This window comes from Anastrepha obliqua, chromosome 4, assembly GCF_027943255.1.
Source record: "Anastrepha obliqua isolate idAnaObli1 chromosome 4, idAnaObli1_1.0, whole genome shotgun sequence".
Classification (NCBI taxonomy): domain Eukaryota; kingdom Metazoa; phylum Arthropoda; class Insecta; order Diptera; family Tephritidae; genus Anastrepha; species Anastrepha obliqua.
The window spans coordinates 37617475-37751252 of record NC_072895.1 but is presented as its reverse complement, the minus strand read 5'-3'; the positions used below and the strand labels follow the sequence as shown (position 1 = coordinate 37751252).

The 133778-nt window shown below is 35.7% G+C and overlaps 2 protein-coding genes across 3 annotated transcripts; both read left to right on the top strand.

Annotated features, from left to right (window-relative positions):
• Positions 1-31062: 31062 nt before the first annotated feature.
• LOC129244088 (photoreceptor-specific nuclear receptor) lies at positions 31063-67017 on the top strand. The gene is made up of 11 exons (XM_054881704.1): positions 31063-31087; positions 33423-33684; positions 46015-46118; positions 53825-53939; positions 54086-54141; positions 54206-54442; positions 58254-58331; positions 61544-61749; positions 63931-64092; positions 65561-65725; positions 66835-67017. The coding sequence occupies exons 1-11, from the start codon at positions 31063-31065 to the stop codon at positions 67015-67017; spliced, it is 1593 nt and encodes a 530-aa protein (XP_054737679.1).
• Positions 67018-84825: 17808 nt separating this feature from the next.
• Positions 84826-99991, top strand: LOC129243923 (netrin receptor unc-5). Of its 2 annotated transcripts, XM_054881377.1 has the most exons (13): positions 84826-84994; positions 85158-85421; positions 89776-90428; positions 90495-90711; positions 91460-91668; positions 91747-91825; positions 91905-92075; positions 92136-92189; positions 93725-93979; positions 94048-94176; positions 94234-94402; positions 94463-94536; positions 98030-99991. In XM_054881377.1, exons 3-13 carry the CDS (start codon positions 89844-89846, stop codon positions 99364-99366), a joined length of 3279 nt encoding a protein of 1092 aa, XP_054737352.1. In that variant the 5' UTR covers positions 84826-84994; positions 85158-85421; positions 89776-89843; the 3' UTR covers positions 99367-99991. The 2 variants fall into 2 exon arrangements, with proteins under 2 accessions (XP_054737352.1, XP_054737353.1); XM_054881378.1 differs by lacking the exon at positions 85158-85421.
• Positions 99992-133778: the final 33787 nt, after the last annotated feature.

Sequence of the window (133778 nt, the reverse complement as noted above, 5' to 3'; positions counted from 1 at the left end):
GGTAGGTTCTTTTTATCTCTTGAAAGCCATATGCAGCGATCCACATAACAGATGCTCGATTGTAAGCGAGTCTACTTGGGAGTAGGCGCTTCGAGCAGACTACTAAAGCTTCTCCTCTTTTTGCATGACCTAAATTCCCTACGCTTTCCAGGGGCACTGCAGTGATACATACTCGTATTCGTTCAAACATACTTGATTTATCACTATCTGAAATTAAAGTACAGATTAATTGGCTCTCCTTAACGGTAAAGTTCGCATAAATGGAGGTAGTGCACTAAATTTTAAGTTTTACTGATTTTATAGTAGTGAAACTTTCAATCATTCCATTACACTTGAATTCTATTCCGCTATCGCTAATTGAATGTAGTGGTAGTAAAAATTTTTTCCATTATTTTTTATCATTATTTATCTATGTACTATAGTTGGTAGTGATAAAATTTTTAACTACAGCTTCCAGTAGTGGTGGAAAAAATTTCAACTAAATTAAGAAGTAACTCGAGTACTATGTAGTATGGAGTACACGTTTTAAAAAATACATACGTATGTATAATACAATAATATAATATACGAATTTCAGCAAACGACAGAACGCACAAAAATAAAATAAAAATAAATGAAAAAACTTTAATATATATGTACATACATATGGCCACCGCAAGTTTAATAATATACATAAGTATTCTAAAATATTTTTATTTTTGGGAAAACGCAAAAATATTTCTATAGTTTTGAAAAGTTTGATTATAATAAAAGTTATGTTGGGTTAGGTTATACTAGCTGGCCGAAGCCACGCAGCGACTATTTTGGTTCATAGCGATACCAGATCAGAGTCCTATTTTAGCATTACTTCATTGCGCGTACTGTTCATGAATTTTAGGAGTCGCTCAAGCTCCAGTTCAGGGATACATTCTAGTCATTCAAAATTGAGAGCACCCAGGTTACATAGTCTAGTTTTCGAGTGAGCCGGACGGTAGCATAGGAGATGCTTCAAGCTTTCCCTTGCACCCGGCTCATTACATTTCCTGCAAGCATCGCCAAGAGTTAGATTTAGCTTGTAAGCATGCGCTGCAACTGGACAATACTTTGTTGGTACACCAGCTAAAGTTCTACTAACCGACTCAATATATCATATCATATGCGCGTTTACACATGACCCTAGCAACTTTGTAATTGATTAAACTAAGCCATCTGCTTTTCGTCTTTCTCACCACGCGCTCCTGCGTTCTTTTTGAATTGTGCCCAGGGGTTTAAGTACCTGTATGACTGTAGCTATGCCCCGCTATTTAGTAGAATAGAATAAAAAAAATTCAAAATGGCGTGGTTTTGAATTTGACACTCTAAAAATCGGGTTTTTTTCAGTTTTTTAATAAAAAAAAAATACGAAATAAGTGAAATAATAATATGATTCTAGTACAGGGGATAGCCCGAACAAAAAAAATCGAGGCATACAAATTGTACTCGCATTATTCTGAAGAATTGAATTTGAATTGAATTTGAAGAGGTCGAGCCAAGGAGCACCAGGAGATTTGGTGGCTCCTAAAACACTCAGGCTAAAAAGCCCATTGTATTTAAAGCTCTGGAAAGGGGGTAGATAGTCAAGGAGGGAGGGAGAAAAGTATCAGAGAAAGAGATAGGAAAGAATAGAGACAGAGATAGAGATAGTTAGCCCTGTAAGAATTTTCCAGATTCTTTGGCGAATCTGTAAATATCCTCCAGTTTTAGAGAACGAATATCACTCATTCCCATGACATCGGAGCCCAATACCCGTAGTCGCGCTCTAGCAAAGGCAGGACACTCACAGAGAAAGTGCTCAGTGCTATCCGCCTCCTCCAAGCAGGACAGGCATACCGGGTCCTCGATGATTCCAATGGTGGTCATATGCTGACCCCATGGGTTGTGTCCCGTAATGATGCCGACCATCAACCGAATGTCTTTCCTTCTAAGTTTTAGTAGAAAGTTTGACAGTTTTCTGTTCGGACTTGTCACAAAACACTTTGCAGTTCTGCAGCGTTCTAGACCGGACCATCGCTCTTTATGTAGATTGCCTACATAGTCGTTGATCCAATTCTTGATTCCTGCGGGACTGATTCCGATTATTGGCTCTGGCCCCTGTGGGGGCACCGCTGATCCACGGTTGGCCAATTCGTCGGCAATTTCGTTTCCTTGAACACCGGAGTGTCCTGGAACCCATATAAGTACAAGCCTGTTTTGTCTTGCGACTGAAGAAAGTTAACGCCAACATCAATCGCGAAACAGCTTTATCGCTGTATCCAGGGCATCCTCAAATATTACCTTGGTGATTGAATACTGAATACAGACTCAAAAATGTATATAAAAAACTTATCACTTTCAATTTTTAAAATTGTTTCATTTCATGTGAGTATTCCGGTAGACCGTTAGAGAATTTGTGAACTTAATAAGTAACTCAGAATGTATTTAAAACAAAGGGATGAATGAAGGAACGCATGGAATAGCCTTTCCCTTTCATTTCTAATTAGTAACTTTTTAAGTTTTTTTTTTTACTTTGGGAAATGTCTTGGAGCAAAGCTTCCAATTTCTTAAATTAATTAAAATTAAAAAAAAATTATTTTCTTTTCGCTCTCTTGGCCAATTTCGCGAAATACCCATTTATCCGATATGCGGAATGATCGGGGATGAGAAATAAAATGCAAATTAACTTTTTCTGAATTACTTTTAACCAATCGGAGCGTAACATAAGATCTACGGTGACGTCACAAAACAGAGATACATATTTATGCGTATATGCAATTTTGTATTTAATTCTTTCACGCCATATAGCAAAACGAATTATGCAGTACATACATATTTACAGGTAATTTGAAGTGTGCAACCTATGTATGTATTTATGTGTTAACCCTTAGGTAGCGTTCCTCCAAAAGGTTACATTAGTGAGCACGTTTGTCTTGGGAAGAAAAATTAAATCACTTGTGATTTTCATTAATATTATACATAGTATTTATATACATAAGAAATTGTAATAAATAAATTGTAAGAAAAATAAAATAAAAACCTAAGTTCCACTAAAATATTTCGAAACATATCTTTATTACTTTTAAGCACGGTGGAGAGAATTCAAAAGGTGTGGCCAACATCACACTGTTAACCGGCTCTCAGCGATTTTGCAGGAAACCGCTGATTTGCTGACGTAACATGGAATGTGACAGCGGTTTGTTTATGAAAGAGATCGGCAAAAACTAAGATTGTGTTGGTGATATAAGAAAAAATGTACGCGGCCACTTCGTCATAGATAATAAGATGCGAAACTTTCTCATTTTATTTGAGAATGCGCCCAGGAACTCACACTGCCAATCCTTGAACAACTAATAGACGAAATGGCGCGCTACCAGAAATAAGGTACCAAAAATAACTGAAGAAAATAGTTCGTTTTTACTCTAATGAAAAAGTGTCGCGATTTACAGATTTATGATTATTTGTTTAAAATAAATTCAATTGGAAAAATAATAATTTAAATTAAAGTTTATTTTTAGAATTTCCCCGAAGTCTCTTATTTTCTTTGCGACTTGTCCGGGTCTTGGCTTACTTTAACATTTGCCTCCAGTTCGATTTATCCCTCGCGTGAGTTCTCCAGCAATGTATACCGATTCTCTCAGCGTCCCGATGTAGGCCATCCAACTACGGAGTTTTGGTCTTCCTTTGCCTCTAATCCTTCTGCACATACTCAGTAGGATTTTGTTCGGTGGGTATGCTTCGACTGTCCTTATATTGCAAATAGCCCATCGTAGACTGCTAAGCTTTATTGCCGTCACAATATCCAAGTGGTTATACAGTCTTTGACGCTCGTGATTAAATCGTATTTTCCAAATGGCGTTTACGCAAACAGCACGAAATATTTTTCGTAGGATTTTACGCATGTTTCACTAGCATAAACATATAAATACTGGTACGAAAAGAGTCAGATAAATTGTTAGCATCGGTTCACGGCAAGTATTCTTTTATCAATATCAGTCGTTTGCTATTTTTATTGTCGATTTTGACACCAAGATATTTGAATTTGAATACATTTTGTACATCGGGCTTGGCAGCCAGACCATTAAGGTCACTGGGTGTTACTTTCTTCGACAGCCTGGGGCAGTAGGCCAATCTAAATCCGAGCAATTTTGTCCATTACATCAACAGCTCTGGCTGGTTGTAGATATCTGACTGTTGGAGATCTCATAATGGTATCAAAATGGCGCTTTCATTCCACTTGGGGGGTGCCAGAGTGGTACTTCAACCATTTCACCTTCCTATCCACCTATTAATTTCGATTTTGGATAATTTAATTTAAATCTTAATTTTTAATCTTTTGTTTATTTATGCATTTTATACAGATTGTGCTTATGGGGAACCGACCACTCATACTAATCTCAGTTCGAAATTGATAATTCCCAATTTTTGTTTAAAAAATGCCCAATTAATGTTTTTTCCCATGTGGCGTTATTGACGAATGTTATAAAAAATGCACGTTTTGAAAGCGCTCTCACAAGGAAAAGAGTTTCACATCTACATATTTACCTATGACTTCGTTGCCGTCTGAACTACGAGTCATTGAAAGAGTGTACGAATACGTGTGAAATCGACGGCCAGAATTTTCACAGAATTACTCTCACAATTTTGCTTCGGATGGCTAAACCTTGTAAAGCCCATAGTCGCACGCTCATTTTGTTTTCGTAGGCATTCATTTTCCAAAATTATTGCACTCATAAGAAATTATTCTACATTATTATTCTGCAGCCAAGTGTAAGCGAGCATAGTAAAATTAAGTTGTATACTCACCAAAAATTTCAAATGAATTACAAACCTCTTTCCTTAGCTACATTTGAGATTCAGTACAATAGTTTCCTAAAATAACAATAATAAAAAAACGAGACCTTTTTTCTTAAAGCTGACATAATTTTTTGATAAACTTAGTAAAAAAATTGTGACATTGCGAATTTTTAGAAACTGAAATGTGTAATTTGGTTCACATACATAGGACCGTTGGTCTAGCTGACCACTAAAAACAATGTAATGCAATAACTACCTGATACTGCGACAAGCACTTGCGCACGCAATGACTGATCACGTACGACTGAAGACTTGGTTTTGGTGTAAAGAGAAAGAAATAACTTTTTTTGCGTGCCCCACGGACGACATCTCCACTTATGGGTTAAAAAGAGTTGTTAATCTACACACAAACATACTTACATAAGTATGTTCATAGGTATGCACATATACCCTTATGCATATATTTAATTGTAACCGAATTATGTAAGGCTTTTTATGTAAGACTTGTTATACATACACACATATGTATGTATGCAGCAACATGGTTTAATGTGAGGCACGTGTCGTTGTGTTACCTGTTGTGAAAACAAATCAAAAGCTTTGGTAACACTGACATGAAGCTGCATGCATTCGACTATGAATTCATCCCGTACCTATCTCCTAACATACAAATGTACGCCTGTGTGTGTATGGGTTTATATTGTATTGTGCCTATTGTGCATTTGTTTCGCTACTCCGCACTTCTTCAATTCACTCAGCCGTGCATGCTAAACTCAACGGCAAACACATTGTTGGTGGTGCATTTGACATGTTTTGCCTGTGATTATGAAATGTTGATTTTGGTGCTTCGTCAATTGATGATTGGTTGAACAAAGTTTTGTTTAAAGTTCATTACGCTCGATGAGGTATTTAAAAAATATAATACGTATTAATATCTCCCTATGCTTTTGCAAATGTTCATAGGCAAGTATGAATGTTGTTGTGATTTACTTATATTTTTTACACTTCCGTTTCTTGGCCCTAGCCAAGAGGTCTGTTGATGTAAAAATTATTCAGTAATTTGCCAGTAACTTAACTTTCGAGAACCGCTCTCAAAGAGAAAAATATCAAAAAAAGTACATGAACGCAAATCCGGTAACAGTTTGCAAGTTCTACGGACAGCTGATTAAATTGTTGGCAGGAAAAATCATAAAATGTCGTATTAAATTTAAAAAAAAATATAGTAAATGAAATGCAAAATAACGAGCTTCGGAATTATATGATTTCATTTTGTCCTCAATAATTTGTTTCATTTCATCATCGCTGTCAGATGAAGAACATTACATTAGCAATTGAAAGTTGTAAATTTTAATTCGTGTTTATTTTTACTTTGCGATTAGGTCTTTTTCTCACTTGCAAATTCTTACAAGTAAAAATTTATCCAGTAATAACTTGGAACTTCTCCTCAAAATGAAATGTCATTTCGCTCTCTCACTTTCCCCTACTTTGCAAGTTTTTTTGGTACATGAACACCAAAAATTGTTACAAACTATTTGCTTCATGAACAGACCTAAGGATTTCTAATATTTGTTGTTTAGCATATAACGAGGTTTAACTAAAAATCTGCACTACTTCGAATTGTTTATAGTTTTAGCATGCTTTTTTGTATTATGTAGGCATTGCGCGACTAAATAATTTATTGGATTCTCTTATTTTCCATATGAGAAAATGACTTCAAAGCAGCAACATCTCCGGGAGCGCTTGGTATGGTTTTATTAACGGAGCTGAGATAGCTAAAAAATTTACATGCACGCATTTTAGTGTGGGGGGCTTGTCAAAAACAACTTTTCAATTTATTTTGAATATTTTTAAAATATATAGTAAGGCTACCCGGATGTGTAATAAAAAATAAATATTCAGTAAGAAATAAAATCAGACAGAACCCGCTCGCAAATTGAAATATTTTATTTGGTTTTTATTTATTAATCAACAAACAGGGTGCTTACAGACTATATGATAGATAGATACAAACAAAGACCTTATGACAACAGTCTTATAAGTAACTTTTTAAAAGTAGACTTAGAGTAAGAAAAATTAAAGTCTAAGGAAGAAGGTAGATAGGTGAAATGGTGGCGCCGTTTTGATACCACCAGACAGATATCTACAGCCAGCCAGAGCTGTTGGTGTAATGGAGAAGGTTGATGGAATTTAGGTTGGAGCACTGCCCCAGGCTCTCGAAGGAATGAACAGAAATTCCAAACCCGGACATTTACAGAGAAAGTGGGCAACAGTCTTCTTCTCTGAAAGGTCGCCACAGCTTCTGCAATATTCTCCAAGCGTTTTGCCTACAGGATCGTAAAGGCTTCTGCCTGAGAAACACTAGCAGTATTTGGTAATTTTAAGAAAATAGATAAATTGGCCGCGAGCGAAGACAGAGGTATCAGTTTCGGTGCAGATTTTCCCCTCGTTCCAATCCTGCCTACTTCGATCCTGGCTCGACCATCAAACTCTTCGAAGTTCAGAGAAATACGGTGTTGCCTACCGAAAAATGCTGCCATGTCCCTTGAGAGATTACCTCCTAAGGAAGAGGAATAAACGTTAAATTGAACTGCTAGCGTTGTCCTAAAATGATTGCAACGGAAAATGCGTGAGGGAACTTAAAAACAAATTGTATTAAGCAGATACCGACAATCTATTAAGCCCGCACAAATATCAAAGACAAAACACATCGACAACACAATACGCCTAGACTCTGAGGACATGAGATTTATAGGGTGGGCCATGCAAAATTTTCTTTTTGAATCGGCTATAAAAAAAACTAATCAATATTTTTTCAAACTTTTTTTTTTTATTTTGAAGATTGAACATTGTCATTTATGAATGAAAAATAGTATCGTTCAAATGACTGCCACGACTGGCTTTACAGTAGGCCATTCGATCAACCCAATTTTTAAGCACATTTTCGATTTTTGGGCTCCAATTTCATGAATGGCAACTTCGATTTCGTGTTTTAAAGCATCAATCGTCTCTGGATGGTTCGCATAGCATTTGTCCTTAACGGATCCCCACAAAAAATAGTCCAACGGGTTTAAATCACAGCTCCGAGGCGGCCAATTGATATCGGAATTTCGGCTGATTATTCGGTTTTCAAAAACGGTAGCCAAAAGTTCGAGTGTAACTTTGGCAGTGTAACAAGTTGCAACGTCCTGTTGAAACCAAATGTCGTCCATGTCATCCTCTTCAATTTTTGGAAAAAACTCGTTGAGCATGTCACGGTAACGCTCGCCATTTACTGTAACCGCGGCTCCTCGCTCATTTTCGAAAAAAAATGGCCCGATGATGCCACCAGACCAAAAACCGCACCAAACAGTGACTCGTTGTGGATGCATTTGCTTCTCTACAATAACGTGTGGATTTTCTGAGCCCCAAATCCGAAAATTTTGCTTATTGACGTAGCCACCGATGTGAAAATCAGAAAAGAAGAAGAAGACTCACCACTTTGGAAATAGGTTTTCAATATTTCCCAATTTTGTTCAAGCGTATAGCGTCCCATTTCGTAAATGTCAAACCTTTAAGTAAATTATGAACACATTTGACATGTCAGGGAGATGAGAAATGGTGCCTATACATTAATATGAAGCAAAGAAAGGAGTGGGTGGCTCCAAGAGATACGTCAAAGCCAAGAGTCAAGCCGGATCTTCATCCAGGGAAGGTTATGATATGTGTTTAGTGGGATTGGAAGGGCATGGTTTACTGAGAAATGCTCGAAAAGAATGTCACGGTCAACAAGAAGCGCCACACTTATTTTTTGGCTACACCTGCGGATATAGCAGGATTAGATATAATCTACTTGATGAATTTCATCAGTAGCTTGAAGCGGTTAACGCAAACGTCAAACAAAGCCACCCTTCTTTTCACCCCTTATGTATCTGTATGTATCATAAAAGATGAATTTGGCCTAACCAAAGTATAGAGGCAGGAAAATTATCCACAAACTGCGAAGTGAAATAGCTTTCGACAGTTATAAATAATTCGCCTAGAATCTTCTGGGAACTTCAGGAAAGGGGTTTTCCGCCGATAGTGTATGCTGATGACCTTGTTGTGGTTATAGTGGCAGTAATCTTCAAATTCTGTGCAATTGAATTCCGTCCGCGTTGATGACTGGTGTACAAAGCAAGCCGAGGTGATGTTGTATACAATGCAAAACAAACTCTCGACTAGACGAGCTGGTGAACAGTACCCCTTCAGTTCACGTTTTTCCTTGGTGGTAACACCACTGTGGCTGATGCGGCAGCATTTTTATCATGCGTAGCAAAGTCGGTTATGTCTTCAAACAAAAGCGTAAGGCATATCAGACCAACCCAACATCTACATAACTTCTATTATACTCGTTGTTGTAATTTAAAGCCATCTGAATATTTGCATTGCAAGCCCGTTTATTTCTCCAAAAACTGCTGGACGTATAATTTTCATAAAATACTTATATTTATATGTATAATTAAAAAGAGATATCAGATATTGGCTCTGTAGTTCGAAAAAACAGGCCGCATTTCATTTATGGTAAAGGATTCGTAGTTCCTAGTTTGTTTTTCCCACTCACTCATGATTTGAAAATGAACGCCAGTTTTCAGTTTTTCTCAAAGTAGGAGGAGGTGGCAATCCATTCCTCAAAGTACTGTAGCACAGTACAAATAATTTGTGTTTATATATATATTTAGCGATTTATGTATCAGCTATAAAAAATAGAATAATTACTTTGCACTTTCTGCTGGGCTGGAGTGAAAATCCATGGCCAGCAAAGTGAAAGAGCATACATCAAGAACGTTTGTCTGTATTTGTGAGGCGGCATTGGGTATGGGTAGGTAGTATGTAGGTAAGCATTATCATTTGTTCAAATGTCAACAACCACCTCTGTCTGTCATAAGAGCATTTGTTAAGCGGGCGCACATGTGCACACAAATAAAACGAATTCTCTTTCTCTGTCTTTTGAATTCGGCAAAAAGAGTGGCAAAATAAAATGGTATACTATTTTTAGTTAAGCAGATGCTCGCTCCTCCTCTAGGGGCGTGGTTCAACTTTGAATCAAATTTTTTATACGAACGCTTAATATCAGCACATCCTTCATGGCGATTTGGATTCAATAATATAAGATATAAAAGCAAAAGTCGATATGGCGCCAACGCCGAGATGTGGCATGGCACAAATACAAAGATTGCTGGTGACTTCATTTGCTTTTGGCAGCGAATCAAACCTTCCTTGTCCCTTAAGAGTTTGATAAATCTGCTTTCAAAAGGAGCATCCGCTGTAACCGAATAGTCTAGTTGCGCGTGGCTACCATTCGGTGAGTCGCGGGTTCGATGCCCAACGCGGATACGTAGTCGCTTCTCGGTCCGCCATTGCAAATCACCGAGTGGATTTCTTCTATGAATACCATGCATATACATACATACATACATACATGAGTGTACAAGGTGGTGCAAAATAAATTATCAATTTTATTTTTGAATAACTTCTTTACTAAATAAAAAAATTAGTTCGAGTAATGGTAATATTTATTTTGACCTACGCGCATTCCACTCCTCTCTGCTTGTATACTGCAGCTGTCTAGTTCACAAGTGTCAAATATGTGAGGCCTACGACGCCATTTGCAAAAATTATAAATCTTCCGGAAAGGTGAATATTTTTGAGCCACCTTGTATTTACTTATATAAAAATATATATACACTCATGAGCAATAAAATAGTTCTACGACACTTTTCCACTTTTTGTTATTATACTTTTGTTTACTTAGTGTCATTTTCTTACGAAAAAAAATATCGAACGTACTTCGAATGGAACAAAATGTATGACACTGTTAGCAAAAAAACATTGTCAAAAATCAACGGTATTTTGTAATTTATTATTATTTTTATAATTTACGTAATTTTTGCAAAAAGTTTAAAGAACGATATATAAGTGAGTTAGGTTAGGCTAGGTTAGCCAGATTGCTGATTTAGTTTTAGCCAGAGCGCTTTAGAGACCATGCAGTTAGTAGTCAGATACTACCTTCTATTGGTTTCCGTAATTACGCTCGAGCCAATCGCAGGGTACAGTTCGTTTAGAGGAATGCTTATGTCTTCTACCACTCCGCTGAAGGTCAAGCTCAGTGCCTTTTGCTTGCACACTCAACCACCCTTTCACTTCCCTCCACTCTAGAGTAGCCGGGGACCCAACAAAGTGTGGTTTTGTGTTGTTGGATAAGCGAGAGCACCCTCCTGTATTCCAGTGAGGCCAGTGCCTTGATCGCTGCTTGACTATCAACAAAAATAGTTAAATTGGCCGGAAGTAAGTCCAATAGTCTTATCGTTTTTGCTGCTTTGCCTGTAGCGTAGATCTCAACTTGTAAGACACTACACCGGTTTGGGAGTCTAATGGAGTAATTTAAGCGCCATTGTACATCTTTGAGCCGCCACTGTCATCTGATATAACTCTGGTCTGCCCATCCTTTCTGTCGAGTATTCGTATTATATAGTCTTTGTTCAGATCTATCTTAGGAACCAGATAGTCTGTTGAGTGCTCCACAGAGTGTCGAAATGATGAAAGACCGTGCGGGTTTTCTTTTAGCCTGCCTGCTGCTTTAATCCTGAAAGCAGATTTGGTCGCTATCCCTTTAAAATATATATCAATGGTTGGAATGTGTAGCATCACTTCCAGCCCCGCCTGAGGCGTCGATCGGAGTGCACCACTTATCCCTACATAAGCTAATCATTGGACTTTTATGAGATTTTTTAGGTAGGATTGTACCTGCACCGCCTCCCACCATACGAAAGCTCCCCTAGTCGAAATGGGTATGATGATCGTATTATACATCCAGTGGTTGATGTACGGTTTCGGACTCCTTTTTTTGCTAAATGTCCTCTTACAGATAAAAAGGGCATTACAAGGATTAGTGTTACTCCCTCTTTAGATGGTAACTGAAAATATGGTATCTTATATCATCAGGATGACTACATCGTCGGCAAAAGCAACCATCTCGATACTTTTCTTGCTCATGTTACAATGAGTTAAACTGTATATACTTAAAATCTTACCACAAATTCTGTGACAAATTTTGCAATGCATACGGCGAGAACAAGTTCACAAAAAAAAGCTCCGTTGTTTTTGCTTTTGTTCGTATGCATTGTCTACTCATAGATTATACTCAGTTTCGTGGCAAATTTCGCTTGTCACAACGGAGTGGGGAGCTAAGGATAATTCCAATGCAGTGCATTATAAAAGTGTGGTCAAAGTGTAAGTGAGATTTACGAATTGCTGAAAAACTTTATATTTCGAGAATGTTTGTTTACCGCATGATCAATCGTTTTTCCAAAACATCTGAAGAGACAGACAGAAAAAGAAGTGGTGGTCCTCGCGTGGTTAGCCATAAAAACTATATCGCGTGATTCGCCATAAAAACCATTCGAGAAAGAATTCCCTCAGAAAGCAGAAAATCATGTCCAGGGAAATGAATGTATCGATTAGATGCACGTTAAGACTAATTAGAGATGATCTCCACATGAAAGCCTTCCATCGCTCAACTGGTCATCTTTTGACAATGCACTTGAAGAAAATTAGACTCGATAGATGCAAACAGGAACGCGGCCAACGGTCATGAAAATATACTTTTCACAGATGAGAAAATTTTCACTGTTGAAGAGGTCTTTAATAAGCAAAACGACAAAACCTATGCTAAAACTTCTAAAGACGGATCGCCACCATCCAGCCTCCGTAATGGTTTGGTGGAGAGTTTCTTGTAAAGGTGTTAAATCTCGTCATTTCTGCGAAAAAGGGTTTAAGACCGGGGCAAAAGTGCTCCTGGCACACTTTTGTCTTAGAAGGCGTGGGGAAGCAGTACAGTAGTACTCTCTTCAGTGGAGAGCGTTGGATCTTCCAGCAAAAACCACGCAGCAGTGGCTAAAAAACAATATTCCTGGGTTCATAGAAGATATAATTCCATATCTATAATGGACTTAACTTGTAACAGAACTTATGGCAGAACTAAGTATATAAAGGGTTTTCCAATAACAGGTGCTATTTCGAGAGATGATTAACGATTTTTTATGGCCGGGATTGGATGGTATTGATCTGGATAACGTTTGTTTTTAACAAGACGGCGCTACGTGCAACACAAGCAACGAAACCATTGATCTTTTACGGGAAACGTTTCCGGACCGTGAAATCTCTCGAAGAAAAGATTACAATTGGCCACCGAGATCTTGTGATAAAACACCTTGTGATTTTTTCTTTGAGGCCACGTGAAAGAGAAGGTCTACGCCGACGGCCCAGGGTCGATTCAAGACCTCAAAGATGGAATTCGTGAGGCAATCGCGGACATAGGTCAGCCACTTTGCAATTCCGTTCTGGAAAACTTCATGAAAAGGATATTGTCCTGTAAGCGTGGTCGTGGTGATCATTTACCTGATGTTATTTCCCACTATTAACTGCATACCTTCCCCTTTATAATGAAATGATCCGATCATCTATAATAAAATCTTTGAATATCAAAATAACACCTCTTATTGGAAAACCCTTTATGCATATATTTAAAAATAATATATTTAAAAAAATATCATTCACGTGGTTAATGGCATCACGACATCACTTATCCCGCGAGTGGCACCGCGTACGGTAAAAAATAAAATCCGCACTTGTCTTCTTTGTAGTAGTTATTGAAGTAAATTTTTGTGATTCGGCCGCCGTAGGCGAATGGGTTGGTGCGTGATTACCATTCGGAATTCACAGAGAGATTGTTGGTTCGAATCTCGGTGAAAGCAAAATTAATAAAAAAAAAACATTTTTCTAATAGCGGTCGCCCCTCGGCAGGCAATGGCAAACGTCCGAGTGTATTTCTGCCATGAAAAAGCTCCTCATAAAAATATCTGCCGTTCGGAGTCGGCTTGAAACTGTAGGTCCCTCCATTTGTGGAACAACATCAACACGCACACCACAAATAGGAGGAGGAGCTCGGCCAAGCACCTAACAGAAGTGTACGCGCCAATTACTTTTTTTTTTTGTGATTAGTAATTATTTTTTAATTCAGCTTTTAATTTCTAATTCTGCCACCGGACATCCTGTACTAAAGAATCCAAGTAAGATGTAAAAATGACTCACTGACATACAGTTGGCAAAATGCTGCACCTTTGGGGAAGGGAGGATTTTGAAAAATAAAATTACTTCCATATGTATGCTATATATGTTGATGGATGATGCACAGGTAATAAAAAAAACACTCTTTCTCTGCTATAAGAAATATTGGCCGTAAGAGAGATTATCGATATAGCCAAAAATTGTGCGGATAGAACATTTACCTCGATCTGTAGATGTCAGAATTTCTCTCGGAGTTTTTGTGCTGCCTGCCGAGGTGGGACCTTTTTAAAACAAACTTTTTACAATATTTGGTAATTCATTTCACTCAGCGATAAGCAGAACAAAATATTTTTTGTATTCCAATAATACCTCTGTAACTCTGATTGCCCAAGATGCCCTCAGCCTGCCTAACTAATATTAACTGATCCTTGTTTGACGATTTACTAATGCATTGGATTTGGCTTACCAAGATTTTAAAATGTTTGATTCATGGTTTAACGTTTCATTCGCATAAAATTTGCTTACAATTAAAGTTTAATGCCATCCTCAAGAAAACGGTGACACTCCACCTCAGTTGATAGCCCTATCCATACGGCGCATTTGAAAACGTACAACCGGTTGGGTTACTGGTACTGGAAGCACGAGAAATATGCTGCTCATATTTTGTTTTTTTCTTAATTTTTTATTTAGTTTCAATACAAAACTTAAAACTTCACAACGCAGTATCGATTGCCGGGGAAATATGGCAGCACGAATTAGGACAAGTATACTCTGATTAAATGTCAGGCGATTATTTTTGACGATCAAAAAATAGCGATACTAACGGTTGATTTATTAGCTATTATCTTTTTAAACAGTTGGTTTAAACAGCTGACGCACGTTTCGTGTTTTGTTTCACTGTCAAACATCTTCAGTTTGGTCTATAATCAACCATGAATCGTCTTACAAGCGAACGACGCTTGCAAATCATTGAATTTTATTATAAAAATTCGTGTTCTGTTAAGAAAGTTTATGGTCAGTTTAATCGACCCACTGAAGCGGCTATTCGAGCTATTGTGACTAAATTTAGAACCAAATTTATATTATTGGACATCAAACCACCAACACGCTTACGTAGAGTGCGAACTGAAGAAAATATTGCAGCTGTATCGACCAGTGTTAATGATGACCATCAATTATCGATTCGTCGCCGTTCGCAGTAATTGGGCCTCTGTTACTCAACAAGGTGGAAAATTTTGCGAAAGGATTTACGAGTGAAGCCTTTCAAAATACAGCTGGTGCAAGAATTGAAGCCGAACGACTTACCGCAACGCAGAAATTCGATGAATGGGCTCTTAGAAAGTTGGCCGAAGATCCATTTTTTTATCGAAAAATTGTGTTCAGCGACGAAGCTCATTTTTGGATCAATCGGTACGTAAATAAGCAGAATTGTCTATTTTTGAGTGAAGATCAGCCAGAAGAATTGCAAGAGCTACCAATGTATCCAGAAAAGGTCACAGTTTGGTGCGGTTTATTGGCTGGAGGTATCATTGGACCGTACCTCTTCAAAGATGCTGCGAATCGTAACGTAACTGTGAATGGTGAGCGCTACCGTAAAATGATATCCAACTTTTTTTTGCCCGAAATGCAAGAGCATGACTTGCATGACATGTGGTTTCAGACGGTGCCACATGCCACACAGCACGCGTAACAATGGACTTGTTGAGAGGCGAGTTCGGTGAACATTTAATTTCACGTTCGGGACCTGTCAATTGGCCACCCAGATCGTGCGATATAACGCCTTTAGATTATTTTTGGTGGGGCTATGTTAAAGCTCATGCCTATTCAGACAAGCCTGCTTCAATTAACGCATTGGAAGACAACATTAAAGCATTTATATGTGAGATACCGGCCGAAACATTGGAAAGAGTATGCCAAAATTGGACTAAGCGGATAGACCATTTGAAGCGCAGTCGCGGTCAACATTTGCGTGAAATAATCTTCAAGCATTAAATTATATGGACTGTACTATCGATTTAAATACAAATTTCATGCATTTTTCCGAATTTTACGTGTGTTTTTTTGAAAAACTTTCCTATAGCTCTTAAAAAATCACCCTTTAGTTGATTATTTTATGCAACAATATTTAATTCATTTGTCATAATAAATGCGGATAAAACAATGGATACCTGATTTCAAATCCGCGCAAGTACGATTTTAGAATGTATAAATTTATAGGAATGAAAATTTTAAGATTATTGTAAATTTCCGCCACAAAAAACAGTTAGGTTTACGACGAGTAGTCTAAATCTGAATGAGTCTGAATGTTATATGTACAGTCCTGTTCAGTTGATTACAGGCAATAATTTTTATGGAAGAAAGTTGGGTTGGTGCGTGACTACCATTCGCAATTCACAGAGAGAATGTAGGTTCAGTGAAACACCAAAATTATGAAAAATATTTTTTTAATAGCGGTTGCTCCTCGGCAGGCAATGGCAAATTGTATTTCTGCCATGAAAAAGCAGAAAAAATATCTGCCGTTCGGAGTCGGCTTGAAACTGTAGGTCCCTCCATTTGTGGAACAACATCAAGACGCACGGTGGAAATGCTAAAGTTTTAACGCTTTAGGACGCAATCCAAGCTTTGACCTTACTTGAAGTGTTTGCAGGTGCATTACCCCTTTGAAAGATGCAATTAATTGGTCCAAATGTTTCACGAGTCTCGGGAAAAGATGGTTTCACCATATTACTCCCCACACCATAACACCACCTTCACGGCTGTGAGGCTGACTCAAGTACCTTTCCTCCTTTCTTAAGCCATGGGCCATTCGGCCTATCCAGATTGAACTTCTTTTCGTAACTAAATACTACTTTTTTCTATTCCTCGGAACTCGCTGAACGATAATGGATGAATGATCATTTATAAGTCTTATAGTTACAAAACACAGTGTGTAAAACAGTTATAAAAAAGCGATCGATATTTGTAATATAATTCGTTTTCGAAATCTCTATTAAAAAAACGAACTTATGGCGCTATTTTTGGAAAACTTTTGAATTCGCTAAACTAATGGGGCGAGAACTGAGGGAGTGCTAATCTGAACTTTATTGAGAGCTCGTTTTCGGTTTTATTTATTTGAGCTTTATAGCTCGGAAGGTTTGTTAGGGCACACCAATGTGGTTGTTGTTTGGGAAGAGCTTAATGCATTGCTTTCAGGCCTGGTTGGTCCAAATCGACCAAATATTCAGATTGCGGCAAATTCTGGAGAAGACTCATGAACACCAAGTTGACACGCACCACATATTCGACGACTACAAGGCAGCCTTTGATAGCTCGATTCTCGACCAACTATATCGCGTAATGTCTGAGTTCGGTATCACTGCTAAGCTGATATGACTGTCCAGGATGACGTTGAGCAGCACACAGAGCTCCGACAAGATAGGAAAGGACCGCTGCGAAGATTTTGATACCGTTCGAGGATTCACACAAAGGGACCCAGTTGTCATGCGATCTCTTCAACTTTGTTATAGAGAGTGTGCATCGTAGGGGCGGGGTAGAACGAAACGGAACTTTTTTCTATAAAAGTGTCCAGCTCCTTGCTTATGCTGATGATATCGACATCATCGGCCATACCAAGCGGGATATCGCCACTTTTACGGCTGTTGAAAAGGAGTACGTACGATTGGGTCTGGCGGTAAAGATGGCAGAACCAAATATATGCTGGCGTCCTGCAGAGACGGCATCTTTAGCCACAGATCGAAGGTAACAACTATAAATTCAATGTGCTCAAGGGCTTAATTTATCTTTTTTCCCGCTATTAACAGCAACACCGATGTCAGACTTGAAATCAAGCGAGGTGTGTATGGAAGGAACTACCCGGCGAAAAAGGTGTTTGAAGCGGTAGTTGGCGGTCGACGGCGACGTCCTCATGTCCGGTGGAAGGACCAAATTGAAGATGATCTGGCTTCTGTTGGCTTAAGAAACTGGAAAAGGCGTGCGAAAAACAGGGACACCTGGCGAAACATTATTCGGCGCGCTGTAATTCGGTGACGGGTTGTTACGGCCAATTAATTAAGTGGTGCATGCCTGCAGTTTGCGCGCAGTGTACGCTTTCAATACACAATTTCATAAGCTCTTTCAGAGATGCAGCGATCTGCCCCTTAAACGGATAAATTACCTTGTACTAGTTTACGAGTGGCACAAGCGATTTCAAGGCCAGGTCGTCCGCAGAGTAGTTTGATTTTTTTACACAGAGTTTCTAATTTTTCAGTTTTAATTTACTCCTGATTTGTTGTTTATTTTGAGCACAGAAAATGTATTTTATAATTTTAGGTTTTTTCTTTCAACATAACTTTTTTTATTGCTTCACTCCTGAAAAGCTCTTTTCCGAGATCCATCTTTTTTATAAAAATGTAGTTGTGTTTTAGTATATACATCCACAAATTTATAAATGAAAGTGGAAATCGATAAACATAGATGATTCAATTATTCATTTTCCTCCTTTTTTTTGTGCTACGCGCGCTTGCACACAAACGTTCATATTTGCATACATACATACATACATACGTTTGAATGTGTGTACTCGCATATGTATGCATGTATATTTAATACAGGAGCCCATTTGCTTTGAAATTGTTCTGCTTCAATCGATATGACTGTAGGAGCCACATTGTTGAAGAATGATGGGTGTTTATTGGAGATTGCGGTTTGGCTTACTACGTACACCAAAAAGTAAAGATACAAAAACTCGATGTCAAGAAGAACGAATCAAAGCAAGCACGATACACGATGCAATACAGTTGTTGCTGGATTGCTTCACGGGTGTGATAACATATTTGCTTACATCAGTGGGTGGCACTGCGGGAATGTCTCAGTATTATTCCTGCTCCCATAAATGTGGACCTCAGAGTGTGTGTGTGTGTGACACTCTTGAAGTGCAGAAAACACCAATACTAACAGAATGATTGTTGTTCAGCCCTCTTTTTGAGGTCGCGCTGTTGGCGGAGGTGGTGGCAATGGCGCATAGAGTAGGTATACATAATTCCTGCTGTATTACTGGTGATTGCGTGCTACTATTTTTTGGGGTTGCACACACATGTCCGTTTTGCTTCTGTTAAGGTTTTATGATAAATCTCAAACGGCAAGCCGAAGAGCGAGCATCGTGAATTTGTGGCAACTATAATTCGGTGTAGTGTAATTATTTAGTCATGATTCTGGGCTCAAACAACGAAAAACTTTTAGTTAAAATCATGAAAAAACAAGTCGTGCTATTCCGAAAAATCTAAATTTAAGTGCATACTTTAAAGCTGTGCGATTAGTGTGAAAACACAAAAAATTAATTGTTAAAAGAAATGGTGCTGCAAAATGATTTATCATCAAATGTACTATAGATAGTGATACATACACACATACATATGTATATTTGTGCACACTAAACAAACTGGAGCTTATAAAATCGGCGTTGCTGGTTTTGTCAAGTATTTTAAATTAAATAAGTATTTAAAATAAAATGAACAAAAATGAGCATTCTCCCGGAACGTGTCCCGCCTCGCAAGGTAAATACAGCCTATAGTGATTAGGCATCGGAGTTGTATGAAATTGCATATTTTGTTTGACTTCCAAAAGCTGGCGGAGCAGGACAGAAATTTAGTCCGTCAAAAATGAATGTATTGGTATAAATATATAATTTTTTTTCTCATATTTCGCGCATAAATAAACGGCTTTTAAGATCAAATCACACAATAACTGTTATTTAATTTTTTTTTAATTCCAATTTTAATTACGTGTAGTGACTAATGCAAGGGGACCCATTATCAAATGGAACATTAGTATTAACTCAGTTGCCTTTTATGCAGACAACTAAAGGGTCTTTTAAAAGACGCGCCTAGATGTTGTTTCAAAATAAAACATAAACCTTTAGATTCTTAGAGAATACGGATAGATACGAGGTGGAACAATCTAGCTACTCGAAAGACATGTGTGCTCAGAATACAGAAAAATACGCCGGATTTGTACTGGCCCTGTCTAGAAAGGACAGCAGAACTATCGTAGGTATGCTGACGGGCCGCAATTCGCTATCGGTACACGCGTACAAAATGGCAATTACAAGCTATGATAGCTACAGATTTAGTAATGAACTGAAAGAGAGGGAAACCCTACAACACCTTTTATGATCTTGCCCTGCATTAGCTAGAACCCGAATGAGATCTCTAGGAGCTGTAAAATATGAGAAGTTAGAATGTCTCTCGTGGTTTGAGCTTTAGAGCTTACTCAGATTCGCAAAAGATGCAATCTTGTTACAAGAAGCCCACTACAAAGTAAAGGTTAAGCTCCATCTGATACTACTAAGGAGCAATAGGTCTATGTATTTGATGGCTTTTAGCCAGCCAGGTTAACCTAACCTTAGACTCTTTTTGATTTCACTAATTTTATTTAAGATACGGCTCATAAAAATTATATGTGAAAAATGACATCTTGACATCAGAAGTGTCTGCCATGAGCACCTCTACAGGTAAAATCCGCCAAACAGGCGCCATCGATTCATGAATGCCTAATTTTTGGGAACGTAGAGATGTTGGATGTCGATGTTGCAGGTTGTTCAGCAACACTTTGCGCTACAGCAGTATTATTCTCAACAGAAAGTCCAGTTTTCTGTCGGTCAGTCCTTTTTCTATCCTCAACAGAACCAGTTTCTTGAAATTCGCTTACCAACATTTGAATTTTCGCGTAGTTCTATCGTGTAAAATTGTGTATCTGTCACTTGTCAAATATGACATAAAAAAGGTACCGTCTAGAAATTATTAGGTACTAACATCTAGGTGTCACTTTTGAAGGCCCCTTTATAAGTTTTTTTGCATATTCAGTGCATATGTTTTTTTTTTTTGACTACGATTTATGTAATCTGATCAAATCTAATGCTGAGCATCAGAAGTGACTCATTATTAAATGAAGCATTTTTATCAGTACAGTTCTCTTATAAGCAGACAACTACTATAAAACTATAAGGGAAATACTTTACTGAAAATATGTTTGGATATTTAATACCAGCGCTGGAACATTATCGTTCTGTCGACGATAGTTTGCATTTTGGTGCATAACTTTTTTCTTACATTTTTTTCTGTGACAGTGTGTGTTCGCCAAAGGTGTTAAACGTGTTTTCTATTCGCTCTGATATTTTTTCAAATAATTTTCTTTATTATTGCCGTAATTGTAAAATTGCAAATAAAACAAAAAAAAAAAACTATTGAAATAGTGCAAGAGTGCAAATTAAATCCGTTTAGACAGTACCTCGTTTTAATTTATGTAACGTATTAAAAGGTTGAATAATGGTCGGCACCTTTCATTGCATCTTCAGGGGTGCCACAAGGCAATATTTTAGCGCCTCTTAATTCTTTACTTAAATCTGTTCATGAATTCAAAGACTTTTGTGTATGATCTTTGACTCCCATTTTTCATTCAATAGTCACATTAACTTTGTTGTATCCACTTCTTACTAAATTTTAGGTTTTATATACGGCTTAATAGCTCGAAATGCTTGAACACTTTCACTCTCAAATAACATTTTACTTCCTTTGCTCGCTGTAGATTAGAGTATGCAACATTTTTCTGGAGACCTTGCCATCAATTTGCAATTGAGAGAATTGAACGTGTACCTCCTGTGTTCCTAAAATATGCTCTCAAGTCGTTAAAATTCTCAAATCTTATCCCTTCCTATAATTTACGTTTGATTTTAATTAACTTAAAGTCTCTAGGGCGTAGAAGGCCTATACTCTCACTGTTTTTTGTTTTTAGTATAATTAAAGGAGAAATTGATTGCCCATCCTTACAAGTATAACGGAGCATTCAGTTTCATATTCCTACTAGATTTACCCATTTCAACTTAAATTGCTTAGCACGAATTATGCGCAAAATTCCCCAATTACCCGCGCACTAAGAGAAATCAATGAGATCTCAAATTCTCTTCTACTTGACTTTTCTGTGCCAAATAATGATTTTTATGAAATGCTAAACGGTTTTTTTAAATTTATTTAATTATCTGCAGTAATTTAAGCTTATATTAGCTCTAAGTGGTCTGTAAAAACTAAAATTATGTTTTAGACTTGAAATAAACGAGCCCGCTTGGGGCCCACTTCAGTGACTCGGTATTTTAAACTTAAGCTTGACGGAGAGCACCTCGTAGAAGACTCCTGCATCAACTTTATTGTTTAACTTTGTGGCAACAGTGGTTAAATTGCTACGGGCTCTGCCTCCAAACGATAAACTTCCACCCAGAGGATATGCATGGAGGAGGCTCCATTTGGACCCAATATGGCTGGCCACAGCCTGGGTGGAATTAATTAAAGGTTCTGAGAATTCTGGAATGACTGTTGCTTAAGACAAGTATCAAGTTCATACCATCACCCTGACTGCAACACGGGTAGTGGAACCTTTGCGATGTCCGCAAGTACTACAATTGTATGAATGGCCGAAGCGACCCAACGAGTCCAATGAGAGCAGCCCTTTGGACCCTCCTGCTGCTTAACTAGCGTCGTCCTCTTGAGTGACTCCTACCATACGAGAACTTCATACATCATAATTGGGTTTTTACTAAGTTGTTCAATAAGTTATGAATAAGGTAAGAGAGGGCGTTGTTACTAGCCAACGTTTTGTTATATTGGTCCAATCTTCATATGAACGGATGGGAAGTTTCATTTCAATCGGACAATTTATTCTTTGTTTGCAAGCCATTTAGTATCGACGTGTCACAGTATTTTCTACAATGCCAAAAATCAAGTATCATGAAGTGAATGAATTTTTATTTTTGTTAAGTTTAAAAGCAAAGGTAATTTATGAACGAATGTTGAAAGTTTATAACGATTTTTCGCCATCAATTAGTACAGTAGAAAGATGGGCTGCTGAATTTGAACGTGGTCGTACAAGCCTTGAAGACGATCCTCGTCACCATGTCAAGGACATCCAAAAACAGCGACAACACCAGAAATCGTAGAAAAAATACAGGGCATCGTATTAGTAAATCGTCGAGTGACTGAAAGAGATTTGGTAGAAGCGCTAGGCATGTCATTGGGCAGTGTAAGCATTATTTTAAAGAAATATTGGGTTTCAGAAAGCTGTGTGCGAAATTGGTGCCACATTCGCTAGCAATGGAACAAAAACACATTCGAAAGCGACTTTCTTAGCAACTTTTATAGCGTTTTCGAAATGATAGAGTGGATTTTGTGTGTCGATTCATCACTACAACAAGAGGCTCCGCATTCGTGTCCAGAAATCGCCAAATCGACCAAGAAGTTGTTTGTATCAGTTTTTTAGGATGCGGAAGGAATTTTGTTTGTAGATTACTTGAAAACTGGTAAAACAATAAATTCTGAATATTTGTTTAATCTTTTAGACCAGCTGTAGGAAAAAAGTCATGAAAAAATACCCAGTTTGCAAAAGAAAAAAATTATTTTTCATCAGCATAATGCTCAAGAGCATTTTGACAATGGTTACAATCTATGACTTCCATCTGTTTCCAGACCTAAAAGACATGCGCGCAATGCGTTTTTTATCAAATGATGAGGCCGTAATAGATGTGGAAGCGTATTTTGCAGCCCTTCCAAATTCTCACTTCAGGGATGGAGGTCATGAATTAGAATTTTTCTAATAGCGGTCGCCCCTCGGCAGGCAAAGGCAAACCTCCGGGTGTATTTCCGCCATGAAAAAGGTCTTCATAAAAAATATCTGCCGTCGGAGTCGACTTGAAACTGTAGGTCCCTCCATTTGTGGAACAACATCAAGACGCACACCACAAATACGAGGAGGAGATCGGCCAAACACCCAGAAAGGGTGTACGCACCAATTATATGTATATACATATATAAAGGGTTTTTTAATAAGAGGTGTTATTTTGATATACAAAGAAAAATGCTATTTTTTAATATATGCAGATGATCGGATGTTTATTTCATTCTAATTGTGATCACCTCTTCGAGAAATAACACGGTTCGGAAACTTTTCCCGTAAAAGATCAATGGTTTCGTTGCTTGTGTGGCACGTAGCGCCGTCTTGTTGAAAATAAACATTGTCCAGATCAACATCATCCAATTCCGGCCATAAAAAATGATTAATCATCTCTCGATAGCGCAATCCATTTACTTGTTACACCTGTTATTGGATAACCCTATATAAACCAAAACAAATACACTCTTACCTTTTCAATAAAAGCTTCAAAGAGTAGAGAAAAGTCTAGGCTTAACCAAGTTGTCCTGAAAAATTAATGTGCCTCCCAATCCCGTCTACGACTACCATAAATTCTATTAAGTCCCTCTTTCGCTTCACGAAGCATTACTAAGCTGTACCCGACGCGCGTTGCTACGCTAACAACTAAAATAAATTTAAGAAAAATAACTTTACAGAAAAATCAGTACACAAATATTCAATTCATTCTAAGCCATTTTATTGATTTTGTTTATTTCGAAAAAATCGGTTGAACGGGGCAGAAGTTGCGACTCCGCAGCGCCACCTGGTGGTGAGTGGCAGCAATGAGCATATTCTACAAACGTGCTCCGTGGAAAAATACATATATATACGAATTTTTATAATAATCGGTCCAGTAGTTTTGGAGTTCATCGAGGACATAAAGACAAACATTCATTTTTATATATAAAAGAAGAAGAAGGTTTCACAACCAACAAAATCCTGTTTATAACAACGAAATATTATATTTGCCTTCACGACAAGAACATCTGTTTTGTATTTGTTTATATGCGGCAACACTTTTATTGTGGCACCACGGTACGTTTGACATATCACAACAGTCAAATTCATTGCCGCAACGGACGCAACGGATCCATTATGACAGGCCTATTAAATTTGCATCCGACGGATTTTGATGTTATGATCGAATAAAAAAGTTTCGGCAAGTTTTGGAAAGCATTTGTGTGTTTATTTGAACTAATACATAGTAAAAAATTAACATACTTCTGTTTATAGGAAGAATACAGCGAGCAATTTGGATTTGGAAAAAATGGTGAAAAGATTTTCGAAACGCGTGCGAGGGGTGTTGAACTCGGTAGGACCACCATGGATTACGAAAGATAAAATAAATAGGGACATTTCATTATTCGTTTTTGTTTTATTTGTACCTAGCAATGTTGTTTTTGTTGCAACTTACAAATCTCTGTTTGGTGTGGCGGAGCCATCAGCCATCGGGGTCCCTTCACACATGCATTGAGTATGTCGGAGTCATTTATGAGTAGAGAGCATAACCTGCTACAGTATTAAAAACGCAATTGTTCCAAGGTCTAGCATTTACAGTGAAGAGTCGCTGACATACACCATTGAAACAGTGAATTAAATGGACAATTGCTTCGAAAATCAACAATATTTCAGCAAAGTTAGTGTCCCTCAAAGTAGATTTTCATCATATTTGAATGAAAAACAATACACCTTATCCAAGAATCTCAAATACTCGTATGGTAAGTCCCTCCCAAAAATATTGCAAGAAACTATTAACGATGGAATAGTGAAGTATTGAAACTATCTTTGTTTCGGATCAGGGTACGGTTCTATGAGATATCTAGGACGACGTTGATAACCGTTAACATCTTTCGGAGACAGAAATCCTGTGTAGCTGTTTCGAAACACAGAGTGATATATTATACCATATTTCAAATATAAAGCGCAATTAATATAAAAATAATAATAAATCAAATTTTTGGAACAACAAAATTTATAAATTAAAGACTTATACACACCGAATAAGTAACCGAGAGAGAAGTAATTGCAGCTACATATTTAAGTTTATATTAAAATATAAATTCTAAAATTAAGTTTCAGTCATTTTTTTCGAAAATCTTTATTGTAGGGGTTTCGTTCAATTACCATAACTATTTTTTGAAATTTGTGAACTTTTGTGAATTTTGGACAAAGTTTTTGTTATACAATTAAATATATTTTTATAAAAAAATAACGAAAAAAGTCTAACATGAAAAATAAAGCGAATGTTGTAAAAAGATAAAAAGACTTGGTTATGTTACCACAAGTGTTTGTATGTTAATTGCGTTTGCAATGAAAGTATAGTTTCACAAATACGGTAACACTCTTTGTCTCCTTTTTTGTCGTTTTTTTTTGGTCTGTAAACCCTGAAACTTTTATTTTTTGTATTCAAATAAATTGGCGTATAAAAACTGATATAGACAACTGAAGACAAGAACTAAAGTGTACGAAAGTGTTTGAAGAAATTGAAAGAAGTGTATGAGCTAAGAGTGAAACATACAGTGAGAGCCACTCAAAATGGCCCACTTGCGAAAAGTTTCCTCAACGTGTAATACATACATAATTCCGAAAACTCTATTTTTATTTTCTGTATTCTTATTCCCATAAGCCAATATATATATATTTTTTTCTTAAATTATAAATTTAAGTTATATATATATAATATAATTGGCGCTTGCATCCTTTTCGGGTGTTTGTTGTGTGCGTCTTGATGTTGCTTCACAAATGGAGGGACCTACAGTTTTAAGCCGACTCCGAACGGCAAGTACCTAAAATATGCAAATATTTGACCTATTTGGGTGTAAGACTATACGTAAAATAATCAAGCATTTCACCGAAATTAGCTATCGCGTTATCCTATTAGTTATTATAATCGGAATATCTTCTTTGATTTATAATTGATTTCAACCTATTATGAACAGATTCTAGCAATTGTTTTGGTATAGCCTGGAGATATTTTTTCCCACTCCTCCGTGAGGGTTGTCACAGGTTGCTTAAATTTGTTTTATACGATTCCGAATTTCAATATCCAATTTTTGCCATAAATTCAAGGGCTTTAGGATATTCAGCTTTATATTTATTCAGCTCTTGATTTGGTTTCTGGCATGGCAATGGTATTGATAATGGTTGTACGGCTTAGGCTAAGGCCTTTATGCACTGCGACAAGATTGATCTATTGTGAGCCCCTAATTACTTAATTATAATTATTTAGTATACCGAAGCCTTCCTCCTTTAGTAGGTACGAGCCCAGGATTCTGTGTCTCCTGTTGCCTAATGCCTCACAGTTGGTGATTAAGTGTTCTATAGACTCCTCTTCATCAGAGCAGATCCTGCATAATCTTGTACTAGATAATCCTATTGTGTTAAAGTGTTTATTACAGGCAAAGTGACCTGTAAGCGCTCCACAGAGTCATCTGAGGCCCTTTTTATCTAGGGTTAGAGCAGATTTTGATCTGTTGGCATTGAAGTTAAAAAACTTTTTGGAGTGATTAAGGCCGCTTGTGCCGTTCCAGTGTTCCCTGATTTTAGTTTGGATCCATTTTTTGGTTTCCTGTTTTATATTATTTTTGTTAAAGCCGAAAAATGGGGTTGGTCCAATAAATAGCCCTTTTGCCCCTGTTTTGGCATAAAAGTCTGCCTTCTCGTTTCCTTCGTGTCCCTCATGTCCTGGTACCCAAATCAGTGAGACCTGATTATGAGTGGTCAGTTTGTTGAGTGCATTAATACGCTTTATTAGGACTTTTGACTTGAATGTGAAGCTATTCAAGGTTTTGAGAACCGATTGGCTGTCCGAAAGTATTTTAATTTTTTTTCTCGAACCTGGATATGATTTCCACTGTTTCTATTGTAGCGAAGAGCTCCGCATGGAAAATTGTGGTATCTGTCCTTGGTTTCTGGCATATGTTTACTCTCCTATCTGATTGAAACAAGTTGAATTTGGATCCGTCTACAAAAATTACCTTCTTCTGAAACTCAAAAGATTTCATGTAGTAAGTATGAGTTATTTTTTCACTAACGAATGATTTTTTCCGGGCAATTATTTAGGTTTTTTTCGTAGATGATTGCCGTGGATGGGTGAACAAAGTGATTTCGCAATCGAAGCGCATTTCAAGGCCGATGACTCGTGTGCTCGTCGTGATATGGTTCACATTACAATATTCGATGCTCACGTGATGCTCAAAGTGAAGATGTACATAGTTCGTTCATGGGTGGGAAGTTTCCGAGCAACAAGTTCGGCGGCAAACAGCCCACGGTCGGGGTCCAGCCGAATATCGAGAACAAGTGAAAATATTGAATTTGTCGCTACAATACCATATTTTTTCGGGAATCGTCTTTGGACGGGCGCATGCTGAACGATTATTTTATACCAGTAAAGAGAGATAATTTTTCCTTCAGCACACATACATGGTTTCAGCAACACTGCGTGATTTCGTCCGTAACAAACTGATAAGCCGTTTCGGAGACATATCCTAGTAACCCAGGCCGCCCGATCTTACCTCTGTGGATTTTTTTGGATATGGGGTACTTCAGAAATAAAGTCTATGAAACAAACTCTGCGACCACTAAACGAGCACCAAAAGAATATATCGTGCGCGAGTGGCATGGAGTACGGAGGCCGAATTCCCCAAGTGTATTCGAAGTAACATTTAAGGGAAATATATGTGCAGTGATTCAATGTTTCATTACGGTGAAACTTCGCATATTTCGCTAAGCCCTCTGGGTTTCGGGCACCAACACGTGGGTTATCAGCAACTTTAAACACAAAAAAACCAGCTCTCTCGAATCGGTTCCCTTGGTAAAAGCATATTTTGTGAAGGAGAAGAAATAATTGTACAAATAAAAGTTTAAAATAAAATGTGAGTAAATGTTTTATGCTTAATAAAATATTACTTAAAATTGTACTGTGCAACACAACAAAATAGCCACTGTTCGCTGTGGGTTCTGTCAGAGAGTACTAAAAAAAAAACAAATATACGTGTATGGGTAATTTGGAAGATAACGGTTGAATTTTTATATGGGGTTCAAAGTTTACACCTTTTGCACATTCTTATGATAAACAGACTAGGAAAATATTTGATCCTGGCATCTCAAATATACATATGATAAGCTCAGCAGCCATAAGTAAGGCAAAATAAATAAAATAAATTTTTTTTCGTATTAAAGTTAAATATCAAAAACGGAATTTTTAATGACTTTTGCCAAAACTTACCACAATTGTTTGAAAATTTTATACATGTCATTTAATACGAAATATACTACAAAGTGTCAATAATTCATATATTATATTAAAGTTTTTGTTGTTTTATTTTCTTTCATTCAAAAGAATTATCGAATTACAGCCGTTGAAAAATACTTAAGAACGATACCCACCTCCTTAATTAATTAAATGTTTTGAATATTAGCTTTAATTCTATAACTGTAAAATGTGTTCAATCCGTATCAGTCTTTTTATCTTAGAAAAACATATTTTTTACTTCATGTACAAAAGTTAATACAATCCGAAAATCGTTCGAGAAAAATACGTAAGGACGAACAAAAATAATAGTAAAATCAGAATAATATTTTGTTAAAAATCCTTTTTGCTTTATTATTGCTGCACAACGCCTTTGCATTGACGTTATTAAACCTACAGTGTTCAATGGGAATGGATTCCCATGCTGCCTTGGCCTTTTCAAACGATCCAAATTGGTGATATTCTGTGCACTGAAGACATTTTCCGTCGATTCTATGCTGTTCTGTTCAATTTAAGTCGACGCTCGAAGATGTCCAATCCGGAACAGTGATAAAATTGTCTTTGAACAACTGTATTGCCACACGAGAAGTGTGCTTCGGATCATTGTCTTGTTGAAGATCAACGGTAAATTCTCTTCGGCATAAGGTAACATTACTAAATGAAGTACCTGAAGGTAATTGACCGCATCTATATTCCCTTCAGTACGATGCACCGTTCCAGAAAAAGCAGCCCCACACCATTATTGGCGCTCCTCCGTGATTTATAATTGGTTAGACGAATTTGGGGTCGAATGCTGCACGCCTTGGCCGCCGTTCGTACTTCCAACCATCTGGACCAACTTTACTTATTTTCGTTTCATCGCTGTATAAAATACATACAGGGTCGGGCACTCGAAGTGTAACCAATTAAAAAGGCCAGTAATTTAGTTTGGAAAATTGCTTTACAAAATTGAGAATAAATTTACTTTTGCTCGATATGACCATCTTTTGCGTTGGCTATGGTCTTGAGATGGTCCAGAAACACGGGACAATGGCTTTTTCCAACCTTTCTAGTCTGGTGAATCTTTCAGTTCGGACCTTGCTCTCCAAAATGGCCCAAAGAGAATAATCCATGGGACTCGCGCCTGGTGAATTCCAGGTCCATTGTTTTTAGCCATTCTTGGTTCACTCGAGCTTTGTGAGACGGCGTCGAGTCCTGTTGAAACATCCATCGTCTGCCGCTGAAATGTTTGTCTGCCCACGGCTTCAAAGCAACCTCCATAATACTTACCTTATAATATTTCGCATTTACCTTGACGTCAGGCTCGATGAAAACGATTAGAGAGCGCCCATCTGCGGTTGCCCAAACCATTACCTGTGGCGGGTGCTGTCTCCTGGTGGCCAATCGATGACTAAAATTCTAGTATGAACGGTTGTTCAAATAAATTCTATCGTTTTGGGAGTTTACGAATTGCTCAATTTGAAAAAATGTCTCTTCAGAAAATACAATGTTCGGCAATTGCCCGCTTTCGGCCAAGCGAAGCAACTCCTTCGTTCACTCAAGTCGGACTTGTTGCTGCTTCGGTGTGAGATCATGCGCCTTTTGGATCTTTTAAAGCTGGCCTTTGAGATCATTTTTTAGTAAGCGATTGAGGCTACGGTTAGATATTTTCAGTTCTTTCGCCATTTGATTGGCACTTCGTCGGGGATTTCGCTCAAGTCACTTCTTCACTTTTTGAACCATTTCACGTGACGTTGCTTGCAGTCTTTTGATACCCAACTCAATTACGTTTTGCGATGCTACCAGTATCATTGTAACGCGTAATGGTGCGCTAAACAAAATTTTTTAAGGTGCTCGAGTTCACGAACAATCGCTGGTTCTGATTTTCGAGCCAAATATAATGCAATGTAATGATAATGTAAATGAATATGGTCGGAAGTATCATGCGAAATCAGTAAAGGGTGATCAGATCAGATCGTACAATTTTATCACGAAAAAAAAGTGTTCATCACGCGCTCAGGTCAACTTATGGCGATCAGCGATGAGACCCATTTTGGGCTTAATGGCTACATCAAATAGCAAAATTTCCGTATTGGGGCTAAAGAGCAATCCGAAGCCATTAAATCTATTGAAAACAACCGTTTGGTGGGATCTATCGATCCATATTTCTTCAAAGACGAGGCTGACGCCTATGTAACAGTGAATGGCGAACGCTTTCGAGCCATATTAAACATACAGTCCGTGACACAATGGATTTATTGCGTCGTCATTTCGGTGAGCAAGTTATCTCTCATCTCGGACCAGTGGAGTGGGCAATTAGGCAACAAAATCGTCTGATATCCCACCTTTAGACTTTTATTTGTGGGAGTATGTGAAGTCTAAATGCTTTGAGGATAAACCAGTTTCGATTGAGGCATTGGAAGCCAATATTACTAAAGTTATTCACAAGATACTGACCGAAGTCCTCCAGCGAAATATTCAAAATTGGTGTTTACGGATGGCCGAATTATGGAGCAGTTGCGGCCAACATTTGAAAGAGATTATCTTAAAAAAATAAGTGCCATGTCGGTTGTACACAAAAATAATAAAGATTGCCCAACAATTTGAATTTTCCTTGTTTTATTTCAATTTAAAACCGATATCTCTAAATTGATCTCCCTTTATAAGGATTAAATGACCTCGAATTGCTATATGAACCGTTTATTGGAAACGGATTGTCAATCAGAAGATAAAACAATTTCAGATGAGATTGTTTCACCGGCGGTATTTGAGTAGTTCTGGGTCATGGATTTATTAATTTTCCATGATAAGTATGAACGATAGGGTATGTGAAATTTTTTATTCTTACCAGGTATCATAAAAGCATATTCAATTTTCCATAACACCAAGTACATATCTTTCGCAATAAACTATTAAATTAACAGCTCTCCGTAGTTAAGGATTTTCGAGTTTTATTTTTTACGCTTAAGTAACTTACCTTTTTTACGGCGTCATGCGAAAGATTTAGAGACATCAATTCTACAAATTTGAAACTCAAATATCTCGAAAACGAGAGCTAATCTAGAGAAATTGTCAGTACCATTGAATTAAAAAAAAAACAATCGTGCAATACAACCCCGTAGCGCCTAAAGCCCAAGAACGGCCAAGACCTACACGGTTTGAACAAGTCCATTAACCTGAGGACAGTGGGTGGTAGAAACTGGTGAACGAATCATGAACGAAGCAAAAGCTCAGCCCGAGCTGTAAAGCTGCCCGATGATGATGATGATCGATAGTGCCAAGGAGAAAATTTCAAAACTTTTCTTGGGTTCGATCGGACGAAAAATGCTAGCTACAAATAACTGTCGAGCGTGAGACCTTCACTTCGGAATGCAGAGCTCTCGCTGCAATAAACAAAGTAATACAGCCATACCCTACCTAACTTCCTGGCGTTAGACCATAGGCCTTGTTCGCCAGATCTTGTAGCGTACGACTTCTATCCGATTCCTAAGATGAAATCTGCATTGAAAGGAATAAGATTTGGGTACTTTGACGCTGTGAAAGAGAAAGCGGCATATGGCCTGAAAGGGTTGAGGGATGAATGCTTCTTGCACTGTTTCTGTTTCGGTTTTTAGGGATATAGGAGAGGCGTTTATAGAAGGTGATAAGTAAATATGTACGAGAATGTGTAAAATGAAAATAAAATATTTTATACATTCAGCCAGTTTATTTAATAGCCATACCGCATACCGAAGCAAACTTATGAAAATACCCCAAAGTTGTATTGAATCATCATTTTTAATAAACTATTTTCCATAACTATCAATGAAAAAAAATCGTTCAAAACATTCACAGACTAAATTTGTTAATGTCCGTAACTGTTTAGACACATATATATCCATATACATTATACTCTATGTACGCATATATCCATAGTCACACGCATCTTCTTCCAATCTCATATCGTTATCCACTTAGTCATTGAAATGGTTTTGCATGAAAATTTGGTTTTTGAAACTTTAACACTTTCATTGGGCACCCATTACATGCGAGTGTGCATGTTTGTGATATTCAACATGCAACAGCTACAAAATCATCTTAATAATATTAACAGCATAAAATTCAAGCATATGACGTTAATCCTGCTGACTGCGGCTAACACTTGGTACTTGTTTGTTCGAATAGATTTGATGAAATTACCAGCCAGCCGTAACAAATGAGACCGCCGGTGCTTCGGTGTTTCGCATTTCCCGGGTTAAGTGCATCAAAAAATCACTACAATCAAATTAGGGTGTGATGGCGAAACAATTGTCCCCAGAGAAAAATTTGTGCACAGATTGACGCGAAGCTTTAATGGCACCCTAATTGAATGTGTAAATAAATTTGTGGATTGCTCATAGGGTCGACGGCAATACTTTACTTATAACATAGATATCTACATAGAAAATAACAAAATAGTGGATGTAAATATTCAAATGTTGCACGCAAAGTCAAAAAAGTACACACAAGTTAAATATGGGATGTGGGTAGGGTGGGGGAGTACAAAGAGTAATACGCATTTGAGCGTTTGCAATTCAATAAAATGGAATTTAATTGAAACCAACTTAGCAAGTGTATTTATTTATTGCAGAAATCCTTAGCACACACACAAACAGAGTTTGCTATTCACCGCAAAATCGATTGGTCCCTTGGAGTCAGCATTCGGTGGTGAATTCGGCTAACAATGTGGAGCAGGCCGGATCTGTGGTAGCTGCGCGTTCAAAAAGTCAAAACTTGGGTTTGATTTGCGTGGTCTGTGGAGACACCAGCTCTGGCAAACACTACGGGATTTTAGCCTGCAATGGTTGTTCTGGTTTCTTCAAACGAAGTGTTCGCCGGAAACTGATCTACAGGTTAGTTTGCTAATAGAAGATATTTAAAATACATAAATTTATTGATGTAAGTTATATTGTATTATAATTTCAATTAGTGAAAAGATGAAGCAAATTTAATTTAATTTAATTCAGAATGAAGGATTTCTAGAACTTAATTGGCAGTTCTAAAAAATGTGTGTATGGCAACACTATATAGCAAAATCAACTTTTTTTGTGTGTATTGTACAAAAATCTGGATTTCGGAGGTTAATTTTTTTACTTATGACTCAACCTGTTAAAAAAATCTGGTTTGGTCTAATACCCAGCCGCGTGAGGTACAGTGTAATCAATTACCATATTTTCAAAATCTATTATACCGTTAGAAAAAAAAATGGAAACTTTTTTAAAATAATTTTGATTCCTAAGCAAAAAAATACCCGTATTGGAAACAGTTCTGTGTCCATTTTTATGTAAATATCATTAATTCCGTCACTGAAATAGAGCTGAAAAAAAATTGAAGATAGGTTTATAACATCGCCTTATTATGGCGCCACAGTTCAGCAAATTCATGAATGGAAGCATATATGTACACATACATATGTACCCACGTCGTGCAACTTGGCAATTCGAAGCTCACTGCCATTTTCCATCTTAATCATATTATTCCACTTTCAAATGATTAACAGGCAAACTTCTATGTAAGGGATGAAAAAGGTGGCATCACGTATTCGCTGAACTGAATTTACTCTCTATGCATTCCGATAATCCACGGCTTTTGAACGTTATTCTTACCTTCATCCCTTCCAAAAGACTCAAATATTCCGTTCGTGCGCACTATGTTATGTGGTCACATTTGGTTAAGTGTATTCTTCTTAAGCTCCATATCAATCTCTTGGGATGGGATAAAGTGAGTTGACATTTGCGATGACTGAAGAGAAATACATAGTATTGTGTGCTGAATAAAAAAGAATTCAATTTGGGTATTACAAAAACGGGGTTTGACTTTATCTTTTAATTTTTTCACATTATGCTTTATGACTGCCAACTGCTGTGGATGCATTTTTTGGAATGTTTTTCCTTCAGATGATGGAAGATTTTTTTAATTTATACATTTTAATTTTAGTAACTGCAGTTACTATTTAAATAAGAGGGTTCAGAGGGACTTGTTTGTGCTTCTGACTAAGATCATCAACTTAATTATTGTTCGCCGGTTCTTGTTATTGTAGTCTTGTAATTCGAGTGTTTCGCTTAAGGCGCAGAGGTAAAGCATACGTAATGAATGTAAATGGTTAATTAAGTCACACTAGGATAATAATAAAAATGTAATGAAGGTTTATCATGTTCGCCTCGAACATTCATTGATATTTCTTCCATGCTTAAGTGAACGACTTAATAGAGAGTTCATGGCACAGAGTGCAAAATATAACTGATGTCCAAAAAACGCTTCGCTTATTTATTCCGAATCACTTTCGAATGAAACTTTATTTATTACATTGCATTACCTCCTTATTGCCAACTATTAGCTGCTATATATTTTATATTTTATTTGATAGTAAATTTTGTGCAGCATGAATGTGAAACGGGAGCTTGTTTTAGAACTACAATCTGTGTCTGAAGAAAAGAACCAGTTTTTTCTTGTAACTTCAAGATATATTTCGTTCTGCTTTTTGCTGCGTAATAGTCCCACTCAACGGCTACGACGCCAGTGCTAACTCAGGTTTGTGTCGTTCGAAACTTTCCTGTAAACGCAACCAAACAAAAATGAGTGAGAAGTACGTGAAATGTTTTGAGGCAGTGTTTTTATGCACGCATTTGAAAAGGCCAAAATTATCTTACGCCGAGGCTGTAAAAGTGATTAAAAAATCAAAAAGTTTGTTGTGATGTGGAATCAGCGGTATAAATGTTGATGACTTTTCCGAGCGCGGCTTGAAGCGAGTGACGACAGAAAAGCAGGATAAAGTGATCGTCCAACTTTTAAGCGGGACCCTTTTTCGTGACTACGCCAAGCACACTCAGTTCTTGCTAAAAAGGGAATAGATGTGAGTATCAACACCATCAACACCACATCATCAAAACCACTGCCCTCAGAAAAAACACATTGAGAAACTGGCCTTCCCAGTCCCCAGACGCCAACCTCATTGAAAATGTGTGGGGAACTATGAAAACGCATCTTGCCGGAAGGCCAGTCCATGATTTAAAGCAACTCGTGCGTCAAGTTCGCAAAATCTAGTTCTGTTTGACGACGAGCTACGCAGAAAAGCTGGTTCAAAGCATGAGGAAAATGCCAAGGCTCGTAGTTTTGTACATACTTTCATGTAAAAAATTTTAATCGCAATATCTCGAGAACTATTATAGACACCATAAATTTTTTTTTTCGAAATAAAGGTTAAATCATAAGGAATCGTTACGTGTATAACAGAAAATCTAAAAAACTGGCCAAATCAACTAAAAATTGATTAAAAAAATTTTTTTGACTTTTTTTTGGTCAAAATTTCGAAATTTTTTTTTAACATAATACTAATTTAAACTACTTATTTGTTTCTATATTGTCTGTAAATTGCATTGAAATCCATCCAACGGTTCAAGAAATATTGATTTTTGAAAAAAACACGGTCCCGATTTTCAACATGGCGTAGATGACTCAATTTTGAAAATTTTTCAAAATCCTTTTAGGCTCGAATGTATCTTACCTAGAACTAATATTTCCCAAAGTTTCAAAGAAATCGAAAGACCACTTGCAAATCTCATATTTTCTGACGGAGTCTTACCCATATATATCTTTTATACATCATGAATAATCGCAGTTTCTTTTTTCTGACACAGACTGTGCATTTGCAAGGCAAGAGAACTTATGAAATTGAAAAACTTAATGTGAACAGATGATTTGTTCAGTGGAAGTGTGCAAATAAAGAAACACAAACAAAAAACTGGACGAAAGCGATCCCTCAGAACTAATAATACGATTAAAGCTGTGCGTGAACGGGCTCGTAGAAATTGTTTCGCTACGAAAACTCGCTAACATTCTTAAAATGAGCCATCAGACTGCGCATTTGATAAATAAGGAAAATTTTAAGCTTAAGCCTTATAAAGCGTTTTTCAACAGGTGCGCTTCAACTTTTTTCCGATAGGGAGGGCGAACGACGCAATATTTTTTATTTTTCGCTTGCCATTTGTAAACTTCATTAGTATACATTTCATCATGGAACGCTACACACTTGAGCAACGATTGCATATCGTGCAAATTTTTTATGAAAATAGTCGTTCTGTTGCTGCTACTTTAATCTAGATTTTTTCCAAAAAATCATCTTCAGTGATGAAGCTCACTTTTGGCTCAATGGCCTTGTCAACAAGCAAAATATGCGTTACTGGGCAGAAAGCAATCCACACGTGATTCATGAGGCACCGTTGCATCCCGAAAAAATCACTGTTTGGTGCGGCTTACATGCCGGCGGCGTAATTGGCCCATATTTTTTCGTTGACGAGAACGATCGCCACGTTACTGTGAATGGAAATCGATACCACGACATGAAAAACGATTATTTTTGGCCGCAATTGAATGGTATGGACTTAGATGACATGTGGTTTCCACAGAACGGGGCCACAAGCCACACAGCACACGCTGCAATTGATTTGTTGAAGAGTAAGTTCGATGAGCGCATTATTTCCAGAAATGGACCGGTCGAATGGCCGCCGCGCTCGTGTGATTTGACGCCTCTAGACTATTTTCTTTGGGGTTATGTGAAGTCATTGGTCTACAGTAACAAGCCGGCGACGATTTGTGAGCTCAGAGCCAATATCGAACGCGAAATTGCTGGAATTTCGGCCGATTTATGCAAAAGAGTGGTCGAAAATTGGGTTCAACGATTGGACTTCGTAAAACGTGCACGCGGTGGTCATGCAAAAGAAATCGAATTTCATACTTAAATGTATATGTTCAAACTCGATATTAAAAAAAAAATTAGTTAAAAAGTCAAACCGTTTGTATTTTATTCAAAAAAAAAAGAGAAAGTGGGCATGGACTCGACACACCCTTAAAAAACTAGCCCAAGGAATACCAACGATGACAATAGACTCAAGGGTAGGCCAAGAGGATCCTGCGACGCAGCCTGCATGACAAAATAACTCGCAACGATCTGACCTGGATTCAAACGCAAACGATAAAAATAAGTGGAAATCATTAACTTTGGCACAATGCGCCATATAATCAACGCTTAAGAAAACTATAATAATAGCGAGTGGAGTGATAAAGACGTCAAAATAAATGTAGAATTTTATCTAAACAATGTTTTACTAAATCATTTGAAGCCTCACGCAATGGAGATTTTTGGAAATAAATTATTATTTTTTCAATAAGATTCTGCTCCTGCATGTAATGCCAGAATTGTGCAAAATTGGTGTCGCGAAAATGTTCCAAGTTTCATAACAGTGGAAGAATAGCCTCCGTCTTCTCCATACTTAAACCTATTCGATTATAGCAAACATTACCAAAAAAATCCGACGCAAAAAAAGTGCAGGAATATTGGCTGATAAGTGATTCGTGAAGTGCTGATTTGTGTACATGTTCTTGTCCAAAATTGAAAAGTTGTGCAAAAGGATGTATTCAAGTGTTTCTAGACTATAAAACAGCTTTTGGTACAGTGCAACATGACAAGCTCTTTGACATTGTAGCATCGCTCGACATTGACACAAAAGAGTTACGATGCTTTAGGAACCTTTAGTGGAACCAAATCGCACGAAATCCCAATTCTTAAAGGCATTAGGCAAGGATGTATATTATCACTTCACCTTTTCAACATCTATGCTGAGAAAATCTTTCAGGAAGATCTTTGGAATTTACATCAAGGCATACAAATTAAGTGAGTGGCTCTAAATAACATTAGATACGACGACGATACCACACTCATAACTTGAGTAATTTGATAACGATACTAAATAAAGTGCTTCATCCCAGCAAAAATTACGTCCTTAAAATTAACATCAACAAAACGAAATTCATGCATGTCAGTAGGAGTTACGAAGGTGCAGGCCGTCATAAACTGATGGTTCACAATGTATAGATAGAAAAAGTTTGAAATTTTATTTACGTTCTGCCAAAAAAATATCGGGAATTGTTCATTTAAAATGCGCGCGTTACACATATGTATGTCTAAATTTTTTTGCTGTAATGTTGGTACAACTGCCCTCTATAGTGTCGCAGAGTTTGAGCGTGATCTGTCAATTAGCTGGTTTTTGACATTTAATTATATCAGTCAACCGCAGGTGTGTTCTGGGAGTTTCACTATGGATAAAAATATCGAACAAAGAATTTGTCTTAATATTTTGGTGTGAACGGAATTTCGTTCGTCGAATCATTGAAAATGTTGCAGAAAGCCTGTGGCAAGTGCGCTTTATTAAAAACATGGGTCTACGAGTGGTATAAAGCTTTTGCAAAGGGCCGAGAAGTCGTGGAAGATTTGCCAAGATCTGGTCGCCCATCAACGTCTTCAACGGATGAAAACGTCGACAAAGTCCAGAAAATTCGGCTGGAAAACCATGAATTAAGTTTTAGGGAGGTACCTCATGACCTTAGAGTGTCTATCGAATCAATTCGCAACATTCTACGCCAACAATTGGGCATGAGATGCGTGGCTGCTCGAATCGTTCCAATAGAGTTTTCTTCAAAATATTTATCGGAAGAAGGTGGCTGAAGACATGCTTAAGCAAGTGAATTCGGACCCAACGTTTATACTATACAGTGCAACATAACAGGTAATGAGTTTGACATGCAAACCAGTCAACAGCCGGCTGAATGGCGCTATCCACATGAGCCGAAACCCAAAAAACCACGTCAATGTCGGTCAAAAGTGAAAATCATGCTACTCGTTTTCTTTGATGATCATGGTGTTAAGCACATGGAACTCATTCCAAATGGTGAATGGAATTTTCGGAAAGAAAACTCATGGATCTTGCTCTATGATAACGAACCGTCTCACAAGGCTCGTATTGTGCACACTTTTTTGACCAAAAACTCGACAAATATCTTTGAACAACCACCGTATTGGCCGGATTTAGTCCCCTGTGACTTTTTCCTTTTCCCAAAACTTAAATAGCCCTTCCGCAGACGCCGCTTTAAGTCGATAGAGGCCATTAAGGTTAATTCGCTGAAGGAGCTGCGGAAGATCTCTTTAAACGCGTTTAAAGAGGTGATTTGATGACTCTACTAATCGGTAGCATATGTGTATTGCTTCGAATGGAGCCTATTTTGAAGGCGACAAAATACATGTTGATGATTAAACAATTATTTTGCGTTTTATTGAACAATTCCCTGTACTTTTGTGACAGAATGTATTTTGGTTGCTGGCTTGGAAACAATAACTAGAATAGAAATATAAAAAATAAAATAAATAAATAATTGGCGCGTACACTTCTGTTAGGTGTTTGGCCGAGCTCCTCCTCCTATTTGTGGTGTGCGTCTTGATGTTGTTCCACAAATGGAGGGACCTACAGTTTCAAGTCGACTCCGAACGGCAGATATTTTTATGAGGAGCTTTTTCATGGCAGAAATACACTCGGAGGTTTGCCATTGCCTGCCGAGGGGCGACCGCTATTAGAAAAATGTTTTTGATAATTTTGCTTTCACCGAGATTCTGTGAATTCCGAATGGTAACCACGCACCAACCCATTCGGCTACGGTGGCCGCCTAGAATAGAAATATACTAGTGTAGAATAGAAGGCTAGATCTACATTCTGTACGTTTAGAAAGATCTTAAGCTGCCATGACTTTCATATGAATCTTGAAGTTCGTTTTGTGAAATTGTATGTGTGGTCTGTGCTCTTATATATCATGGAATGTTGGACACTCAAAGGCGCTGACATAAACAGACTCGAGGCCTTCGAAATGCAGATTTTTGGGCGAATTTTGAAAATGCCGTGGACCGATCTGGTTTCTAACATACGAGGTTCTACGACGAATTAATCAAGACCGTGAACTTCTACAAGCAATACAATGTCGCAAGACAGCTTATCTTGGATACAGAATCAAAAACACCAAATTCCACATGTTATAAATAATTCTGGAAGGAAAATATATGAGAGAAACGATGCGTTTTTCCGTAAGTTCTTTCTCCTTTTTTAGAACTTGTTTCTTTCAACACAGATCTCAGAAAAATTTCAATTTTCAACGCAACTAGATATTCATTTCACGCTTGGCAGAAGATATCTTTTTATTTGAAATTGTAAAGAACCTCGTAAGGAAATATTATACTTCAGCAGCTAACGAAAAATGCAGAAATTTGGTATACAGAATAATTAAAAAATTTCAAATTTTGGAAAATAACTTCTCCATATTTCACGAGGCCTCAGATCAATCTAATATCATTTTTTCCTAATCAATTCCGCTGCATTGTTGTAATCGTCTTATTATAGTCTCCGAATTAATTTTATTATAACTGCATAAAGAGGAGAATTAAAATATACTCTACTATCGAAAAGTTCAGGAAATTTTGTATAAAAAACTTTACAAACTTCTTTGAATAGAGTTATCCATTCAAAAGTTATTGATATTGTTTGGCCGACCGTTGTAGCCGAATGGGTTGGTGCGTGATTACCATTCGGAAATCAGAGAGAACACAGGTTCAAATCTCGGTGAAACACCAAAATAAAGAAAAAGTTGTTTCTAGTAGCGGTCGCCCCTCGGCAGGCAATGGCAAACCTCCGAATGTATTTCTGCTATGAAAAAGCTCCTCATAAAAACTATCTGCCATTCGGAGCCGACTTGACGCACGCCAGGAGGAGGAGCTCAGCCAAACACTCAAGACGGGTGTACGCGCCAATTACATATATGTATATACATATATATATATATATATTGACAAAAAAATGGGGCAAATGTTGTATGCAGTACAGTACATATATACTCCAATAAATATTACGTATCTATAATAACGCATCAAAAAACGTCCTTATTCCCATTTAGCGTAAGTTATACCTACATACCAAATTAGTAAAAAAAAAAATCTTAAAACTCACACAACTCTATTAATTTTAATTCAATTACAATCAAATATAGCTCATTCGACGCAAAATTAAATTTACTATAACAGTAGTGTACTAAAAAAAATCCTCAATATCGGATAATATCGTAAAAATTATGTCAAAGTTGTCATTTCAAAAAAATTGTCAACACACTGTCAAAAAGGCTTGTTTTTGTTCTTTCGAACTAAAAAAACAAATTCGAAATCGGATGGAAATTGGCGAAGTTAGGAGTGATTCTTCACATCAACCAACTGAAAAACGGTTTTCTCCTATATCATTTTGTTTAGTTTTTCTATAGCCACAAGTTGTGCTAGGTCTCCATAAAAGTATATTTAATTTGTTTTTTTTTTTGTCACACAGTGTTATTCATCAAAGAACTTAAGACCGTTTTAATCTCAGGTTTCAACCTTCTGAATGCACAGGTTACAAATTCTTTGCCTTTTACATGAAGAACCACACTCTATGTGAGATGGTTGTTATTTACCAAAGAAATATCTCGGTTGAAAGATGCCCACTACGTCAGCTCTTTTGATAAATTGAAGGAGCTTGCCTTTACAAAAGTTGTAAGCTTAGTGGTTTGCAGAAAATACAATGCTGCTAATATAGCGTTCCACTTGAAAAAAAAATCATAGAGATATCTCTGAATTTCTCTTTTATTTCACTATGTATGTAGGTAGTTTTCGCTCTGTGTGGTCGAATTGGCAATAGGATTGAGACGAAAATTAAACATTACGAAAATCAAAGGCAATGGAATTTGTCGACAATTGTTGCTACTTCCCCTGCACAACAGCCGCAAATGGTGGCTCAAGGAACAACATCAACAATTGATTAAACAACGCCAAAAAGTTGTCGCCTATTTATCGCAATCTGAAACAGCCAAAAGCAAAAGTGAGAATCTTCCGTGCATGCGTTCGCGAAATCCATATATGTAGCTATCGGGGACGAAAACATCTCAACAACACCAGCGGATGCAAACGCTTCGGCTCTAAAAGTTTGCGATGCAGTACCAACTGGTGATAGTAGAGGAAGAGGAAGGCCTGCTCTACGTTGGAAAGATCAGGTGTAGAAGGACTTGGCTTCAACTGGCGCCGGTTAGCAGGAAAGAGAAATGACTGGTGCGCTTTGTTAAACTCTGCCAAAATTGCTTAAGCGGTTATCGCACCAATTAAGAAGAAGAAAAGAGAATATGCTTCTTAAACATTTTCAGTTCACGTGTTAGTCATAGCTCCCCAGATGCTAGTCCAGTCTAGTGCTTGCCTGGTCATCTTTGTGCTGCCCTTGCGTGCTTTACTTGCGCTCTCTAATATCGTGCACGAGTGGTTTTTAGACTTTAGATTTAAAATTTGTATTAAAGATTCGAAGTTTGGTATGCACGTTGATTTCTCTGCACAGCCACACTGGTCGGAGTTTAGCAAATGCGTTTCTTGCTTTCTGCAGCCTTGTGAAAACATCAATTTTACATGCCCCATCTGCCGTGGATTGGCTTCCAAGATATTTAAAGCCGCTCACTTTGGCAATGCTGTTCCTCATTTTATCACCAAATATTTTGATGTCTTTACATTGATTTTGAGTCCAGTAGTCTTAGAGTACCTTACAAGGTCATTCAGTTTTGCTTTGCATGTCTGATCTACGCTGAAAGCGCATAGTACGCATCGTCGGTAACAATCTCCTTTTTCTAGACATATTATCAATTGAAGTGGTTAGAATACCATCCATGACTACTAGGAAAAGAAGTGGTGGTGAGATGCAGCCCTGTCTCACGCCGGCCTCGGTTCGTATGGACTCCGATAAGATTCCGTCATACAAAATTAGGCATTCAAAAGCCTCGTATCGCACTTGATTACGTCGAAAATCGACAATTAATTGTAGATTGCATACTGATAATCCAAAATGACGTTTTTACACAACCGTGCGCAGATATGTTTTTGAAAAGTATTCTTGATCGTTAGAGACATGCGATTGTGTTTTAGAAAACCATAGCGTGGGTATGTCACGCTTCGTGTTAGGATTAGAGTTAGTTGTGTTATTCTATTCCTCTCAGAACGAGGTATATAACCTAAGAGTTGAATTCTTTGGAAAGTGTAAATTGAGAGTCTTGGGAGAATGATGTTGCCCTATAATTTTTTCATCTGCGGTAGGTTTTCCTTGATTCTCCAAAAAATTCTGGTGAACAAAAGGTTGGGTACCACTCAGAATTGACTGTTTTAAGTTTCTCTAGGGGTACAGTTGTGACATGACTAGATTTTCCGAAGAAACAGGTAGCCATTTGCTTCGAGGTGTTTCTTCCAGGAACAACTTTTGTTGGATGAAGCTCGTACTTTGAACTACCGCAGCTGCATTTCTTCAACACTTCTTTACTCCAATCGACTCGTGCCCTTTTTGGAACAATTGTAAAATGTTTTCTGTATCGATAAGAACAAATCTTCTGACGACCAAACGGTCGCGCAATGGTCACACTAATGGCCAAGGATGCCTCTAGCTCACGATATGTCACATGACGGTCTTGCATTATCAAGTGACGCACAGCATCGATTGTTTTTGACACAATAACCGTCTTTGGACGGCTTTCACGAAATTAATCTTGCAAGGAGCGATGGTCATGTTGGAACTCATTGTACAAGTGTTTCACAGTAGCTTCGAAGTTCAAAGTGGAGTTAAGTTGATCAATGTACTCCTGTCTCGATCCACGTCGAGAATCGTAATAAATCATGGCACGAAAATTTTTGCGGATGAATTCCATCTTTGGGCAAGCTGAATTTTTCAACTCACTGAAAAAATAACAAATAAAACTCGTAAGTGAAAACGTTACTTGTAAGTTTAAGCTAAGAAATGCCAACCGTTTCGATAAAAATATCGATTTACAGCCAAAACACGCTGTGCAGAAGGGCGCATAAAGGGCAACCCTCGTATCAATTTGCTGGACAGCAAATGCATGAGCGTGTGTCGAAGCTATTACTCCACGCTGCTTGCAATACCACAGCACTACAAACAATACAATAAAATCATGTAATCGCAAACTCCGCCCACCAAAAACCAATTATGATATTTGTCCAGCGGTGTCACTGACTAAGAATTGTCAGGGCAGAAAGACTACACGCAGCGAAAACTGTTGAACAGCGTGGCCTTGTTGTGCTGCATGTTGGATTTTGTATATTTTACATAGGGACTTACAGACACATATGTGAGCAGAGTGCAAAGTTAGCTTCATTGGAGCTATGCAGTTGAGCAACGCTTTTATGTGCGATTACAGTGTCAATCCCATACGCTCCCAGTAGCTGAAGACTCTATACGATTTTAAAAGTTATGGATCTCCTCTCCTCAGGCACATGCCTATAACACAGTGGTGGTCGAAAGCTGTTTATATTAGCTCTTATGGAAAAAGGCATTTCTAAGACTTACTGAAACGATATGACAGTAGCCGTTACTTAATTTTAATGGGGGATTTGTTGTTATGAAGACCTCTTTTCTCAGGTATAGTACTGAAAGAGTGCTACAGTTGGGTGTTAAAATAAAGTTCCGCTCTTCTCATTACACAGCGTCTTTGGAATGGCATTATTAAACCTCTACAACGTTCAACAGGACTGGATTCCCTTGATATCTTGGCCTTTTCAAATAACTGATCCAAATTTATGATATTTTGCGTAATGAGCGCAGTTTTTACGCGGTTCCACAGATGTTCTATTGGATTTAAGTCGACAATTGAAGATGTCCAATCCAGAACTTGTTTGCCACATGAGAAATGTGCCTTGTATCGGTCCCGGTTTCACCGGTGTCTCCGGTGAATTCTCTTCCGCATAAGGTAGCATTACATTTTGAAGTATCAACGTAATTGACCACATCCATATTACCTTCAGCACGATGCATTGGCCCGACACCGTCTCACGAAAAGCGGCGCCACACCATTATTGAGGCTTCTCCGTGTTTTATAATTGGTGAGACGAGCTTGGGGTTACACGTTTTGGCCCCCGTACGTACTTCCTACCATCTGGACCAACTCTACTTATTTTCGTTTCATCACTGAATAAAATCCATTGATTTTGAGTCAAGGATATGTGCTCTCGAACAAACTCCATTCGGCGTTGTCATTGGGATGATGTTACCAATGGCTCTTTCCGTTGAGCGTGAAGACTTCCTTCTAAAAATCGCAGCGGTGTTCTTTTCGCTATTGGCTTTTCCAAGTGCTAAAATTTAAAATTTTTTTTAAAAATTGTTAAAATTTTAAAATTTCTTTAAAATTGTAAATTTAAAATTTTTTTTTTAATTTTGAAATTTTTTAAAAATTGTTTGTTATTCGCCATGCCTTTCTGGTTATTGCGCCCATGGCAATAATTTAACCATCAACTGTTTGTATTTTAGATGTCAAGCCGGAACTGGCCGTTGCATTGTTGACAAAGCACACAGGAATCAATGTCAGGCGTGCCGTCTTAAAAAGTGCCTTCAGATGGGAATGAATAAGGATGGTGAGTATAAAGTGAAATTATCTGATATATATTAATTTATGGACATATGGATATAGTTTGAATGGGAAACTATATTAAGGGGTTATACACACGTAAGGCTGAAAAATCACGTTTCTGTGCGAATTTTTTACAAAGAACGATTTTATTAAACAAATACAATTTTTAATTATTCAAATAATGTCTACTTTAAAGTTAATTATAGCACGTGAAGTTAGTGAAAATATTGAAGTGCACGGCTCCTGCAGATGATCTCCCAAGCGTCCCCAAAAAAAAGCGTTCGGCGGTGAACAAAATATCTCCGGTTTGGATTATCTGACGTCGAAAAACCAAGGAGGTTCTTTTTGTGGATGGATAAAGCTAGATATTAATCAAAGGAATAGTAAAAATTTTAATTTTTGATAAAATGGCGGCTATAGGAAAAAATCGAATTTTCTACAAAAATTTTCTCGAAAAATTGCTAAAAAAGAATAGAAAAAATTATCAGAATTCTTATTCCTTCGATTAATACCTGGAGAAAATATCTGAGAAAGTTGTGTTAAAATCTCAAGACATTTCTGAGAAATCGTGTCCACCGACTTCAAAAACACGGTTTTGAGAAAAACGCGTTTAAAGTTTGACAATCACTTTAGATAGGGTAAAAATTCTCTGAAACACCTTTTCCAATTTGCGTGTAACTTCGAAAATATTCATATAGACGTTTAGTGTGGCATGTGCACATAACATACATGTTTATATGTACAATATTTATTGCTCTCAATTTTTTTAAATTTATTTTCTGTATATTATTCTGAATGTTTCAACTCAAATATTATTTCGCGATTTCCACAGTACATATGTATGTACTCGTATAAGCACTTACGCTAAGTACTACTGATTCGTACCCCACCGATTTCTTCTCCTAAGTATATATTTCCGAACGTTTATGATGCGCTGAATCCAAATCTGGCCTCAGAATTACTCTATCAGCTCTGGTTTTCGAGATATCCTAACCTAAAAGTGCAAAAACACCGTTTTTGCCCATATTTGAGGTTATGCAGCCTTGCAGATGTTTTCTTTCACCAAACAAATAGGCTGGCATCTTTAGGTACAAGTCTTCTTCTTTCAAATGGCGTTGAGTTTGCTCAAATATCATTTTTTTCGCTGAGATATCGCATTTTGAAATTTTCATGTTTCTAAATTTTCCTACACCTGAAAATCGATTGAGATAACATAGACATGATATAGTCGATTACTAATTTTCTTGAATTGAGTCTTATTTTTCTTAAAATTTTGTCTCACACCATAAGTGTGCTAACTCACCAAACCTCTACACTATCTAACCTTCGGGTACCGAGTCACACACAGCCCTAACCCCTAGAAACCACCCCTTTCATAGGGGTTAGGGCTGTGTGTATCTCAGCGAAAAAAAATGATATTTGAGCAAACTCAACGCCATTTGAAAGAAGAAGACTTGTACTTAAAAATGCCAGCCTATTTTTTTGGTGAAAGAAAACATCTGCAAGGCTACATAACCTCAAATATGGGCAAAAACGGTGTTTTTTGCACTTTTAGGTTAGGATATCTCGAAAACCAGAGCTGATAGAGCAATTCTGAGGCCAGATTTGGATTCAGCGCATCATAAACCTTCGAAAATATATAGTCTGGTTTCTGGGTCTGAGATGCTGTCGGCCTGTGTAATTTTTGCGATAAGAGAGGGCATTGCTACATTGCCAAATTTTTTTGTTATGTTATGTTGGTACACTCTTCATGTGAACGGATGTGAAGTTTCATTTCAATCTGTCAATTCATTTTTTGTTTACAAGCCATTTAGTATCGTCGTGTCACAGTATTTTTTACAATGCAAAAAATCAAGTATCGTGAAGTGTTTGAATTTTTATTTTTGGTAAGTTTAAAAGCAACGGAAATTTATGAACGAATGTTGAAAGTTTATTAGGATTTTTCGCCATCAATTAGTACAGTAGAAAGATGGGTTGCTGAATTTAAAAGTAGTCGTACAAGTCTTCAAGGCGATCCACGTCACTACGTCAAGGGAGTCCGAAAATAGCAAAAACACCAGAAATCGTATTGAAAGAGATTTAGTAGAAGGCCTCGGCATCTCATTGGGCAGTGTAAGTAATATTTTGATGAAGTATTGGGTTTCAGAAAGCTGTGTACGAAATGGGTGCCGCATTCGCTAACAATGGAACAAAAACACATTCGAATGCGACTTTCTTAGCAACTTATATAGCGTTTTCGAAAGGATAGAGTGGATTTTGTGTGTCGATTCATCACTATGGATGAGACTTGGGTCTATTACCATGATCCAAAATCACAACAAGAAACTAAAGTGTGATGTGAATTTGGTTCTTCGGCTCCGAAACGGCCTCCGCGTTCGTGCCCAGAAATCGACAAATCGGCCAAAAAGGTGTTAGCATCAGTTTTTGGGATGAAAAAGGAATTTTGTATGTGGATTACTTGCAAGCTGGTACAACAATAAATTCTGAATATTTTTTTAATCTTTTAGAACAGCTGTAGGAAAAAATTGGGAAAAAAGTACCAGTTTGGAAAAGAAAAAAGTTCTTTTTCACCAGGACAATGCCCCGTGTCACAAGAACACTTTAATAATGGCTAATTAAAGTTGGAATTTTTGGAGCACCCATCATATTCACCAGTTTGGCCCCAACGACTTCCATCTGTTTCCAGACCAGAAAAAAAAATGCATGCGTGGAAAGCGTTTTTTAACAAATGATGAATTCTCATAACAGCTGTGGAAACGTATTTTGCAGCCCTTCCAGATTCTCACATCAGGGATGGAATTAATAAATTTGATTCTCGTTGGAACAAGTGAATTGATGCTTAGGGAGACTATACTGAATAATAAAGTGTATTTCAAACCATGAAATTGAGTTTTTCTTATCGAACCGCAAAAATTATTGAAAAACTTAGTACAGCCCGTTGCAAAACTATAAACACACCCTTTTATAGAAATGTATTTCGTACTATAACGAAAACCAAACAACACAAAGTTTCAAACTTTGTTAAAAATTTTACAAAATTTCATGAAAGCTTTCAACTTTTTAACAATCAACAAAGCCTATGAAATACACATTTTTTACAAGCAAAAGGTCTTTCAAAAGTGAAGCCTTGATATCAGTAGAGAATAGTTTCTAGACGGCACCTTTTTTTATGTCACTTTTGGCATTTGTCAAGTAGACAGATGCACAATTTTACAGAACAGAACAACGCGTCAAAATTATTTTGAAAATGGTATATCTTTAAAAACAACATATCGTAAAACTCTTGATTTTTTTTCGAATGAGTTAACAATTCAAAGGTTGGTGTAACACACAAGTATATGCTCCACATTCGTGTTCGATAATACAAAAGTGTTTAATAGTTATTTTAAATTTTTGCAATTATCCAGAACTCAAAAAGTGACACTCAAATTGACAGATCTTCGCAATCACTAAAAGTGGCAGATCCACACAAGAGACTTTTATTTCGGGCTGGAGAAATAAACATATTCAATTTAGCGTTCGTTGACTTATTTGATTTTTCTGCCGTTTGCTAGATAATTTTCACTTAGGCTTTTGATTTGGTCTGATGGCTATTGCTGGCTAATTTTGTTATCGAGCACAGCTAATCACTATTGCGTTGGCTGCGTTATAAGATGTCGTAAACATAAACATTTTTATGTGAAAATTTTAATTAAACTTACTGTGTACTCAGTGAGCCGTCAATGGCTGTCATGGCGACATGGCGTCAAGCTTGTTTGACAATTTATAAATATTTGAAGTGATTGATATGTGTTAGTATGTAGTATGCTGTCATTAGCCCATGGGAAGCAAATGGCGTAAAAGTACCTAAGAATATCATTTTTGATACTTCAATTAAAATTGTTTTAAATAATACAAGGTGAATCTTGTAAAGGTGGCATCAATAAATCAGCTGATTTGTTTTTTTCTTTCGCCGTGCCCATGTAGCTGTTAGCCCAGAATGAAACATTATTCTTGGTCTACTGTTGTTGAAATAATATAAGAGAAAAACGATTGAAATAAAACTCACTAGCTTACGTAGCTATTTTTAAAGTTTATTTATAGTAATCTTTTTTTTTTTGTATTGCTTTTGCTGCAAAACTTTTTTTAAATATTTGATTCGGAAACGAATCTTGCTTTTGAGAAATAACCTTTTTATATCTATGACATTACTGTTTTTTTTTTTTCAATAATAAATCGCATACATTTTTTTTATTGCTAATTGTGTTTCCGTTAATTTCTAAAAATACATTTTCCAAAAGTTGTATATCATTTAAAAACTTTGCCTTTGGTTTGATCAAATTTCCCCCCTTTTGGTCCACCCATGGTCATCCAATCTGGTCCGCAACTTGGGGTATTAAATTCAGTTTTTAAAAATATAACCTGAGATGTACTCCAATGCGTTTTCATAAAATTCATCGACCTCAATACCATCTTCGCTTTTGTCATTGAATTCTACAAAGGATTCTACGTTGTCAAACTCAATGCCAAACCACTTTGCTAAAACAACAAAACAACAAATTAATCATAACGTACATTCGTTAAATTCTTTTTACTCCCGTAACGGTCAAATGCTCTTTTGCACAAAAAACATGAATTTCGCGGTATTTCTTTTTTAATTTTAATTTTGTATATACAGTCTATGTCAGAAAAAAGGAACCGCGATTATTCATGAAGTATAAAAGATATAAGTATATTTAAAATTTTTTTATTATACATAAAAGTATGTACAAAACTACTAGTCGCACGAGTGGCTTTAAATCTTGTTTTGTTGTTTCTCAATGTGTTTTTCTGAGAGCAGTGGTTTTGATGATGTGGGTAACGTCGACGTTCGATGGTGTTGATACTCACATCTATTCCCTTTTTAGCAAGAACTGAGTGTGGTTGGCGTAGTCACAAAGAAGGGTCCCGCTTAGAAAGTCATCAACATTTATATTGCTGATTCCACATCAAACTAACTTTTTTGATTTTTGAGTCACTTTTGCAGCCTCGACGTAAGATAATTTCAATCTTTTCGAATGCGTGCATAAAAATACCGCCTCAAAACATTTCACGTACTTCTCACTCATTTTTGTTTGGTTGCGTTTACGGGAAAGTTAGCACTGGCGTCGTAGCCCTTGAGTGGGACTATTATGCAGCAAAATATATCTTGAAGTTACAAGAAAAAAACCGGTTATTTTCTCTGATACAGACTGTAGTGTAAAATATTTGTTTTCCCAACTTCCAGAACAAAACTAAAGTACTTTCATTTGGGTTAAAACCAATGACACTTAATGAAAATTTTCAACCCAAACATTTAAACGAATTGTCAAATAAGCATTTTTAAATTTTTTGTTTTGGCTATTTGACTCACTGTGTACTTGCCATAAATTTTGTGACAAATTTTTTAAAATGCATACGGTGAGAAGAAATACCAGTAAAAAGTTCCGTTGTTTTTGCTTTTGTTCGTATGCATTGACTACTCATAAATTATACTCAGTTGCGTGGCAAATTTCACTTGTTAGCAATGGAGTGAGGAGCTAAGGAAAATCGCACTGCTGTGATTGCAATACAAAAGTGTGGTCAAAGTGCAAGTGAGATTTACGAATTGCTGAAAAACTTCTTATTTCGAGAATGTTTGTTTACCGCACGATCAATCGTATTTCCAAATGTCTGGCAGACAGAAATAGAAGTGGTCGTCCTCGCGTGGTTCGAGCCGGTGCAGCCATAAAAGCTGTTGGAGAAAGAATTCACGGAAATCGCTTCAGAACACAAATAATCGTGTCCAGGGGAAAGGAATGTATCGACCAGATCCATGTCAAGACTAATTAGGGATGACCTCCACATGAAAGACTTCCGTCGCTTGAAGAAAATTTGACTCGACAGATACAAGCAGCTTCTTTGGTGAGACGCGGTGAACGGCCACGAAAATATTCTTTTCACAGATGAGGAAATTTTTACTTTTGAAGAAGTTTTTAGTAAGCAAAACAACAAAATCTATGATAAACGCAAGAAATGTTGTTCCAAGGCTTTAGAGAGGCCACCATATAGCATCCGTAATGGTTTAGTGGGGAGTGTTTGTAAAGACGTTACATCTCTTCATTCCTGCGAAAAAGGGGTTAAGACCGGGACAAAAGTGTACCAGGAGGATGTCTTAGAAGGCGTGGTAAAGCAGTTGAGCAGTACTTTCTTCGATGCAGTGCGTTGGATCTTCCAGCAAGATTTCGCTCCAGTCGCCGTTAGGAAGTCCAGATCTGAATCCATTGTACTACAGTTTGTGGTCAGAATTGGAAAACATGGCCTGTCGAAGACTTCACAGAAATTTGGAGAGTCTCAAACAATCTTTGGCTCGAGCAGTAACCGTGCGTGCTACAATAGCAGAATGGCCTAATCGTTTGCAGGCTTGTGTAAAAGTTAATGATGACTTTTTGAATGAAAATTAAATTTTTTTTCAATATTTACATGATTAAATAAAACTAACTTCATTAAAAAAGTATTATAATTTTATATCTACAAGTAACTTAACTTGTAACAGAACCAGGACTAAGTACACTGTGCACCAATGTTTCTATCATTCTTGTGTATGTATCTTTGACTTTATTTCTTGCTTTGTTTTTTTTTTGGGACACTTAACTTATGTAAAAAATGTCTTTGAAATCAATGAATGAACGAAATAAGCTGCGAGCCACTGTGAGTAACGCCAGCGAATTATTCTTGAAGAGCCACGCGAATAAAGCCAACATTTTTTTTGCACTATATTTTTCAATATACAACTTCCACTTCACATTGCAAAAAATTCTTAATGCAAAACAGTAAATATAACACACGAAGAATTTTGGGTGTGAGCAGCACTTCCCAGTTACCTAAAAATGTAAACAAAATGTAAAAATTCACTTAGGCTGTTGTTTTCGCACGAACTTTGTAACGGTGTTTCTTTGCGTTATGATATTTGGTGAGATTGTTTAAATTGATTCAATTTTACACTTACTTTCCACTTATCCGCCATTTGTGCGCCAAATGTTGGCCTCCATGTAACCAATTGTAGCTGATTTATCAGTAAGGACCAGCCCCCAAAATGAGTCTAAATGAGTCATATATGTATGTATGTACATAAAATTCTTCTAATTATACCAAATCTGTTGCATTTCGTTTGGAGTTAAAAAGGATTTTTCTATGGTAGCTGAATGCTCACTACAGCTCTTTACTGAATGCCGAGAGGCATAAACAAAATAAGGAACAGTTATATAATTGTCAGTAAATTTAGAATGATAATTTTCGCAGCCGACTACATTAAAGGAATTACATACATACATGTGTACCAGCGTGCATCCATGGGTGTTCATATACATATATTTACATATAAATGGCCAGTGGCGTTGGCACGTGACCTCAAAACAATTACGCACCTCCACATGCAAACTCGTCCAAAATCAGCATGCCTATTTAGACACCTTCAAATGTTTCTATAAAAATTTCAGCTTACATTCATGCGTACTTATACAAATCCTGGATACATATGTACATATATGGTTTGTTGGTGCATGTGTATATTTTTCACACCTTCAAGGCTTAATGCTTATGAAGATTTTTTTTTGTCCTGCCGCGCATGCAGATCATGGGGTGTATTCACTTGGAATTCTGTTGACACATCATTATAAGTGTTGTGTGCGGTTAACACATTCCGTTCTCATTTCATTTATTTTACAATTTTAGCGGTACAAAATGAGCGACAGCCGCGAAACACAGCCACTATTCGTCCTGAGACGCTGCGGGAGATGGAGCACGGGCGAGCCTTGCGGGAAGCGGCCGTGGCCGTTGGAGTGTTTGGGTAAGAAGTTCACGCTCGCAACATGCGTATGTGTGTATGTGTGTACATTTATATGCATACAAATGCATATGTAAATGCAAACGCATGAGCATCGTAGAAAATGTCACTTGCAATTGCCCAATTAAACTATCTTCCTTCTATTTTAGACCACCAGTCTTATTGTCTCCGCCATGCTATGGCCCTGGACTGTTACCACCTCCTAGTAAATTGATTTTTTGTTAGCAAATCCGTTGAGAGTGTTTTTAATTTAGCATGGGGTTTTTCAGCAATTTCGGGAATTCCTACAAATCGCCGGTTACATCACAATCACCTTTCAAAGGCCATACAACTGTCGTCAAATGTATCGCATGCGGGCAGTTTTTCCGTATTTAACAATAGTCTACAATTTTCTAAGGATAATTCTTATACGACGTCTATGGATCTCTCGAATGGTACAGTCTCTGTTTCTACGAACTCAAGTAGTACGAATTCCATAGATCCAAATTCTCCCGTATCTGATACAGGTAAATACATACACACTGGCATATGTTTACACTCTGCATGCATATGTAGAAAATAGCGCAGTCAACTTATACAGCAAGGTGGCGCAAAATTAATCATCCAATTTTGCTTTTGAATCACTTTTTTAACTTTAATAAATAAAAAAAATTTGATATTGGAAAACTTGATATAGCAAAAAAATATTTTAAACTTTAGGCGTTCCTTTGCTTGTCTCTTTCTATGCTGCAGCTGTCTAGTTCACAAGTGACAAATAAGATTGACATACAACACCATTCGCAAAAATTATTAATTTTGCGCCACCTTGAACAACACGTGACACACAATAGAACATCAACATTTTGACCACTGCTGACAATTTTTTGGTTGTTTTTGAATTTGTATTATTTTTTATAAAAATATGGCTCATTGTCTGACAAAGACAATATAAATCCAATTCTGAAATTTTATACAAAAGCAAAAGTTAGAAAAATTCCACAAACTTTTGATCCAATTCCAAGATTTCTAATTAGGATTTAAAAATGTTTCAAAATTTTGTATCCAGTTTTATAGCTTATTAAATTTTAGTGCAATAATGTGCAAATTTGAAGTTGCCTAAAACTCCCGTTAATTTAATATGATTTTTCCTTGGCGGTGTTGCCTATTTCTCCATAAACAAAAAAAAATTTTGTTTTTATATTCATTATATGGAGTAATTTAATAGTAATTTAATAAGCTATAGAACTGCATACCCGAAATATTTCTAGAAGTTCTAATTAAAAGCTTCCAATTCCAATTTGTGGAATTTTAATACTTTTTGTAATTTTTTATAAAATTTTTGAATTGTTAGACAATGACCTATACTTTTGTAAAATATTGTAAATAATGCGCTTTCAAAAATAAGAAAGAAAAAATAGTCAAACTTGGTTAAAATGGTGATGTGCCATTGTTTTGTCGCGGAGTGTACATCTTCATTTATGGTACAATATGTTAACTAGTTGATCACATTAAGCGCTTATAGAAGCATTTAATCGCAATTTGACGTAAAAAAAGGAAGAGGTGCGATTGTGCGTCATCAATCTTCTGTGATTGATACCACAAACGGTATTCATGCTACGAGTATGTCATCAGATTCGCCACTTCCGAGAGAAAAAAATGCAGACAAGCCTACAGTAAAAATGTAGATTTGTATGAAATCCTTTAAAACAAAAAATTGGCATAGGGTGTTCAATATCCCTGTACCATTCGTCATAATGTATCAAACAGTTCTGAAAATGTGGTCAAATTACTAGATACATTACAGGAAAAGCAGCAAGATCAAGTCATGAGCTCTACTTTGAAAAGGAAATTTTAACTACAAAAACCAGGTACAGGCGGTTCTAAATCAATTGTTGTTTTGAACCCTCAATTAAGTTTACAGCTGAAGAATTAGATAATTGCCGAGCGACCGCTCACGTATCATCAAACCTCATGGAAAAGATTACCAATTTCATCAGAAGTGTAGCAAAAAATAATAACAATTATTATATATTTCCGGGGCTTTTACAAACATGCGCGTAGAATTTCAAACTAAACTGATTTCACATACATATATGAGTAGCCAGTAACGAATTCCCGTTGGCCATTTTGTATGAAATTTTGTCAAACCTATCTCATGTTCAAGCCCACCGTGCATTGCATGCCGAAGGGCGAGCGCTATTAGTTGGAGTTTCATGCCCATAGTGGATTTTGAACGATAATCGTACAAATAACAAAATGTATAATTCGTTATGGGAGAATATTAGTGTCCAAAATAGTGGACTATATATATACAGTGCCTCACAAAAGTTTTCGGAAATCTAATTTTCTAGTAAAAAGTGAAAAATAATATTAGTTTATCTCGGTTTAACATCCACAAACTAACTTTTGATTAAATATAAACACTTTACTTTCTATTGGAAAAAATAATTCAAAAACATTATTAGTGTAAAAGGCAGCGTAATAAAATACGCAACGCGAAAGGTGGTGTTGGTAAATCAGCTGATTTTGCTTTTTTTTCTTTCACTGTGCCCTTGTGGCTGTCAGCACAGAATAAAAAAAGGCGAATTAATTTTTTGTTTTCTTTTTTTCCAATACTTTGCCGTGACAATCAAACGTACAAAACATTGTTGTTAGTCTAGTGCCATCACCTTTAATAAATGCGCCTTGAAAATACGACAGTTGTTTAAAATATGAGTAGAAAGTCAAAATACTCTCTTGGAGAAAAAAATTTTAATATTTAATTTTCTAAATGAAGGAAAAACATTAAAAGAGATATCAAATTCTACAAAAAGAAGCATTTCAATCATCCATGGCATTTTGCAGAAGAATTCGTTAAACTTAGGGCGGCGATCAGGAAGGCCTTAAAAAATCAAGCGAGAGCCACGCACTTCTGCCCCAGAAATTTATAGAAATTTCGCTGAGTGATGTGATGAAACTGTGCGAAGAACGCTTAGAACTGCTGGGTATAATGTGCGAACTTCACGTTTATAAGTGAAAAAACCCGAATTTGGAATTTGCAAAAAAGTACATTGGTCATAGCAACGAGTTTTGGCCAAAGGAATATTTAGTGATGAGAATAAATTTAACATTTTTGGGCCAGATTGTGGTAACAACAAGTGGCGAAAAGTTAATTCCGAAATGCACCATAGTAGTACAATTTGTCCAGTTAAGTGCGGTGGTGGTAATGTAATGTTGCCGGGATATATCAATGCAGAGAGTGCCGGTAACAGCGCAATTTATTATTGATAAAATGGACCATCGGCTTTAGATTCAAATATTTAAAGGAAAATATGAGTGCTAGCGCCAATAAACTTGGGCCTTCGGGTCATAATATTTGCCAGCAAGATAAGGACCTAATGCATACAGATTACAATACGAAGCTTTAGATGTTTTATAACAGCGATACTCAAGGAATGTACAGAGATATCAGCTATGGGAACGCGAAAGTTGATTTTCTCAATAGAGAATAGATTAAGAAAAGTTATTAAAATGAAAAAGCATAAATTATATTTATGTTTGGAATTATTCTTCCGCATATTTTTGTGACATGATTCATTAAAATTCATTAGTTTTCGAGGAATAACAAAAAAACTGAGGTTCTAATATTTCATAACCGAAAAAAATATTTCCGAATACTTTTGTGGGCCACTGTATATCATCAGCGATACTGTAGAGCTCTATATAAGTTTTTATTTTTAGGTAAAAATGATCGAATACATGTATTTGAAAGCACCTGCAATGCGCTCCTCTCCCAGTCAATCATAAACAATTTTCTGATTGGCTAATAACTCGGAACGGTTCACAGTTTAGCACAACTCCACTTACCCAAAGAGTTTATTGCAGTATCATAGACAATATGTGGTTTCCTTAAAGTACAATAACTTGTCTAAGGCGAAACCCTTGTAAGGGGCACAAAAGACTATGAGGTCGAAGTGCAAGACTCGAAGTAGTCTAAGGCGAACCCCCATAAGGTGATTTCGCTATGCCATCTGATTTATTTTTTTCTTACGATTTACTGGTTGGAATGTCAAAGTGCGCTGCATCTTTGTTGTTGCCTTATTTGCTCGTTTACATTCTCACTGAAATTTAACATTTAACATTTGAACGGCCAAATTGCAAAAACAAAATACATGTAAATGTTGTTGTTGCTCTAGCGAACTCACCTGCTATGAGTTCCTCTTGAATTTAACGCTTTTAAATCTGTTCAAATAGTTACATAGTACTGTAAGTAAATATATATCATATATAAGGATAGTACATCAAATATAAAAAACATGAAAGTACTCATTACTTATCCAATAAATTCATTTGTTTAAGTTATAGATAAAAATCCTGTGGGTGGAAGTGTTTCGTCCATAAGCTCGAGCAGTTCAGTCCATGATAATGATAATGATGGTAAGTGTATAATGTCTTTATAGACTTATAAATATTGCACGCTGAAATTAAAACACTTTTTATGCATGCGCTCATAAAACCTTAACAATGTCTTTTTGTTTTAATGTTTATTTTTGAGTTGAACAATTTGGACGTCAGCGTACAATACATATCAAGGTGGATTTATTAGGGTGACAGCATTCACCCAGCTGAATTTTTCGCCGTAGGTATGGCTTACGTCAAAATGATATGCTTTGTTTTTATGTATTGGTATGTTTACATTCGTATGTTTACATTTGCTTGCTGATTTTGACGTGATGCTTGCCCCAAACGCAACAACAAATACATGTAGGGTTTTACTTATATGTGTTTGCTGTCACCTGTAATAAATTCGCCTTGATACATATCCATATACAGTTGCTTGAAGTATAGATCGAATTTTTGTGCTGAATTTATTGCCTGCATTTTTATAGAGTGCCACAATAGTGTTCCACGCCTTGCCGGAACGGACAAAAGTAGGTGAATCCAGCATAACAACAATGGAGCCCAAGAATGATAGGGTTGCTCCTTCCGAATTCGCTGTGTCGTCAGGCTTCACGAACAAAAAAAAAAAAAAGGAAAGGAAAATTACTTGTTTGTGAAGAGAAAGAGTAGGCGAAAGTAATAGAAACTGCCAAGCACAAGAAATTATGCACACACGCACTTTCTTTTCACGGCGTCTTCCGCATATAAACGCAAAAAACTGCATTTGGAGGTTTTATATTCATTTGTGCTTTCACAATTTATCTCGCGGTATTTCGTTTTCATAAGTTTGTTCAGTTTAAATCTCAGAAATCACAGTATTGCCAAGCCATTCACTGAATTTTCACAAACATGTAATTTCTCTTCCTTTTGCTCGTCTTCTATTGGTATGGAACCTAACCTCAGCCTTGTCAAAAATAAAGTAATTGTTTTGGGAAGGCGCAAAATTAGTAAATCGTTGAATAATATCGCGGAATTTCGATTGAGCAAATTTCGTATGCTCGACGTTAGAAATTTTATTATATATATACATATATATATTTTTAAATTAAATTCACCATGAAAAAATCGGTAACTTAAGAGAAGTGTGTTTTGTGTGTTAAATTTCTAAATCCTATCTCGACTTTAGCTATTATTCCATGTGGAAAGATTTTGCCTTGCTCAAGTGGACTTAAGATTTGAAACCATTACTCAACACTTTTGGAATACCGACTACATTCGACTTTGGTTGCTATTCCCAATTCAAAAAAATATCAATTCATCAAACGGAATAATGGCGAAATTCTAATTAGGCGCAAATATCTCTTCTAAATGGACTAATAGCTGAGACACATTTTTGAGAAAAGTGTTCAAACAAATTGAGATAGGTTGTTTAGTGATATTATAGCCCTAAACTGGGGAGGGTACAAAGGACTGCATGCATTTGCATCACCAGAAGATGTTGAACTTGATCCAGTGCTGCCCTGAATGTCGTTTCACTCTTACTTGCCATCGACTTTGACGTTATTTTCATCACTGCTCAAAGTATAATCAGGTTAAGGGAGGTTGGCCTCTGGAGGCAATTTCTCAAGGGGCATGGTAGCATTTTTAGTTAGTTAACACCGTATTTTTCTTAAAATGTGGGAGCGAGGGAGATATTTACAATTTTTCCGATAATCAAGTCGCGATCAAAGCTCTGGCGATGCCATGGTGTAGATTCAAACTAGTCAACTCCTGTAAAGAGATGACCAAATCTCTTGGGTGTGCAGGTAACATTTATCTGGGTTCCAGGGCATAGGAACATAGAGGGAAATGAAATTGCTGATAAGCTTGTCAGGAAAGGGTCGACTGAGTTGGTCTCAGATACCTCCTCACGGTCATCGGCATCCCCATGGCTGTTGTTAAAAGGTAATTGCACAGCTCATTTCTCAAGAAAGTGCAGAAGAATTCCATATTCTATTTCTGCAATAGCTATTTCGAAAGCCCTTTGGCCCCAGTACAATAGACGCAGGACTCAGAAAGTCCTGGGGAGTCCACGCGATTCAATTTCCAAGCTCGTCGCTGTGCTTGATGGTCATTGAACGATTGGCACACACGCGGAAAAGCTAGATTTACCATTAAACCCCGTTGCAGGAGCTGTGGGGACCTTTTAGAGAAGGACACTGTTGATCACTTTCTCTGTAAATGTCAAGGCCTTTGCAGCTAAACGGTTAAGGTCGCTGGGTGCTCCTTTCTTCGACAGCCTGGGGCAGTGCGCCAAACGAAACACATAAATCTTCTCCATTACATAAACTGATGCCTGGTGGAGGTCTCATAATGGCATCAAAACGGCGCTTTAGTGCTACTTGGGAAGTGCCAGACTGAACTTCAAGCATTTCCCCTACCTACCTCCGTTATGATGTTATTCCAAAATCAAGAAAGCAGAATATCGGCTTTAGTCTTTTAGATTTATATACATGAAATTGTTTTTTTTTTTTGTTTGAGCCAAAATGATACAATTTTGAGTGGTGGTGCATTCGAATGCAAGGCAATGATAGTCATAACTCAACTTCGTCCAAACTTGACTTTAGCTGTTATTCCTTGTTCACCCATATTATGTGGAATCAAAAATAATAGTTGAATGTAGTAATTCGATAATTTTTTTAATCTAAAGGTAGTGATTCGATCTTAGAGTTTAAATGGCGTACTGTTGACCAAGTTTTGGCAAGTTCCTAGTGTAATTTGATACTATTTCGCATCCACTAGTAGTCATAGTTCGTCGGAAGTGCGTGGAATATTCTAGATTCTATTGAGACCCGAAGAGTGGGAAAGCTATGCGAAAAGTAATATGCTCTTCTTGAAACTAGGTTTTTGCTACCCTGGCAATGTGCTTGGCTTCATTGTCCTCTTCAAAATTGGTATTTCTAATGGAAATATCTCAACTACTCAACCTCTCGAATACCCGGGGTAGTCTACGACTTGTGGGAGTGTTGCGTGATGACACTTCTCTATTAAATTTAGAGTTTTTTTGAAACGGGTCTCATGCATATTCATACGGTATATAATAATTAAATAATTAATAGTTGTCCCCAACGAACGAATTTAATCACGGATATGTATGAAAAAAATTTAAAAATTAAAAAAAAAAAATGTAACGACTGCTTGCACAATCGATCAATACTTTGAATAACTGTAAATATATTTACTTACATATATCAATAATATTTGCATATAAATTTATTACATGTATTAAGATGACTCCATTGATGTGACCAATGATGAAGAACCCCTTCGAGGCGAAAAAGTGGACTGCCATTTCACAATACCAACATTTGTACCCCAAAACTTGTACGTTCAGCCGCACGAAACCGTTTATGAAACCAGTGCCCGCCTTCTTTTCATGGCGGTAAAGTGGGCAAAGAATTTACCAAGTTTTGCAAGCCTGTCATTCCGCGATCAGGTAAAGAATAACTCTATTCATCCTCATTTGCACTGTTTAGCCTTATGCCATAAAACCCCATAGACTCGAACATAGTCACAAGATTCTCTTGAGAAAATAGTACTGTAATTTGTGTCAACTAAAGGGTGACACTCTCTAATCTAGAAGAATGTGATCTACTTCGCGAAAGTGGTGGTAAAAAGCTACGCAAAGTAGGCAATTAACTTGTAGCGATGAGTCCGATATTTTATACTTGATCGGGTATCACTCACTTAGGGTATCACGTAAACGTCGAATATTGTATCGCGAATAAAATCTACGACAAGCAGTTGTACATGAATAACTGGCTTTAAAATACGCTTAGATTGCGAACGGAAGTTGTTCATCCATCCACGGGCTAAATAACCCGCACGAATAACTCCCTGCTTATACACTCGGCACTGGTTAGCTGTACGTATTTGCATATAACTCGAAAAGTTATGGGAATCCCACTATGAAACTATCAGGAATTACTGAGTACAGTCTCAGCTATTTAAGAAAATAAGAAAAAATCTGAGAGAGGTGTTTCTCAAAGAGTACAAAAGAAACAAAAATTAAATTCAAATAAAATTGTTTTCCTAAAAAATGAGGAAAAATTAATAAAATTGTTAAAAGAAGCCGAAGCTATTTTACTTTAAAAACTCTATACCGAAACTTTCAAAACTGAATAAATCTCCAAATTATTAAGTTTAAAAAAAAATAAAATTTAGTTTACTTCTTATTATACTCAAGAATGCAAATGCAAATATTTTTCAAAAAATTGACGACTATGCTCAAAAAGTATCGCGAATTTTGAATTTTCGCAAGTTACGTATATTCGAATTTCGATTTTTTGTGGCGATATGTTGGTACTCATGTCTCTCACTCATTCTGACGAGTTCGGCCATTTTGAATGTTCAGTTAATTGTTGCCAGCTGCTTTACTTGCACGTGTTTCGGCTAGAGAAGTTGCTGAGGACCTAGAAATATCGATTGGCTCGTGTCATTCGACTTTTTTCAATGATTTGGGCATGAGACGGGTCGCCGCAAAATTCGTACCAAAAGTGCTCATTTTCGACCAAAGGCAGCATCGCATGAACATTGCTAAAGAGATGTTAGACTCTGTTCGCGACGACCCAAATTTGCTCCAGAGGGTCATAACTGGTGACGAATCGTGGGTTTATGGTTATGACGTGGAAACCAAAGCTCAATCATCTTAATGGAAGCTGCCGCACGAACCGTGGCCGAATAAAGCGCGCCAAGTTCGGTCGAATGTAAAAGTTTTGCTTACCGTTTTCTTCGATGGTAGGGGCGTTGCGCATCATGAGTTCTTGCCACAGGGTAAAATGGTCAGTAAGGAATATTACCTGCAAGTTATGCGCAATTTGCGCGAAGCAATCCGCCAGAAACACCCGGATTTGTGGAAGAACAAAAATTGACTCTTGCATCACGATAACGCCCCTGCTCACACATCGTTGCTTGTGCGCCAGATCTGGCCCCCTGTGACTTTTTCTTGTAACCGAAACTGAAGAGGCCCATGAAAGGACGACGCTACACTACGATTGACGAGATAAACACGGCATCGAAGGAGGAGCTGAACAAGATAAAAAAAAAATGAATTTTTGAAGTGTTTCAAAGATTGGAAAAAACGTTGGCACATGTGCATAATATCTCATCGGGATTACTTTAAAGGGGACAAAATAGATATTAATGAATAAATAAATAATTTTTGAAAAAATCCAAAATTCGCGATACTTTTTGAACACACCTCGTACATATTTAACATGGATCGCTTAACAGGGAATCTCTCTAAAGCAAAAGCAAACTAATTTTGCTAATTTTATTTTAATTTCGAAATGATATCCATGTTTGGACCACCATTGTAGATGTACTTAATGTAGACTATTTGGAATTTAGAGAAGCTGCAGTAACGGATCAGATATGGTCCATACAATTCTTTGGAAACTCTTTTGAGGGACACTTTAAATTAAACTATCTATATATGTACCAAATGTACTTATATGTATGTAGTTATATTTGAATTTTTTATGATAGAATCGATTAGTATTACCCTGTGAGTTCGTGAGAAACTCAATTCTATGCGTTTATATAAAATAATATTTTCTCAGAATACTCAGGCATTCCAGACACCAAAAATTTATATTTCTTATTTGATTAACTTCAGGTCATTTTGTTGGAAGAATCGTGGTCGGATCTGTTTTTACTCAACGCTATTCAATGGTGTATTCCCTTAGACCCAACCGGCTGTACTTTATTCTCAGTTTCCGAACACTGCAACAACTATGATAGCAATCCGGATAGTGAGAACTGCGTTTCCAAGGAGGAGGTAAGTGCCGATATTTATTTAACTCCATACAAAAGTGAAAAAAAAAAATTTGTTTTTAATTAAAATAATTTTAAAAATGGCGCTGAAGTTGATCCACAAAAACCAAAAAAAGTATAAATCCGTATGAATGTAGCTATGTCCCGTACTAGGCGCGGTTTTGAATTTGACACTCTTAAATTCGGGTTTTTTCAGTTTTTTAATCAAAAAATACGAAATAATAATATGATTCTAGTACGGGCGATAGCCATTGATGTTGTGAGTAGTTTTGTTGAATATTTTTTGTGTTTAATAGTTTTTTTTTTTGACAACACCAGGCCGAAAAAAGTCGTTTCGAGAAAAATGAATTTAAAGTTTGAGGTACAGGAGTGCGCGGACCCCTCTCTACCTAGTTAATGGGCTGTAGAAGCTATAATATTGGGAATTTCCGTATGAAAATGTCACAGTATATTCTTAAGATACTATACTTTCGAAATATTGGAAAAACAAAAAATCCTTATTTTGAAATTTCTAGACCACCTGGCCCCCTTAAGTAAAGGGTTGACTACTTACAGTTTCCGCGTTGCGTTTTTTTAGTAAGCCATCTTCTCGGGTGCGTTCGGTAATCAGCTGACTTATATACATACATACAATTTGTTAAATTCTTAGAACAGTCATTCAAAAGCAGATTATCAGTTTTAGTCGAAGGTCGTCCCTCACCGTTTCAATATTTTCACCACATCCACCAGGAAAAACTGTCATCCAATATATTACGTAAATGTGTTTTCATAAAGCAGATGTTATAGCGAAGATCACTAAAGTATCGCCTAGCTTTGATACCTAAATTAGCAATGAATATAATATTTTACTTATATAATACTGAATAAAAATAAGTTCATTATTTTCTCGGTAGATGGCTGTAGTGATCGATATCTCGTAAAGTATCGATCAAACAATTTAAAGTTTATGCTCGTTGTCAAAGTGACATTTCACACTAAAAAGTCTTTTGCTGTTTTTTGTTTGTTTCATTCCCTTGTGAGCTACAGGGCGTTAGCAATAGAAGTCAACAAAGTAGAAATTCGGTACATTTTACAGTTTTTCTTTGATAAAGGCGAAATTGTGTGTGGTGTTTATGGTGTCGATACTGTAATAGTTTCGCCGATTCCGTTCAGGCAGTTTTGATGGCAGAAAATATCCATAAAAACACAGAAATAATCAAATTTGACCGGCATGTTAGTAGTCGTAGCATCGCCCAGAAGCTAAAGATCGACCATAAAACAGTTTCAAACCATTTGCGCCAAAAAATAAATAAAAATAATGGATTTCTTTTTCCCCAAACAATATTTTGTTTTCTTATAAGATTCTGCTAGCTTTAATTTTTTATTTACTATAACACAGGGAAAAATACCAATGCTTTTATTTTCTAAGAACACCGTTATAGATGTATACGTCATATAACCAGAAAACTAATATTGACGTGGAATATTTTCAGGTAGCTGCCAGTGTACGAACACTGCACGAAATTTTTTACAAATATAAGGCAGTTTTAGTCGATCCTGCGGAATTTGCTTGCATGAAGGCGATAGTTTTATTCCGACCCGAGACCAGAGGGCTTAAGGATCCCGTGCAAATAGAAAACCTTCAAGATCAAGCGCATGTAAGTACTTACGTTGTGGCTAAATACTTATGTATGTTTGTATGTTCATATGAAAATGAGGCTTCCATAGCTAAAAATCATCATATGCAAGTGCTTGTAAAGGGTGATCAGATTGGAAATGCTTAGTGCTACAGGCCTTTTTTGACAGGTCACGTGTGACTACTGTCGAACTAAATACATAATTTTTTCGCTATTCATTGGCATTTCATCATGGAAAGACTTTCTCAACAACGTTTACAAATCGTACAACTGTTTTACGAAAATCGACGATCTGTGAAAAGTGTTCATCGCGCTCAGGCCAATTCATGATGTACTATACAGCGATGAGGCCTATTTTTGGTTTAATGACTGGGCATCGTCAATAAGCCAAATTGCCATATTTGAGGTGAAGAACAACCCGAAGTCATTCAAGAAGAGCCAAGAACCATTGAAAACAATCGCTTAGTGCGATCTATGTGCTGGCGAAATCATCGAACCATATTTCTTCAAGAAGCTAGCGTCAATGTATATTAGCAGTGAATGGCGAACGTGATAAATGACTTTTTGATGTCGGAAATTGAAGCCTGTGATCTCCACAACATTTGGTTCCAACGCTATTTCCCATACAGCCCATGAAACAATTAATTTAGTGCGTCGTCGTTTCGGTAAGCAATTTATCTGTCGTCTCGGACCATCGGATTGGCCACCAAGATCGTGTGATATCCCACCTTTAGAATTTTATTTGTGGAGATATGTAAAGTCGAAATGCTTTGTGGATAAACCAACTTGGATTGAGGCATTGAAAACCAACATTACTAAAGTTATTCATGAGATACCGACCGAATCCCTCCAGCGAGTCATTCAAAATTGATGTTTATGTATGACCGATTTACGGCGAAGTTGTAGGCAACATTTTAAAGTAATTATCTTCAAAAAATAAATGTCATGAATGGTTCCGCACAAAAATAATAAAGATTGCCCAATCAATTTGAGTTTTCGTTGTTTTATTTCCATTTAAAATCCGATACTTCTAAATTGATCACCCTTTATAAAGTATGAAAGTATGAAGTATGTGCGCCGAATGGTTTTTGTTGTAGTATAATCTATAACTTTTCTTTTATACTTTACAGGTGATGCTGTCTCAACATACCAAATCACAGTTTCTTACCCAAATCGCCCGATTCGGTCGTCTCCTTCTGATACTGCCCCTTCTACGAACTGTGAACTCGCATAAAATCGAATTAATCTATTTTCAACGTACAATTGGAAATACACCAATGGAGAAAGTGCTTTGCGATATGTATAAGAACTGAACATTTGGTTAAATTAATTGGTTAATGCCCTTGAACTATTTGTATGTGTATAGAATGAACACCTATACATACATATGTACACGTATTACATGTATGTGTAGCCGAGTCTGCAGTAAAAATTGAGATATTCTAATTGAGTTATCAAATGAACTACATAGAGTAAAACCTGCCAGAGTCAGAACTGCACATGACAGAATTTTTGCTGCCTTAATTAGACAAGTTTCCTGCTGTTCAGCCCTTTGGGCAAAATATATAAAATTAGTACAAAGCTATGTTTTAATACAAATGTTTTGAAACTAAGATTAAAAACTATGTACTCGTGTACTTACATATATAATAAAGGGTTTTTTTTAGAGGTTAGGTTTTCAAGTTGGCACTACTTTTTTCGTAGATGGTCTTTTTGACAGCTGTCACTTGATTTATGCTCAGTTTGGTTTGCCATTTCATAATGAATAGACTTACACCTGAACAACGTTTGCAAATCGTGCAAATTTATTACGAAAACAATGGTTCGGTTCGCGCGACGCATCACAAGAAAATTTTGTTCAGCGATGAAGCTCACTTTTGGTTGAATGGGTATGTTATTGCTGACATACGGCCCCAATTGCTGCAAAAAGTGGTCGAAAATTGGGCCTCTCGGCTGGAGTTTATTCGAGCCAGCCGCGGCGGCCACTTGCCCGAAATCATTTTTAAAACATAATGGCAAACCCTTATCTTTCAATAATAAAGCTAAATTCTTGGCCATAACATTAAATTATATACGTTTTATTTCATCTTGAAAACCTAACCTCTAAAAAAACACCCTTTATATAGGTATGTGCTTTTTCGATAATTCTCGACGACTGCCGAATTTCAATATTCGTAACAGCTAAAATGTTATTGGAGTAACCTCTGACTATACACTATACTATGTATGGTACATGTGTATGTGTATAAAATTAAACGTTACATGAAACCCAGCAAGAAGAGTGCCGGTCACGTTACCCATCACGTAACCTGCAAGCGTGCCCGTTAACCGGTCACTAACCGCGCCCCTTTACAATCACGTTGTTAAAAGCGTTGGGAAAATCGTGCCAAAAACTTTGTGTACGTGTGATTTTCTATCCCTTTCATACATATGGATTCGTTTGCCAGTGCCAGTTTCATATAAACGTAGCGACGAACAAAATAACTTTTAGGCCAACGCCGGCAGCACAGCGCGATAGCCTAGTGGCTAGCAATGTGGGCTTCCGATCCAAAATCCTTGGTTCGAATCACAAAAAAAAAAATTTTTTTTATACATTTATTTTATTTTGTTTTATGATATGTTTATGAGGAGAATTTTTTCATGGCAGAAATACACTCGGTGTTTTGCCATTGCCTGCTGATGGGCGACCGCTATCAGAAAAATGTTTTTATTAATTTTGCTTTCACCGAGATTCGAACTGACGTTCTCTCTGTGAATTCTGAATAGTAGTCACGCACCAACACATTCGGCTACGGCGTTTGTTTACTTTGACTGATGCAAAAATGAGGAAAAATATTTGAATGAAGTTTGCTTACTGCTTACACATTTGCCAAAGGTTGACAATTTGATTCTCGGCCTACTTTGATATCAAAAAGAGAGAAAAGATATCTTTTTGACTTATTGCTTTGACAGCCACTTGCCGTTCTTTTTGTTTTTTTCTATTGATGCAAAAATGAGAAAAAATATATGAATGAAGTTTGCTTACTGCTTACACATTTTCCAAAGGTGACGGAGAATCAAAAAAAAGTCGATTGTGTTAGAGTTTCGGGGACGCCCCAGCAAAACCTGCGTGCATATGTGTTTGTAACATATAAAAAAGTGTAATTGTGTTAGAGTTTCGGTCACGCAGGTTTTGCTGGGAAGCGAGTCCACATAAGGCGACTTCGTTATAGCAGCAGATTTGCTGTTGCTGTTGTAGCAGCATAAACATTCCCCATATGATATGACTCCGGGTCATTCCGTTAACGTAGAATCGACTGTCGGGCGGAATGTAGCTGATTTGTCTTTTTCTTGGTATTTGCTCATTGGGATGGCAAAGTGTCCTGCATCTTTGTTGTTGCCTTATTTGTTTGTTACATTTTCATTGAAATTTCGGCATTCGAATTACCAAATTGCAAAGACAAAATACACCTAAATTAGCTTGTTGCTCCAGCGAAGTCACCTTTTATGAACGTACGCAACCTGGCAATATCTAATTATATAAGTAAATATGTATGTACATATATACTCATGGCATGATTAAAAGGTGGCTTCAGCAGTACGGACTAAAAGTGTATTCCTCTGGTTTTCTGGTTGTGGTGAACGGGGCAGAATTTCAAAGTGATGTTTCTCAGTTTGAGTGCAAGAGGTAGAATAATTTTAATTTTATTTAGAATATCGCCACTATGAAATCGAAATGAAATAAATTAAATTAATTGTACCTATGAGTAAATATTTTTGAAATGGATCAACATTTTTTAGAAGGTGTAGCAATTTTTGTGGAATCAATTGTTTCTTGTTCACAATGAAAAAATACAAATTTGAGAAACTATCGAAATTCGAATTACATATTTTGGAAGTTATAACTTTTGACCTATTTTTGAAATCGTTTGAATTTTATTCAGTTTCTCGCGATTAGTAATATATTACCATTGTTAATAATTTTTAAACAGTTGAAAATTATAATGTTTTCCCCCATTTATATTTCTTACTTTGCCATAAATTTTGTTTTTAGCGAAAAATGTTGGCCCACTTCACAAATTTTTACTCATATGAAATTTTTCATTGTATTGTATTATTTTTTGTTTCTTAAAATAAACCAATTTAATGAAGGACACCGGTATGCTTAAAAACAAAGCAACATTAAAATAGCTAAATAATGAAACAAAGACTGCACTCCATCACAAACAGCAAATTCACCACAATTCGATGCCTTGAAGCTGTCAATATAAAGTTTTAAAATGTTTTCAAATTAATGCAAATAGTTTCATTAGGACTTATAGAATTTTTAATAAGTGCATTGATCATTCAAAAAGCAACACAGCTCACTAAAATATGAATCAATATCATTTCAATAAGCTAAATTATTTCTATAAGGCAGCCGAAGAAAAATTAAGCAACGTATTTATTACGCCATGACAGCGGTCAATTTGTATATAAGTACATCTACACTATCCGCGAAAAATATAGCACCTCAACATTTTGAACTCTTTTAACTTATTTTTCTTTTTTTTAATGTTCAATATTTAACATAAAATTAAAGGGTAGTTAAGTTTCAAGGGCCGGTGTTGATTTTGAATAAAATACAAGTTTTTTAAGAAATTATTGTAATTTCTCTTTATTATGATAATATTGGTATGGCCCAATTATGTATGAAACAAAATATCGGGCAAATGGCCGCTGCGGCCTTGGCGGCACATCTCCATCCGATGGTCCAAATTTTCGATGACGGTGAGGCATAATTGAGGTTCTATGCCGTTAATGTGCCGAATTATCTCATCCTCTAGCTCTCGAATTGTTGCTGGGTTATCGACATACACCTTTTCTTTCAAATAACCCCAAAGAAGGAAGTCCAACGGTGTCGTTGACGTTTAAGTGTGGTTCACATTCAGCATCGGCTCTTGAAATTTAACCACCCTTTATAAAAATCCAAATTTCAAACGTAGCTAGAAAATCCCTTTGTTGCGCGTTTTTCTCATATACTTAACAATCCACGAAATTTTTTTATATGAAAAAAATTATATAAAATCAACGAGAACTTTGAGCAAATTCAAACTTGCACTTTACTAATATTTAACGGGCTATAAAATTGCGCATCCACATTTTTTTTTAGTTTCTGATAAAAAATTTTAAAGTTTTGTCGAATTTTTATACATCTTTTACAAAGTATAAAACTTGGATTAATATGGGCTTTACTAAAAGATGGCGCAAAATTAATCGTCTTATTTTGTTTTTGAATAACTTTTTATTTATTTATAATACAAAAAATGATCTAGAGTGATGGTAATCCTTATATTTCAGCTGTATAGTTCACACGTGTCAAATATGATTGACGTACGACGCCATTTGCAAAAATATTTTACAATGGGGTGATTATTGTTGCGCCATCCTGTATGTAATAAACTTTATTCTTGTAAAAAATAATTTAAATTAAAAAATAACGCTTGCCAAATGTTGAGGTACTATATTTTTTTCGCATACATAATTGAGAGGTTAAATAGTTCGTTTTAAACAACGTATCAAATGTCAAGACAAAAGTTAATGACAGAAACTGAAAACAACTAAAAAAAGATATTCTGGTATTGCCAAGTTGGACTTGTATATAAAAAACCACTTCTCTGAATTTTTTGTACGTGATTTGAGAGGAAATATTGAAAGAAAGAACTGCAAAATCTGCTCCGACTATCGCAGGTTTGCGCTCTGACCGGTTTTACTGTAATTTTATATCAATTCCTTTACTGTTAAATCTGAGGCAATCCGATATTCTGCAGGCAAGTAGAGGCATCTATTCATGTGCATATATCCTTATTATTAATGAGGAATAAGTATAGATGGGATTTCAGTGTATTGAGTTAAAGAACTTCATCCAAAAATGTACATACATACGTGTGTTATTTCCATTTTTATATAAATAATTAACAATTACAACATCATTTCAGAGAAGTAATTAGTTAACCAACGCCTTACCAAAGATTTTATTATATTTACATACTTGTACTATAAGCCATTTGGCAGTTGAAAAAATTGCATATTTAGTTGTGTTGTCATATTTTAAGTTTTCAAATACATAAATAAAGTAATTTCTCTTTTACGATGTACATACTATCAATAACATACACGTTTTTCTGATATGGAATGAGTTCTCTCAGGCCCGGAACAGATTTGCAGCGGGACAGCGGATAACGGAATCATCATCCACTTCCATCGGAAAATTTAGTCGGTAGTAGTGAAATATTTTCGTTTGTTATATTTTTGTGAAGCAACTAGATGAAGCTCATTTTTTCCAAAAAAAAAAAAAACTTCTTTCTAAATTATTGATAATTTTCTGGGTTTCTTGTGCAAATCGAGTATTATTTGCTTGTTATTTGCCTGCTGTTGCTTGTAAGCAAATAAATTGTCATTAAGTAATCAGAAACGCAACCCCGTGTCTTCACCACGTCGAAAAAAATGAATCAATTATTTTGCCACCGTAAAAATAACCGACAGGAAGAAATCTGTCCTCGACGGAATTCTGTGCTATTTAGTGCTATTAAATGTGTTCTAATTTTGACAGCGGGTACCCGTCAACCCGTTACCCGCTGTTTATTTCATAATTTTGTCAGTAAAAGATAGGCCGCAGACAACAAATACGGGTATTAGCTTCCCTGATACTAAAAATTAATTAATTATTTAAAAAAAATTTAAATTGCTATTTCTCAAACTGCTCCGAAATAACAAAACAATTAACGAAATTCCGAACGTGTTGGCGCAAACTAGCATCCTAACTAACATCTCAGGAAAAAGAACGAGAAATTTGGAAAATTGTAAGTTTGATATAAAATTTATAGGCTTGTAATTCATATTATAACACATGAGCTGGAAAGTCCTCAAAGAAAACACGTTTTTTTTGTTCAAGATTAACTTTATTCATCAACGTAATTTTCATGAGGAACAACACTATCATTCCAGCGCCGCTCTAATAATTCAATACCCCTCTGTAGAATGATTTATCTTTTGCCTCAAAATAGGCATAATTTTCGAGCGAAATTTCTTAAAGGTGAGCATTTTCTTAGGTCTACGAACACCCAGTTGCTGTTGCTGCCAGTTGCTGCGAGCCAAATCTGACGAATACGTTGGATGTGGGAGCAATTCGAAGTTCAATTCATTTACTTTAGTTTTGCCATTGTTTTGATTGACTTGCGACATGGTGCGTTGTCTTGAAAGTGAGCAAACGCGGCACCCACTTTGAACAGAGCTTTCTCATAGTCAAATGTTCATGCAATATAAAGCCAACACCTTCGTTTGATATCTTTACGATGTCAACTAACTCACGCAACTTCACTTTTCGATCGTTCAAAACGATTTTGTGGATTTGTTGGATGTTCTTTGGACGTCCACTGCGTTGTGCGTCATCGGCATCTTTAGGACCACGTTTGAAGTCAACAAACCATTGTTTGGTTATTATTTCTGATGGAGCGGAGTTCTCATAACACTTTTCAAGGTATTGCTTCGCTTGAAAGGTATTTTTCCCCATCAAGAAGCAGTGTAAAATTAAAACACGAAATGGAAACAATGGCTCAATTGTTTTACAGAATAGCGTCACTCTTAGCACAGTAACTCACAAACTAATGCATAGAATATCATGAAATTTTAACAGCTGGTGCTATCCATTTCAATTCAACCGGGCTATTCGGGTCACGTCCTTCGATTTCGATGTAACTGAAATATGTTGCTCTCTGGTCAAAATAATGATACACGTATTTTTTTTGTTCGTCCGAAAAATTTTTTTTTCAAGATTTATCGGCAAGAATTTTTTCTTTTAAATGCTCATAACTTTGTCAAAAATGAACCGATTTTAATGATTCTGGGCTCAAAATGATCGTCTTTACTTACACAAGCGATTTCATGTAGAAACAATTGCAAAAAAGTAGTTAAACATTTTTATTTTGCAAAAAACAAAAAGTGCGAAACAGGGTTTTTACTCAAAAATTCATTACTCAAAAACAACTCATTTTATTTACTGATCATTCAGCTCAATTGAAATTTGAGGTGTCCTCTTGATTTGGAAAAAGTTAAAAAAAAAATACACTTTTTGAAAATTGAATTTCGAAAAAATTTGGATCTTTTTTGTTTTTTGCAAAATAAAAAATTTTCAACTACTTTTTTGCAATTGTTTCTACAAGAAGTCGCTCGTGCAAGTAATGACGATCATTTTGAACCCAGAATCATTAAAATTGGTTCATTTTTGACAAAGTTATGAGCATTTAAAAAAAAAATTTTCTTATATATTATAATTAAAAAAAATCGATTATGAGCCGAAAAACAAAATTGCCGATAAATCTTGAAACAAATTTTTTTCGGGCGAACAAACAAAATACGTGTCTCATTATTTTGACCAGAGAGCAACATATTTGAGTTACATCGAAATCGAAGAACATGACCCGAATAGTCCGGTTGATTTGAAATGGAGAGCATCAGCTGTGTTTTTAACGTTGTACTAACTATGGCGGCCACCGTAGCCGAACGGCTTTGTGCGTGATTACCATTCGGAATTCAGAGAGAACGTAAGTTCGAATCTCGATGAAAATGAAGAAAAAGTTTTTTCTAATAGCGGTCGCCCCTCGGCAGACAATGACAAACCTCCGAGTGTATTTCTGCCACGAAAAAGCGTCTCATAAAAAAATATCTGCCGTTCGGAGCCGGCTTGAAACTGTAGGAAGTGAATAAGAACTGAAAAGAGGTGAAGGCAATAAAACTAGTGCCATCTATGTGTTAGGCCCGCGACTTTTTAGCCAATGCATTATACATATACAGGGTGGCTGATGAATTTTGCTACATTAAGAAACTTAAATAACTTTTTTTTAGTGTATGGAATTCATTTATTTATTTTTTCAAGTTGAAGGTCATTAAATTTTATTAAATGTAGCTTAACTAGTTTTAAAAATAATTGAATTTAAATGCCCCCATGCTCGTTGACACAAGTGTGGCATCTTAGTAAAAAGTTGTTCATTGCTGCTTTGAGAGTTGCGACAGGAATAGCCGCAATTGTTGCCCGAATGGATTGTTTTAGTTCATCCAAATTTGTTGGCTTTGTTTTATAAACTTCTTGTTTACATAAACTTCACAAGAAAAAGTCAGGTGCAGTAAGGTCAGGCGACCTGGGGGGCCAACGAAATTCGGAGTTTCTTGAAATCAGTTCATTGGGAAATTTTCGTCGCAACTCTGTCATAACAGTCTGGGCTATGTGAGACGTTGCCCCATCTTGTTGAAACCACACAGAGTTGAAAGGAATTCTCTTTCGGCGTAGTTCTGGATAGAAAAATTCTTTCAGCATTTTCAAATAACGGTCTCCAGCAACCGTAACGGTGTGACCATTTTCTTCAAAAAAATACGGCCCGACAATACAGCGTGAAGAAACCGCACACCACACTGTCACGCGAAGAGGATGCAATTCCGTCTCGTGGAGTATCTGTGGGTTAGAAGTACTCCATATTCGACAATTTTGTTTGTTCAAATTGCCGTTTAAATCGAAATGGGCCTCATCAGACATGAAAAGGCAGTTTAACATGTTTTGGTCTTCTTCCACCATTTGCAGGATCTTCTGGCAAAATTCCAAGCGAATCGGCAAGTCTGCTGCATTCAGTTTGTCAACCATTTGAATTTTGTAGGGAAATAAGTCTAAATCTTTGTGCATTATTGTTTGCAAAGACTGTCGGCTGACACCAAGTTGAGCAGATAAGCTTCTTGTTGAAACCCTTGGATTGCTTTGTATAGCTGCAGCTACAGCAGCGATCGTTTCCTCCGTCCGAACTGGTGGGTTTCGATGATAAGGCCTTCTTGCGACTGTTCCTTGCTCAGCAAAATTATTCACCAGTCTCATTATGGTCCATCTGCTCGGGGGATCGCCGCCAAACATCCGCCTGTACTCTCTCTGTACCAAAACTACGGACTCCAGTGCGTGATAGCGGCGGACTATCCAAATTCTTGTTTGCGTGTCCCAGTTATCCATTTTAATAAATTTTAAAGATCAATCTGCAAATTAAAACAAAAATGGAACAGATAACTTAAAAAGAAAAAAAGTTATTCAATTTTTTTTTGGTAGCGGCTTTCATCAGCCACCCTGTATATACTATAAAATAAATGCTGTGCTCATCATATTGTTCCAGAATTTTAATGCTGCAATGATTGTTTTGAGCCTTTCTAGTTCATCACTTTAAAATTTTGCTTGCTTTCCATTCACAATAGGTATTAACTGTACTTTTTCGGCAGTGTTGCCATCGGAAATTCTCCTTATTTGCTTAAATTACCGGGATACAGTATATTAGTTGATCCGCATTAGTTGCACTTAATACCTGAGATAATTCCGAATTATGTCGTTAATCCCGAATAACGCCATCGTCTGTCTATGTTATTAGTGTAATCACTTGCCGAATGTTTGTTTGTATATACATACTTATCCAAATATTGCAGCTGTCTAGTTCACAAGTGTCAAATATCATTGACGAACCATGCCGTACCGATGCCATTTGTAAAAATTATAACATCTTCCGATAGGTTTATTAATTTTGTGCTACCTATTCAACCAAAGTTCCAAATGTTGTACCAAATTCATAAAAATTTAAGGATGATCAAAAAGTTAGCATACAAATGTTCAACTTTTTAATCAAAATCCTTAGAAAATGTCTCGGTGTTTAGTTTTATAGCCCATTAAATTTTGGTAAAGTATGTACACGAATGCAGTTGAAAATATTTTTTTACCTACTATTTAGCGCAGTTTCTTCCATATAAAAGACTTCCGAACATGTGCTGTAGTATCAAATCAATCAGTAACAGTTAAATTCGCGGTGCCACGCACATAAATATATGTATATATGCATGATTATATCATATACTATGGAATAGATCTTAATTATAGAAAACTTGGAACTATTAGTTAAACTGTTGTTTTCGTTTGAAATGTCGGCGAACATAAAAATCATTTATTGTAAATATTATATATGTACGTGTAAGTATATATAGAAGGGCTAGAGGTATTATTTTGTTTGTATGTAATTATAAATATATTACATAAATAAAGATACACACATTTGTGAATTGCGAGTGCACATATATTAGATCATTTCTCAATTGATGATTTTCTACAAATGCCTCAATAATTTAAAATTTCAAACTCTGAGTACAGCATTCAAATAAATAACAAAACAACCAGCTGATAAAACACCAAGAACGTAGCAAAGGTTAAAATTAATAAATCGAATTTTTTAATAATCGTTATTAAGTTTGTTTGTACGTCTTTATTACATCCTGTAGTCACGAGCCATTTAAAAATGTACAATTTTAAATCCGTCCGAAATTTCTCATTATATTTTTCTCGTGTCAGAGTTCATGAGTGGTTTACACGTTTCAGAGATGGTTGTGAGGTCATAAATGACAATGAACATACAGGCCGCCCAAAACTCCTTGAAAATTCCGTAAATTTATCAAAAATGAACCGAAATTGTCGTTGAAATTCATGGAATCGGAGTTGATTATCTCAAAAATATCGATGTATCGCATTTTAACAGATAATTTGGGGTTACGAAAGATCTGTGCACGTTTCATTCCGCACAAGTTAACTGAGGACCAAAAATTGCTCAGAATTTAGCATTCGAAAGACCGCATTAAAGAGGCGAAAAAAGACGAGAACTTCCTTTACAACATTGTAACTGGTGAGAAAACGACGTCTTTCCAACATGAATCTAAAACTAAGCGTCAAAGTGCCGAATGGAAGGTCCCAGACGAGTCACCACCCGAAAAATCGTGTTTGGAGAAGTCAAAAATCAAGTCGATGCTGATTTGTTTTTACGATTCCAAGGGAATCATCCACAAAGAGTTCGTGCCAACGGGCCAAATCGTCAATGCAATTTTCTATCTAGGCATTTTAAGCGTTTGTTGCATCACATTCGTCGAATTCGCCCTGAATACCGCGAAGGAAGAATCTGGCGCTTATTGCATGATAATGCACCGATGAGGGGTGACTCCATCCACTCCACTCTTGTGACTGATTTTTTGACTAGAAATCGCATTTTAACCATCAATCACTGTGACTTCTACCTATTCGGAAAATTGCATTTGGCCATAAAAGGAATATGTTTTGCGTCCGTAGAGGCCATCCAAAAGGCTTGTACCGACATCCTGAAGGACATCCCGGTCAATGACCTGAAACACTCTTTCGTAAAGCTTTCATTTGAATGATAACCGTTAAAAAGAAAATAAGGACTCAATTAGCATTTCAACCTGGAAATAATAATAGGGACAAATAAATAATAATCACAAATCGAAGCAAATTTCAAATGTTTAAATTTGCATATATCAAATTTAGTGTTCAGTTGAAGATCCTTTTTTTATAAATTCCTGACATCTTCGAGACATGGAGTTGACTAGGTTGGCACAAATTTTCTAAAGAGTACCATGCTTCCTAATGTTTGTGCATAGCTCGTGTTTTTTCCACTCCTGTCCACCAATTGATTTCTTTAAGCATTCTAAGTGGACTGCAAAATAAAGTTCCGCTTATTTACTATTTTCAACTAATGTTTTGGGTCGTTATTATGTAAAAGTTCCTATTTAAGAGGCTCCTCTTTACTGAGCAACATTACCGTAAAAAGTATATTGAGATAATCTGTAAAACACATTTTGTCCTGTATCAAATAATTTGGCCCAACCTCTGCCACCGGAAAGCAGTCCCATACCATTATTGATACGTTTTCCTCTTCTTTCGCTCCCTTTATGCCTGATTTAAAAGTATTACGAAATATTTTTTTTAAGCATTCCATTTTATTCGCTATTCCATGAATCGTTTTTATCCAATTTTCTAAATTTTTCAATGGCTTTCTTTTCAACTTCCGAGCAATGTCTTGAGCGTCCCATTTTGTATAAATATTTCTAATATATTAACTCCAACTTTATGTACTAATCGCAATAAACGTCACATAAAAAATCTTCGATTTAATTTTTAATTGTTTTTATCGCATAAACTAAAAAACTGATTTTGTACCTATCATTTTTTCCACTGAAAATTGGGTACAACACCTCAAAGCACGTTTTTTGAAAAATGCGCGGATAACTGCGTTTTGAAAATGTTTGAAATAAATGTACTGTTCGATAATACAGGTTCATAGTTGTTTTCCATAAAACAGGACTTAGGCAGACATAATTATCCTACCAGCAAAAGAAATGAAAGGAATGTCCCTATTATTGGTATTTAAATACATACATAACTAATTTTTCAATAGACAAACCTTAAGACGTTTCATTGCAGAAATCTATTCCAGCCAATTTGTGAAAAATGCTGCACATCGCTTTCAAGGCATGAAAACAAATCCACTCACAGATGTCTGGACCGTTGTTGCCTCAAAAAACTGAAAAAAACAAGGAAAGCTCAAAATCGATGTGGATTTCACACGGAAGGAGCACGATTTAAAAGTCCAAGAAATAGAGTTTGGCATAAAGACGCTGAAATTACAAATGCAGGTTAAGAAAAAGGAATTATTAATAGTTTTTGTATAAAATAAATCTAAATTAAATTAGCCATAGAACATTTCTTGGAAGATTATTATTTTTTTTTTTCTAATTTTGTGATGAAGAAAAAGCCCATTAAGTAAATGAGTTGGCGCCATGAAATGTGCGCCGTTTTAGAATTCACCAATATGTGAGTGAAAAAAGAAGATATGTACCTGTTTGTATGTATGTGAATTATCAAACGAAAATACTAAATTAAAAATTAAATAAATTTATTCACTGAAGGGGTTATATACAGTTAGAATTTTCAAAAAATCGATTTTTTTTTTCTTAATGTATGTACATATATTTAAGCATACACACAGAAAATTTAACATCGTTCCGGTGAATATTTTCGAAGTTACACGCAAATTTGAAAAGGCTTTTCAGAGTGATTGTAAAGTGCTTTTCAAATTTTAAACGCGTTTTTCTCAAAATGGTGTTTTCAAAATCGGTGACCGACATTACTCGAAAACGGCTAAACCAATTAGTCTCAAATTTTAACACGAGCTTCTTAAATACAATATATTTTTTAGTAATTAATCGAAGATTTTTTCTCAACGATAAATATTTTTTTTATGAACAATTTAAGGCCGATATTTTGAACAAAAATTGTTTTTTTTTTTTTGAGAAGATGCCATTTAAAAACAAAAATTATTTTGCTTATTCCTTCGATTAATTACTAGATTTCCCTCTATTTGTGGAACAACATTAAGACGCACGCAACAAATATGAGGAGGTGCTCGGCCAAACACGCAAAAGGGGTGCGCCGATCCAATTATATATATATATACATATACAACATTACTTTAACGAAATCTGTTTGGTTTTCGAATTTCAGAGAATCCAGTTCAGAGATATAGTGGTCACCGCAAAACGTCTTTTTTGAGAGGACTCCGGGAGCTTAGCTGTAGCTCCTTTCCAAATAAATATTTTTACTAATACTAAGTCTTAAAATTCATATAAAAGATAACATATAGTAATAAGTTTTCTCAGAAAAAATTCTTTTTTTCGGCCTTTTAACTGTATATAACCCCTGCAATTAACTTTTCTGTGCCTTGTGACTGGCACCGCGAAGTCCACAGCAGCACCTCTCAGTCAAATTCGTTGCCATTGTGACAGGGCTTTAAGTTAGCGAAAGTTGGAAAATAAAAACTTATGTGTGTGCCAACCCAGCTGGTAGAAACTGTTTAAAACTATGCAAACTTTTTTTCTTTTTATGAGATAAATTATAAAGCAATGCCATCCTCAATTAAAGCGATGGCTATAAGGGTCTTTTAATTTTCCTCCTTAAAAATTTCTGCTAACCATTTTATGTTTTTCTTTTCGAAATTTACTTATATAAATTTAAATAATCGGTTGTTTAAAAATGTTCCCTCATGCAGTATTTTTCTTTTGGCCAGCGTTGATAAATGCAGGCATATTAATATCTAAATAAGAACAATTACTACCTAAATTTTATAAAATACTTACGTTTAACGCAACTTTATTATGCTCAGGTCAAAGAATATTTCATGCCAACCATTTAAATTTTGCTTGTCTGTTTCGTATGGCAGTTATCTACACTAATGACTTCAAGAAGTATTGTTAAACGGTCAAAGAGCGTGTAAGTCTTTATTTCTAGGCGGTTTCTGTGGTCGTACAATAAATTTTGCTTTAAATAAATATGTTCAATGTACGTATGTATGTACATATGTTTGTAATTTAGTGTATATAGTAGTAGTGGTGTAGTATAATCCATTTAAATAAAGCAAAACCTCTTCGGAATAAAAATTAAATCAGTGCAACTTCTGTGGCAATACTTACATTTTTTGTTTTAGATGAGTAATTCATTTTTAGCTGTCTCAATTGTACTGCTGGAGCACCGCTATTTGAGAAATCTTGCAGCATATATTTACCAAAAGCTGCACTCTTAGACTCCTAACATCAGGGAGGAAGATATAGGTGAGTATCAGGAATTTTAATGAATATATCACCTCACCGAAGATGCTTTATCAAAATCCACTATTGCAATGAAGAGTCTTGACGAATTGCAAATGTAAACAACTCTTATAAGCGAAAAAAAATTATTTTAATTAAAATGAAAAACATTGAAATACATGTATTTAACAAGCTTTTTTGATTCAATCGATTTATAAATCTTACTTCAAAAGATTTGTTGGTGTGTATGTTTGAAATTTTTCACGGAGACGGCACTCACTTAAGTGGAGGGAAAGATTTAGTATAATGTAACACGCTTTGAAAAAAAAGGCTATAAAGGGTGGATAGGGGGGTGTATCCCTACCTTAAAACTGAAAACCGCACCTTCCGGAGGGTTATAGTTTAATTTAATTTATTGTTAAAGCTGTGTAATTTAACGAAAAGTTGATGGTGACAGGCACCTCAAATAAGAACGATGTTCGCATGGAGAGACATTCACTGAACGGTTGTTTGTAAATCTATAGTATTTTTTGCTTTAGTTTGGAATTGAGAAAATTTAATTTTGGAGAAGGGTTTTGCAAATTTGTAGAATTTTTGCTTAGAACAATTCAGACCCGACCCATTAGGTTTCTTAACTATGTACGTATTTTTTTACAATTTTTACATGGAATACAAAAATTTGTTGCACGAATTTCGTAGCAGCAATCAATTCTTCGCTCGTTTCCTTATTCGGTTTGCATCTGTATGAATCGAATACACTATTTTTGAGCTAACATAACAACAAGTCATCCATAGATAATTAGATGTGAAACTTATTCATTTTGAGAGAGAGCGCGCCCATGAAGACGTTTCAAAACTTGGCAGCACTCACACATTATGGGATTTTGAACAGCTGATAGGCGAAATGGCAGACTGCCAGAAGAAACGCGCCAAAAATAACAGACGAAAACAGTTCGTTTTTGCTTAATGGAGAAATTACGTGTTGAAATGTTTATAATTGAAATGTAATAATTTGAATTTAAGTGAGTTTGTAGAATCAAAAGCTCGTTATATCCTTTTCGACTTCTACTTTTAATTAGTCTTATGTATGTAATATACATAATGTAATTTTATTGAAAACTGTGTGTTGGTTTATGTAAATTTGTATATACGTAAATATTCTATGGTTGAAAAGCGTAGGTAAGGGAACTGAATTTGTGTTTGAGATATTTTACAAAAATTAAAGGTAATCTGCTTCAACTTATTCTGTTCGTTGTTTGAGAATTTTTGGTTTTTGTTACCCACTTTCTGTGTTATATTAAAAAATCGCAATAAGTCATGTTTTTAATTATAACTTATGTTTTTCGGGTTCATAACTTTATTATTATTAAATTACTTATGTATATCAGTTTTAAATAATTTCATTTACACATAAATTTTTAAATTTTTGGCTTATTTATGTACATATTTCATACGGATTGTGCTTATTTTTAGTATATGTAGGTGTTTACGAGTGATATAAGGCTATTAGGCAACCGCACACTAAATACTAACCTCAATGGTGGTGTGGAAAATAAAAATTCCAGACCTTTGGTTCAAAAATACCCAATTCATGTTTCTACCGGTGTGGCAATATTGGAAAATGTTATAAAAAATGCACATTTTTCAGCGCTCTCACGAGAAAAAGAGTTTCACATCTAGTCATCTATGATAACAACAAGTCATCCTCAACTGCCATCCTCACCTTCTTCAAATATATCCCTTTCCTTTCATTTTACTTTCATGCCAATTCTTCCAATGCTTTGTTTAGCAGGTTCGCACTAAACTGCTATCACAACTGTCAGATATTGTACTGTCGTGCACTCATCGAACACGGCTACTAGAATAAAGGTGCATTCAAATTGATGCGGTAAAAAAAAAATAACGCAGGAATTACAATGGGCACCACGGTACGAGTGACTTTTCCGTTACAAAGTTTCATCTGTGCAGAAGGAGTTTTATCAAAACGACTAAATTAAAATAAATACGACTTTACAGGATTATTTGAAATTGTACGAGATAAGGATTTTCGGCACATTCAAAAAAATTATTTTCCAAATTTTTACTTACCAGAGAGACGTGCAACATAAATAAATCGAAATAGTCAAAAACTCCCTTTTTTGACTGATCCGATGTGGTTAACTCCCAGTCCGTAATTAAAAACCTACATTTTCCATACAAAATTTTTCCCCCAAAATATGAGATTATAAAATAATCCTAGATAATACCCATACGTTTTAGCATACAACCCGGGGTTTTCTGTGTAATAGATCGTTATTTTTATGCGTGTAAAGAAAAACGTAAAAGTAAAACCTAAATAAAATGTATGCCGATGAAGAAAATAAGTTTGTAGACATAATTATAATAAAATTTTTGTTAAATATTATTAATTATGCATTCATATAACAGAAAAAAAGCGTGTGTCCATAAACGTGTGTTCTCTTATTACTTATTATAAAATGTAATATCGAATTCCGAATGCGTATTGCTGCCATAAGTTTTCGAAACCTCAGTAAACGTCGTTTACGGATTTCCTCCAACTGTTTATTATTAGCAGCCGATTGCGCCATTAAATTAGCTATATCTTATCCTTGTATTTTCTTCATATCGTTAAAAATAATTAAACGAACCAAAAACACCAAAATATTCGACAAAAATAATTTCTATGAAGGAAAACCTTTCACAACAGTATTGACAGCTGATCAATTTTGCAGGTAATCTGCCATATGTAAACGGGTAGATTAGTTTTGTGGATATATTGATAGTTAATGCATCTGTGAACATACTTTAAGACAGTATATATGTACCAATCTTGTATTTTTTTTGCAGATTTTTTTTACAAAGAAATGTTAAGCACGAAGTCAAAACAATGCTATATCTTTTATGCTGCTTTTTGCAAGAGCTGTTCATTATCCAAAGCGAAGTTATTGAAATTCAAATCAAAATTACAAAAAATACCCTTCAACTGACTACACCTTAACATTATGAGCTAGGTGAGACTTGGTATCGAAACGGGCCGGGATTGCATTTCTTTGTTTTTTGCGTTTATCTGGAAAACCCACAAAAGACGTAAAAAGACAAGAAGTTGCAATCTGGGTCTATAGCTTCAACAAGAACAGATAAGATGGATTTCCCACGCGAAAAACCAATTGGAATAAATACAGAACCATCCCTGGGTAATTTTAATGCAAATAAAATGTGAAATTATCTCTGTTTAGTATATTTATATTTGTATTTATATTTATATATATAACTACTTTGATGCAAACTCAACGCGAAAGTTACATGTATACGGGCCTTTACATTTTCATTTTTTTGCATTGTTAATTCTATCGATAGTATAGGTTTCTTACATTAATCGGAAGACATACTTATATGTACATTGGAAATATTCAGACAACAAATATAATATTAGTTTTACATACATATTTAATATTGCTTTTAACTTTAATATTTAAACGTTTATAATATTGCAGAAAATAAAATTTCCCTCCATATAATGTTGATTTATATATTTGACATATCAAAAACTCTCCAAAACTATCGATAATAGCGTAGACTACTTCGACTCCGCTTCGTAAAAAACGTAATAAAGTTACGTTTGTGTTTTGTTTGTTGTTGTTGCTCACAATAGCAAACGTTACGTCAGTCAGATGGAACTCCTGTTCTCCCTGTCACAAATTTGTGTACATCTAATTGGTGCTGATGGTCAAATTAATACTTCTAATTAAAATTGACTTACTTCTCAAAATGTAGATCGTTTTTAATAGTGATAAATAAGTGGAGACAAAAGTGCTGCGAAAGTGATGTAAAAGCAAAGTTAGTGTTTGGTTTAAAGATATTGGTTAAAGACATATGTATGTATGTATATTTTCCTCTTCTCACGAATACTGCAAAGGAAAAGCCATATACGTATACATATACATATGCCTATATATATTGCTTTTGACATATGAATGGAATCCTAATTGCTTAATTTAAGGATCAGTTTTTGTTGATGGCGAGCTACATTTTGAACAAAAAATATATAATGTGTCGAAGTGCGGGTCATAATATGTAAAGGTGACGTCCTGCAATTTTCCGAGACAGTCAATAGTGTCATGTGGAATTCTAATACGTATATAGTGTTGTGTATATGCCGATAGCACGAACGAGACCGAACACAATGCGGACTGCACCCTTAATTTATGGATAATAAACATTTCCTAAGGCGCGCTACTGTTGCTTAGTGTGGGACGTGTTTTCCGTAAGTTTGGAATGTAGTATAATGGTACAAGACAGAAAATCGCAGATTTGTTATTAAACTAAGCCTGCAAAAAGGTGAAAACCATTTACATATGTATGTATGTACGTATATTGTAACGTATATTTGTAAATAAATAACTTAATTGTAAATGTTTTACTAATGAAAGACAAATCTCGCTACTAACAAGGATAAAATACTTCGAAAAGGCAGACGTCCATATGCATAGATTTTAAAAGGAATTATTAGTGCATGCATTTCTTTGATATTTTTTATACTCATTTATGTGCGTGCATCTGCACTTGTATGTAAAAACACGATAAAACTTTATTAGTAGAAGTATGTACATATGTATGTATGTATTTTGGTATGAATTGGTAAACGCTGATACAGTTATGGGGAAATATTTAGTATAATGCAACACGCTTTGAAAAAAGGATGTAAAGAGGGATTAGAGGGGTGCATCCCCATCTTAAAACTGAAAACCGCACCCTCTGAAGGCTTATAGTTTTTAAGTAATTTATTTTAAAGTTGTGTAATTTAGCCAAAAGTTGGTGTTCCCGGATTCCGCAAATAAGAATGAAGTTCGATCACTGAAAGATGTTTGTAAATCTGCAGAACTTTTTGCTTTGGTTCAGAATTGAGAAACATTTTTGAAAATATAAACAGTGTTTTTATGGAAAAAAAACGTGGAAGGAAAAAATTTTGAATGAAACCGCGCGATTATCTTGAAAAGTATGATATATGTAAAAAGTATCACAAAAAATAATAAAGTAATATAATTAAAAAACAAAGACAACGGTTTATAAGTGTAATGTATGGTTGAGATTAACTTTACAAAGAGGCCCTCGCTGTTTTTTTTGTATAGAACTCAAAGAAAGAACCCTCATCGGCCAAATTACGGCTAGTCCTCTACAGTATTTGAGGGCAAATAATCGCAAAAATTTTATTTCTGGAATATTGGGATTTATAAAGGTTGTTCCCGTACTTTGTCTAAAATTGGCCATGTCGTATTATACTGAACCCGACAGCAGTTATGTTCAAATTATTACCAATGAAAATAACGGTATTTTATAAAAAATATTTGACTAAATTTTAAAGTTTTTTCAAATAGAGATGCAAAAATAACATTAAAATGATATAGAAGGCAATACTAATATAAAGTAATATTTAATAATATTCAATTAAAATTAATATTATAATTACTTATATTAAAATACATAAGTAAAATTCAATAATTTAATAATAAATGAAACTAAAATTATAACTCGGGTTTTTCTCGACCAAGGGCTGCCGCCCCAGTACACTAGCCCTGTCTAGTGTATCGTATATCACCCTAAAATTATAAATAATATTGCAGCTTGGCTAACCGAAAGAATAACGATATTGCCCTAAAAAGAGAAATCTGAGATTTGTAACCTACAAGCTTCCCCAATTTTCAGCAATTCCGTCAGCAGTCCCTAATAATTATTAGAGGCCACTATAATTAGGTATATGTACATAAGTATATGCAAAGACCAAACTATTTTTCAAAAAAAAAAAAAAAAAAACATATAGGTATCCTCAAAAAGAAAAAAAATGATGTGTTCTAATTGGATATTATTGGATTAGTAATTATCTACTTTGTGGTCCAAAACAAAAGATTGGTCAAAAAAATCGATGAATGTACCGATCGAAGCACATGGGCCAGTATTAATAATCCGAATGAGCAAAATAAACTGGAATCATCTGGTTAATTTTTCGTCCGGCACTCAAACTTTGGTAAATACATATATTCCAAATTTTGTTGGAACTTTTGATCGGCTAATAAAATCATCGTTTTGCTTTTTCGCACTAATACAACTGATGCCAATGATTGGAACCCCTATCGAACAATTTTTCTATTTGCCCATGAAATAGATAAGTAATAAGTTTAATTATTTGTCATAAGTTTAGATTTGTTAATTTAAAAATATTTCCTGATCTTTTTCACAAATTTCTATGATTAAAAATAGAAATTTACAAGATTCCATTTAGCAGTTCGGTTAGGTTCCGATAGTGTCTAGTAACAGCGAGTAAAAAGTCGGTGAAAGTTTATCTCTGCTTTGCAGTTAAACTAAGTTTCATCATCATAGGTACATGTTTGCGTGTCTGTCCTAGTTGAAGCTTGGCTTGGCTTCGACCAAGAATCTCGATCCTTTGCAGACATCCTCTAGTTTTCCAGTCCAAAGGTGTTGCCATCGTCATTAACTCTATCAATCCAGGTTTTCCTTGGACGGTGCCTATTATAAGGCACATACAGCTTACTATTGTAGATTTTGCAATTTCGTTTGGGTTCATCCTCAGAACATGTCTAGCCCACTTCAGATGCTGAAGCTTGTTACAGTTGGCGATTTGGAAGTTGTTTAGCTGACCCAATCATTCAAAGGGGATAGTTGGTGTGATCTATCTGCACCGGCCCAAGAATGCGGTGTAAAATTTTTCGCTCAAATATATTAAGCTTTTCTTCATGCGCCATTATCATCTCCCAGGTTTCAGAAGCACAAGTAACACAAGGCCTAACTATTGCTTAGAAAAAAATGAAAATCATACCACTTTTCCAGCGAAGCACCCAGTTCTTGTTTGGCTTTTGCGTCCGCAGAGATGATAGATCCAAGATATTTGAACGATGCCACCTGCTCAAAAGTGTAACTGTCGATCAACATGATAGACTTATATTCATTCGGAACTTTACCAGTGCAAAAAAATTTTGTTTTTCGATTCTTTTATGCGGAGGCTCAAGCTTCTGGCTGCGTTCTCAAGTTTTAGAAAATCCTTTTTCAAAGCTGCAGTACTCCTGCATATTAGATCGATGCCATCCGCGAATGATAGAATTTGCGATGATTTTACCATTTTAGTGCCGTTCAGGCATTTACCAGACATCTGCGTAATCTCCTCCAGGGCAAACAAGAATAAAGTTGAGGCAAGTGGATCACTTATGCGGTTTTCGCTTTTTCAAAGTGTCATTTCAACCAATCTTACACTTATGTAAGCAGTCTTAACTAAGTTTAAACGCCCAATTTTGGTGGCTTGAAGTCAGTTTAAAAATTAACCGTAGTTAAACTAGCGCTGAAAAACTGGGCCTAATAGTGTCCGGCGATTGCTGGCGGTTAACGGATGAACATCTATTAGTCGAAAGGTTCATTTAGGCTGAGCATATACTAATGCTTTCACAAAGCATTTGCATGGGAGGGTTTCTTTTTGCATTTTTTTATAAGCAATTAGTAGTTTTGAAAGTCCCTTTTAGTTTTGACATTCGAAGTTTACATTCAAGCCGCGATCATAGCCGCTGAATGTATGAATGTGTATCCTACATGTAAGAAAGGCCACACTCGCATCGGCTCCTATATGTTTCTGTATAAACATACATACATACAAACATACGTATACTCGTATATAAATATGCTTGAATACGTGTATTTCTACGTACACTTATTAACTTATCTGGAAAGGCTTGTGTATGACTTGAATAAATTATTTGTGACTAGGTATTTATACATATGCGTATGTATGAATGTGTATCTGTAATTGTTGTTTTATTAATTGCAATATTTCCTGCACAATTGAAAATAACTTATACACATATACATACATACATACATGCATACATATGTATATGTATTAGGAAAGAAGATGGGCGTCCGCTTATTCATGATACAAAATGAGTGAGCGTTGAATGGTTTTGAACGCAATAGAAGTGTTCTTGCATGCGATAGTTTGTACCAATTGTTACTAACTATCAAGCATTAGCGTTCTTTTATCCAAAAAAACTGGCAATAAAGGGGAAATTGAGAGCACAAAGTAGCACTTCATTTTGAGGAGAAATTGTAAGTTTACTGCATAATTTTTTGCTTGTAAGAATTTACCAGTAAGAAAAACGACGGTTTAAAAACAATAAAAAGTAGAATTTTTAAATATCTGTAGGGAAAAGTTTAAATGAAAACAAAGTAGCATAAGAAATTGTTTATTTACGCTCAGATCTCGGTATATTTAGGATGTTTTACAAGTTTTGCGTTCATGTAATTTTTGGGATATTTATGTACCTCTCTTAGAGCAACAAGTTTTTATGGCGCGCATTTCAAAAAAGGTGAAAAAAGATAATTACAAATTTTACTGTGATCTAACCTGTGCACTTACTTATGTTACTTTCTTTTCTTTTACATTTTTCTACTACAGATTTTCTAAATTTCAGGTTTTTATTTGTTTATTGCATGAGCAGGACGTCGCCACCTTCTGTATTCTCTCCACACTACTATTAAACACTCTACCAATCTACTATTCTATTAAACGTAGTATTTCATATACATACCTACATTCATATGAACGTTTATAATTGCAGATTTTCAAACTTATTTACATTGCGGAAAAAATTGGCGTTTGAAGAAGTGGATCTGATTCAAATTAATAATGATAAAACTCAGAAAGTGTGATATTCTTATCGCTTTCTTATTGGGTTTTAAGATTGTGGTAGTGGCAAATCTACAACACGCCACTGACTTAATCCCCGAGCAGCGCAATCACAACTTGCCTCTAACAGAAAAGTTTAATAAATATTTAAGAAACCAGGAAAATGGCTCTTTAAATAATTCAGAGGTAGTGCTGCCCAAATCATCACGCGTTTTCGACAGTGGTTTCGATCGGGAAAATGTAGAGTTTTCAATAGAATCTGATATAACATTCCACGGCAACGAGAGGCCAACACATGTTACGGAGCCTATACATCGAAAAGAAAAAGTAATTGTAGAGTCTACTAGCCAAGCACAGAGTGAGATACGCGCTTATGAAGATATTAATACGACCAATAACAACGATGAATTACCCAAATACGAAAATGTGGAATATGAAGAGCGGTCATCTGGTACCATATTGTCGAAACTTAATACAGCTGAATCTGGCAACGCTTTGCCAATATTTTTAACCGAACCAGAAAATGTTTATGTCATAAAGAATCGACCGGCTGTTCTCAAGTGCAAAGCTGCGCATGCACTCCAGGTAGTTTTCGATGATATTTCTCAATAAATTAACGCATAATTAATTAAAAATATTTATTTAATTTAGTTACTCTTCAAATGCAGTGGTAGTTCTCAGCCTCCGCCGTCAACGCATGACAAGCATGTCGACCCTCATACTGGTGTTCACGTGGAAGAAGTAACTGCTACCATACACCGCGATTTGGTAGATGAATATTTTGGCAAGGGTCCTTTCAAGTGTGAATGTCAAGCTTGGTCGTCACGTGGTGTTGCTAAAAGTCAAGCAGCTACTATAAGTATTGCATGTAAGTTCTTTTTGTTTTTGCATTAAGTATGTAGAAGCAGTGTCGTTCCCATAACATTCGGTACTACGTTACCGGAACGACCCGGATTTGTATCCGGCCAGTGACTGTCACTCCAGCAGCATTCGCCAAACCATTTTCGGATCTTTATGCTGGCGCCATTAAGATATTGTGCGATTCACATACTGCACCAGCAGACTTGTATTGTATATTTTTTAGCAAAAGTGCGCGGAGAAGATCGTTGTAGGTAAAATTTGTGCGGTAATTCTCACTACTATTGCCTTGAAGAGAAATTTTAGAAGGCTAGGAAACGGAAAACATTCCCACGGCAGCCGGTTCTACGTTACCGGAATGACTCGTGTTTTTCCCGACTTAGGGCTGCCGCCCCAGTAAACTAGCCCTGTCTAGTGAACCGTTTTTCATCATCAGGAAAAGGAAAAAGCTTGTTTGAATGGAGAAATGGTTAAAAAGCCAGTAGCGAGATTTGTTTCTTTAGAAATCATATCGAGTGATGTTTACTACTTGAAAAGTTCTTCTCCAGTGAGCGAAATTCACAATTGTGCATCACATGCTGACACAATCATCACAACCAGCGCATACACTATCAATCAGCTGGCTCAATCATGGCGTCATATGGGCTTTATTAATGTAGTATTCACATGATTTATAATTTAGTCTTTGTTTTCGCAGTGAAATTATACGAAGCATCAACTATTCAATGCATTAATTAGCACTATTTTTGATCTTTCAGATATTAGGAAGCATTTTACTACGTCACCCACCTCCCTAAAGGTTGAACTTGGTTCCAAAGCTGAATTACATTGTGATCCTCCTGGTGCATTTCCCGAACCGAAAATAACATGGTTCAAAAACAATAATCCGTTGACAGTTTCTAATGATCACGGAATTGCTATATCTATCGATGGCACTACCATCACTTTCGATATTGTATCTTTACAGGTACCAAAAACTTTATATACTCCAAATGAATGTTATTACGCTTAACAAATTACTAACGTTTGCGTTTCTAATATGCAGGATATGGCAAACTACACATGCAGTGCCGAGAATGTTGCTGGTAAACGGATATCAGACTCAGCAGTTCTAATCGTCTACGGTAAATTTGCGCTTGAAATTGAATGACACAAATTTTTAGTTAAATTCTTTATACCTAATATCCATTTTATTTTTCTTAGTAAATGGAGGATGGAGCTCCTGGAGTCCTTGGAGGGAATGCAAATGCTCCGGGAAACTAAGTCAGGGTCGAAAAAGAGTTCGTTTTTGTAATAACCCGATTCCCTTGAACGGCGGCTCGCTTTGCTCTGGTGCACAAGTCCAAAAATCTGCTGATTGCATATCATGTCCAGGTACTATTTTCACTTAGTTTTTCTTACAGTTTTGCTAATCACTTTTTCTGAAATAAATAGAGGAGACACAAATTGTAACAGCAGACGGATATGATCCATTATCAAGTAAGAAACGTAAGTATTCTGCTAAAAATTTTAAATGTTATTAATTATAAAGTACTGGATGAGATACTGAGATGAGCAGAGGACACAAAAGACCACGAGGTCGGTGCACTAGACCGGGTTATTTTACAAAGCTCCAGACATACCAAAACATTGATATTAGGAAAGCAATGGGATACCTTCTGATGCCCCCCTACAACACCTACATAATGAGGCACAGATGCTCCCTGTCAAGGAGAAAAACAAGCTGCTCAGCAAACAGTTTCTACTCGGTTGCTACCGCACGTTTTACTCATGTAGACACCTGCTTGAACCAGAGCCGCCTCCCCCAGGCACGTGAGGAGGCATCTCATCCGAGATCTAGGACAAAACTAACCGACAACTACTGGACCGGACAGTGCTTAGCCATACGCGTACACTCAACGACATCCATCGGAAAACACTAACCACCTAAACTCCCCACCTCCGAATGCCGTAATCTGAATCCAACCATCACCCACAGCAGATGAAGAGCTCCGGCTACCCCGGGAGACTCGCGCTACCTTGGCACAATTACGTTCTGAATACTGTAGCAGACTAAACTCCTACCTATCCAGTGACTCCGACATATAAAACATATGTTAGCATGCGAAGACACTGCGTACGATACTAACCACCTTTTTACATGCCCCATCAAGCCCACTCACCTAATACCCCTTTCCTCGGGTTTAGTAAGCTGCTATTGTATAATAACAACAACAACAACAACCATGAGGTCGAAGTTCAAGCTTCGAAGTAATCTATCTATCCACTATATATATAACGAGCTCCTCCTCCTATTTGTGGTGTGCGTCTGATGTTATTCCACAAATGGAGGGACCTACAGTTTAAAACCGACCCCGAACGGCAGATGGAGGAGCATTTTCGGGACAGGAGTACACTCAGAGGTTTGCCGCTATTAGAAAAAACGTCTCTATAAATGTTTCATGCACGAAGATTCGAACCTACGCACTTTTGAGTGGTAGTTACGCGCCAACACAATCGGCTACGGCAGCCGCATTAATTAGGAACGAATTATTTATCCCTTGCAAGCGAATAAATTCCGAAGTTTATGATTTTCCTAATTTATATTATAATTTATAGAGTTGCTGAAGTCTGCCGATATTTAGATACATGCCACAAATTTCGCACTGACTACTCTTGGGTACCTCTCTATATTATCGATTTAGAAATTTGCACTTACACACAAATAATTAGGAATATAGATATGTATAAAAACGGATGTCTGTCCTGGTTTTGAAGGAAAATATCCCTAATTAAGGGAATATCTCTAATTTCCGGTAGTGTTCATGCAACAATCCATATACATTTGTATTCTGTTATTTTGAGAAAACATTAGCTTTCTTTTAACTCACTGAAATATCTTGAGCTTCGCGAATCTTAGATTTCTTACAGTTCTATGTTCATTTGTGTACTCACTTATGCTCGGTAGTCGATCGTATTTTAGGACCTTCTGCATTTGCCTTTAAAAAAAAAACAAAAATACTAAGAAATATATTTATTTTCAGTAGGCAGATGGACGCCGTGGAGTGAGTGGAGTTCGTGTTCTTCCGACTGCATCCAACTTCGCCGACGAAGATGCGTTTTTCCTGCTTCGGACGATTTGAGTGTTGAAAGCATTGAAGATTCAGTGCTATCAGTAAACATAGCGAATGCTAACAATAACGGCGTTGGTGGACTGGGGTTCGGAAAGATTCAATGTTCTGGCAAAGATATTCAAACAGCTGAATGTCGTGGAGAGCATTGCCTAATTGGCAAGGATGGTAAGACTATCGAAAAACTATTTATTATTAAACAAAAAACATTTTCTATTTCTAATTCCCATCTCAAGGCTTCGATTGGACTCTTTATCTTGGCTTAGCGTTCGTTATTACTGTCTGTATTGCATTTGGAGCCGCTCTGATTTACTATGCACGGCGAAATTTATCTATTAATTCCCATTATAATATGACCAGAACCAGTAAGAAATGATTATTTGCTGCTATTTTCCTGTTTTAGTATAAAAATCTTATTGCAGATATGAACTCTGATTATGTCCAAGGAATAAATAAGAAGGGAATCAATGTTGAAACCACAAATGCCAATTACGATTACCCCAGTTCGGATCACAGATTTATGTCCAATGATCACATCATAAGTTGTGGAGTTTCTGAACATCACTATGACGTACCGAATTTATCTGCTAAGTAAAATTTATGACTTAAAAAAAGTTCATACAGCAAATTAAGATTTGTGATATTTTACAGTTATACCAACCCCATAGACGAAATAAGTGCGGAGTATGTCACTGATACACCAGATACCTCCACAGCGGATACTTGTAAGTATTTTTATATTCATGCGAACTAAGGGAAGATGTATAAATATACAGAATATTCCAGTTTTATATAAAATTTGAAACAAATTAAAGAATATAAATTTGATTTATATGAGTAGTAAATTTAGCTTTTAGCTCAAACTCTGCGCTCCAGCCTTTTGGTTTTATGTCGCTTTTCAATAAAAAGGCGTTTAAGTCTCTTTACAGTTGCCACGACTGTCGGTTGTTCGTTACCGGCACAAGCTGGATTTAAATCCGGCCAAGGACTGTCACTTCAGCAGCATTCCCTAAAAAATGATTAACGATTTTTTTTGCTGTTATAACAACAACAGCAACGGATCTCGTAATTCTGTTAAGTATTTTTTTCTGCTGCTTTTTACTTCAGCCTTGCCAATAGGTATTTATAGATTTCTGAATATGAAACCTCTGTATTAGATGTTGAGCGTTGACAGCATTTGCCGTATTATATACGAGTATCACCACTGCTCCAAAAGCAACAACAAACAATCAGTTATCTCAGGTCAGCGCTGATTTCTTGTTTACTTGCCAGTTCAAGCTAACGAACTTTAGTTTCATGTACAATATTTTTGCTGAAACAAGGGCATGAGCTTGTGAAAATATGTCATTCCGTTTGCCACGCAAGCTGATTATACTATAATACATAGAATGATTCGGATTTTATACGAAAGCTGCTGTTTCAGTGGTCTTAGGTGCGATTTCTTCAATGCTTGCCACTGGCACTGTATTTGTTTTGTATTTTTCGTTGATATTGGACAGCTATTAAAAATATGCTTGAAGAAACTAAGCTGAACGTCAAAAATCCGACAAAATGTCAAAATATCATTTTAATTTGCTTTTAATTTTACTTTTTTTATAAAAAAAAATTGCTTACTGAATATTTATAATAGTAAATATAATAAAAAATATTAAACCAGCAGGGACCTACGGTTTTATGCCGCCTCCGGACGGCAGACGTTTTTTTCATGAGTAGCACTTTCATGGCAGAAATACACTCAGATATCTGTCATTTCCTATGGAGGGGCGGCCGATATTGCAAAACCTTTTCTATCATTTGATGTTTCATGCCCATAGTGGGTTTGGAAGCCGGGGCAACCCAATGGTAGTCGCACACAAACTCATTCAATTACAATAATAAAAAATGTCGCGTGGGAATAATAAGGTCGAATATACAGTGCAAATGCAATAAACTAATTATCTTTAGATGTCCAATGCCTTGAATTTCAATGATAAATTTGGATGAAATTCTAGACATTACAGTTACATTATCGGGTGGCCAATAAGCACAACAATCTGTTTCCAATTACGATTGTTTTTTAAACCGCGTGCAACACTTATAAATTCATAAAATAATGAACAAGTTTTATATTTTGGTTCTTTTTTTACGAAACTATACATAAAAATGATCTGTAAAGTATAGAAAACAGCGGAAAAATTATTATCCGTCGAAAAAAATGAGTATATCGACTCCATGAAATTATTTTTTTTGTCAAAAAATACTTACGTTTTACTTTGTTACCGTTTTTCAAAATGAATCACTAGCACTTTATTCTGTTTTTCACCCACTTGCAAAAAAGTGGGCTTATTTCGAAATGTCATAAAATCATAGACATTATTTTGCGTTTTATTATTGCTAAATATATTTGTTAATGGATCAAAATAGTTTGAACTATTTAATAATATCTAATTTGAAAATAAAATAAAATCAAAACTGAAATACCATATATGGGACCGTTTGCGGTAAAGGGTTAAAAAAAGTGTGAAATATTAGATCACCTCGAAACGAGCAGATCAATAAGATGAGTTGCAGATGGAATGTTCTTGAAACGTTGAAAGCAGTTAAATCTTGATACTTACATATTTCACTGAAAAATAAATGAAGAGTTAAATTTTTTGAGTATACACACGTATCTTTTAAGAAAAATCTGTAAATAACTTAATTTTACTCAGTTTTTTGTTATTAATATTTTTTTTTATAATAATTTTTTTATGCAATTTTATGAAAGCCGAATTTCACAAATAAAATAAATGAATAAAATTGTAAATGAATTAATTTTTCTATACAATTTTATTAATGTTTTGTTAATAATTCGTTCTTTTATATAAAATTTAATTTTATGTTTTTTTATACAATTTTATAAGAACTTAATTTTTAAAACAAAATAAATAAATAAGTAAATTAGTTAGTTTTGCTCTTTATTTTTTTTTATAAAATTTCATTAATTTTTTTAAATAGTTGTTTTTATATAACATTTTATTTTGGTTTTTTTTTGTAAATATTTATGAAAGCTAAGTTTCCAAAATAAAATAAATAAATAAAGTTGTAAATGAATTGATTTTGTTCCTTATTGTTGCATATAAAATTTTATTAAATTTTTGTTTTTAATATTTTTTATAAAATTTAATTATTGTTTTTTTCTGCAATTTTCTAAAATGAAACAAATAAGTAAAGCTTTAAATGAATAATTTTGCTCCCTATTTTTTTATACAATTTCATTAATTTTTTGTTTTGTAATAATTTTTTTTTTTAATTTTTTTTTGTTTTTTTTATATAATACAATTTTGAGAAAGCCTATTTTTTTAAATAAAATAAATAAAGTTGTAAATGAATTGATTTGCTCCTTATTGTTTCATATAAAATTTTATTAATTTTTTGTTTTTAATATTTTTTTTATATAATTTATTTTTTTATACAATTTTATTAAGCTAAGTTTCTAAAATAAAACAAATAAATAAAGCTTTAAATTAATAATTTTGTTCTTATTTATAAAAAAAAATATTTTATGAAAGTTAAAGTTTCTAAAATGAAATAAATAAATTTTTTTCTATAAAATTTAATTTTTGGTTTTTTATACAATTTTATGAAAGCTAAATTTCTAAAATAAAATAAATAAATAAAGTTGTAAACGAATTAATTTTGCTCTTAATTTTTTATTACCTTTAATTAATTTTTTGTTTATAGTAATTTTTTTGTCTACATAAAATTTTATTTTTGTTTCTTGATACAATTTTATGAAGGCTAAATTTCTAAAATAAAATAAATATAAATAAAACAAAACAAAGTAATTAATTAAAATAAAATAATAAATAAAAGTATATTTGTTACAAATTGTTTACCGAGTACACGCCAAGAGTCGTCGTAAAATGGGGTGCGCAAATTATATTTGATTTGAGGTGATATAATATATTAGTACAAATGCTTAAAGTCTACTATATTTTGCAATAAGATACGTTATAAACTGTCGAATGATTCCACAAAGTCCAAGCTCCAAAACACGAATAGAGTCAAATGTGAGTGAAAAACAATTTATCGTCTCGGTTAGCAAAACGCACTCAATTTTTCAGATGAAAAAACGGTCCTTGGAAATATGAATAAACAACAATAGATACTAGATTTTTGAAAATTTAGTTCATAACTGTATTTAAAATCGAATTACATTTCCACATATAATTACTAAAATAAACTCTTTCATTACAGCAAATTCTACTTACGATATAACCGGCAAAATTTCAATACCTTCCGTCTCCAAAAATGTTGCAACTGAAATTTTTAATAATTGTGGAGGTAGTTTGAGCCTTTATAAAGGAGAAATAATGCTGCATGTTCCAGAGTTTGCCATCGGCAAAAATCAAAAGAAGCATATGTCCTTGATTCTACTGAGCGACGAAAGCGCTCGAATATCCATACCCTGCGCTGAGCCTTTGTTTGTATGCAGCACAATCATCTACTGCTCACCGCGAAACTATAGCTTCCAGAAACCAGTTATAGTAAAACTGCCGCACTGTCTGGTGGATCCCCGGCAATGGAATGTGAACATATACCACGCCGATAACGATCATTATGACATCAATTCAAATTGGCGGAAAATAATCGCGGTTGGAGAAGAAACTATAAATACCCCAGTTTTCGTACACTTGGAAGATAGCCATTTGTTCATCATGACCGAGCAATTGGGACGTTTCGCAGTCGTCGCTGAGCCGAAAGTGCACAACAATCCCCAAGCTTCTATTAAAATGCGGCTTATTGCTTTTAGTCAGCTAACGCCGAGCAACTCAAACTGTAGCCTTCGAATATATGTCGTAAAGGACTTTCCTAATAGTAAAGATATTTGCACGAATATTGAAACTAAACTTGGCGGTACAATTATGGGTGAAAGTGAATCTTTTGATTTTCACCTCAATACTTGCGACTTAGTTATTCGTGTTCGTAATACAGGGTCCAGTTCGTGGGACATCAAAGAGCACAACGACTATGAACAGATGATACCCTACAATCACATACTTAATAATAATTCAATTTTGCACTGCGAGTTTAGTATAAAACGATCGCTAAACTCTCCGTTGATATTCGAAGTGGATTTCGAGCAGTGTGGTTTGGAGACCAGCGAAAGGCAAGTGCATGCGTTCGTTATTTCAAATGAACGTTTTCCGCAAACCGATGTAACAACGCACACATTCGACCATCAGCAAGCAATTGTCTCGATTGATCGTGATAGCAGTTATGTGAATGAGACGAATAGCTTGAGTAGTGTCTATCTGCCACGAACGTGCAAGCGACTTATTTGCGCTGCTCTGGACCCACCGCGTCAAGATGAAAAAGATTGGCGTTTGTTGGCGAAAAAGCTCGGCACTGATCATTACATAGCATATTTTGCTACAAAGCCTTCGCCGACCGAGCAGATTCTCAATTTGTGGGAATGTCGTGCAAGTAACTCCTCGCGTACAATTGTTGAATTATTAATAGTGTTCAGTGACATGGACAGAGAAGATATAAAGCAAATTATAACAGATACTATAGGCCCACTTTGGGTGTGAACAAAGCTTTGGAAAGCGGAAAGCGATTATTATTGATATGTTCAGATGCCTTTTATTTGGAAAACTAAGAGATTATAGTAATAGACATTAATAATTAATAAGATAAGTATATGTATTGCTACATACTCATTGACTAATAAGTAGTTGGGGCTCCCAAAGTGTTTCTTACACAGTCGCGGTCACAACCCGGTTAATTGCTTCATAAGAAAGTGTAACAAATTGCATGATAATTTCACCTATTTCACCTAGGTATGTTTTAGCTACTCTTTTTACAGATGTATATACTTTGAAATTTTATTGAAAATAAGTACTTGCAACTTCAACCGAATATAAATATACAGTGTGCGCTCTCCTAACGGACAGCTCTCTTAAGCTGCGATTAGTGATATCGCGGTTTAGCCATAACCGTAACCAAAGCAATCAGCTGTTCTGATCAAACATATGGGCATCACTGTAAACGATTATAGGTGGCACACCATAACGCCGTAACCATAACCGTTGCCGTAGGTATCTATTTAATTTTGATTTTTCGCGTAAGCAGCTTTACTTTACATTTGTTTTGGTATTTCCGATAAAAATTTGAGTATTAGAATTTAACGACGAAAAATTAAATGACTTAGTGGAAATATATATATATATATATATATAGTGGAAACAAAATTTAAATGTTGCCATTAATTCTACTTCAATATCGGCTGTTTATGTAGCTATGGAGTTATGGCTACAGCACCACTAATTGTAGCTCTAAGCGAACACTTTTTTCAGTACATACCACAAATCCATGAGTTTTTTTTACACTTTTCTCATAAGCGGACACCTCCCATAAGTGGAAAAAATTTTCAGTTCCTTAAGTGTCCTTTTAAGAGAGAGTACACTGTAGTAATACGCCTTTACATTTGCATTTCGTATTAGGTCAAAATTCAAAACATTAAAAGACATTCATAGCAAAAAAAAATAAAATAAAAAATAAAAAAAATATAAATTGCAAAAAAGTTATTTGCATAAAAACTGTGATCAATAATCTTAACAATTACCAAATGTACACCTTTATCATTTTCGTTTACTCATCATTTTTCGAATTTCATTATTAAAGCAATATCAATACTCGTATGCCTACAAAAAGCATTTTCAAAACATTTACTTGCATCAAAAGCATTTTCGAAAAATTCAATGAAGTTAAAAAATCAAACGGAATAAAATCTCTTGCACAGCAAACCCAGGCTAAAATAAATTAACAACTTTAAATTCAGCTTTATTTTATTATTTCTTTCAAAGACTATACCACCATACCTTCTGCTTGCAATGCGACTCAATCATAATAACTTTGCGATTTCTTTCATTTAGAGTCGAAAATTAAAAATATTACCTAGAAGTTAAACGAAAAATCTTGAAACGTATAAGAAAATCAAACTGCTCATTGCTTTCGCTTTCATTTACAAATACGCAGCACTTGACATACCTACTCGCACTAAAATATGGCAAAAGCTTTATATTCGAATTTATTTCCAAAGACAATTTGTAAGCAACTTTGAATCTCTTTTAATTAATTTCTAAATATTACTTAGCATAAGAATTTTGTTTTTATTTAAAATTAAAAAATGTTATGTCCTAAATGTTCAGGGTAAATATAGTTATTCATCTAAAGTTGCATAGTTTCAAAAACAATAATTATTCAAAAGTGCCGAAGCCTACGAAAAATATTCATTTTCATTGAAACGTTATTGGTTAGTTATAGACTAAAAATTTACTTAAGTTTATTGTGGCCATACGCTTCACTACGGAGCGTCAGGAATAAATATTTATGTATTGTTGCACGCGTGCATTTGTGTTTTTAAAATCTAACAAATATATTTTCGATTTATATAGCAACTCAACACAACTACTGTGGAATGTAATTTCCATGACCGCGATTGTGTATGTGTATGCATAAGCTAACTAAATTCTCGTATACATACATACCTACATGTGTAGCCAAATATTAAAAGCATGTGAAAACAATTAGTGTCCAAATTTTGAAAGTGGAAAACTAAAAAAACAAAAAAAAAAAAAAAAAAAAAAAATGCGGTGCCAAATTCTTCGGTTATTTATTATCCATTTGAGGAGGCATATGTATATGTATTTAATAAAGTTTAAAACGACTGCTCAACGAATTCTACTATGTGAAAATGTGTCTATTTGAAACGAATGTAAATTAACACGAAACAGAAGCATAAACGTATGCCTGCACACAGGTAATTAGTTAAGTGGATTGGACTGTAAAACAAAAAACAAAAAACAAAACATTGTTCACGGTTAGATTTAAGTGATATGCTCAAAATACAATAGCTCTTACTTGTAAACTAAACATTAATTATGTAATAATACTGTAATAGTAGTTGTAAGGTAATTCTACATTTTTTAGAATGTTCTTTAAAGGAATGCATAATAAGAATGTTAAGTATAATTTTTATAAATAAACATCATTACATTAAAAATACTTTCTTGTGTGACTTATGTGAGTCTAAGCATTCAAATATGGTTACTTGTACACCTTAATGCCGAAGTCCTACGTCCGACTCTACTACGAGTTGCAGAGTCGATGTGCTCAATCCGCGTTGCCGTAGCCCTCTCTCGGAACTCGTAACGTTGTTATGCCTGCATCCGACGTAGCTGGTTGGTACAAGTGTCCGAGCTGAAAGAGTTTTTTCAAAAGTAAAATAAAATAAAATACTAGTTTGGGGATAAAGAACTCCATTATTTTTATTTCTTATTTTGCGCAAATGATTTAAAACTGCTTTATAGTCGATCTTTAGCTCGTGGGCGGTGCTACGACTACTAACAAGCCGGTCAATTTTGATTATTTCTGTAATTTTATCAACATTTTCGCCGACAGATCTGCCTGTGCAAGATACATCTTTAATATTAAAAATGTCTGAAAGGAATTGACAAAACCAAAATTGCTCGTAATTAGCATTTACAGTATTGACACCATAAACATCATTCACAATTTCGGCGGCCTGGTTTGCATGTCCGCATTTATCAAAGAAAAACAGTAAAATGTACCGAATTTTTTCTTTGTTGACTTCCATGCTTAGCACTCTGTAACTCACAACTGAATGGAACAAACAAAAAATAGCAAACGATTTTTTTTTAGTGTTAAATGTCACCTTGACAACGAGCACAAACTTAAAATTGTTTGATTGATATTTACGAGATATCGATCACTACAACCATCTACCGAACAGATAATGGATTTCTAATTTCCGAGCGCTGCACTACTTTCAGTTTGTATAATAACTTTATTGTTATGTAAACCTTTATAAAATAAAAATAAAAAATAAAGGGTGGTACTTTTTCCAATAGGAGTTTTTGGACATTTTACGCCTGACTACTGTCAAACTTAATACATACTTTTTTTCAATATCCATTGTATCACAAAAATCGACGCTCTGTGAAAAGTGTTCAACGCGCGCTCAAGCAAACAATGGTGTACAGCGATGAGACCCATTTTTAGCGAATGGCGTACGCTATCGCGCCATAATAAACGACTTTTTGATGCCGGTATTAAATTCCATGATCTTCACAAAATTTGGTTTTGACAAGAGGGCGCTACTCCCCATAGAACCCGTGAAACAGTGGAATGCGGCCGAATTACGGCGCAGTTGCGGCCAACATTTAAAAGGGACTATCTATAAAAAATAAATGTCATGAATGGTTCTACACAAAAATAATAAAGATCACTGCGATCACTTTATTGTTTTATTTCAATTAAAAATCCGATACCTAAATTGATTAACCTTTATTAATGATAGAGTAACTAAAGTGAATATCAATAACCGTCTAAGGTTTAAGAAAAAACTTAATTTATATACATACATATATTTTTGGTTACATTATTTAAACACATTTTCGGAAGCCTTTTATAGAGAAGTAATCTTTTCTTACATTTTATTATACTGAAATTTAATGGGCTATAAAACTGTATACGTAATGTTTTTTAAAAATGCTAATTGACTTGAAAATTTTGGTGCCAATTTTTAGATTTAGAATTTCAATTTAAAAGGTTTTTACATAATATATAATGAACTATATTAGCACGAAACATATTACGAATATTGGAAGCATATAGTGACTTAATTATGACTAAATTAATTATGTAGTGACTCTATTATGTGACTTAAAACTGGTATTTTTAAGAAAGGAAAAAATTTATCTTAAAATTTTAACATTTTAAATTTCATTTAGGTTTCGGCCCAGAAGATAATTCATGTTACATCAAGAATAAATTTTTTTTATATTATTTATATAATTATTAATATCTATAAGAAAAAATAAGTTAGATTTTCCATATTTCTCAGCGAGTTCGCTTAATACTTACTACTATCCAGATAGTTTGCTTCCCTGCTGATATCTCTCCTCAATATAAACTTTGTAATCGCTTGCATTCCCCACATGAGAGGCATGACTATTTCCAGGAAACCGAGCACCGACATATCTGCTTCTGGCGGTCGAAAAGCTGTTAAACCCGCCCAAGTCCGCGCAACTCTTTCAGTACGCCTTGATTCGCGGGGCGTCATAAGCAACATGAGCTAAAACTCAAATTTTCTTAGACGAGCTTTTGAATGCGTCTTTGTTGAAAGTACGCGAAGGTTGAGACGAACATTTTTCAAAAATCTTTACATTTATCCTTTAATTGAATGGCGTAGAAGCTTCTCGTAAGTCTCGTTGCATATTCCTGTAATTTTTGGCTGAAGCATGTTCTTCCATTTGGCAAAAAAGTGCAGCGGCTACAGAACCGATTTTGTTGTTATTAATTTCCAAAAAAATTCGTTACACATTTTTAATAAATGCTGATTTTAAATCTCGCTTCCCACTTGCAACAACATTTGTGTATGCTTTCATTTCTGTCAAAACAGCTGATTAAGGGCTTCGAATTACTTGTTTGTGATTGGCAACGCGGATTACAGCAAGGCGAATTGAACCAGGGAGACGAATTCGGTATGTCACAAAGATAATAGAATACAAGGTAGCGTCTTTCTAAAGCTCCGAGTATACACAAACAAAAACAAGGGAAATTACTGTTTTACGAAGAGGGAGAGCAAGCGAAAGCAATGGAAACAACCAAACACAAGAAATTATACGCACACGCACATACTTTCTAGTCACGGCATCTTCCGCATATATACACAAAAAATTGCATTTGGAGGATTTATATTCATTTGTGCTTTAACAATTTAACACGCGGCACTTCGTTTGCATTAGTTTGTCTAGTTTTAATCTCACAAATCATAATATTACCAAACCATTCACTGAATTTCCACATACTTAACACAGACTTGTCGAAAATTAAAGTAACTGTTCTTTAATGGCGCCACCTTCAGTACCCAATTCGCCTTGAGTGAACTAGTGGTGAAGAGAGGAAATCTAAAGTAGACATCTATCTGATGTTTAACATTGTACTGTATTTATTGTTAACCCTTAGGAGCATGGTGGGAAGCCAGGTTCCCACCTTCTTTTTTCTCAATTTTTCTCTACAGATTTGATATTTATGAAAATGGGACCGAGAAAATTTATTTATATGATAATCCATATATCAAAGAATGTAATATAACTGAAACTAAGAAAATTGTTTTGCGTGAATTTATAAACAATTACAGATAAACAAATTGAAAAAATCGTCTATTTTCAGGAAAAAATTCATTTTTCAACAAAGTACATAATGTATAAAGATGGGACATGATACTATAAGGTTTTTGGGGTTGCTGATTACGAATCTGAGGTCAGATTTGAGAAATTCAATATGGCGGATACAAAATGGCGGACATATTTTTTGAAAACTTGTTGGATACCAAAAACTCCCTAATATCAAACTTGGTGAGTATCCAACAAGTTTTCAAAAAATATGTCCGCCATTTTGTATCCGCCATATTGAATTTCTCAAATCTGACTCAAGGTTCGTAATCAGCGACCCCAAAAACCCCCTAATGTCAAATTTGGTAAGTTTCCAAAAAATTTTTCAAAAAATAGGTCCGCCATTTTGTATCCGCCATATTGAATTTCTCAAATCTGACCTCAGATTCGTAATCAGCGACCCCTGAAACCCTTAAAATTACATGCAATCATAAAAGCGGTTGGTAAGTAAAATGTGTGCTTCAAAGGGTTAAAAAAATAACGGCTTCTCAGTACCTGGTACTTTAAATTATTTATAACTGCACTCTTTTCTGACTGATTTAAGATTCTTAGACTATTCTATAAAGCGGAAGCTTTAAGATTTCGAATTTCCGATTGCTCGCATTTAGTGTTTTCTTTAGTTAGTTTTGAGTTACAATCGATGAAACTCTTAAATTTTACATCTTATACGTTTTCCCAGCTTTGAAGACTATTTGATACTAATTTTCTTTAAAAAATATTGTAAAGGCTATAAAGGTAAAAGTTATACGTCTTAGGTAGTTGTATGTAGTAGGTATGTATACATATGTGTCGAAAATGTACGAGTATACACTCTTGAACTAGTATATGCTCGCTATATCTTGTAAATGTGATGAAATTTGTGGTAGTTCTCTGTTTAAAAAATTATAAAAAAATCCATACTTAACATTACTTAATGAGTAGCCTAAGCGGTGCACCATGAATGTTGTCTGGGTTCCTGGATACAGAGCCATCCCTGGTAATTGCATCGCGGATGAGCTGGCTAGGAGGTGAACTGATTTTCAAGTCAGGCAATTCTGTCTTCAGCCAAGCTCTGGATCAGATCGGTCTACATCACGCAAGAACACAATAAATGAGTCACGGAGCTTATGAGAAAAAAACAAATATGTAAATTGTAGGTCGCAGCGACTGATTTGAGGAATTGAATGGTCTGGTTCTTGGGTAAAAAAGTCATTAATTATACAATGCAACAAAATGAAGAAAAGTTTTATTCCCAGGGTTTCATGAAATGTTTCTGATAGGCTATGGAAAATGATACGACACGCGTTTTACCAAATAAAGGGTTTTCCAATAAGAGGTGTTATTTTGATATTCAAAGAAAAATGCTATTTTTTAATATAAATGATCGGATGTTTATTTCATTCTAAAGAGGAAGGTAGGCCGTTCATAGTGGAAAACAACATCAGGCAAATGACCACCACGACCACGTTTACAGGGCAATATCCTTTTCATGAAATTTTCCATAACCGAATTGCGAAGTGGCTGCCCTTTGTCCTCGATAGCCTTACGAACTCCATCTTTGAGGTCTTGAATCGACCCTGGGCTGTTGGCGTAGACCTTCTCTTTCACATGGCCCCAAAGAAAAAAGTCACAAGATGTTAAATTACAAGAGCTCGGTGGCCAATTGTGATCACCAATTCGAGAGAAAACACGGTCCGGAAATTTTTCCGACAAAAGATCAATGGTTTCGTTGCTTGTGTGGCACGTAGCGCCGTCTTGTTGAAAATAAACGTTGTCCAGATCAATACCATCCAATTCCGGCCATAAAAAATCGTTAATCATCTCTTCATAGCGCAATCCATTCATTCATAACACCTGTTATTGGAAAACCCTTTATTTCTATTAGTAATTCTTTTCATTTTATGCTACTTTAAAGTTTACAATTCTCATTTTATATGGAATTTTTAAATATTATGACAAAAAGCACATATTATGTATATCATCTAAGACTATTTAAATATTTGTAAGCCTTATTTTGCAATGTTGATATCATGCGAATACATTCGATAAATCTTTACCTAAGGTGCCTTGTACCCAGTGAGGAAGAGCTCGGTGCAGATAGACGTTTACTATAGTCATTAACTTGCTCTAGACAGAGCAAATACCACAAATACTCTACCACAAATTTCTAAAAAGACAACACAAAAATATTTAACTGTTATGCTCCCAAAACATAATGTTATTTACAGTCGTGCATATGTACCTACATATACACATACACATGCACCTAACTAAATTTAATTTAGGGAACTGCTTCTGTTATTGTGTTAACTGTGTGTGCCTGAGCACGTCACGTGTGTATGTGTGCATAGGTATGTGGACAAAGTTAAGAAGCGCTAGTGCCGAAAAATGTTTTAGTCGGAATTTTCAGCCAATTAAAGAATTATTTCGAACTTACCTTGAAAACTTTTGCTGAATTACACGCATTTTATACTCAATATACATACATACATACATGAATTGAGAATGCTTTGAAATTTTTTATTTGAGAATAATTTGAAACAAAAGCCCTTTTTGCTAAATTCTCTAGTTTAGAAACCATTTGATACTTCAAAGATTATTTTATAAATTTACATAAATATTTCACAAACTGCATTTATACAATACATACATATGTATGTATATATTCTATATGTATTGATTGTTTTTGCAGTTTCATAACATTATACATAGAAAGCACGAGTGTTATTTGAGCTATAATAATTGCGGTAGTGTTACTTTTTATAAAATGGCGTCACATTCTGTCACAAAAATTCTGCAACACCACAAATAGGAGGAGGAGCTCGGGTGTGTGCGCCAATTATATGTATTATACAGTAGAAACTCGATTGTTGCACACGTCGATACTTGCGACACAATTTTGTTTTTAATTGCGTACTCAGTACTGCGACATTAGAAAATGTTTACCTCGATACTTACCTCGGACATTTTTTGTTTTGTCTTTCTCTTTCACGTTGTATTTTTGAGATTAAAGCTAGGAGATGTACTGTCGATGCCATTCTGGTAATCACATTTATTTAATAGAATCAGTTGAAATGAATTTAGGGGAAGTACCGTCTAATTCATTTGCTAGCGAAAGGACAGTTTTGCGATAACTTTCGCATGGTGTGGTCTCATAATGGCGAAGAGAAAATTTACGCTACTTACAATAAAAGACAAAGCTGACATTCTGAACAAATTAAATGCGGAAATTTCCATTAAGGCATTAGCAACAATATCTCGTATTAAAAAAAAAAATAATAAATTGTCCAGAAAGAAGATTTGAATCTGGTTTAGATAAAAGGAAAAAGATTTCTGAGTTTCCGAAAATGGAAAACGACTTGTTCAATTGGTTTGCGAACCAAAAACGTATAAGTGATATGCTAAAAGAGAAAGCAAAATTATTACATTATTCAGGAATGGAGGCCTGTAGGCTTCCATCCTAGCCCTGGTTGGGTTGCAAACTTTAAAGAGAGGCGTAAAATACGATGGCTAAACATTTTCATAGAAACATGTCTTATTTAATCATTTCGACTCCATCAACACATTCTTGGATAAATTTAACAAATCAATTATGGATTTAATTTTGTCAAAAGAGCAGATATACAATGCCGATGAGTCTAGCTTATATTGGAAGCTCTTACCCGATAAAACTCTTGTGCGCCCAAAAGAAACATCGGCTCCGGGGCATAAGATCAATCGTTTCTTGCTTGTACAAATGCTTCTGGAAATCATAAGAAGCAAAGAAGGCGAGTTAAAGAGCTATGATGTTCAAATATCGGTAATGTGCTTTCCTCGAAACTATACGGCTATAACACAGTCCATGGTTCATAAGGTTATAAGGCTTACTAAATTGAACCACAAAACATCCCTCTTAAGTCAAGTTGTTGCTCGTGGAGAAACTATCGATAAGTCACTGCGAAATATCGACCTGAAAAATGTAATTTGCTGTTTGGGTCAATATTTCAAAAACTTTTTGAAAAAGCGTCTGACAGAGATTGCGACCATATCATTCCTCTGTCGGAATTACGATTACGATATAACTTTGATTCGGAAAGTATAAACATTACAGTAAGTCTCTAAATCTGAAATCGAGCAATAGATTGTTGAACCTCATTCGGAGCCCATAGCTTTAAATGAAGAATACTGTGATGAAGACGACGAGACATTCGGTGATGGAACTAACGACGCGATGCTAAATACGAATAAAATTACATCGGAGGAGGCAATATGAGCTTTCAATAAAAGCTGGGATTGGGCAGAGCGAAACAATGCTTGCTTAAACGATGTTATGCCGCTGCAGGGGCTCGGAAATAGTGTGGCACTGAGCAAGCGAGTGGGTAGAAACAAACCAAAGTCCAAAATTTCTAAAATTTCAAATGAAACTTATCGCTTTAAAGTGTATTTAATCAATATATTATAATAAGAACAAATAAACTTGGATTGCTAGCAGTAAAAAAAACTATTTTAATTTGTATGAATCGAAACATCAATCGGTAACTGTACTTTATGTATGCAAAACGGCTATAGATAAAATACGGGGTCTAAACTTGTGCATAGTCCTCTAATATTCCCCGTGCAAATCCCCTTTTACAATCACAAAATGGAAAAGCTACAGAGGGCAGTATCCAAGCGCGGCCTTTTACTCCAATCATGTCTCCTTAGACTCTATTGGATCTTCTCTCCATAGACATCTACTATATGACGAATTTCAAGCTATTGCAACGCAGTCAGACTGAATGCATACCTGCTCTAGAAAAATTTCAGATTTGGGCATTCTAAAATACGCGAAACTTTTTCGGGAACAGATAGGGAGCTGTATTAAACTGCTTCACAATTCTGTTTTGAAAAAGGAAGATGTGAATGGAGTAACGTTAAGGACCTGGGACTAGGTTCAGTGGCTATTTTCACTAACGACTTAAGACTGAATGATAAAGTTGGGAGTGACATCCACTCAAAAGTGCACCAGCTGAAATTACGTCTACGGCTACTTGACTACTGCGGCGTCTTGCAAGCTGAGTTAATAAATATAAAGAAGTTGCTTTGGGGGTCAGGAACTTCTCTGTTGCAATACAACCGATCACTACCTACTTTGACAGTCAAGCTCCCATAAAATTTCTACCGTGCAATAATACTTCCTCCAAAGTAGTAATTGAATGCAGAGCTATTCCTAATGCTCAACATAAAGAGCGACATTAATGACCAGACAACATTCACTGACTAAGCGATGCACCATGAATGTTGTATAGGTTCCTGGATACAGAGTCATTCCTGGTAACTGCGGAGGTGAACTGATTTTAAATCAGTCAATTCTGTCCAATATGTGGGCATCCCTTTATTTTAAAACAAGCTCTGGATCAAGTCGGTCGTTTACATCACGCATGCCAACAGTAGATGGACAACAGAGCCCACCTGAGAGATAACTAGACAGGTTTGGTCTAAAAGGAATAAACACAGAACTAGGAACTAGGTTCCTCATCAATCTAGGCCGGCCTTCCATTAATACGGTATCTGGTATCATATAATCATCGGGCATTGCATACTGGGGAATACATGAGAAACGTACGGGGTTTCCTTCAAATCACTTCTGTCGCAGCTGCAGGAACGAGGAGGAGGTGAAGAGTGTTGAAAGCTTCCTCTGCCACTGCCTCGCTCTTGCGAGGTCGTGACATCGGTGTCTAAACTTTTACTTCTTCCGATGTCTGGCAGACTTAGAATCCACAGCCATCCGATATATTTTAACTTCATTTTGCCGTAACGAAAATTGGAGGGGAGTACTTGAGCCCAATCAAGTGATATCAAAAGAGGCCTCCAGACCTCTACATCCTTAAAGAGAATGGCAACCACCGAACCTAACTTAATCTATTACATATTGATTTATGTACGTTTAAATGGATTTATTGTTATTATTTTTATTGTTTATCTCTAAGTTATTTATTATGATTATGTGGCAAAAATAAATAATTAAAAATAAATGAAAGTTTTGAAACATGTTTTTTTGGCTTAAAGTTTTAAAACTAAGTTGCATTCAAGAAGAATATTTACAAATCGACCAATACGAAATAATTCAGTTACGTACACACATAAGTATGCTGCGTTAAATAACTCTAGCACTAGGACTTGTTAGGAAGATTTGACAATTTATTTTTTTCTTATTTAATTTCAATAATTTTTTGATGAAAACATAGTTGATACTCCTAACTGCAAATCCATATTTCGAACTTTGTTCAAATTAAGAAGAAAAATGAGAAAAAAATATTATAAAAATTTTAAATTTTTTAATCGGAATTTTTAGAAAAATAATGAAGGTCAGGTTTCAAGTTGCTTACAAATCGCGCTTTTTTTGAAATTTAGTTTTTTCTGGCGTTCTTGTTCCCCAGACGAAGTTTTAAACAAATTTTTGATATGAATCGATATAAAAAAATAGGCATTTCTGAAAGAGCCTGTTTGACTTCATGATACAAATTTTTATCCTTGACTTCCGTTGTGTTGTAATCTCGAGTTAATTCACATAAAATGTAATTTTAATTAGATTATACAAATCTGTATTGCTAACAGTCCCGAAAAATATTTATTTTCGATCAATATAAAATATTTATTGAATTGTTTTCTAGTATTGCTCCCAATCATAATATACGTATGTATATAAGATACACATGTTGTATTCCCATCATCTGCACAGAGAATAAAAAATTATGCAAAATCTCATTGTTTATAATTACTTTAAGAAATGACACAATGTAACGCTTATTGTAATATTTTTTGAAAACCCCCCCTTAATCTGAGGGTCTGCGCACGGGCCAGCTTTGAACTAAAGTTTTTTAACGTAATGTATATGAAAAGAATTCGGATATCGTAGCCGAACGGTTTGCGTGACTACTATTCGGGAGTCCGTAAGTCCGAGTCTCCGTGTATAAACCGTAAATAATAGAAAAAGTTCTTTCGAATAGCGATCGGCCCTCGGCAGGCAATGACAAACCTCCGAGTGTATTTCAGCCATGAAAAAGCTCCTCATAAATATCTTTTGCCGCTTGGAGTCGGCTTAAAACTGTAGGTCCGTCCATTTGTGGAACAACATCAAGCCGCACACCACAAATAGGAGGAGGAGCTCGACCAAACACCTAACAGAAGTGTACGCGCCAATTATTTATTTACATATTTATTATATAAATCGAGGTTCTGGTATTGTTGGATTGACTCCCTTATCTAAACATTCATTTACACACAAATCTGCTTAATAATTGATAATCCCCTTATAGCTTGTTCTTTTTTGTTCTGGTTGTTACAAAAATATGTGAAGAGGGCTGTGACGAAGCACGTGCGTTTTGAGTGTAGCTGATTATTCTCATTACTAAGTCGGTTGCGCGTTTTTTATTTCAATTGCAGTTAAGGGTGGTAACCGTGTAAACCGAGTTCATTTTTTACATGAAGGTAACAATAATAATTTGTATTAAAAATAATATATGTATATGTGTATAGAAATACATGCGAAGAAATAGATATTTTTTTTTATTTCCATGGGCGTTTGCAGGAACTTAGATTCCGTATGATCTGAAATCAATTTAATGCCTTTTGCAACATTTCAACTCTGATTTATCTTTCGGGAAGTGATTAGTATATTAACATTTTTATTGCGCCCACAACTAAAAAGGTCGCAGACCATTAATTCTTATGACTTATCCCTCCCCCTATTAAGAATTCAATCATACTCTTGGGAGTCCCTTAAAATAAAAGGCAAATGCAATTTTCGTTGTCAATAAGCAATATTGACTCATTACATGATTGCGATTTCCGTGAGAGTATTTTGGGCGGTGATGTAAGAATTGAATAAACCAGAAAGAGAACGGTGTATTTCGATAAAGTCCTCTGTTGATAACAATAAAACTTAAAAACAATACAAAAATGAAATTAAAATAAAGTGAAAAAAATGTCTAATTCTAATTATTTCGCCAGCAAATCAGCTGATTCTGTAAAATTTACTGAGAGCAGGATAGCGGTTTACGGATGTCGCCACCTTCTGCATTCTCCAAATGCAGCTAACTGATTAGCGAAATCGCGCCGACTTTATTGTGTCTTTGGAAATGTTCCATTACCTGAGAGATGTGGCGAGTAAATGATGTGAAATTTTGTATAATCACTTTTACGTTTACGTCTCTAAGCGAAACAGGATTTTTCTACCAACTGTCACTACAACATTTTTCCCATTCTCCTTATAGTCAAAAACACTGTGCGACGCTTCGATCGATTTACAAATGGACGTAAGAAAGATTAGTATGCCAGTGCTTCCCTAGAGCAGTATTTTGCACTGATTTTCTGTAAGTATTTGAATATAACTAGAGAAGGTTATTGAATTCAGCTATGAAACTTTCATAGATTGCCGATCATAGTTTTTAAATTTTTTCAAAAATGACAACAAAAAAAATCCCCACAAATTTTCAACCAAAAATATAAAAATGTTTAAAAGAATCGAAGATAGTTTACTTTAAATAATTCTATACCAAAATGTTCAACATTGCATATATCTGAAAATTATTACATTCAAAAATTAAAATCTCAGTATGCTTCTTTTTATACTCAAACCTGCAAACGAGCCACCAATTTCCAAAAAAAAAAATGTACGACAAAGTCCAAAATACTTGGTTCACTTAACATGGAATCGCTCGGCTTATGCTTGGAAAGTGCTTTCCCACATATATTTTACAAGAAATCAGATTGTTTCTGAGCAACGTGTGTGAGATTTCGAAAAAATGCATTGCTTTCACGCTTAAATTTCTCATCAGCGATTGCTCACCCATATTTAACTAAGTACGTAATATTCCTTTATTTTTCAATTTTTTATTTTTTAACTGGGTTTTATTAATAAATTATAGATATTAATCTCAACGCCCTTAATATAATTCTGCCAGATGAGAAATGAAAAAGTCCGATCAAAGTATTTAATTTCAAAAAGTATCTACTAAGGGAAAGTGTTAACTGCTGCAGTCCGAATAGCCGAAAGTAGTTTCAGAGCGGAGTGTCTTGCAAGTCGCTTTTCTTTTTTATTTATTGAATTAAATTTATAATAAATTATAACATTTTTCAATTTTTGTATATGAAAAATTACTTTAGAAAAGTAAAATACAGTTTAACCGGCTTACTAAAAGTAGTTTGCTTAATATATCTGGCGGTTCCTTAATGTGTTGCACGTTGTCCTTTTTAAAAAGTCCAGTATCTCAAGGCACATGGTAGCATTTTTGGGCAGTTATCACCGCATTTCTCTGAACTTCGGACAGATCTCTCTATCCGCAAACTGAAGCTCGAGGGTCGTGCCTGAGCAATCTTTCTAAGTAGGCAGGATTGGGGAAGATCTGTACCAATACTAGTAACTCTGTGTTTACTGACGGTTTCAAGATAGAATCGGGAGTCAGAGCAGGGGTTTTCTCTAAGTCAGCTAATTTATATATTTCCTTGAAACTGCCGAGTACTGATAATCTTTTTCAGGCAGAGGCCTTTGCGATCCTGCAATCATGCAAAATGCTTAAGGGGAACGTGGGAGCTAGGGGGATGTTAACATTTTTTCGACGCCATGCCGCAGGTCCAAACTGGTCAGCTTCTGTAAGGGGGAGATCACATCCCTTGGGTGTGATCTGATCTGGGTTCCAGGACATAGGAGCATAGAGGGAAATGAAATTGGTGATGAGCTTGCCAGGAAGGGCTTGACTGAATTGGTCTCAGAGACCTCCTACCCGGTCATCGGCATCCGCTTGACTGTTGTTAAAGGAGAATTGTACAACTTATTTCTCAGGAAAGCGAAGAAGAGATAGAGCTCCATTTCTTCGTGTGCTGTTTCGAAAACCCTTTGGTTACAGTACAATAGGCGGTCAATATCGGTCATTGGATGATCGGCACATACATGGGCTTATCATTTAACCCCCATTGCATAAGCTGTGGGGTTCTTTTAAAAAAGGAGACTGTTGAGCACTTTCTCTATAAATGTCCGGGCTTAGTAGCTAGACGATTAATTTCACAGGGTGCTCCTTTCTTCAACAGCCTGGGGCAGTGCTCCAACCTAAATCCCATCAGCCTTCTCCATTACATCAACAATCTGTCCGTTGAAGGTCTTCTAATGGTATCAAAACAACGTTTTAGTGCTACTTGGGCAGTGGCAGAGTGGTACTTCAACCATTTTACCTAGCTATGGTAACTACCTGTTCTCAACGAGATAATAAATCTCAATTATTTACTGCTTCAAGCAAATATCTACCAAAAAAATATTAAAAAGGAATCCAGGATGTTCTTGTTGTTGTAGCAATATAAACAAAATATGGGGGTCCCATACATGTACGGGGAATGCTGCTGAAGTGACCGTTCTTGACCGGATATAAATCCGGGTCGTTCCGTTAACGTAGAACCGATTGTCATGGGAATGAATCAAGCAGAAAATACAAGCGAATTTTGTTATTTAAAACTTGTGCTGAAATACGAATCTTTCAAACGTTAAGTTTGTAGGCTTTTTAGAACAGCCCGAACATATTTTAAAGCCAAATCCTCCATTCACTGCCCGTACGTAAGTATGTATGTATGTGAGTATATAAGAATTAAATAAAATTTGTAGTAAGTCTGTGGGTTCTATGTTCTATGCTATAAGTATTAACTTCTGCCAATATGTAAAAACAATGCGAAAAGTCAAAAGTTGGGCGTGCGCCAGTCAGTGATATTAATACGTCGGCATTTACTTGAACTTATTGTGCTTATGTATGTATGTACTTAGCCATGTGTAACGTTGTTGGGCGAATGAGGGTGATGCTCGGTTACCAAGGTATTTGTCTGAGGTTGCCTAAGAGCATCATTTTACTTGCCCACGTTCGTCAAATTTCCAAAACCATTGTCGAATCTGGCGCACATAATGCGAGCGAACAAAGAGCGGGAGGATTCCACCTCCACAATGATGTTTGTGATTCTGATTACGTGAAAATCCCGTGCACGTGCACAAAGTAAAGATTTTTGTATGGTGAACACGTTGCACGTGCGCTCATGATGTTCGCTGGTACTTGTATGCTACGTCGTGCCTTACAATTTCAGGCTATGCGTCTGAGTGCTTTACGAGCACTTTTCGATTTTAACAACAATTCGCTCTGTGTTATAAGCGAGAGTGATATGGTATACCATATGCACTGGTTGTGTGGTGCTTATTGTATTACACAAGCTTTAATTGCTCTGCTACTCAGCGGGATTCCTTCTGGTTTTCACGGAATTTCCGATGGTACACGGTTGCTTGCTTTTGACACTCATTGGCGGACATTATTAGAAACTGATTACGGCAGCTTTTGGTCTTCGGAAATATCCAGCTCAACTGAAACATTACTCTTTTCGTGTTGTATTATCAAAAGTTTACGTACACTTTCTACTTTGGCTTAAACTATACGAAACCGTTCTGCTCTGACGGATCAAATAACCATACCGACCAAGCAAACACAGTAAAATCTGCTTAGCTGCCCAACCTTCTTTATATCAAAGACTTGTGCGCTGAGGTGAAAATTGTAGTTAAGTAAATTTCTTTAACTCAAAGTAAAATACCGCTGAAATGTATTTTGGGGCAGGTATTTTGGCTAGAATTTAGTATAATGCCGATCGCTTTGGAAAAAACGGTAAAAAGGGGGTGATAGAGGGGTGTATCCCCATCTTAAAACTGAAAACAGAACCTGCGGAGGCTTATAGTTTTTAAGTAATTTAATGTTAAAGTTCTATAATTTAGCGAAAAGTTGGTGTTGCCATACACCTGAAATGAAAACGAAGTTCGCACGCAGCGATGTTCAGTGGAAGGTTCATTGTAAAACTGCAGTATTTTTTGCTGTAATTTAAAGTTGAGAAATGAATATGAAAATAAAAACATACAACTCATTTAAACTTAAAAACAATGATATTAAGCGTATCACAAAAAATAATAAAGTAATTAAAATTAAATTAAATTAATTAACACAGTATTTTTGCGTGGAACTCTTTATCGCGTAGGCGGCCTTCGGCCGCGCTTCATAAAAATAACCCTCATCAGTCCAACTCCGGCTACGCAATCCACAGTATTTTTGCATAGAATTCCTTTTCGCGTGGGCGGCCTTCGGCCGCACTTCAAAAAAATAACCCTCATCAGTCCAACTCCGGCTACGCAATCCACAGTATTTTTGCGTAGAACTCCTTTTCGCGTGGGCGGCCTTCGGCCGCACTTCAAAAAAATAACCCTCATCAGTCCAACTCCGGCTACGCAATCCACAGTATTTTTGCGTAGAACTCCTTTTCGCGTGGGCGGCCTTCGGCCGCACTTCAAAAAAATAACCCTCATCAGTCCAACTCCGGCTACGCAATCCACAGTATTTTTGCGTAGAACTCCTTTTCGCGTGGGCGGCCTTCGGCCGCACTTCAAAAAAATAACCCTCATCAGTCCAACTCCGGCTACGCAATCCACAGTATTTTTGCGTAGAACTCCTTTTCGCGTGGGCGGCCTTCGGCCGCGCTTCAAAAAAATAACCCTCATCAGTCCAACTCCGGCTACGCAATCCACAGTATTTTTGCGTAGAACTCCTTTTCGCGTGGGCGGCCTTCGGCCGCACTTCAAAAAAATAACCCTCATCAGTCCAACTCCGGCTACGCAATCCACAGTATTTTTGCGTAGAACTCCTTTTCGCGTGGGCGGCCTTCGGCCGCACTTCAAAAAAATAACCCTCATCAGTCCAACTCCGGCTACGCAATCCACAGTATTTTTGCGTAGAACTCCTTTTCGCGTGGGCGGCCTTCGGCCGCACTTCAAAAAAATAACCCTCATCAGTCCAACTCCGGCTACGCAATCCACAGTATTTTTGCGTAGAACTCCTTTTCGCGTGGGCGGCCTTCGGCCGCGCTTCAAAAAAATAACCCTCATCAGTCCAACTCCGGCTACGCAATCCACAGTATTTTTGCGTAGAACTCCTTTTCGCGTGGGCGGCCTTCGGCCGCACTTCAAAAAAATAACCCTCATCAGTCCAACTCCGGCTACGCAATCCACAGTATTTTTGCGTAGAACTTCTTTTCGCGTGGGCGGCCTTCGGCCGCGCTTCAAAAAAATAACCCTCATCAGTCCAACTCCGGCTACGCAATCCACAGTATTTTTGCGTAAAACTCCTTTTCGCGTGGGCGGCCTTCGGCCGCACTTCAAAAAAATAACCCTCATCAGTCCAACTCCGGCTACGCAATCCACAGTATTTTTGCGTAGAACTCCTTTTCGCGTGGGCGGCCTTCGGCCGCACTTCAAAAAAATAACCCTCATCAGTCCAACTCCGGCTACGCAATCCACAGTATTTTTGCGTAGAACTCCTTTTCGCGTGGGCGGCCTTCGGCCGCACTTCAAAAAAATAACCCTCATCAGTCCAACTCCGGCTACGCAATCCACAGTATTTTTGCGTAGAACTCCTTTTCGCGTGGGCGGCCTTCGGCCGCACTTCAAAAAAATAACCCTCATCAGTCCAACTCCGGCTACGCAATCCACAGTATTTTTGCGTAGAACTCCTTTTCGCGTGGGCGGCCTTCGGCCGCGCTTCAAAAAAATAACCCTCATCAGTCCAACTCCGGCTACGCAATCCACAGTATTTTTGCGTAGAACTCCTTTTCGCGTGGGCGGCCTTCGGCCGCGCTTCAAAAAAATAACCCTCATCAGTCCAACTCCGGCTACGCAATCCACAGTATTTTTGCGTAAAACTCCTTTCCGTGTTAAAACCATTGAACCCAAAATTGAAACGTCATATGCGTGTATGTAGTAAGCAGGCACAATAACCCCCATTCCCATCATTAACACTAAACTCAAGTACTTAATTTTTGTTTTCATTTGCAGGCATCCGGCAACACCATACTCTTGTAATTCCAATCTTCTTCTTGTTCGCGCTTAAAATTGGAATGTGATTGCATAGGCAAATGAATTTGCATTTAATTTTAATAGATATAATTGGAATATTAGCATAAAAATCGGTACAAACACGCGTGTGAGTGTATATTTGGTGATTTATAGTGAAATGTTAAAAAATATAGAGTGTAATGTGGCAAATTATACTGATGTTCCCAAGTGCATTTTGAATGTAAATAATTAAAAAATTATTATTTCCCGATTAATTTAAAGTTATAAAGAGTGTTCCTTAATACCTCACTAACATCTCCACCAAGTTTCATTAAAAAAAACATTATAGTTTGCCAGAAATTCCAAGATCGGCATTGTTCTAAATTCCAGCCGGTATTTTAAATGCGCGCTTAAGCGTTGAAGCTTCATAAGAGTAAATAACTGTATATAAAGAGTTTTCCAATAACAGGTGTTACAGGCTATCGAGAGATGATTAACGGCTTTTTATGGCCGGAATTGGATGGTATTGATCTGGACAACGTTTATTTTCAACAAGACGGCGCTACGTGGCACACAAGCAACGAAACCATTGATGTTTTACGGGAAAAGTTTCCGAACCGTGTTATCTCTCGAAGTGGTGATCACAATTGGCCACCGAGATCTTGTGATTTAACATCTTGTGACTTTTTTCTTTGGGACCACGTGAAAGAGAAGGTCTACGCCAACACCCCAGGGTCGATTTAAGACCTCAAAGATGGAAATCGTGAGGCTATCGAGGACATAGGGTAGCCACTTTGCAATGCGGTTATGGAAAATTTCATGAAAAGGTTATTGTCCTGTAAGCGTGATCATTTGCCTGATGTTATTTTCCACTATTAACGGCATACCTTCCTTTTTATAATGAAATACCCCTCCGATCATTTAACTTCTGATCAAATATGAACGAGCCGTTATCAATAAAACGGTCCGCGGATGACATATGGCAAAAATAAATTTTTTGTTTTTTGGTAGGACTGTTATAAACTTACATGGCACATTTCAGCGTGATATGTCACATAGTTTGTTTTCTTGTTTCAAATTCGGCTTAGAACTTTTTTATTGTAGTTCTAATCAGAGCAAGTACGCAAATTTCTAAACCTCCTTAACGGGGTGAAATCATCCCCTAACTACGTAATAACTTAAAAACTAATTTTTTTCATGGAGAAGCCTAGAAAATACGCCGGAAAATTAAAAAAAGTATATATATACGGTTTTGGGGTTACTGAATCCGAATTCATTGTCCGTTTGTCCTTGCGGTGCGAATTGAAGGTCAGTTCAAGGTGAAACAGGGAATGTTCCCCGGAAAAGTTTGAAAAAAATTATGTATAGGTTTTTAGGGCTGATGAATCCGAATTTGTTATCTGTTTACCGATGGACACCTCTGCGGGTACTAATCAGAAGCGAAGTAATGTCAACCTAAATTTACTTTAAGAAAAACGTTCCATAAAAAATTTTTGTTTGATGAATGAGGAAGCAATAAATTCTCTGATATAACTTTTTATCTTTTTATTTTTTTTGCCCCGGTGGAATTAATTTTAGAAACATTCGCTGAAAACAAGCGACGTGTCACAATCAAATTATAATTTTTTACTTATTTTTCACGTGTGTAAATGTATTTATTTATTCCATAGCGATTTAGATTTAATTTGTTTTAATTAAAAATTTTGTTTTTATTTTTATTTACTATTAATTTTTTTTTTAACTGGTAGAATTGTATGCAAAATATGTCATTCGAGGGCGACATAAAAATGTCGGCCTCTCCATTTGTGCAACAGCATTAACCCATAACTGCCCCATTTAAGGTGCGCTTACATTTATGTGTCAAAGCTAATTATTAACGAGTGTGGGCTGATAGTATAATCTTTTCTTATATGAGACATCTTTATGTCACGCTAAAGATTCTCTCATTCTCAAATTTTTATCATTTACAAGATACTAGTACAAAGTTACTTAATTCTTGACAGAGCGTCATCCTCTCTTTTCAAACGGAACTAAATCAAGAATAAGCCAATCAAGAATAAGCCGCCTGATTCGATAAGACTCCATGGAAAGGAGAAATCAGAATTCAGAATAATCAGAAATAAAACTCAAATTCGGTGTCGTGAATGCCACAAGAATACTGAGTTTCGGTGCAGCAAATGTGGGATGGGTTTCCATTAACATTGCTCTCAATCTTTCCACGCAAAAAATAATGCTTTTCTCTGATTATTAGTTTTTTTATTGATTTTATATAATTACTCTTAATTTTGATTATTTGCTTTACATTTCATAAATAAAATAGCTCTAACGTCGTGTATATTATTTTTTCATACATAGTCCATGGGCATATTTTCCCAACGCTTCATTTTAAGGCGCGGCCCTGAAATTCAGTTTCAAAAATACTCATAAAAATATAACGCATATTTTTGTCTAATTCAAGAGCAACTTTTTTGGAATATTTAACGAAAACCACAATTATTTTAAAATGTATTTCCTTCAGAAAATATGGGTTAAGACCTCGAACTATGTACATACATACATACACACATATGTACGAGTATATACCTCTATAATTGGCGCTTACACTCTTTATTGGGTCTTTGACCAAACTCCTGCTCCTATTTGTGGTGTGCGTCTTGATGTGGTTCCACAAATAGAGGAACCTACAGTTTGACGCCAACTCTGAACGGCAGATATTTTTTATGAGGGGACTTTTCATGGCAGAAATAAACTCGGAAGTTTGCTATTGCCTGCCGAGGGACGACCGCTAAAAATCAGTACTAGTTCAGAATAAACTTTTTTTACTTGATTTTGTTGCTCATGCATAAATCTTATTCAGTAGTTGTATAGTCAAAAACGAAGTCAAAGTCAGGGGTCCATAACAGTTATTTGGTATGTTGATTACAAAAGTTGCAGTCATATAACCAATGTTTTGCTTTCAATCCCAAAAAATTTCGATTTATGAAGAGCACTCAAAATCGAACAAAATTCAATTTAATACATTGTTTCGACTTTCCATTGATTGTCATTTAATAGGCGCTCGTACTTATAATTTATTTCCTACATACATAGGTATGTATGTACATCAAAGTTTAATGCTCTTTTTTTGCATATCTCTATGTAAGTACACGCAAATGTAAACATTTACAGTTCACTGAAGTATGTATTATACATAAATTTGGGTGTGTTGCATCTTACTAAATGATTTGTCCTCGGGATAATCCCCTTACTACCAGCTGGGTCGGCACTGCAAATATACTCGTACAAATACAATAAAAACACCCTTGCAAGCAATGTTTTGATGATAAAAAGCTTTTGACGCCCTGCGCCCTGCATGGAAATCTTTCGGACTGCGCAAGTGTATCCGCAAGTTTTGCTAAAGAACATTAAATTTACATACATACATACGTATTTTTCTGAAAAATTCTATTACAATACGTTCATAAGCATGTATTATATACATATGTACATATGAATATTTTCACTGCATCCCAATATTTTTCACTAAAAAATTATTACCCAGACAATAATTTTTCATGTGTGTGATCGAATATATGAAACACAAATTTATGACCCCAATTTAGGCAAATGAAAAAACGAAAATTTGTATGCTGTGTGCGTGTAGTTAAAGAAGCAGCTCGTCAAATGGAAATTGTGTTTAGATAACAACTACAGAAATCCTTGGATTGAATTTATTATATTTGACAAAAGACAAATATTAAAACCTAATTAATAAATAATTGACTGTGCAAAGTTCTATGGCAAAACGCGAAAGGTCTTTTTTTCAATAGGCTTTTTTTAAAATTTCTTTTCGTCAAGTGGCGAATAGATGAAGCAACTGGTATAAATAAACATATTTTGGCAGCGCTGGAATAGAGCTGCCTAAAATTGCATTTGTTTGTAAAATAGTGGTTATACCAGTCTGATGAGGTATAACCGTACTCGCTAGCAGCGATTTTGCTCGATAACTTTGTTGTTTCTTCCGCATCCAATTTTTTGGTCAAGTTAATCGAGCAAAGATATAGCGAGTAGAGAAGTGGCGAATAGAAAAGGTCTAATATTTGCTTTATATTGCTTTTAACAGTTGATAACTTAACCGAGTAATGGCTTGAAATGACAATCTCATTTACATCAAGGTTTAGTTAGCTGCTTTTGGATTAGTTCGGTCATTCTGATTATTCTAGAAAAGAATTCAAAAAACCCACTTTGAATGTACGAAAACTCTAATTCTAATTTAAGGTGAGTTTAGGTAAAGTGTGGCGTTTTGAGTTTTCTGATCCTGCTAGAAAAATTAAAAATTAAAACTATTTAAATTTTATTTTTAAACAAAAAAAAATATAGAAATTAAATTTAAATGATAAAAAATTTAAAACTCAAAATATAATGATTATTTCGATTAAGACAAATAATAATAATAATTCATAAAATCATTGTTATTTCAAAGCGAAAAAATAACACTTAAAAAATTTGTTTTATTTTCGAACAAACAAAAAAAAGATAAAACTAAAATATAAATATAAATACTAAAAAATGTAAAAATTTAAAAATAATGATTATTTCGATAAAAAAACAACTCACAAAATCATAATTTTTGAAAACTTCAAAGCGAAAAAATAACACTTGAAAAAAGGGATTTTTTTTTGTATCACAAAAATATAAAAATAAACTACAACTGATAAAAAATGCAAAACTCAAAAAATACTGATTTTTTCAAAAAAATAAAAAGAATTGTTATTTTTCATTGTTTTGAAAAAAGCAGTATTTTTTTTGTTTTACATAATCACTAGCAAAAAAATAACATTTGAAAAATGAGTGTTAAAACTCAAAAAATAATGGTTATTACAATTAAGAAGAAAAACACAAGTGCTCAGTTGAAAAATTAGTTTTATTTTTGATTAAAAAATAATATAAAAATAAAATATAAACGATAAAAATGAAAACTGAAAAAATTATGATTACTCCAATAAAAAAAAAAATTACAACTCACTAAATAGTCACTATTTCAAAGCGAAAAATTACCACTTGAAAAATTAGTTTTAGTTTTGATCAAAAAAATATAACTCGATTTATGATTATATTTTCTGCGCAATTCGAGTATAATAAAACTTAGGATTATTATTTATCGCTATTTTTAAAATCTCCAAAAACTTATTAGATATACATTTTTTGATAAAACTCATAATGATTAGGTTCCCTGATTTTCACTGCAAGTTTTGTGTTGGTTAGCAGTTAATCTAGCGAAAAAATTTAAATTTATTAGAAGTTATCTGACAGATCTTCCGTAACCAGACATTGAAATATCCTTTTATTTTAGCCATTTATCGATTGCGTGCTGATTAAGCGCTTAATAAGACATTGAGAAAACAACCCTAAGAGGGCTCACATTTTTCTATTATTTTACTCAATAGACAAAGTCTTCAGCACTTCTGTGTACACGAACACTGAACATTCACACAAACTTCCTGTATGTGGGAAGTACACGAGCATTTAGACGTTTGTATCAATACAGTCAATATTTGTATAAGTAGTTTACACCTACATTTTCTGGTAGCCACTTGCATTTGAAAAAATGCAGAACAAAAAAAAGCTAAATACACACCTCCAATCGATATATGTATGTATGTAAATACAAATACTAATACATCTAATTCATTTAAAAACAAATGCATAGGATTTCAATGTAAACATATTTACACACATACATTAATTTTGCTGCTCATGTGCGCATTAGGATGGCCCTTCTTTCCGAAAACAGTACAGTAAATAGCCAAACTTAGACGAATAGCCAAAACTTAAGAAATAAACTGAATATATAATATTTAGAAAAAAAATTTAATAAATTTGAGATTTATTCAATGTTGAAAATTTAAGTATAGAGTTTTTACAGTCAAATATCTTCGGTCTTTTGAAAATTTTTATAATTTGTTTTTCTTTTTAGGTTAAAATATATATGAAAATTTTAGTATACAGTTTTTTAAAGTCAAATATTTTGGTTCTTTTGACATTTTTTTAGAATTTTCTTTTATTTCTAAGATAAAATATATTTAAAAAACAAACTTTTTTCGAACCAATTTTAATTTTTAGTTAAAAATTGTGGGTAAAAGTTTTTTTTTCTGGAAAATATCCCACCTCATATTTTTTTCTTATTTTTTTGCGTTAACAGCTGAGACTATGATCAGCAATCTCTGAAAGTTTCATGGTGAGATCCCATTAACCTTTGAGTTATATTCAAATGCGTACAATGTACTCATTAAGCTTTTATAATAAAACTGGATGGTTTGACATGGAATTGTTCAATAAAAAATGTCTGATGAATGTCTTGCAACAGAATTGTTCGTTAATGACGTTCCTATTATAATGCAAAAAAGATTGCTCCTCCTCCAATTTGTGGTGTGTCTCTTGATGTTGTTCCACAAATGGAGGCTTGCCATTGCCTGCCAAGAAGCGACCGCTATTAGAAAAAAATGTATACACTTCCGAATCGTAGTCACGTACCAACCCATTCGGATACGGCGGTCGCATTTCAGCCATAATAAATGAAATACAGAAGACTAAAATTTAAAAAAAGTAAAAATCATAATTTTCCAATATTTTGATCGCTGTGAGCCATCTCTAAATATTTTTTGATTGGCTTAAAACTTTGTATATTTATGTTTTTTCACAGGTTATTCGCTTTCTTCTAGGGGGAGAGACTGAGAATACCAACACTTAAATTTTTCTCCATAAAAATTAGGATCGCCCTAAAGTACAGCCTACCAGTCGGCTACTTCATTTGAAGACTGATTTTTTCTATTATTACGTATGAATGTATATCGTTCTCATGGAAACTTTTAAATGCATGAAATGCACCAAATTCAAGAAAAATATCTAAAATATTAAGTGGAGGAACTTGAATGAAGAAACCGACTTTTTCAATGTGTCGTTGAGTAAAAATTGTTCATAAAATTAGCTTATAAGAATTTGGACATTTAATAAATTAGAATAATGAATGCTATGACCAAGACTTATACAATTCAGTTCGTGCACCTCCTCATCTTAACTTATTCATTCATTCCGTACTTACCATTATTTTTCATAAAAAGTGAATACACATTTTTTTAGTTGCAGAATAAATGTTTAGCCGGTAAAATGTAGTGTGGATGTACTCAGATATCAGATATTTGTAATTATCATGAATACTTTTATCGAATACTGTACATATTGTCCATGACTGCAGTTGGTATTTGTCTTTATTATTAGCGAATAGGCAATAAATGGGCGAATGGACTGAAAAATAAACAATGAAATTCGGCAGTTCATTAAATAAGTTGAAGCCTTCATCAAGACGGCAATCGGTTTTAGAAAAACTAAATTTACTATTGATGTAAAACGGAGATTAAAAATTCAAGAAATAATTTTAACACTACTGCAGCATTTTCATCGGCTGATCAAAATTTGAAGCGTTATCCGCCTTTGGGAGACAAATGAATTTGCATAAGCTAACTTTTAAATTTTACATTCACTCAACTATTAACGTATAGAAATTCAGTTTTTCGTCCAAGAAAGTATCCAATGATGACCTTCTTTTGCCCAATTTGTTGTCTATGCAAACTTGAAAATAATAGACGAAAACGGAACTGGATTGGACATACTCTCCATAGAGAAGTCCTCAATATTGCAACAGAAGTCGACAATATTGCCAAAATGACTTTTCAATGCAACCCACAAGGAAGCCGGCGCAGAGGGCGACTACGACAAATCTGTATGTGCACGATTCTAAATGGGATCTCTTCCACCGCCACCTGCAACGAAATAAGACTTATAGCGGCTGACAGAAATCGTTGGAGAGCCTTTGTTTTCGCCCTTTGCTTCGATTGAGCGGGATAATATGTGCAGAGAGATGTTTTTTTATAGTAGTTCTTTATTTCTTCTTAAAAATGTCATCTAACAGTATTTTATATTATTAATGAACAAAAATAAAAAATAAAAATATCCAGTTTATATATCCGGAACCCGAAAAATTCAGATTAGATGCATTTATTTTTTACATGCGAAAGTTTTTTTTGTTTTGTTTTTGCTCTACAAATGGAGGACCTACAGCTTGTGGCTGCCTTCTAGTTGCACATGGTGTTGTTTGAGAAGTATTCATTTAAATTTTCTTAAGTCAACGCTACTAGTCAATTTCTTAGTCATGAAACTCGTATTCACCTCAAAAATAGTTTAAATTTAAAGTTAGTATAATTTTTTACTAAAATTTTTCTTTCTCAAGTCATATCAGTTTTATTATATCAAAATCATACTCGATCTTGAGTTTCGTTAGATGTAATAGTTCAAACTTCTCAGATCCTTACTCAAGTAAATTACTGTTTACCGCGTTTGTTCGGTCTAGGTTGGAATATGCTTCATTTATTTGGAGACCTTATCACTGATTTGCCGTGAGATCTCCAAGTTTTTTGTCCTATTTCCTCTTGTAGCTGCCACTTGTTATTAATCATTGCTGACCGGCAACTTTTCTGAAAATTTACCTCATTTTATTTATTATAATATAATAAATAAATAATTATTTAACTCTTAATATTTCTGATAAAAAGTATAACAATCACCTACGTGTACTGGCACACCACAAGTTTTGCTAATATATCGGGTTTCGCTTCGTTTTTCTTTTGAAGAACATAGTCGTATTCAACGCTCTCGTCGGATTTGTTTTTCTGGCAGTAACTATTGGGTATGGGAATAAGTTTCCGCCCTCGTAAAAGCGGTGTCGCTGCTGGTGCTGAAGGTGTATATGTGAGGTCTCGATCGCAGTAGTTGACATTCGTTTGAAACGTAAAGATCATTTTTTATCTGACGTCAGAAATGTCTACGTTCGCCCCGAAAAATCAGCCCCGATAAACATTTGCACGCGATGGGAATGGTCCAGAAAGCAGGTAACTGGGGGTCACATCAATTGAAGGAGAGAGGCTTTGAGAGACGTTTAGTGACGTGTGAGATTTTTCTTTAACGGCTGAAAAGAAAAGGTTTTCTGCATCGCATCGTCACTGGCGATGAAAAATGGATCCATTATGATAACCCTAAGCATTGAAAATGTTGGAGCGTGCCAGGTGAACCAAGTATAACGATATTGTGCATCTGGTGGGATCAGAAGGGTGTCATCTATTATGAACTCCGTAAAGCATCTGAAACCATAACTGGCGATCGTTACCAACTGCAGCCAATGCGTTTGAATCGAACTCTCAAAGAAAAGCGGCCGAAATGGAACGGTAGACATGACAAACTGATTTTGCTGCATGACAACGCCAGGCCACACGTTGCTAAATCGGTCCAGAAATATTTAGAGGGACTGAATTGGGAAATCTTGCCCCACCCGCCGCATTTCGCAGACATTGCACCTTCGGATTACCATCTGGTCCGATCAATGCAGTCAGCCCTTATTGGAGAGCGGTTCACTTCTTACGAGAGCATCGCAAACTGGCTCAATGAATGGATCAAGTCAAAAGAACTCAGATTTTTCGTCAGAGGAATCCGTATGCTGCGTGAAAGATGGAGTAGAGTTTTAGATTCCAATGGCACATACTTCACATAATATCACGTATTCTTTTATTGTTGAAATAACTCGTAACTTTGACTAAGAAAGGGCGGAAACATATTCTCATACCCAATATTTTTTCTTAGTTGTCCGGAAAGCATGAACAGCAGGTCTTTAGAGAGATTTTCGTTTGAGATTTTCGAGAAGAATCGGGTGCAGTGCTGCATTCTTTGATAATCACAGTTACCCATTCTCTGGCTACTTTCAGTAGAATTTTTTTATCCTATTTTATTTTCTGGCCGATATGTACAGTACATTTTATATGCATTGACCAAGGTGCAGTTTATCTATCTTTAAAAAGCTGCTTTTTTGTATATTACCATTTTCGTAAAATACGGCTACTCAAATTCTGATCTCGACGATCGACTTCTTTCATATGCTTATTGTTATCTTTATAATTATATAATATAAATTAAATTTTTTTTTCAGTTTCCCCTTGATTTCATAGAGGCCTCATGAATAGTTGATACCATCCGAACTATTCTTTTATCCCTCCAAGCAATAAGAACAACTAGTTCCTTTCCTAAAAAAGTATATTCTCATCTGTGTAGATTTTTAGATTTTTCCCTTGAGCTTTTGGTAAGTCACGATTCTCCCGTATGGTACCAAACACTAATGCTTTACTGTTGAACAATAGCTCGGCTATAAAAACGCTGTTATACGAGTAGTAGTTGTCCTGGGATATGTGATGCCAACAACCAAGGTAAGCTTTTAGATCGCACAAAACAGTGTAATGAGGTCAGAGGAGACTATTTTGAATTTTCATCGGAAAAAAGGTGTATATATATATGTTGTTATTGTTATTCGTTTCGCGATGAAGTATTTTATCTACATATTTCTGCTGAATATCAAACCGTACGAAATGCAAAAGGTACCTTGCAACTCATTTTTTATTTAATCAACAACGGCAGATTACAATATCTATTTTATAAGTTTCCTAAATTAATTTCATAAATAAAAACTATTCATTATATTTAATAAATTAGTGGTGACGTTAATGAAATTAAAAGTGCTTTGTATGTAAATGAAGAAAACTGTTTCATAAGTTTGCAAAAGCGAAAATTCACATAAAAGGGGATTCTTTGTCAGCAAAATTCCAATTAAAGCAATAAATTGCTGTATTTGGAATTTGTCGCTTCCGTTTGTCAACAAATGAAGCCCTAAATAAATATGCACCAAAGGTTGGTTTTCACTAAAATCGCAAAAAATCTACAATAATACCTAGTCGCACATAAATAACGTTCATCAAGAAAAATAAGAGACATTTGACCAGGACTTGAATAGCAAATATCTTACCTTAATTGGTCTGACAACGCAAACGGTGGCCACTAAAATATGTAAACATGTATGCAGGAATTCACTTCTTCTATTTCTAAGCGGATTTCTTGTGAATTTATTTGGGATGTAGGAATACAGAATGCAAAAAGGTTAACGATCTTTCCCATGCATGGTGCAAGATTGGAATATGAATTTGGTTCAACGATTTTTAGTAGAGCCAATCATTTACCTATTTTAGTTGATCAGCGTTTGTCTTAACAGTTTCCAGCTTATTTATATGTATCACGTATGGCGGATAAGCATGTATGGCAGAATACCAAGAGATTTGGCCATTGATTAAGTCCGATTATGACTGTCTCCCTTTTGTGTCGTACTAGACCGCAGAAGTATTTAAATGTTTAGCTACCGGTTTTCTCCATTAGCCACGATATTCGAGTGTCATCACACCTATGAGTGTACACATGTATAATACACATCTACATAAATACATAACTACATATGTACATAAATGGATACTTATAAGTAAATGCCACGTTCCTGATATTAAAAAAAGTGGCCAATTGCATTTATATTGCACTCTGGCCTCTCAAAAGTGGAACCGTGGGTATAGCTAGCGTTTAAGTCAAGATGAAGCTCCACTCTCCTTTCGCCCGAATGAACTACGAAGAGTACATCGGTGTCTCCTTTCAAGGTAGGTGTAGGTAGATGAAAGGGAGAAGGTAGTCTGAAGTCTGGCACTCCGCAAGTAGTACTGAAGTGCCGTTTTGATACCGTACGAGACCTCCAACGGACAGATATCTACAGCCAACCAGAGCTTTTGATGTAATGGATAAAATTGATGCAATGTAGGTTGTACCACTGCCTCAGACTGTCGAAGAAAGGAGCACTCAGGGACCTTAATCGCCTAGCTGTCAAACTGGGACATTTACAGAGAAAGTGCTTCTGCAATGGGGGTTAAATGGTAACACTAGCTTTTCCGCGTGTGTGCAGTGCGTCCAACGACCGGTAAACACAGCTACGAGTTTGGAAATTGAATGGCGAGGAGTCCAGAGGACTTTCTGAGTCCTTTGATATTGTAATGAGGCCAAGGTTTTTCGAAATAGCACATGAAGGAATGGAGCTCCACCTCTTCTGCGCTTTCCGCAAAAATAAATTGCGCAATTTCCCTTTAACAACAGTCAGGGGGATGCCGATGACGGGGTAGGAGGTCTCTGAGACCAATTCAATCGACCCATTCATGGCAAGCGCATCAGCAATTTCATTTCCCTCTATGTTCCTATGTCCTGTAATTCAGATCAGAGAAATGTTACCTGCACACCCAAAAGATTTGATCTCCTCCTTACAGGAGCTGACCAATTTGGATATGCACCATGTCGTCATCAGAGCCTTGATCGCGGCTTGACTATCGGAAAAAATGTTAATATCTTCCTCGCTCCCACGTCCCCTAAGCATTTTGTATGCTTGTAGGATCGCCTGAAAAACACTAGCAGTACTCAAAAGTTTTAAGGAAATACAATATATAAATTGGTTGATTTAGAGAAAACTCCGACTTCGATTACAACTTGAAGCCGTCAGTGAAGCCAGAGGTACAATCATTGGTACAGATTTTTCCCTCGTTCCAATCCTGCCAACTTTTAAAGATTGCCCTGGCTCGACCCTCAAACTTCAATCTGTACGAAGTTCCTATCCGCCTCCTATCAAACTTGTTGCCATTTTAATGGGGCTACAGTGGAGCTTCCTTTCTCCTAAGCATTATGGAGAATGAGTGAGGCGCACTTGTACGATATGTAGTGATTATGGAGGTAACGCGCAATACACCAAGGGCAAGCAGCTTTAAAGAGTCACAACTTGATCTTGGCACTTTTTAGTCAACTTTAGTGACTCAGTGCGAAACAAACTTTTAAATTAATACATAAAAAAGGACACCATCAATTATAAGAAATAAAAAAATTAAACCCTTTTGAATACTGGTGAAAAGAATTGAGAGGATGTGACCAATAACAGACCGTTTTCCGACTCTCAGCGAATTTGACAGAATCAGCTGATAGGCTGACGAAACTGGGGTTACGAAGTGGGTAAAACTAAGCTCATAAATGAAATTTTGCTTGCCGTCCTTCATACACACTTCTTAGTATACAAAACTTCTATGACGAAATTTCCTGACGTTTTTAGAGGCAACTTTAACAGCTTTATTTCAGCAAAATCTATTCATATTAAAATACATATTTTAATTTTACTTACTATCCAGCTTCAGCCTTTGAGCCTCGTATTTGCCATGCAGATTAAATATTCTAACTCCTAACTCCGGTTCTTTTCCGTTGAATTGACTTCAAAACATAAGTACATATGATGTATGTGTATACATACATACATACATATTTTAATGGACAGTGCATACAATAAGAAGTATTGAAATTTATTCTATTTGCTCACAAAGAAATTAAAATGTTTGCATTTGTAATGTGAAAGCTTTCAAAGCACAAACTTTCCTTCGCTGTTTCCATTTTTAATAGAATCAGAGCAAACTGGAAATGCAAAAAGCAATTCCGAACTATTCAACTACATGAAATTTGAAACGTAGCACCTAAAATAGGGCTATAACAAAAAAGTTTACTGCGACCCCTCTGACGAGCATACGGATCCGCCAGTGTACACTCACAATTACATATGTATGTTTGTGTCTAAAAATTTAAGCCATTCATACCGAATTCGAATTGACTGCACAAAAAATCATGTCTGTGCCTAATAAACTTACAATTTTTCGTTGATTTCTTTTATTAGTGCTTTGCATCTTTACGAATCTACAGGTACGTTTTTCCCCATGTCATTGTATGACTTCATTGTTAGCTGTGTACAGCTTAATTATTTATGGACTGGTAATCACAACAGGAAATAAACGATGTTGGAAACAGTAGCAAGAAACATTTTGACACAAAGAAATAGAGAACAGACAAATGTATAGTATTTACAACGTCATGAATATGTATTCTTACAGCCTATGTATATATGGTATATACACGATGAGTAAATACTTTCTGAAGTGAGTTTTTATTTTTGATATCTATAATACAGTATATACAGCTGCAATCATAATAATAGTACACATGCGATCAAGAGTCCGAAACTGTTTATTTTTTATATTTCATAAAGTCAATGTTAAATACACAAACTCACTTTATTTTTGTTTAATGTGCATATGTATGTATATAAGTGCATATACGTGCAAGTGTTCAATAGCATAACAAACAACAAGGAAGGCTAAAACGGGTTCGGGCCAAACTTTTTATACCCGCGCACATTTTGGTAAAATTTATTGTGGGCTGGCTGTTAATTACCGGAATCAAGCATCAGAGGGACGGACGGAAATTTAGTCTTAGCATATAGAGAATGCACATGGTTCGATCGCAATAATATTTATGGCTGATAAGGTGTGGCCCATTCAGGTCCAGGCACCAAGTTTGGACGAAAATTACTTATTATTACCACGAGCAAATAAATAATTAAGAATAAAATTATCTAAAAGGCCAATAGGGCATGGACATGAAGACACATGCGTAACAGCTAGATTACTATGACCGCAAATAAATAAGATGAAAAGAAGAAAATACAAAGGAACTGCTTAGCGTTTCAAGAGAGAAATTCTCGAAAATTGTGGCTTGTATTTCCCGTCATTTGGCAGGCAGGAGTTTTCTCTCATGAATATTGTAGAAGTTGTAGAGATGAGGAAGAAAAGTTTTGCCCTTCCTTTACAATTGTCCAGCCTTAACTAAAATCAGAGCAGGTTTTCTAGGTACAAATTTTTTTAAATTCTCTTACGGAACTGTTTGGCGTGGTTCCACGAAAAAAAATAAATGAGGTTCCCGTGTCGCACAGTGGCATCACAACGGACCTATAAGGTCTACATATATAAAAGGTTTTTTAATAAGAGGGGTTATTTTGATATTCACAGAAAAATACTATTTTTTAATATTATATAAATGATCGGATGTTTATTTCATTACAAAGAGGAAGGCATGCCGTTAATAGTGGAAAATAACATCAGGCAAA

Excerpts from the sequence above, each read along its gene's own strand:
- LOC129244088 (XM_054881704.1), top strand. The coding sequence starts at position 31,063 with ATGGATTTATTGCGTCGTCATTTCG. Across the intron at positions 33,685-46,014 it reads CGCCGGAAACTGATCTACAG|ATGTCAAGCCGGAACTGGCC; the intron begins GTTAGTTTGCTA and ends TTTGTATTTTAG. Across the intron at positions 61,750-63,930 it reads GCCTGTCATTCCGCGATCAG|GTCATTTTGTTGGAAGAATC; the intron begins GTAAAGAATAAC and ends GATTAACTTCAG.
- LOC129243923 (XM_054881378.1), top strand. The coding sequence starts at position 89,844 with ATGATAAAACTCAGAAAGTGTGATATTCTTATCGCTTTCTTATTGGGT. Across the intron at positions 90,429-90,494 it reads AAGCTGCGCATGCACTCCAG|TTACTCTTCAAATGCAGTGG; the intron begins GTAGTTTTCGAT and ends TATTTAATTTAG. Across the intron at positions 94,177-94,233 it reads TTATAATATGACCAGAACCA|ATATGAACTCTGATTATGTC; the intron begins GTAAGAAATGAT and ends ATCTTATTGCAG.